This window comes from Bos grunniens, chromosome 11 (assembly GCF_055505025.1).
Source record: "Bos grunniens cultivar Pamir isolate PY7600 chromosome 11, Bosgru_T2T1.0, whole genome shotgun sequence".
Lineage (NCBI taxonomy): Eukaryota > Metazoa > Chordata > Mammalia > Artiodactyla > Bovidae > Bos > Bos grunniens.
Window position 1 is genome coordinate 59,733,646 of NC_141175.1, and position 143,474 is coordinate 59,877,119.

Here is a 143,474-nt window from a genome sequence, read left to right on the forward strand (position 1 = left end):
AGCCCAGCATTTCTCATGATGTACTCTGCATAGAAGTTAAATAATCAGGGTGACAATATACAGCCTTGACGTACTCCTTTTCCTATTTGGAATCAGTCTGTTGTTCCATGTCCAGTTCTAATTGTTGCTTCCTGACCTTTTTACAGGTTTCTCAAGAGGCAGGTCAGGTGGTCTGGTATGCCCATCTCTCTCTTAACCTCAAAACTCCACTTAATGTTACATTATACAAAGCAGTGTGGTGTGTGTGTTATTTGCTCGGTTGTGTCTGACTGTTTGCAACCCCATGAACTATAGCACACCAGACTTCTCATCACTCATCAGAAGGCAGTGTGCCTGCCTGGGATGTAGCTGACATGAACTAGTGATGGAGGAGGAGGTGGTCTTGCAGCACCCTGCATCCGGCAGGAAGACAGCAACGCAATGAAAACAAGGCTGCGGGGCTGCGCCCAGCTGAGGGGCGTTGTTCAGGCTCACTTCCTGCTCCCACCTTGCCAGCAACCTTGGGCAGGAAGTGAAATGGAGTGAAGTCTGGTGGGGAGACCTGGGAGAGCAAGACAAGCAGGCCTGGGCAGGAGCTCACAGGTGCTGGGTTCAGGCCGCTCCAGATGAAAGATGAGGTCACCTTGCGGCAGAGCCTGCTGCTGAGCTCCATTCTCCCAAATGGAGGGGAACCTTTGAGATCATCCGTTTCAACGCCCTCCTTTTCTGCCCAGAAATCGCTCATTACTCCCTTTCCTATCAGACCAGGACAATAACCTCATTTTTCAAGTGAGGCCTGTGCCCACCGTCACCTGCATATTCTCTCATATGCCCTGAGGCTGGGGCTCCCTCCTTCCCTTCAAGATCTATGGTAAACGCAGTTCCTTACCCTTGGCCCCTCCAGAAGACAGCACCTATGTGCCGCGTGCCCCCAACCCCACCCAGTAGGCTTCTCCTGGATTCCAGCTCCCTAAAAGCGGGGTGGAGTGTTTCAAACCTCAGTCCTGGAAGGAGAGACGACTGGGCTCCAGAGTAGCCCTGGACAAACCCATTTCTCAGAGCCTCAGCTTTCTTCATTCTCTTCCAAGGAAAATGGCGGGAGTATTGCAGCTCCCTTTGTGGTAGCTGTGGGCATGAGGTATACAAGGATGTTCAGTATTTGCCAGGACCTGGGGACCATTTGGAGTCCCTTGTCATTAGGGACTCTGTTCTCCAGGCCATCTGTGGTATGTTGGTTTGATTTGGACATCCACCCTGCCTTTGAGGGCTGTCCTTTCCTTTGGCTTGTTTTTTGTCTGCAGAGGGCCGTACACTATACTCCCAGAGGAGTCAGCTAAGTCGCTGAGTGCCCCTGCATCCATTGCTGGGGGTGTGTGTGAGGGGTCAATTGAGGCATGTGGGTCTTCGTTGCCTAACCAAGGATGAAGCCCACATCTCCTAGTTTGGAAGGAAGATTCTTAACCGCTGGACAACCAGGGAAGTCCCCTGCTTTGGATCGTCTTTGCTCATCTTTTATCACCTTCTTGCAAGGTGTAAATTTACTTTTGTTGGAATATCTTCATTATTCTCCTTCCTACCCTGTTCTTTCTATGGTGCCTATACTCTCTTGTATTCCTTTTAATGATTTGATTTTGTTTTCTTTTACTATTTTTCCCCCCTATTATCTGTCAAGGTCATTATTTAGTAACCATGTCTGGCTCTAATTTGATGCTCAGTGAATGCTCAATGAATATTTTTGACTAAAAATTAGAATTACTTTTTCATTACTGCATTAATTTTAGTTTTCTTGGAATTGACTACTGTCTTTTTCAGTTGCATAATTGGCCATTTTATTCCAGAGTTCTTTTTCTGTTTTGTGCCCTTTTTGCTTTTTCTTTTTTAAAAAAACTAATTTGACTGTGAAAAGTGAAAGTGAAGTTGCTCAGTCATATCCGACTCTTTGCGACCCCATGGAATTTGACTGTGCAGGGTCTTAATTGTGGCATGTGGGGATAGTTCCCTGCCCTGGGATTGAACCCAGGCTCCCTGCATCATGAGCAGGGAGTCTTAGCCACTGGACCTCCAGGGAAGTCCATTCTAACTTTTCTTAAAGTTTTAACTGTTTTCTTAATCTCTTTCAGCCTTGTTTGAAGTATTGGAGTTTTTAATCTGCTTTGTGTTTGCATTTTTTTTTGGTGTCTTCTTGTCAAAGTATTTTAGTTCATTTTTCTCTCGTAACACTCTGTATGGCTAGATCATATTCTCCTCCTCCTTTCCAAAGTTTAAATGGAATGTGTTGACCTGGACTACTGTGAGGACATTTCTGTGGAGAAGGAATGCCCTGGGTACATTTTCCAGCTTCATGGCTCGAGGGATTTCTCTTGTTACAGTGAAGGGCTCAAGATATGGTTATTTCTCTGCCATTTGGAGTGGAGCTTGGTTCAGAAAAGTTTTCTGTTGTTTCTTACAGGCCAGTGGGTCTTGCCTGGCAAGGTGGTATTCTCACCTCAGATGTTGTATTTTGCTGTTGCAGAATTTTCTGAGTTCTTTATCTGGCACCTTCCCCTGCTCCCTACTCTTGGAACCTTTTCTTTCCCTTACCCCCAGTGCTACCTCCCTGCCCAATTTGGTTTTTCAACCTAGCAGTTTTCTTTTCAGGTAAGATTTTGTCTTTCTGGAAGGAAATATTTGCTGGGCATTTCTGAAGTCCACAGTGCTAGATGGCCATGACACTATTTGATCTCTTGATACACCTGTTGCTGGTTTTATACTCATTAACTCAAAGCCTGTGATGACTTTTCCCAGTTTTCAGCTCTTCTCAGACCTGTTAACTCTTGCCTGGAGAGTCCCATGGACAGAGGAGCCTGGAAGGCTGCAGTCCATGGGGTCACTGAGGGTCGGACACGACTGAGCGACTTCACTTTCACTTTTCACTTTCATGCATTGGAGAAGGAAATGGCAACCCACTCCAGTGTTCTTGCCTGGAGAACCCCAGGGACAGGGGAGCCTGGTGGGCTGCCGTCCACTGGGTTGCACAGAGTCGGACACGATTGAAGCGACTTAGCAGCAGCAGCAGCAGCAGACCTGTTAATCCTGTTTGGTTCAAATAAACCCAAAACAATACCCGGGTTAGTTTGGGTCAGGGTGGTGGCAGTGAAGATAGAAGTGGACAATAGGAGAGATAATTTGGAGGTAAAACCATGAAGAATCACTGATGGCTCTGACGTAGAAGAGAGTTAAGTGTGATTTTAGTGATTTTTTGGCTTGAACAATTAAGATGGTGGTATTATTTGTGGAGATGGGGGAAGACTGAGGGAAGAATGATTGCTGAGAAGTGTGTGCTCTTTTGGTGTTCTACTTGGAAATAGCAACAAATGCAGTTGGTTATGAGTCCACAACTCAGGGAGAAATCTAGTCTAGAAACAGAAATTTAGAGGTCACCATCTCTGTCAATTTGGGTTGCTTTAAACACATTATCATAGACTGGGTTGCTCAGCTAGCTCTCTGACCTTTTTTCTTTTTTAAAAAAGTACTTGTGATCCATCAGCTGAGAGAAAGGGGGCCTGTATGGGAGGCACCAGGGAGGAGAAGGTTTGAGGAGAGAGCGGAGAGTATAAAAGACATCTCTGAGGGTGGGAAATTTACTAGGGGAACCTGATGGACTGGAGGTTGCAGTCATTAGTTTAAAATAAAATGGGTCACCTATGCCCTCTCCCTCCTCCACTTCCTTCCTTTCTTCTTTGCTATTTGAGGCCCACTGAGGTAGGAGGCTAGGCAAGGTGGGGACCCAGAGAGGGTTCAGGGCTGAGTAAGGCAGTGGCCTAGCAAGGGTGGGGAGACTGATTACATGCAGAGGGTTGAGCAGGTGAAGGGAATATGTGTGTGTGTGCGCTTAGTCACTCAGTTGTGCCTCGTTGTGACCTCATGTATTGTAGCCTGCTGCGCTCCTCTGTCCTTGGAACTCCCCAGGCAAGAATACTAGAGGGGGTTGCCATTCCCTTCTCCAGGGCGGTCTTCCCAATACAGGGATTGAAACTGGGTCTCTTGTACTGCAGGCAGATTCTTTACTGTCTGAGCCACCAGAAAGCCCCAAGGGAATATATAATAAAATATAAAATAAAAAATCACATTAGCAAAATAAGGTTAAAGTTAATATTATAATATATATGCACAACATTGTAGAATGCAAAGAGTTTTCATATCATGGCGGCATCTTGTTATCCAAGGCATTTTAGAGGCCAGTGCTTCTAGTTATATTTAATAGTGAGGAAAATAAAGTTGAGAGACTTTCCCAAAGTCACATAACAACTTGAAGGCATAGCTGAGACTAGAATTCTGGGATTCAGATTTCCAGGTCACTACTCTCTACAACAAAAGAGCAGTGCTTGAATACTTGATATGTTTATCATAAAAAAGGGGATTATCAGAACAGAAAATACTGGTCAGGAAAGAATAATGCCATTTAATCCCCCAATTTCAACTATTTGGAAAAACTGTGGCCATTCACAGATTTCTATCCAAAAAGTGGGTTTAAATTTACTTGGCTATTGCTCTTCCAGAAGAGAATATTCATCGAATAGGAACAGATCAATGACACAAAACAAAACAAACAAAAAAGTAGAAATTAGATTTTTATTATATTATAAACATTTCCAGAATATAAACTGATTTTGTATCAAGACTCTTTTTAAAAACTGTATGTAACTTAAGCTTATTATAATGTATGTCATTTTCCACCTTTCAATCTAGAAAATATACTGCAAGTTAGATCTAACGGAGGAAAAATATCTAAATTGCTTCACAGAGAAAACTAATGAATATAAAAATACCCACCCCAAACTAAAACCCAATCAAGAAATAGATTCTGTTAAGCCTATTAATCCTACTTAAATATAAATGACCTCCCAAGGGAAAAATACTTCCATCATCACAGCAACCAGATGAATAAAAGCAGAGCCACTCTTGTTAAGGGAAATTACATTATGTATAAGAAAAATGTAGTAATGATTTTAGAAAATGAGGAAAAATATTTGCATGTTGGATAGCAAGCGTACTCTGTTTCCTGTTCTTTTAGCCTTTGTACCTGCTCATGTGAGAAGAGGGATTTGAACATGAACACTGTAAAACCAAGCTTCTCAGCTATTAGTTTAACCCTGGGGGAACCAATGCAAGAGCTTCAGAATCCAAGGATAGACTGGTCCCAAAGCATTTCCTCCTCTGTCCTTTCTCGGCCTTGTTCCTTTTTCTCTTTTCTGCGCTTACGTTCCTCTTTCTTAGAGGCTACATCTCGGCTTTTTTTCTCCTTCCGGTTCTTAAGCTTTTCTGTACTGACTCTGACTGTTTCTGCCTCCGTTTTGCTTGTTTGGATGCTCTTGTATTTGTCTAAATCTATTTCCTCACAAGCTTTTTTCCTCTTATGCTTGGGCCGCTCCTCCTCTGGCTTTTCTCTGCCTTCCTCTGTGTGCCTTTTCCTCTTCTGATGTATGTGTTTATAACTAGCCTGATGGGCACTGGTATTATTTTCTGAGGAGAGGTGCCTGTAAACTCCAGATTCTACACTGTATGAGCTACAGTTAGACTCGTGCTGACTAAGGTTCGGGGGTACAGGTTTTCCTGAGAAACAGTCCCTGGTGAACTGAGAGTAGCTCAGGGAGTCTAGTCTCAGCCTGCTGTCATGAGCTGGTAGCCACTGAGGTAACTGCTTTTCCACTCTTTGTGAAATACTGCATGATCTTGGGTAGGTTTGGACGGTTCCATATGGGAGTCTTTGTTCAAACATTCTACACCTGGGTCTAGAGTCAACCTCTTCTTTGTACCCATAGGTTTCCAAATAATCCTCTCTCATCTTCCTGAAACAAGTCTTTGGCTCTAAGCCTCTGGCTTTCTGCACTTTGATATAATCTTCAAGTTCATCTTGAAAAGAGTCATATGTCTTCTTTGAATGCTTCATTAGCTTGACAAGGGATTCTCTGTGGGTAGAAAAGATGGGAGAAAATTCTTACTAGATTATTTAATTCTGAATATTTCCTTTACTCTTGAAGAATCTCAAAAGACAAAATAAAGAAGCCCCTTCCCCATCCCAAAATTAAAATCTACTTTGGTATAAAAGTTAAATATCATGATATTATATGCCAAAAAGGAGCATAAGGAAGTCAAATATTGCCTATGCCACTCACAAGTAATTTTATCCTTCTCAGAAGTGAGATGAAGGAGGCAGAAAGGAGCTGACATGTATAATTCTTTTGTAGGGCTAAAAATGTAAAGCTTTGTAGGGATATATGGATAGAAGGACTTACACATCCATGGTGAGTGGCCTGATCTGAGTGCTCAAATAATTTCTAAAATTCAGATTCTTGAACACTGTTGTCTAAGAAAAGTAACAAACCATAGAGAGGTAATTTTAAAAATCTTTTGTTCACTCAAAATAAAATAAACATACATACTCACCAGATAACAGTATTGTAAGACTTAACAATAAAATTATAAAATGGTTTTGGAATGCTGGAAATTAGAAATCCAGCTGAGACAAAACTACTCGTAGGTATAGGGCATGAGAAAAGATGAGGGAACAGAGTTCTGTATCTTCTGCATAAGGAATTGGATTTCATTCTGTTACTTCTGATTGGTGAAAAAGACATTCTAGAATGCCTTCTGGTTTGTTCTCTATTAAAGAGCTGGTGGGAGGGCTAAGCGGGAAATGGAGGTGAAAGCTCAGAGTGGGTAGGGATTTACGTAGAGAAAAGTTTCAGAAGAAATTTCAAGCCGATATGCTAACCTTTGTTTGCTTGCTTTTTGGGGGATGGGGCAGTACAACTACTATTTCTCTTTCTGTCCCCACCTCAAATCCTGCATTACAAATATAGCAGAAAATGTACTTAGTATGAGAAGATAATATTTTTGGTGATATGCTTTATTTCCAAAAATTATGAGGCAGTATAACCCATGCAGTTCCTTCCTTTAACAGAAACAAGTCTGACAGCAATCTAGAGTCACCAATGATCAGCTAGTTTTACTGGCAATTTGAGATTAAAAAGGAAGTCTAAATGAAGCCTAATTTGGTGAGCCAGAAAATTTAGTTCCTATTCAACTTAAATAGTAGAAAAATTCTGACTAGAGCAAAATGTAACATATTATTAAACAGGGGCAAAAAAATTTGACCAGACATTTCAGAAAAGAATATACACAAATGGACAGTAAACACATGAAAGATGCTCAGTATGATTCATCATCAAGTAGACGTTAATTAAAACCACAAAGCAATACCATCATGCACTCACTAGAATGACTAAAATTAAAGAGATTGGTGAGGATATAGAACAACTGGAATTCTCAAATGTTGCTGGTAGGATATAAAATGGTACGACTACTTGGAAAATAGTCTGGTAGTTTCTAAGGAAGTTAGACATACACCTACCATATGATCTAGTTATTCCACTCCTAGATATTTATCCTAAAGAGAAGGAAGTATATGTCCACATAAAGACTTATACTTGAATATTCACAGCAGTTTTATGTGTAATAGCCCCAGAAAGAAAAAAAAAACCCAAATATTGATCAACAGATAAATGCATAAATCAAACAGTGGTATATCCATATAATGGAATCAATGATAAAAAGGATCAGACTATTGATACACTTGACAAAATGGATGAATCTCAAAATAATCAAGCTGACTCAAAAAAGCCTGAGAAAATAGTACATAATACACGATTCCATGTACATAAAGCTCTTGAAAAAGGAAAACTAACCTATAGCAATACAGTGGTTGCCTGGGAAAAAGTAGTCAGGAAAAAGTAGGAGGGAGCTCAGCTGGTAAAGGATCCGCCTTCAATGCTGGAGACCCTGGTTCCATTCCTGCGTCAGGAAGATCTAATGGAGAAGGGAATGGCAACCCATGCTGGTATTCTTGGGCTTCCCTGGTGGCTCAGACAGTAAAGAATCCACCTGTAATGCGGGAGACCTGTGTTTGATCCCCAGGTTGGGAAGATCCTCTGGAGGAGGGCAAGACAACCCACTCCAGTATTCTTGCCTGGAGAATCCTCATGGACAGAGGAGCCTGGCTGGCTACAGTCCATGGGGTTCCACAGAGTTGGACATGACTGAGCAACTCAGCACAGCATTATAAGGGGCATTTCTGGGGGCATGGATATGTTTACTGTCTTAACTATGGTGATCATTTCATCAATATATATGTTTCAAACCTATCAAATTATATACCTGGAATATGTACAGTTTCCTGTACATACCTCAACTATACCTCAATAAAGCTACTTTTAAAAAGTCACTAATAAAATTAAAAAGATGTTGATAATTGTCAAAACTGGATAAGTACAGAAGGTGTCATAATACTGTTTTCTCTATTTTTATATTTAAAAATGTTTTATAAGAAAAAGATTTTACTTCATACTCACAGGATGGCTATAATTAAAAAGATAGATAATAAATAATGTGCTGGCAAAGAAGAGGAAAAACTGGAGACTTCATTCATTCTTGGTGGGAATGTAAAATGGTACAGCAACTTTGGAAAACAGTTTGGCAGTTCTTCAAAATGTCAAACACAGAGTCACCACATAACCCTAGCAATATCACTCCTAAATATATACCCAAGAGAAATGAAAATCTATGTCGACACAAAAATTTGTACAAAAATGTTCACAGCAGCACTATTACTGACAGCTAAAATTAGAAACAATCAATGTTCATTAGCTGATGAATGGATAAACACAATGTGGCAATTCACACAATGGAATGTCATTCAGGAATATAAAGGAATGAGGTACTACAAAATGGTATACCATGGATGAAACTTGAAGACAACCCCAAAAGATCACAGATGGTGCAGAGATCAATGAAGAGGTGAACTGAACCTTACCCTTATCAGACTGAGACCTTGGTGGAGAAATCTGATCATATTCACTCATTAATTAGTTCCGTTTTTTAGCATGAACTTTCTCCAAATAGCGAGACTGTGCAACAACCGAGGAGCTAAAAACCATGACAGCAGAGATTTTAAAAATCTATTGTTGCCCAATATTCTACTTCCCTTTACCTGAAACCAAGCAATCTTTTCTTTTTTCCAAAAAAAGTTAAACTTGCTTTGAGGTTTGAAGTTTGAAGTTATCGAAGGTTAACTGCTCTACAATATTGCAAGCACAATCTTGTTATAATGATTAAATAATTCAAAGTTTAGAATTACATCAACATAAATCAATCATCTGAAAACTCACAAAATGCATCTTCAATTTCTTATTTTGCTTCCTGTAAATCTGAAAGTAAAGCCAACTTTTTGAGTATGTGTTTTGTGCTGTGCTTAATCATTCAGTGTGCGACCCCATGGATTGGAGCCTGCTAGGCTCCTCTGTCCATGGGGATTCTCCAGGCAAGAATATTGGAGTGGGTTGCCATGCCCTCCTCCAAGGGATCTTCCCAATCCAGGGATTGAACCCAGATCTCCTGCATTGCAGGTGGATTCTTACTGTTTGAGCCAAGAGGGAAGCCCAGTGTGTATTTTACCCTTGAAAAATAAATAATATTGTTTATTTTAGAGAAAGTGATCCAAAATTTACACCTCCGAATTTGAAAATAGCACTTGTGAGTTTTAGTTTATTTACTCAGGAATTTTACTATATTTAGTCTGAACTAAGAGTGTTATACTTTTGCTTGCTTTCAAATCAAAGTATTAGTATAACATATATAAATAATTCAGTATAAATTATGTATAATATGTATAATGCTTCAGTATAAATAACGCTAATAATTGAGATGTCCTTTATTTTCAACCTACCTCATAATGTGAAATCCATTATGATTCAAATTATGGCACTAGTTCTTATAAGCCTTCTACAAAAGGTATCTGTAAAATGTTCAGTCTTTGCTCACTCAACGTGGTATCTATGAATAAAATAAGGGCAGGTAAGACATTTACGATAATATTTTCAATTTTCAACCCTGTATCATTTCATATACCATATCAAATCTTAACTTCTCAAGTTAAGACTGCTTACAAGGCTAAAGTAATAGCTTTTTGCTCATTGGAATGGCAATTTCAGTATGAAAACATTTAGTAAGCCTCTGATATTGCATATGAGCTTGAGCAAACTCCAGGAGACAGTGAAGAGCAGGGAAGCCTGGCGTGTTGCAGTTCATGGGGTCACAAAGAGTTGGATATGACTTAGCGACTGAACAACAACAATGATGTATTTTTTAGTTCAGAAAATACTTCTTCTCTGAAGGAGAAGTTACTGGGGCACATTACAGTAGGACTCTGGACTTGAGGGAAATGATTTGGGGCGGGCATCCAGCCTTAGTACTTCGTGTCTTAGAGCAGACATGTTTCTGATTTTTGATCTTTGTAATTGTTAAAATCCCAGCGGTATCTCTCTCCCCATGTTGGCTGACTTCTCCCATCTGGGACTTAATGTAATTGATTTACTTTTCTAAATGTAGGACTTTACACTTTATCCTGGTAAAGGTTTAGGCCACCACTCTCATCTCTGACAATCTTAAAATTCAGATTCTTTTAATCTTGGCATTTGCTACAATACTAGTTATAATCTAAAATGGTACACAGTTTTGACAATTTCTTTAAAAGTTAAACACCTACTATAGGATCCAGTCATTTCACTCCTATGTATTTGCCCAAGAGACATGAAAACATGTCCATGTACATGAATACTCATAGCAGCTTTATTTCTTATAGCCAAAATCAGAAGCAACTCTATCAGCAGGGGAATGGGTAAGAAAAGTGTGGTATATCCATACAACAGAATTATTCAGCGGCGAAAAGGAACAAAATAGCAATACATACAACATGGATGAATCACAAAATAATCATGCTGAGTAAAAGCATGAGTACCTACTGAGTCTACTTATAAAAGTTCTAGAAACACAAATTAATCTGTAGCGATAGAAAGCAGATTAGTGGTTGCCAGGCACAAGGATGGAGGGAGGGATAAATTGTAAAGGAGGAGGAGAAAAGTGTTCAAGCTGGTGGAAATACATGGCATTTTGTTTATGAAAGTGGTTTCATGTCAAATACCTGCCAAAAACTCATTGTACACTTTTAATGAGTGCTGTTTACTATAAGTAAAGTAAACCTCAGTAAAGTGTATGAGAGGTGCTTAAAGATCTAAAATGAATGTTTTGGAAAAAACATTCTACTGTAATTTGTTAAACTGGATACGTAACTGTGTGTTAGTCACTCAGTCGTGTCTGACTCTTTGTGATTCCATGGACTGTAGCCTGACAGGCTCCTCTGTCTGTGGAATTATCCAGGCAAGAATACTGGAGTGGGTTACCATTCCCTTCTCCAGGGGATCTCTCGGACCCAGTGACTGAACCCAGGTCTCCTCCATTGCAGGCAGATTGTTTACCGTCTGAGCCACCATATATATATACACACACACAGATATTTGGCCAAGCAACAAGTGGGATCTTAGTTCCCCGACCAGGGATGGAACCCACCTGTGTGCCCCCTGCAGCAGAAGCAGTCTTAACCACTGAACTTTAGGGAAGTCCCTACACTGGATCTTTAAATGTTGGCTTTGTTTCCAGGAAGATCATCCACCTAACATAGCTTAAGCCAACCTATGCAGAACTACTGCTTGCCACACAATGTTAATTTTCTCACTGCTTCTAGGAGCTAGACATAGGGACTCTAGAGTCAGTTCTGGCACTTATTATATAGGCTTGGTCAAGTTTTTCAGGTATTGTGGATCTTAAGGAAATTAACAAATGTAAAGTACTTAGAAGAGTATTGGCACATAGTAAATGCTGTACAACTGGGCTGTTTTTATTGTTATTTGGGATTTCATCCATTTAACTGAAATGTTTTTCCAACCAATTATTCCAGTAACTGTGTGCTCAGTTGCTTGTCGTGTCTGACTGTTTGGGACCCTAAGGACTGTAGCTCGCTAGGCTTCTTTGTTCATGGGACTCTCCAGCCAAGAATACTGGAGTGGGTAGCCATGCCCTCCTCCAGGGGTCTTCCCAGACTAAGGATGGAACCTGTGTCTCTCCTGTCTCCTGCATTGCAGACAGATTCTTCACCCACTAAGCCATCTAAAAGCCCATTCCAGTAACTACAGAAAGCCAAATGAAGAAAAGATTATGGCTATACAGGTCAGGAGTGCCTGACAGGAGTACCTAATTCTTTGCATTTCAAGCTAACTCATGTTTCAGAAGGACCTTTTTTTTTAAATGAAAAGTCAAATTTCAACTTGATTCTTACTATCTTTTCTGATTGCTGATTTTAAACCAACTCTTATAAGGTTTCAGTTTATGTCCTGTGTTAATGTTTGCTATATGTACTTTGACGTCTAAAAGAATGGAATGTCAAGCAGAAACATCCAATCTATTTACAAGTTGGTATTAGGTCTCAAGCAAGAAATAGTTTGTTTCTTCTGAAACTCATTTGGAGTATTTTTCTCAGATTAGGGTTAATTTTTGTAAAAAATCTAGCAAAATTCTGAAAACTTGATGTTCCTATTTGTACAAGTCTAGTTATAGATGACTATCCACAATGCCATTCGCTTCCAGGAAAGATATAGTGCAAATAGAAAGAAAATGTAATCTTTTATTTCGAGAAATGAAACTAGGCACCTTGCTATTCAATATCTGTACAAGGGTTGGTCTTATTTCAGTAATAATAGGTAAAGCCATTGCAAAAGCTAAAGTAATAAAAACATTGCATGTGAACTACTGAGTTAAATATGAAAAATGAAAAGTATGAATTACTTGCAATTCAAAACTGTCTAAAAAGGTTTAGTATTTAATAAAATACTAAGAACCACTCCACTGTTCCTAATTCTAATCTTGTCAGAAAATTTGTTACACCCCAATCATCCTTTCAGGGGCTTCCCTGGCAGCTCAGATGGTAAAGAATCTGCCTGCAATGCAGGAGACCAGGTTTGATCCCTGGGTCGGGAAGATCTCCTGAAGAAGGGAATGGCTTCAGGAGAATTCCATGGACAGAGGACTCTGGGAGGCTACAGTCCATCGGGTCACAGAGTTGGACACCACTAAGCAAGCATACAATCACCCTTTTAGAAATTGCAAAACCTGAATTTAACTTTTGCATTATATATGTTTTTAATATGCCACAATAGGTTTAATAGGTTGATGAGTAAATCAACTCAATCTGAGTGAAAAATTTACTAAAAATTTTCATGCCCACAGGACACTACCCGATTTGTGTTGTAACATGACATTAAAACTAAGTTTTAAAAAATACTTATTAAATATCTTTAATCACTGAAGAAAAAATGTTTGAGCAAAATTAGAATGTTAATTTGGCAAGTTTTAGGTGTAATTAGTTTCCCTTTAATAAACTCTTTTTTAAATATATCAAATTAATGACACAGTACTACATTTTTACATGGAGTTCACTAAGAAGCATTAAAGGACATTTTCCCCACCATTTGCATCTTCTCTCAGCAATGTTATGTACCATTCATTGTACTTTGTTAAAGTTATCCAGAAGTATTTTGGTTTTTATGCAATAGTTAATAGTATTTTTTAAAAATCTCAATGTCTAATTGCTTGTTTCTAACATTTACAGGTAGTATTGGTTTTGTATATTAACCTTGTACTTTGTGTCCTTGCTAAACTCACTTATTCTAGTAGCTTTTCCAAAATTCCTTGGGATTTTCTACATAGATGATTATTTGTTGTTGAGTTGCTAAGCTGTGTCTGATTCTTTTGTGACCCTGTGGACTATGAACTGCCAGGCTCCTCTGTCCATGAAATTTCACACTGGAGTGGGTTGCCTCTTCCTTCTCCAGGTTATCTTCCCAACCCAGGGACTGAACTTTATTCTCCAGCACTGCAGGCAGATTCTTTACCACTGAGCCACCACGGAGCCCATAGATGATCAGATCATTAGTATCAGCAAACAAAGACAGTCTGATTTCTTCCTCTCCAATCTGTAAACCTTTTTTCCTTTCCTGACTATACTGGTTAGGACGTCCAGGACAATACTAAAAAGAACTGGCGAGAATAGACATCCCTGCCTTGCTCCTGGCTCTTGAGGTTGGCAATCTTTTAAAACCATTATAACCTGAGGGAAGACTAGAGCACAGCCTGTATCAGGAAAGGGGTTCCCAACCCCTGGGCCACGGACAGTTAACTGTCACGGCCTCTTAGGAACAGGGCTGCAAAGTGGAAGGTAAGTGGCCTGCAACCAAGCAAAGCTTCATCTGTATTTATAGCTGATCATCGCTTGCATCCCCCAGTCTGTGTAAAAATTGTCTTCCACGGAACCGGTCTCTGGTGCCAAAACAGTTGGGGACTGTTTGGGGGACCGCTGTTTTAGGAGACTAGGTAACTGATTCCGTTCTCTTAACCAAAGTATGCTGCTTTATTCCTTTTTACCAGAGGGTCAAATTCCATCTAAGAAGTTTTGAGAGATGCAGTGTATACTTTCTAGTATTATGAATACTCACTCTTAACTGAGTTAGTTATTAACCTTGCCTTTTCAGGAAATGAGATTAGTATGTGACCTATGAGTTTGCCATAGAACTGGATGACTTATAGTTATTTTACACTAATAAAATCACACAAGTAACAGGATTTGCTATGGCACATTTCCAATGACAAAACATAAAGGAATTAACAAAATCATTAATTGGGATTATTGGTTACAAATGTAATATAAAATTTATGTCCATTTATTTTGGTTGTGCTGTACAGCTTGCAGGATCTTAGTTCCCTAACCTAGGCCCCAGCAGGAAAAGCACTGATTCCTAATCATTAGATGATCAGGGAAATTTCCTGTCTTTACTCAAACTAAGCCTTTGGTAAAGAATCCACCTGCAGTGCAGGAGACCTGGACTCGACTCGTGGGTTGGGAAGACCCTCTGGAGATGGAAATGGCAACCCACTCGAGTATTCTTCCCTGGAAAATTTCATGAACAGAAGAGGCTGGTGGGCTACAATCCATGGGGTCACAAAGAGTTGGACATGACCGAGTGACTGAGCACACACAAATGTTTTGAATATCAATCATTGTAAGTAATCTATGGCTAGCTAGCTCAAGGACCTTGACTAGATCAACTAAGAAATTAGTTTTACTTGGGCCCATTCTGAATTAGAATGTCATCAAATACGTGCCAGTCCTTCCAAAAGGTCAGTAAATGTGAATAGGTCAGTAAGAATGATCATGTCCTAACATAAGAACCTGGTTAATGGGAGGGGCTCTAAATGGTTTCTGAATAAATATAAGGGCTTGTTAGCTTGATTTTCTGTCATTTGTCTCGAATCTCTGCAAAAAAACAAAGGAACACTTCAGACAATTGCTATGTAAATGGGTTAGATTCAATAAGCAGTTAGAAATGCTCTTCATTCTGAAAATGAGTCTAATTTTCTTTTCTTTTAAAAAGCCAGATAAGAAAGAACTGTTTGCTGTGGTTTTGTTTCTATTGATTTCTTAGTAATATTATTCTGAAAAAAGTTTTTAACTGTCAAAAATATTTGAGAAACTTCTTTCAATGAATTACAAAGTGTCCTGGAAAATCTTACTACACTTTCACCATAAATGTGATGTATATTTCTTTTCAAGTAAGTCTGGTCATGTGGTATTTGAGTTTTTGTGATTGAGTCTAATTTCTCAATTTCCTATTTGTAATTTACACCTTCTATATATTCCCTGCTTGCAAATTCTTAATCCTTACTGACCTTTATTATCAAGCCCAGTTTAAGAGAAGCTCCTTCATAAGTATTACAGCTATAGGTGAAAATGGATCAGGAGTTTTAATAGTCCTTTCAGGATCTTGAAAAGGAGAGTGGAATTTAATAATTGAAAGGATGATAATTCTTTGACACCTTTTGGAGGAATCTTAAGAAAAAAAGATACTGGCTAAGTACTAGATAAATTTTTTTTTTCTCTTCCAGCTCATGTACAATAGGAAATTACATTAGGCGTTTATAAATATCTAAACTAAAAATATACCGGGTCCTAGGAGTGTTTTAAATAGCATATCAAATATTTATTATTTGTTAAGTAGCAGTTAACTGAATAATTAATAAGGATATTTACTTAAAAGTGACGAGGTAATTTTTAGGTAGTAAATTCTATTTTCCAAATCCTAACAAAATCTCAGCTGTAACTCAAAATATTTCACTACTCTTTGAACGTCATTTGATAGCCATTTTAAGTCAAAGTTTCACGTTTTATAAATTGCTGTTCTAGTACACAGCCAAGCCAAACCAGTTCATAATTTTAAAGCTGGTGAGGTCCTCTATTTGGTTTGTGCAGACTTCCTCAACCTTGACACTGACATCTCATGTAGGATAATCCTTTGTGGAGGCTGTGGTATGTCTATGTTGGTGCCCTGTGCTTTTCATGTTGTGTGTGCCATCTCTGGCATCTAGCAGATACCAGTAGTACCACTGCTTACCAAGCTGTTCCTTGTCCAGTGGCAAAAACCAAGGAAAAAAGTCTTCAAACACTGCTAACTGTCCTCTAAGGTAGGGGCAGGGCAAAAGCATCTGTTTGTGAAAGTCACTCAATCGGGCTAGTCCAACTCCCCTCCCCACAGATGGCAAAACAAGTTCAGAAAGTTTGGGACTTAGTGTCATAAAGCTAGTTGAGAAATTAGCACTAGAATCTATTTAGTCAAGACTCCTATGCCCTCAAAACCACCTTGAAGCAGTACAGAAAGGTAACTGCCTGCCAACACTTTGTTTTGAACTGATTTTTAGTCTTTAGTAACTGCACATATTCAAAGTCATTGCAAAACAAAACAAAACAAAAAAAACCCCACTCTGGCAAAAAGCTGTTTTTTTCCCCCCCATGAGAAACTGTTTCCAAATTTCTGTGATGTGGCTATGGAAGCTAAACTGAATTGTAGTCTTGACATCATAATAGCTCAGGCTTGTTAGTGAAAGGCAGGAAGTTTGGTATGAAAGCAGAAAATTCAGATTTTATTTTTTTAATCTCAGAACAGTAATACTAACCCAGGCTGATTGAAGACACTAAACCTAGTCTTCTAAAAGTTGCTCTCACTAAGGTACTTAATGAGACATCATTTGGTTACAGTTTCTGATTTCCATTTTTAGTGAATGGAATTTATATAAAATATTTACAAAATGTTCTAAGAAATTTATAATATTTTACTGTTTTGTCATTCCTTCAAGTGAAAGGTATAAACGATTATTCAAGAGTACACAAAAATAGAGTATACTGTGGAAGATGAAAATAAAAATTATTTTAATGAAGTTATATTTACTGCTGTTCCTCAGGAAAAAGGAAAATTAAATTATCCAACAATGTTCTGGCTTCCACCAAAAATAATGTTCTCATTTTGTCTCTCTGGAGACAAAAAGCAACATGAGGCAACACTGCAAATACTAAAAATTAACTATGAAACTGAAGATGGCTGAATGTTCTACTAGAATCTTCTGCAGTGGGATCAAGCTCCACGATCCAAAATCATTTCAAAACTGCCTTAAAGCCTAAACTCATAGTTTGGAACCAGCAGTTTGTTTGTACTTGTAAGTTCTTACAGTACTTGTAAGAACTCAAACATCTCTTAGATCGAAATGGTCAAGAAGTAGCTCTTTGTTTTAGGGAAAATGAACTGGTGAAAACTGTAAAAACTCTAGGCAGGTATATTTCTTTCAAACTTTTGCAGAGACTTGACCAAATTTTAACATGGTCACGTTTGAATGAACCAGCCCCATCGTTGAGCTCAGGTCTGGAAAAGCTCACGGCTGTCAAAAAAATATTTACTGTTTGTTCTAGCCAACACCTGATGAGGTTCCTGGCCTCTCTTTCATACAGTTCTTACTAAAGGGTTTACAATTGCGAACTCTTCCTCAGGCTCTTTGAAATGTATTTCTGTCTCCTACAGCTCGGGTGTGTCTGAGTCTCACGGATCTGAAAGTCATTCCTTTGAAATGTGATGATCATGTATTTCAGAGGCTGTCTCCCAGTTTCTGTGGGAAAACAGAATTCTCACTTCCGTAATTGCCAGCAAGCTGACACTGCCCAACCCTTTGTTAAGTCTGTACTTCTCCGACTCTACTTGAACCCCACCTTCCCCCATTCCTTCTTTTAAGACCCCCCAGTCACTTCTGCGAAAAGTCGGAATGGAGCTCAGTATTTTTCCTACTATCAGTAGTTACTGAATAAAAGTTGTTTTCGCCGCCCTAACTGAAGTCCTGCTTTGACACTGGCAGGTATCTATTAAAACTCACACCACTATCAAGATGAGCTTGTACATCTTGGAGGCTTGTTTTAAAGGGTGTTATCCTCAAAAAACCCGGGGAAACTCTGCGAAGTGATCCCTCAAAACTTAACCCCCTCTTCTCTTCCTCCAGGGCCCCAGGAACCTTGGGCTCGCGTGTTTACTTCCTATTCTCCCCAAGTTCCGACTCCACTTCTCCCTACTTGTGAGTGAGGTCGCCACTTTCCGGGATGTTCAATTTCACGCCGCGCAGGTCTACGCCCTTCCGCGTCTGGGGCCTTTTCTCTCCTTGCCTCTGTCCCCATCACATCCTCCCCTTCCCTCGCCCTGTCACTCTCTATCTACAGCCTCGGCCGGGTCGCCTCTCTCCCGCTCCAACCTCAGCTCCCCCGGCAGCGGAGACGTCCCTTCTCCCTCCGCGATCCACGTGGGAGCCCGGCGCCCGTTTCCCAGGGGTGACGGGTGGGGAGGGGAGCGGAGAGCCTCAGGTCCTGTCCGGTCCGCCATTTCGCACTCTCCGGGCGCGCCGGGCCTTTACCGGGTCGCAGGATGGAGGGGCTAAAGGCCCGGGCCGCCCCCGCCGCCGGGGCGGGAACTCACCTTCTCTGAGGCAGGGGCAGCGTCTACAACTACTGTCCCCCTCCCCGCCAGCGCCGCCAGCCCGGGGATAGGCCGAGGTGGAGGTGGCGGAGAGGCAGGGACAACCGCTGCCGCACCGCCGCCTCCGCCGCTGCCGAACAGGCGGGGTAAGAGGAGGAGGAGGAGGCGGAGACCGGACTTCCTGAGGGGAAGTCGCCGCCACCACCAGCGGCTGACTGGACGGAACCGGGAACCATGGCGGCGAGGCGCGCTACTGCGCTTGCGCAGTCTCCCGGCTCCACGAAAGCCGCGCCCTCCGGGTTGCCCTACCCGCTCAGTCCGTCACTTCCCGAGTTCTCTTCTTCTCTGGCTTGCATTAGCCTTTCTTTTGCTGTTCCTTGGTGTACCTCGGTGTTCCTTGCTGTTCCTTAGTCTTTTGCTCTTTGGTGATTTCCCTGGTGGCTCAGTCGGTAAAGAGTCTGCCTGCAATATGGGAGACCTGAGATCGATCCCTGGGTCGGGAAGATTCCCTGGAGAAGGAAAGGACAACTCACTGCAGTATTCTTGCCTGGAGAATCCCATGGACAGGGGATCTTGGTGGGCTACAGTCCATGGGATCGCAGAGAGTTGGACGCGACTGAGTGACTCACTTTCACTTTCTTTGCTGTTCCTTGGTCTCTCCATGGGCCTTCCCAGTTGGTGCTAGGGATAAAGAACTCGGCTACCAATGCAGGAGCCACAAGAAACGGGTCTGAGCCCTGGGTCGGGAAGATCCCCTGGAGAAGGCAATGGCAACCCACTCTAGTATTCTTGCCTGGAGAATCCCATGGACAGAGGAGTCTGGTGGGCTACAGTCCATCGGGTCACAAAGAGTCGGACAGGACTGAAGCGATTTAGCACGCACCCACCATTGGAAGAGAGGAAAAACTCCTGGGGCAGCTCACCTTGGGAGAGTCTGAAACCAATTAGGAAGCCGGTACCCGACGATCCTACATTCAGGGCAGCAAAGGAGACACAGATGTAAAGAACAGACTTTTGGACTCAGTGGGAGAAGGCGAGGTTTTGAGAGAATAGCACTAAATCATGTGTATTACCATATGGTAATCATGTACATTACCATATGCACTTGTACCAGTGCAAGTTCAATACATGAGTCAGGGCACCCAAAGCTAGTGCTCTGGGACAACCCAGAGGGATAGGGTGAGGAGGGAGATGGGAGGAAGATTTAGGATGTGGGGGGACACGTATACTTGTGGCCGATTCATGTTGCTGTATGGCAAAAACCCATCACAATATTGTAAAGTAATTATCTTCCAATTAAATTAATTGAAAAAAAAAAAAAAAACCCAAAAACCTGCGACTTTCCCGGTTCTGTAGTTAAGAATCCACTTCGCAAAGCAGGGGACTTGGGTTCAATCTAAGATCCCACATGCTGAGGAGCAACTAAGCCTGCCCGCTGCAGAGAGTCCATGTGCAACAAGACAAGGTCCTGCATGACACAACACAGACCCTGAGTGCTGCAACTAAGACCAGACATAGCTCAATAAATACAATTTTTAAAAAATCAGAAAAATACATGCCTTCCTCCCTTACTGGTTTTCTTTGTTAGAGCCTTTAATACAGGGTGGAAAATCCTTGGTCTTGATATGCTGTCATCATTGCTCCATAAATGACCTCTTTCTCTCTCCTTCTGATAGTCTCAGTGTATGCAAATATACATACACACCGGTTCATTTCATCCTCTAATTCCCTATCTCCCAAGGAAATTAATACCCTGTTTGTGGTCATTTCCTTTCATATGAATATAATATATGTGATAAAGATATACTCATTTGAAAGGAAATATGTGTGGGGGAAAAGTTTCGATTATTTTTGAATTTCATAAGATTTATGTCTTTCTCTAGCGGTATTCTGGGACTTGTTTCACTTGCTGTTTTAAGGTACATCCAAGCTGTTGCATATACGTGTAATTTACTCGTTTCGTTGCTGTACAATATTCCACCCATCTCCCAATTGATGGGCATGCCCCCTGGTGCACTGTGCAAAAGTTTCTCTTCTGTATGTTCTCCTTTCCCGTCAAACTAGCATTGCCTAATTTCTGGTTCTCATTATCTTTTGTTAGAGCCGGGGCAATGTCTGCCTTACTTATCATCATTCCTGATTTTGTTACCGAAAGTGGGTTCTGGGCTGCTTGCTGCTCAAAAGTCAGACAGTCAAAAGAGGCCAGTTTGGTGGGAAGGAAAGTTTTCTTTATTTTGGATGCCAGCAAGCGGGAGATAGGGTGGAATCTGTGGAAAGACTAACTCCTACCCTTGACAATCTGGACAAGAGCTTTTATAGACAGGGAGCGGCTCCATGCAGAAACAGCCCAGTCAGCTCTGACAATCACCTTGAAATTGGTCATCAGTGGTCTGACCAGTGTCATCTTGATTGTTTTGTGTGCTGTGCTTTGTTTGCTCAGTCGTGTCTGACTCTTTGCAATCCCATGGACTGTAGCCAGGCTCCTCTGTCCATGGCGATTCTCTAGGCAAGAATACTGGAGTGGGTTGCCATGCCCTTCTCCAGGGGATCTTCCCAACCCAAGGATGGAACCCAGGTCTCCTGCTTTGCAGGTGGATTCTTTACCATCTGAGCCACCAGGGAAGCCCATGAATATTGGAGTGGGTAACCTACTTCTTCTGCAGGGGATCTTTCTGATCCAGGAATTGAACCAGGGTTTCCTGCACTGCAGGCAGATTCTTTACCAGCTGAGCTACCAGGGAAACCCCTGATTGTTTTAGGTACAGTTAATCTTCAGGGTGGGTTGTTCCCATTTCCTTGAGGCCAGTTCTCGGAACTGTGGCAGCTTATGTCATGGCCTACAGTCTGGTCATCATGTAGTTAACTTCATCTGAGGGGAGAAGTATCTATAAGACAGCTCACAGGATATAGCTCAGAATATTATCTATACCTCTTGAGGAGGAACTAAAGGCCCGTGACTTTGCTTAATGACTGCATTGTTATCATTTGGTCTCCTTTGACTGTTTTCCTTTGTTTATGCATTTTTTCACTTCTCTGATTAAACTTATTCTTCGGCTAAAGTTGTTCCATTATTTTTCCCACAAAGGTCCATGTAGTTAAAGCTGTGGTTTTTCCAGTAGTCATGTATGGATGTGAGAGCTGGATCATAAAGAAAGCTGAGTACTTTCTTTCAAAGAAGAATGGATGCTTTTGAACTATGGTGCTGAAGAAGACTCTTGAGAGTCCCTTGGATTGCAAGAAGATCAAACCAATCCATCCTAAAGGAAATTAATTCTGAATATTCTTTGGAAGGACTGATGCTGAAGCTGAAACTCTAGTACTTTGGCCACCCAATGTGAAGAGCCAACTCGTTGGAAAAGACCCTGCTGGGGAAGATTGAAGCCAGGAGGAGAAGGGGATGACAGAGGACGAGATGGTTGGGTGGCATCACTGACTCAATGGACATGAGTTTGAGCAAACTCCAGGACATAGTGAAGGACAGGGAAGCCTGGTGTGCTGCAGTCCATGGAGTCGAAAAGAGTTGGATAGGGCTGAGTGACTGAACAACAACAGGAGTTATTCCACAGACAAAAGGCAGGCTGAGGACATGGTGGGGTGGGGGATCCAAGGACCATAGGGTACTGCTACATTTCAATTTCACCCTCCAGTCTACTCTCGGTACTGCCAAAGGGTACTACCTGGAAGTCATTACTGGCTCTTCATTCAGTCAATCATGAATGCTGTACTACTGGGCTTCTGTGCACCTCCCTGATCTCATTAGCTTCCCAGTGTTCTCACTTCCCCACCCTGCTTTCACTTTATGATTCAGCAACATTAAACCTTTACTGATTCCCATAAACACTATGCATAACTCAGTTTATTGCATCTGCCACTTCTTCCTGAAACACCCTCTTCCTACTTCCGAATGAATTCCTCTTTTCCTCAGAAGTAAACACTATCCTGAATTCAGCATTTCTTATTCTCATGCTCAAAATTCAATAAAGAGGCCAGGTTAGTGTAAAGGAAAGTTTTCTTTTTTTTTGAATGCCAGCAAGGGGCGAGGTAGCCTGGTTCTTTATATTTTTACTACATAGATATGTATCCCTAAGTAACATGATGTATTACTTTGCATGATTTAAAACTTTACATAAATGTTATTTTGCCTACTATTTATTCCCCTGAAGTTTCCTTTTTTCACTTACTATTTTTTGATATTAACCTCTGTTGAGTTGTGAGGTTATAACTGATTCCCTTTCACAGCTCTATAACATCCATTGTATGAATACACATGAGCTATCCATTCTCCTGTCTTAAGACTTTGGGCTTATTTCCCATTTCTAATTTTATAGACGATGCTGCTTTAACTTTCTTGTTCAGTCTCATTATGCTCACATGTGAGAGTTTCTCTGGGGGATTATACTTAGGAGAGGGATCTACTTTTTAACTAGGAAGTCTCAGTAATACCCACCTCAAAGGATGTTGTGAAAGCAATATGAAGTAATGCAAATAAAGCACAGTTTCAAGCATTCAAACACTTATTTTTGCTGTATATGAAACACTGGACATAAAGGGTGAGATAGTCTGGTGACAGAGGATAAAGTGAAGTATAATACGTGTGCTTCTTTAGCTCCCAGAATACTGATTGTAATTGCCTATACAATATCATGCTGTTTCTTTACCTCCATATCTCTGCTCTGTCCTTGGGCCTGAAAGTTTCCCCCCACTCCCACACTTATCTTTGTCTGCTACTTCTGAAGCCTTTCCTGATTTCTTAGGCTGCCATTACTACCCTTTCCCCTTTGCCTTGTACATCTCTATATGCATGCGTATGTGCTAAGTCATTTCAGTGTCTGACTCTTTGCAACCCCATGTACTGTAGCCCGCCAGGCTCTTCTGTCCATGGGATTCTCCAGGCAAGAATACTGGAGTGGGTTGCCATGCCCTGCTCCAGTGGATCTTCCCAATCCAGGGATCGAACCCTTGTCTCCTTTGGCTCCTGCGTTTCAGGCAGATTCTTTATCACTGAGCGACCAGGGAAGCCGCCATTACCTATAATTCTCTCTAAATGGTCAATGTCTTAGATACCAGGCCTATATTTCAAAAAAAGTTTTTGTTGGAGTAGATTTGCTTTACAATGTTGCATTAGTTTCTGCTGTACAGCAAAGTGAAACAGCTATACGTATACATGTATTTGTGCATCTCAGGTGGCGCTAGTGGTAAAGAATTGCCTGCTAATGCAGGTTAGATGTGAGACTCAGGTTTGATCCCTGGGTGGGGAAGATCCCCTGCAGGAGGGCACAGCAACCCACATCAGTATTCTTGCCTGGAGAATTCCATGGACAGAGGATCCTGGTGGGCTATAGTCCATGGGATCACAAAGGGTTGGACATAACTGAAGTGATTTAGCATGCATACATATATCCACTCTGTTTTGTATTTCCTTCCCATTTAGGTCACCAGAAAGCATTGAATAGAGTTCCCTGTGAAACGCAGTGGGTTCTCATTAGTTATCTATTTTATATATCATATGGGCCTACATTTTAATCACCTTTGTGTCGGGGCACCGAGTATAGTGCCTGGTAAAAGTGCTGATAAATGCATGTGGAATGAGTGCCTTCAGGAGCTCTTGAGAGGAAAGCAATTTGAGCTGAGAATTTTAGGAGCTGAAGGAAGAAAGATGGAAGCAGGAGTGCTACTTTAGTAAGAATGCAGGGACCAGAGAGAGTGAAGTTTTGTCAATGATGTAATTTTATAGGATTGTTACTGTTGTTGTATAGTCACTAGGTCATGTCCAACTCTATTGCGACCCCATGGACTGTAGCCCGCCAGGCTCCTCTGTCCATAGGCTTCCCCAGGCAAGAACACTGGAGTGGGTTGCCATTTCCTTCCCCAGGGGATCCTCCCGGCCCAGGGGTCCAACCTCTGTCTCCTGGGTCTCCTGCATTGGAAAGTGTATTTTTTACCACTGTGCCACCTGGGAACCCCGATTACACAGGATATAATGGACTATTCAGGAGGGAACCTGCTCCTCTCATTCTGGAATGTGAGGGCTAGGTGTGCCCACAAACCTCTTTGATCCTGTGATTATGAAATGATAATGAATCAGCCAGTGAATGCATTTGAAAACAGTGAGCAACCCCTGGCTTATTTAACACTGCTAGGCGTTAGCTACTATTAGTCTAAAGCAGGATTGGCAAACATTTTCTGTAAAAGGCCAGACAGTAAATATTTTTGACTTTGTGGGCCATGTGGTCTTTGTTGCAGTTATTCAACTCTGGGGCTATAGTGTGAAAGAAGCCTTAGAAAATATGTAAACATATGAGTATGGCTGCTTTTTTTATATGATTTATTGTTACTGAAATTTGAGTTTCACATAATTTTCAAGTGTCACAAAATATTCTTTTGATTTCCCCCATTCTACCCCAGTGCCAATCATTAAAGAATGTATAAATTGTTCTTAGTTCACAGGCCTAAAGGAACCTTTTCGAGCCCTGGCCTAAATGAATCTTAGCTCTGGGTACAAAGGAAGGTCGAAACCAATGATAAAGTGCTGTACTTTTACTAAAATAATAAGGGTGTAGAGTTTTTCCCCTGGAGTAGGAAATGCAACACACTCCAGTATTCTTGCCTGAAAAATCCCATGGACAGAGGAGCCTGGTGGGGTACAGTCCATGGGGTCGCAAAGAGTTAGATATGACTGAGCGACTGAGCACAGTTTCACAGTGGGGAATGAGACAGGTTGGGAGACCTGGGGACCTTTGCTAAAATGCTTGCGCCTGGACACACCTCTCCTCCAAACAGCAAAATATAAAGAAACTATATAGGACTAAAATCAACTGCCTGCATGTGCAGTTGGGGTGAACTCTGGACAAAAGATACAGAGAGACCAAAAAACCAACCACCACTTTAGAAGAGCCGGGAGCAAAAACTGGGTGTCAGGAACAAAAGCAGGGTACAGAGCACACCCTCTGCCCACAACACCTAAGCCACCCCTCCAGCCGAACCTCTGGACACATCCCTACCCTCACCCCAAATAAGGAACAAGCTTGTCCCCTCCCTAGGGGAGCAAACAAGCAAGGGAACCTGTTGTTTATTCTTGCTCCGCCCTGCTACAGCAGGGGCCCCAGTAAAGCCATGCCTGGCAAAAAAAAAAGGTCTTCAAAAAAAGATTTAAAATCTTGCAGCTCTCTTGATTTGCCACTAGGTGGTGGTCCTGCAGGTGTGTGACTGAATCTCACCAAAAGGAAGGATCGAGCGTGGTGGATCAGCTACCATGATATTAACACAGGCACACAAACTGTCTTGGTGGTTCAAAATCGTTACTCTGGGTTTCACAGACATCTCCACCTTCACACTTACTTCTACATATTCCTTGAACTGTAGCATATCCAACTGAAGGGAATGCAATCACTCTTTCAAGGCCTCTGAGATTATTTGCTCAAAAATTCAGGATAATAATATGAAAACAGAATATGGTTAAAGACTTTGACGCTAAAAAAAAAGATTTTGGGGCTGTGATGTGGAATCTGGGAACAGATTCTATCCGAGATGAAAGTTAACCAGTGGCAAATTATCATATTGCACACCTTAAACTTATGCAATGTTATATGTTATTATATCTCAATAAAGCTGAAAAAAAATAAAGTAAAATACAGGAGTTAATAACAAATGAAAAAGAAAAAACAATAACAATGTCTTACAACTTATCGAATAAAATAAGAATCTGAGAATCTATACCATAAATAAATACATACATAAATTAGAAAAAAAAAAAAAAGACAAAGTCTCAAGAATACTGGAGTGGGAAGCCATTCTCTTCTCCAGGAGATGTTCCCAACCCATGGATTGAACCTGGGTCTCCCACATTACAAGCAGATTCTTTACCATCTGAGGCACCAGGGAAGCATCCCCACCAAAAATACATAAAAAAAAAAGTTAACCAGTGGAGCTTATAGTAAGGGTTACTTGAAACCCATGTTTAGGCTTATAATGTTATGCTAATAATTCTTTCCAAAATAGGCCCCAGTCTTGGCCACTTCATGTTAGCTTCTTCTACCGTTGAGGTACAAGACTGGGAACCCAGCAATGGTTGCCCACACTTCTTTAGGGTGCTGGGTACTCAATAGCCATAGTAATGTCCTTGTGTATGGCCTGAGTGGGGAGGGGAGTTCAGCTAAAAATCGAGGTAAATGGAACCGAAATGGAGCAGGACCCTATGGTCCTTACCACCTTCTTCCCCTCCATCGTCCCACCCATGTTCTCTGCTGACCTTTTGTTTGTGGAAAAACTTCAGCCAAATAATACGTCCAGATCTATTGGGTAAGAATCTGCTCACCAACGCAAGGGACAATTTCTGGTCTGGGAAGATTCCACATGCCATGGGGCACATAAGCCCATGTGCCACAACTACTGAAGCCCTCTTGCCCTGGAGTCCATGCAGCGAGAAGCCGCTGCAAAGATAATCTGTGCACTGCTATTAGAGAGTAGCCCCAGCTCTCCTCAACTAGAGAAAAAAGGTCTGAGTGCAGCAAAGAAGATCAATGCAGCCAAAAATAAATAAATAAATAAATAAAATTTTTTTTAGAAAAGAATAAATCTAGTTAGAGAAGTAAGAAAATGAAGAAGCAAAGAAAACCAGTCAAAGGAGACCAAATAATAATGTAGTCATTAAGCACAGCTAAGGACCTTTAGTTCCTTCTCAATAGCTATAGATAAAAATTTGAGCCATATCCTGTGAGCTCTCTTATAGATACCAAAATCCCGACCAGGTGGAGAATTTAACTATATAATGACCAGACTGTAGCCATGACATAAGCTGCCACAATTCCAAGAACTGGCCTCAAGGAAATGGGAATAAACCCACCCTGGAACTGAAGATTAACTGTACTAAATCAAGATGAAGCTGGTCACATCACCAATGACCAACTTCAAGATGACCGTCAGAGCTGACTGCTGTTTCTGTATGCAGTCCCTCTCTCTGTCTATAAAAGCTCTTGTGCCCTAATTGTTAGGGGTTGGGGAGTAGTTGACCTTTGGACAAGCATCCGCCTTCCTGACCCCCGGTTGCCAGCAACCAAAATAATGCAAACTTTTCTTTCCACCAGCCTGGCCTCTTTAATGGTTTTGGAGTGGCGAGCAGCTGGATCCCACTTTGAGTTACAGAACCACTGTAGTCATTCTCATCATTCCCTTGTCTGCAATCTCCTAACTCAGCCAGTACTTGTGGGACCAGGGGTCCTTTGACTTCCACAATCTCATTTTTCTTTCTTTCTTACCATCCTTCTTTATCTGTTAATAGATATATCAAAGAAAGAGACTGGATGGCTATTAAAATCATTAACAATGGGAAAGTTTCCATCTTCTTGGAGCAGAAAAGTGCTCAAGAGAGATAGGATTGTGAGGGTCTGTGAAGCTCAAGTTTAGGATCTTAACCTCGACACCACATTGCCAAATGGTTATGTCCACTCTGGACCCTCGTTTGCTCTCTTAAGAAACGTGGAATGAATCTCCTGCTTCTTCCATGCTTTGATGAATGATGCTGAAGAAAGCTCTCATGTCCTTCTTAAATCTTTTCTGGCTAAACATCTCCAGTAGAGCGATAAGAAATCCACTAAAAACTCTAAATGTGCTTTTTCTGATGATGACGACCAGCACTTTTCAATGGAGGCAGTTCCACTAGTTAGGGGCCATCTTAGAAATGTGGGGGTGGATATTTTGGTTGTTATGATGATTGTAGGGTGCAACTGACATAATGTGGGCTTCCCAGGTGGCACAGTGGTAAAAAATCCACTTGCGAAGGCATGAGACATGCCTTTGATCCCTTTTTGGGAAAATCCTCTGGAGGAAGAAATGGCAGCTCGATCCAGTATTCTTGCCTGTTAAATCCCATGGACAGAGGAGCCTGGCGGGCTACAGTCCATGGGGTCAAAAAGAGTCAGACACAACTGAGCACGCACATGTAAGCACTGGCTTATTGTTGGCAGAAGTAGGGCTAGGGCCAGCAAGAAAGGCTGATCCCAGTGGGGAAAAAATGAAATGTAGGTGGGTAGATGGGCAAAAAGCCTTTGCATAGGATTTGTGTTGGTGTTTGATACCACAGAGCCCTGTGCTCCCTTCTCCATCACCAGCCTGATAACTAGAGTCAACATCCCCTGTCTCACTGGTCCTGGCCAGAGATGCTGGATGCCCCAGGAAGTAAGCAACAGCCTTGTACTTCAAATATCTGGATATTCATTTCACTTATGTAAAATCGTATTTATAATTATCTGAGTCTAGAACACTGTCTTACGTAATCATAGATCAGTTTCTGTAAATTTTTTTAAAAAGCTGGGTCCTTTTATTTTTTAAATAGTATTAACATTATATAAGCTAGTTTTTTTTTTTATGTTGTTGTTCAGTTGCCAAGTTGTGTCCAACTCTTTGAGACCCCCATGGACTGCAGCATGTCAGAGTTCTCTGTCCTTCAATATCTCCTGGAGTTTACAATGAATATATGTTATTTTATTATAATTTAACTGTCATTTTCCCTTTTCCTTTACTAGGTTAGATCAGAGTCTTAGTCCATTTGAGTTGCAATAACAAAATACCAAAGCCTGGGTAGTTTATAAACACCAGAAATTTATTTCTTACAGTTATGGAAGCTTGAAGTCCTAGATCAGGGTGCCAGCATGTTTGGATGAAGGCTTCTTTTCAAGTCACAGAATTCTCCTTGTATCCTCACATGGCAGAAGAGAAGGGCCAAGGCAATCTCTGGAGCCTCTTCTATATATAAAGCATGACTCTTATTCATGAGGTTTTCACCTTCATGATTTAAGGATCTACCCAAGCCCCCACAGATTAATACCATCACCATTGAGGGTGAGGATTTCTACGTATGAATTTGGAGGTGGAGGGGACAAATACTCAGACTTTGTGAAGTGACCCTGTTAGTCACTCAGTCATTTCTGATTCTTTTGTGACCCCATGGACTGTAGACTGCAAGGCTTCTCTGTCCATGGAATTCTCCAGGCAACAATACTGGAGTGGGTTGCCATACCCTTCTCTAGGGGATTTTTCTGACCCAGGGATCTAACCTAGGTCTCCTGCACTGCAAGCGGATTCTTTATCATCTGAGCCACCAGGGAAGCCCCAGAGAAGTTAGTAATCTATGTTTTTTAGGTTCAAGAACTAACACATTATATTCTCTATAAATTTAATTTCATACATCAAAAAGGATTTTATATAATATTTACTCTCAGTTCAGTTCAGTCGCTCAGTTGTGTCCGACTCCTTGTGACCCCATGAATTGCAGCACGCCAGGCCTCCCTGTCCATCACCAACTCCCGGAGTTCACTCAAACTCACATCCATCGAGTCGTTGATGCCATCCAGCCATCTCATCCTCTGTCGTCCCCTTCTCCTCCTGCCCCCAATCCCTCCCAGCATCAGAGTCTTTTCCAATGAGTCAACTCTTCACATGAGGTAGCCAAAATACTGGAGTTTCAGCTTTAGCACCATTCCTTCCAAAGAACACCCAGGACTGATCTTTAGAATGGACTGGTTGGATCTCCTTGCAGTCCAAGGGACTCTCAAGAGTCTTCTCCAACACCACAGTTCAAAAGCATCAATTCTTTGGTGCTCAGCCTTCTTCACAGTCCAACTCTCACATCCATACGTGACCACTGGAAAAACCATAGCCTTGACTAGATGGACCTTTGTTGGCAAAGTAATGTCTCTGCTTTTGAATATGCTACCTAGGTTGGTCATAACTTTTCTTCCAAGGAGTAAGCATCTTTTAATTTCAGGGCTGCAATCACCATCTGCCGTGATTTTGGAGCCCCCAAATATAAAGTCTGACACTGTTTCCACTGTTTCCCTATCTATTTCCCATGAAGTGATGGGACCAGATGCCATGATCTTAGTTCTCTGGATGTTGAGCTTTAAGCTAACTTTTTCACTCTCCTCTTTCACTTTCCTCAAGAGGCTTTTTAGTTCCTCTTCACTTTCTGCCATAAGGGTGGTGTCATCTGCATATCTGAGGTTCTTGATATTCCTCCTGGCAATCTTGATTCCAGCTTGTGCTTCATCCAGCCCAGCGTTTCTCATGATGTACTCTGCATAGAAGTTAAATAAGCAGGGTGACAATATACAGCCTTGACATACTCCTTTTCCTATTTGGAACCAGTCTGTTGTTCCATGTCCAGTTCTAACTGTTGCTTCCTGACCTGCATATAGGTTTCTCAAAAGGCAGGTCAGGTGGTCTGGTATTCCCATCTCTTTCAGAATTTCCCACAGTTTATTGTGATCCACACAGTGAAAGGCTTTGGTATAGTCAATAAAGCAAAAATAGATGTTTTTCTGGAACTCTCTTGCTTTTTCAATGATCCAGCGGATGTTGGCAATTTGGTCTCTGGATCCCCTGCCTTTTCTAAAACCAGTTTGAACATCTGGAAGTTCACGGTTCACGTATTGCTGAAGCCTGGCTTGGAGAATTTTGAGCATTACTTTACTAGCGTGTGAGATGAGTGCAGTTGTGCGGTAGTTTGAGCATTCTTTGGCATTGCCTTTCTTTGGGATTGGAATGAAAACTGGCCTTTTCCAATCCTGTGGCCACTGCTGAGTTTTCCAAATTTGCTGGCATATTGAGTGCAGCACTTTCACAGCATCATCTTCCAGGATTTGAAATAGCTCAACTGGAATTCCGTCACCTCCACTAGCTTTGTTCGCAGTGATGCTTTCTAAGGCCCACTTGACTTCACATTCCAGGATGTCTGGCTCTAGGTCAGTGATCACACCATCATGATTATCTGGGTCGTAAAGATCTTTTTTGTACAGTTCTTCTGTGTATTCTTGCCACCTCTTCTGAATATCTTCTGCTTCTGTTAGGTCCATACCATTTCTGTCCTTTATCGAGCCCATCTTTGCATGAAATGTTCCCTTGGTATCTCTTATGTAAAACAAAGTATAATACTGTATGTGTTAGTTTCTATTGCTGCTTTTTAACAAATTACTTAGTGATTTAAAATAACATAAACTTATTATATTAGAATTCAGTTATCAGAAGCCAGAAACGGAGGGTTCACTGGGTTTAAATCAAAGTGTCATCAGGGCCGTGCTCCCCCTGGGGGCTCTTGGAGGAGCAGCTATACCCCTGCCTTTTCCAGTTTCTAGAGGGCACCTGCATTTCTTTGCTCATAGCTCCTTCCTCCTACTTCAAAGCCAACCATATAGCATCTTCAAATGTCTCTCTCTCTGACTCTGACCTTCTTGCTTCCATTGTTACATCTCCACCTGACATTGATCACCCCCCAACTCCCTCTTATAAGGATTCTTATGATTTCATCGGGCCAACTGGACAATCCTCCCTCTCTCAAGAGGTTTAATTAATCACACTTGCAAAGTCCCTTTTGCCATGTAAGATAATATCTTCACGGGGTTGTGGAGTAGGACCTGAGTATCTTTGGGAAACCATTATTCTGTCTACCATGTTTTAAATTTTATTTATTTATTTAGGCTGCACTGGGTCTTTGTTGGTTTGTGTGGGCCTTCTCTAGTTGTGGTGTGCTGGCTTCTCATTGCGGTGGTTCGTCTTGTTGCAGAGCACAGGCCAAAGGCAATGCCTGCTTCAGTAGTTGCAGCTCTCAGGCCCAGTAGTTGTGGCATACGGGTTTAGTTGCTCCATGGCATATGGAATATTCCCAAACCAGGGACTGAACTCATGTCCCCTGCATTCTCATCCACTGCACTGCCCTCTACCATGTTTTAATAATATAATCTTGCTGTTCTGAGAAGGTTGAGACTCACCATTGAAACTAAAGCACCAGGTTTGATGCTCCTTCTCTCTTTCTGATTTCAGGCAGGTAGATGTCTTCCTTGACCTTGGGTTGGGCTGAACCTGTGTCTAGAGGAGAATGAGGTCATCTCTACCAGGCAGAGCTGCTGGCTCCCAAGGGTGGACCCTGGCTCTTGCCAGGCAATGTGGGTGCAGACATTCATTTGAGACTAACCTGAAGAACTCTTATTTAATTGCTTTTTTTCCCCCAAGAGCATGTGATGTTTACTTTTGGGGCACCCAATTTTAAATGTCTTAACGTATTTTGCCCTTTGGGATAGATCAGAGTTCGCTGAATTATTCTCTAGTTCCAGGTACTATGTGTTATGACCTAAAAACTGGGATACATGGAGAGAGCTTCCCAGGTGGTGCTAGCTACCTGCCAATGCAAGAACACAAGAGAATTGGGTTCAATCCCTGTGTCAGAAAGACCCCCTGGAGAAGGACATGGTAACCCACTCCGTATCCTTGCCTGGAGAATCCCATGGACAGAGGAGCCTAGCGAGCTACCATCCATGGAGTCGCAAAGAGTCGGACACGACTGAAGTGACCTAGCATGCGTGCAAGGTCTGACAGACGATTCTCCAGCTGCTTCCAAGAGCAAAGAAGCATCAGGAGATGCAATTGGGTTGAAGACACATTAGAATTTTGAATGTATCTTGATGGTTTGGGGGAAGAAAATGGACAGAATAAATAAAATAAATTTGCTATCGTTTAGTAAGTTCTGTATGAACATAGCCAAGTGCTGTGCCATATCCATTGTACCTATTATCTCATTTACCAGTGAGGTAGAAATTATCACCCTTGTTTTACAGGTACTATCTCAAAGTTGTCCTGCTAAGTTGCTTCAGTCATGTCTGACTCTTTGCGATCCTATGGACTGTAGCCTGCCAGGCTCTTCTGTCGATGGGATTCTCTAGGCAAGAATACTGGAGTGGGTTGCCATTCCCTTCTCCAGGGGATCTTTCCCACCTAGGGATCGAACCTGGGTCTCTTATGTCTCATGCATTGGCAGGCGGGTTCTTTACCATTAGTGCCACCTGGGAAGCCCATGGTCCTAGAAGGCTCAAAATTCACATGCAGACCTGTCTAACTCAGAAGCCAGTGCTTGTAAACTAGTACACTTACAGAAACCCAGAGCACAGAAATCCGTAAACAGATGCATCCCAGAAACTAAAAATATTACCTGGAAGATAAGCCATAGCTCCAGATCTGCAAGTGTCTTTCTTTTCAACCTCAGTGAGAGCTGTCTGATGATCAAGATGAGCGGCGTCCAGTGTTCAATAGCTGGGATTTTAGACTAATCCTTCCAATGTCCTCATTCCTGGGAAAGAAGGTATTGGTACTTTTCTGGTAACAGACATAAAGTTTAAGGGAGATTTGACAGCATGATAGATATGAGGACTTTCTTCTTCAAAGCCAGCCTCCTTTCATAACACATCCTGTGGTCCAACATACCTGCATTCATCAGAGAATGCTCAGACCTCCATGCCCTGGGAGGGGCACTGTGGGAGAGTCAAGGAATATTAGAGAAGAGGGAGGCCCCTTGGGGCCCAGAGAGTACTTGGTTGCTCAGTCATGTCCGACTCTTTGCAACCCCATGGACTGTACCCACTGGGATTCTCCAGGCAAGAATACTGGAGTGGGTTGCCATTCCCTACTCCATGGGATCTTCCTGAGCCAGGGATTGAACCTGACTCTCCTGCACTGCAGGCAGATTCTTTACTGTCTGAGCCACCAGGGAGGAGAGAGGTTATGTATATGGCAAAGGGTCAATTTATCATCTGTTACTTTCTGCCAATAGTCTACCCATGGAGGAAACAAGGGCCCCATCTCACTTGAGAAAGTCCAAGTCTGACAGCTGAAGGGTCCCAGAGCAGCAAACATCACCTCTCCTCTTCTCTTGGACCACTTCAGCTGTCTCTGCTTTGGATTGACAGAGGCATCTGGTTGCTAAAAATACCCTACTGACCAAGTGCTGCCCATTCCAACTAAAGCTGAGCATGACTGCAATCCAGGACTTACTACTCCTTGCAAAGGAACTTTTCCAAAGTTTTCAGGCCCAATTTGAGAAGCACACCAGCCCATGGTCTTTTTCTACTTCGTCAGCTTGGCTGGGCGGTGGAGGGGATCCTTCCTGGGTCACTGTCCACTGGCCTCCCCCATCCCGGTCTCCAAGAAAAGAAGCAGAAGGGGGAGTGAGAGAGGGCCCAGGGGCTGGAGGGGGTAGGGAAGGGGAGGTGCTTGTCCATTTATAGACTTGCTCTTTGGGATGCTGAAGGTGCTGAAATAGCTGCGAGGACAAGGGACTTGGCTCAGTTTTAAATATCTGCCGAGCTGCCCGAAGACTCTGAGATGACAATAGGGGGAATGGAGAACGTGGAGGTCTTCACTGCTGAGGGCAAAGGCAGAGGTCTGAAGGCCACGAAGGAGTTCTGTGCTGCCGACATCATCTTTGCCGAGCGGGCTTATTCCGCTGTGGTTTTTGACAGGTATGGAATGTGGGTTCTTGCCTTCTTTACTCCTGGTGATTTGGCCAGTGCCACACTCTCAAATACTTTGCTCTCAAAATTGAGGGAGAGTAGCGCTGACATATGTACACCACTGTGCGTAAAATAGGTAGGTGGTGGGAAGCTGCTGTGTAACACAGGGAGCTCAGCCTGGTGATATGATGACCCAGAGCAGGGGGGATAGGGTTAGGGTGTGAGGGAGAGGGTTATGTATACATATAGCTGATTCACATTGTTCTACAGCAGAAGCTAACACAACATTGTAAAGGAATTATCCTCCAATTAATAAAAAAATAATCATGGGAAGGGATACAATTCATGTGGCTGTTGATAATGACGGGTACATGCACAGCTGTTTGCTGGCGTTACTTTCTCTGCATGGGATTTGCTCTGGTGCCTAGGAGGGTTGCAAAGGTGATTGAAGGCTTTAGGGCATACTCTCAGGACACTGGGCTTCCCTGGTGGCTCAGACAGTAAAGAATCTGCCTGCAATGCAGGAGACCTGGGTTCAGTCCCTGGGTGGGGAGGATCACTTGGAGAAGGAAATGGTTACCGACTCCAGTTTTCTTCCCTGGAGAATCCCATGGACAGAGGAGCCTCTCGGACTACAGTCCATGGGGTCGCAAAGAGTTGGACATTACTGAGCAACTAAGCACAACACAAGCACTCAGAACATAAGTGAACTTGCCCGAGTGGGAGTGCTGTGAGTGGAGATGGTGGAGGGAAAGGGAATGAAAAGGGGGTGTGGTGTCTAGGAGACATTCTTCTATGGAAGGCTCCATATTTTTCGCTTCTGAGGTGTAATAGATATATTAGAAGATTAAGTAATTGCTGAGACTTTAAAAAAGTAATTGCAAGCATACAAGTAACACTGGAATCCATTTACCTTTGAAAATTAGAATATCACCAATGACCTGTAGTCCTGTTTCACCTTTCCCACCCCAGGTCCCAGTTTCCTCTGTCTTTCCTCAGAGGTAATCCTTGTTTTAATTTTAATGTGTTTCCTTCTAGAATGTTCTTGTACTATTACATCTCTTTACCTGTAGAAATAGGTATAGATATATATAGATAGATAGATAGATACCTATATATATATATATATATATATATATCTGTACTTATCAAAATGCATAGCTGTAGTTTGTTTTTTCTTTTTAACAGAAATGGCACAATACTTTTTTTTTTTCCTGGCCACACTGTGTGGTTTGGGGAATCTCAGTTCCCTGACCTGGGATTGAACCTGGGACATGGCTGTGAAAACACAGAATCCTAACTACTAGGTCACCAGGGAACTCCCAATAATATCATACTTTCGATGTTATCCTTGAACTTGCTCCTTTCACTAAACAACATGTTTTGATATTTATCCTCATGGGAACCGTTAAATCTATAGCCACTTCTTTTAAATCCTCAAAGATCTGTGGGCTTTTTTTTTCCTCCCCCTCCCTCAACATGTAGATCTATCCACGTTGATCCATATGCTATATGGACCACCAATTTTAACTGCTGTGGGTATTTTACCATATGAATATATGAACTTTCAAAAATCTATTGCCCTGTTGAGAGACATCTGGTGGTTTCCAATTTTTCATAAAAACAAATGTTTCTGTGATTGAAATCCTTGACCATGTCCACTTGCATACATGTGTGATTATTCTCTAGGTGAACTGGCTAGGAGAAAAATCACCGTGCCTTGGGGTGTGCTGTTTTCCATTTTAACAGGCCCTCCAAAGAGAATCTATTAAATTTACATTCCCATTTCCCCTACAGTCCTGTCCATATTTGACCACTACACTTTTGCATGCGTGCGTGCTCAGTCGCTTTAGTTGTGTTCGACTCTTTGTGACCCCGTGGTCTGTAGCTCATCAGGCTCCTCTGTGCATGGGATTCTCCAGGCAAGAATGCTGGAGTGGGTTGCCATACTCTCCTTCAGTGGATCTTCCCGAACCAGTAGCAATAATCTTTATTTTTAAAAAACCCTCCACTGTGATAACATTATGACAGTATTCTCTGAGCCCCCAAATTGGGGTGACCTGACTGACACTGATGTGGTCTAAATTAAGATGGTCTCTGATAATCTAGATTTGGTGGTTGACTCACTGTATGACCATCCTGAGAATCAAATCAGATCAGTCGCTCAGTCGTGTCCGACTCTTTGCAACCCCATGAATCGCAGCACGCCAGGTCTCCCTGTCCATCACCAACTCCTGGAGTTCACTCAAACTCACGTCCATTGAGTCAGTGATGCCATCCAGCCATCTCATCCTCTGTCGTCCCCTTCTCCTCCTGCCCCCAATCCCTCCCAGCATCAGAGTCTTTTCCAATGAGTCAACTCTTCACATGAGGTGGCCAAAGTACTGGAGTTTCAGCTTTAGCATCATTTTTTCCAAAGAAATCCCAGGGCTGATCTCCTTCAGAATGGACTGGCTGGATCTCCTTGCAGTCCAAGGGACTCTCAAGAGTCTTCTCCAACACCACAGTTCAAAAGCATCAATTCTTCAGCGCTCAGCCTTCTTCACAGTCCAACTCTCACATCCATACATGACCACAGGAAAAACCATAGCCTTGACTAGACGGACCTTTGTTGGCAAAGTAATGTCTCTGCTTTTGAATATGCTATCTAGGTTGGTCATAACTTTCCTTCCAAGGAGTAAGCGTCTTTTAAGTTCATGGCTGCAGTCACCATCTGTTGTGATTTTGGAGCCCAGAAAAATAAAGTCTGACACTGTTTCCACTGTTTCCCCATCTACTTCCCATGAAATGGTGGGACCGGATGCCATGATCTTCACAGCTTTTCAGAGATACTTTAAGTAGCATTCAAATTCTCATTTCTTCCTGCCCACCAAGACCTTCAGGGAAAAGGCTGTGAATGGAGTGTATGGCTAGCTACAGCTGAGGAATTTAGAGAGGCTGAGATGACAGTAATACTTCTTCAGGGGGAGTGTGTCTTACTTTATTTACTTGTGTGGGTGTGTTGGGGGCAGTTGAGGAATCAATTGGATTCAGAAGTAAGACAGAAAAAGCTAGAAACACAGAAACTCTGAACAATGATCTTACTACTACTACTGAGTCGCCATCTTGCCTTTTATAGAACATCCATGGGTGTCTTCAACTCCCTAAAAACCAGTATTGCCAATCAGTTTCCCTTTCAAGAGTGTCCGAAGTTGAGTGGATTTTCCTTCCATTACAAGAGTAAAACTTAGGAAGAGAAAAATGTATCTTCACATGAAGCTAGCATTGACATGGTGGTCATTTCCTTCCAGCTTATTTTAAAATGTTGTTGTTGTTTATTCACTAAGTCGTGTCTGACTCTTTGTGACCCCACAGGCTCCTCTATCCATGGGATTTCCCAGGCAAGAATACTGGAGTGTGTTGCCATTCCCTTCTCCAAGGGATCTTCCCAAGCTAAGGATTGAACCTGAGTCTCCCGCATTGGCAGGCGGATTTTTTTACCACTGAGCCACAAGGGAAACCCATTTTAAAACATAGGTTTCATTTATTTGTACTATTAGTTGGGATCTTATCTAAACTTCGAGCATTCCCAGTCATGTCTGACTCTTTGGGATCCCATGGACTATAGCCCACGAGGCTACTGTCTGTAGAATCTTCCAGACAAGAATACTGGAGTAACTCCAGGGGATCTTCCTGACCCAGGGATCAAACCTCCCCGTCTTGTGTCTTTTGTGCTGGCAGGCAGATTTTTTTACCACTTCCCGACTTGGGAAGATTTTCATTTAATGATTTAGGTATCTTCTGTGTTACTATACTCTCTTTGTAGAATTTAAGACTGCATACTTTCTGACCATTCTTTTATGAATGGACATTCAGATTGTTTACATGTTTTTCTTATTATAAAAAAATTCATCATTCATTTGAAGTAATAACTATATAAAAACAACTTTAGTGCATGTTGCAGATAAACTGTTAATAAAATCTTATTGTTATAATAGTAATAAAGATTAGGATGATTAGAGTAAATGATCTTTAAAATGATTTAAAAAATCGAAAAGATTATTTTTTAAAGTGATTTACCCAGTACACCTGAAACTAATACAACATTTCAAGTCAACTATATTTGAATAAAAAAGAAAGAAATATGGAAATTGAAATGACTGCTTCATAATTAAAAAATAAGAGATAGAATCAAATTCATCACTGCAAAGATGAGGGAACTGCTCAGGTGTACCTGAGACAGCCTAGAGAAGCATCAGAGGAAAGCTTTGCTCATCATATCCTCACTCCAATTTTAGGCTCCTGATGAGATTCAGCCACTGGAAGGGAGGAACCTGACTGGGGAAGTAGGACCAGGTGACCCACAAAAGTCACCCTATGAAAGAAGCATTTTCTAACACTGTGTTACTGCAAACCAGGCTATCTGCATTACCTTCCAAAATGAAGATTTTATCTTTAGTTGAGTAGTGCATTAAATGAAAATCTCTTCTTGCAAACAATACATGAAATATATATATATATATATATATATATGTATATATGTATATGTATAAATTCTGTGAATCATTACAGGGCTTCCCAGGTGGCACAGTGGTAAAGAATCTGCCTGCTAATGCAGGAGATGCAACAGACAAGGGTTCGATCCCTGCATCGGGAAGATCCCCTGAAGTAGCAAACAGCAACCCATTCCAGTATTCTTGCTTAGAAAATTCCATGGACAGAGTAGTCTGGCCAGCTAAAGTCCATGGGATTGTAAAGAGTCAGACACGACTGAGTGACTGAGTACACGCACGAACATCCATGAAGCATTACAATAAATGAACCCCTGTGAAACCACCATCCTACTTAATGAGAACATTCTATTACATTCATCCTGCCTATCTTTCCCTATCCTGTCCCATACTTGCCCCAAAGGTAACTATAGTAGTCTCCTGAATTTCGTGTTGCTTATTTCCCTATGTTTTCAATGATAGTTTTGCCATATATGTACATATTCCTAAACAATATATAATTTAGTTTTTATAGCTTTTTTTTCATCTTTTAAACCGGGGTATACAGTTATAGGTGGTTTTATGCTCTTGCTTCTTTCATTCAAATGTTCTATTATTTATCCATATAGTTTTGTGTAACTAACAAAATGAGTAAGCTCTGTATATGTATGTACCACAATTTATGTTTCCATCCTCCTGCAAGTAGTTGCTATGGACATTTTTGTTTGTATCTCTTGGTGAACAGATACATGGGGTGTGTATCCTAGGAGTGGAATTTCTGGTTTATGATGCATGAGATATTTAGCTTTAAAATATAATGCTGCACTGTGTCATGTTGACTTGCAAGTTGAATTGTGTCTTTGCTAGAATAGACTGGGCTTAGCATTCAGAGCAGCTCTTCAGGCCTTTATTATATAGCCCTTAGTTTGGTTAGAATCTCTTTAATTTGCTTGGTTGGAAAAACAGGTCATCTGCTTAAACATAAAAGGCCAAGAATAAAACAGAGATAATCCATTGAGACCGGCAAATGAGCAGCACTTGGGCACCAGGATCCCTGGGAGACATGGCTAATCAATCAGGCAACACCTTCTTCCTTAACTCCAACTTGGCCTCACTGTTCTTTCTAACAGGGTACTTCAGGCAGCCATTGTGCATCAACCAAAACTGACGTTTAGAAGGGAGCCTGTGTGTCATGCTTTTTGGGGATTCTGAGTTTCATGCTGGAAGGGGATGAAGGCAAAGTAGGTGGATAAGGTCAATTTACCAAGGAGTCGTCTTTCATGGATTTGGTCTTTGAAAGTGGGTGAGACCCCAAGCATGGTGGATAAGCTTGAGTTGTTCAAGGTTTCTGTCTTCTCCTTTTGCTCTGTACTTAACTTTACATAGGCTTAGTTGTCCTGCGGCATGTGGGAATCTTCCCAGACCAGGGATTGAACCTGTGTCTTCCTGCAATGGCAGACAGATTCATTTTTAGGAGCTTCCCTGGTGGCTTGGATGGTAAAGAATCTGCCTGCAATGCAGAAGACCCCGATTTGATCTCTGGGGGAAGATCCTCTGAAGAAGGAAATGGCAACCCACTCTAGTATTCTTGCCTGGAGAATTCCATGGACAGAGGAGCCTGGCGGGCTACAGTCCACTAGGTCACAAAGAGTCGGACACGACTGAGTGACTAACACTAATCTTTAAAATGTATTTTATAATTATTATTATTTTTAGTATAATTTGTTTATTTATTTTGGCTGTGTTGGGTTTTTGTTGTGGACTTCTCTCTAGTTGGGGTGAGCAGGGGCTACTATCTAGTTGTGGTACTCAGGCTTCTCATTTCGGTGGCTTCTCTTGTAGAGCACAGGCTTGAGGGCATGTGGGCTCAGTAGTTACAGCTCCCAGGCTCTAGAGCACAGGCTCAATAGTGGTGACCCAAGGGCTTAGCTGCTCTGCTGCATGTGGGATCCTCCTAGACCAGGGATCGAACCTGTGTCCCCTGAGTTGAGAGGTGGATTCTTTACCACGGAGCCACCAGGGAAGCCCAGAATTATTTTGTTTGAATTTATTATTATTAAGGAGGTGAAAGGTCTTTTAAATATGCCTATTGGTCATTACGTTTCTTCTTCTGCAATTTGTCTATTTTCCCTGTGAAGTACAGGGAAGCCTGGCATGCTATAGTCAATGGGGTCACAAAGAGTCTGACATGACTGAGGGACTAAACAACAAAAAAGATGTTTCAGTTCCAAATCTTTCTCTGGAGCATCTGTAAGCTTTTAAGCCCCCGACACTGAGTTTCTATTGCCTTCTAGGTAGAACAGGGCTTTGGCAGTCTGGAGGTGGGAAGTGTGTATTTCTTGATGACAACAGAGATGATGTAGAGTACGAGTTGGGCCACAGAGGGGAATTGGATCATAGGACCCTGAAGATCTCTTCCAGTCTGAGATTTTCTGAGTTTTTTTTTTCAGGACATGCAAGGGACTACAGTGTGGCAAGACAGGGGTGTTAGGCTAATATAGGAATAAAGCTTGTTTTGATTTAGTTTAGCATCACATACAACGAATATACTTTTCATAAGGAAAGTGGCCATGGGCAGTTCTAGAAGCCAAAAATACTATTCGATTTTTTCTTTTTTTTATTTGATAAAGTCCCAGATGTCTTACATTTAGAGAATCTCTAGCCTATGGGTTCCTGACCTGGGTTCTTGGATCCTTAGCTAGGGAAGCACCTGTGACGGGAGGATCAAAATGTATGTGGATGTGCATGCATGCTTTTTATTTCTGGGGAGAAAGTTATTACTTTCAAAATGGTCCTCAACCCAGAAGAAGGTTGAGACCCATCGAATTCATTCAAGTCCTCTCTCTTACAGATGGGGAAACTGAGGCTTAGTGAGGCTTTCCCAGGTCACACAGGGCAGGGCAAGGGTTGAGTCTCCCAGGATCTTGTCTGTCATTTCTTTTCACTATCCTCCCCAACCACCCACCCCTCACAAGTGGGCCTACCATTGCCTACCTAATTTTCTTTTGTTCTTGTCAATTATTAATATTTAGTCATAATAAAAGAAAGAATATGCATCTATTAATTGCAGAGGAATCAAGATCTGGTTCTGGGGCCTGAGAAAGGTTAGATCCAGAGACTTGTAGGTAAGAAACAGAAATATACATGTGACTATACAGGAAAAGGAGAAGGCAATGGCAACCCACTCCAGTACTCTTGCCTGGAAAATCCCATGGATGGAGGAGCCTGGTAGGCTGCAATCCATGGGGTCGCTAAGAGTCCGGCACGACTGAGCGACTTCACTTTCACTTTTCACTTTCATGCTTTGGAGAAGGAAATGGCAACCCACTCCAGTGTTCTTGCCTGGAGAATCCCAGGGACGGCGGAGCCTGGTGGGCTGCCGTCCATGGGGTTGCACACAGTCGGACACAACTGAAGCGACTTAGCAGCAGCAGCAGCATATAGGAAAAGGGGCTTCCCTAGTGGCTCAGATGGTAAAGAACTTGCCTGCAATGCAGAAAACCTGGGTTAAATCCCTGAGTTGGGAAGATTCCCTGGAGAAGGAAATGGCAACCCACTCCAGTATTCTTGCCTGAGGAAATTCATGGACGGAGGCGCCTGGAGGGCTACTGTCAACAGGGTTGCAAAGAGTTGGACATGACTGAGTGACTAACACTTTCACTTTGATACAGGAAAAAAATGTTTATAATAATAAACCAATGTATTAGTTTCCTTTGTTGTTGTTTAATCACTAAGTTGTGTCTGACTCTTGCAACTTCATGGACTGTAGTCTGCCAGGTTCCTCTATTCATGGAATTTCCCAGGCAAGAATACTGGCGTGGTTGCCATTTCCTTCTCCAGGGTATCTTCCTGACCCAGGGAACAAACTGATGTCTCCTGCATTAGCAGGTGGATTCTTTACCACTGAGCCACCTGGAAAGCCCCAATTAGTTTTCTACTCTTGGTATAAAATATTATCACAAATTTTGTGGTTTAAACAACACAAATTTACTATCTGAAATAAAACAGGACTACGTTTCCAAGATTTTTTTAGCTTCTATAGGCTGCCTATATCTCTGGGCTTTATCTTTAATGCACTTGTGTAGCATCTTCTCCTCTGACCCCCTGCATCCTTCTTAGTTAGGACCCTAGTGATTACGTTAGACTCACCCAGATGATTCAGGATTACCTCCCCACCTCAAGGTTCTTAATCTTAATTTCATCTGCAAGTCCCTTTTGCCATGTAAGGTAATTCATGTAGTTTCCAGGAGTAGGACATAGACATTTTGGGGGGCTATTTTTCAGCTTACTTCAACCAATAAAATGCATTTTCTATTAATTCAATTTGTCATACATGATGTTAAAAAGTGAAAAGGACAGTGAATTTTTTTTTTTAAAGTTCTTGACCAACTCCTAAATAATTCTGTTTAAAGAGTTGGAAGTGCCCAAGAGAACCTATCTATCCATCTGAGCAGGGAAAATCAAAGATGAAAATATGAGAAAAATAAAGATTTTTTTTAAACTTTTTATTTTGTATTAGAGTATAGTCAATTAACAAGCAAAGTTGTGACAGTTTCAGGTGAACAGCGAAGGGACTCAGCCATACACACACATGGATCCATTCTCCCTCAAACTCCTTCCCATCCAGGCTGCACATAACATTAAGCAGAGCTCCCTGTGCTGTACGGTAGGTCCTTGTGGGTTATCCATTTTAAATATAGCAGTGTGTACATGTCCATCCCAAACTCCCTAACTATCCCTTTTCTTCATCCTTTCCCCCAACAATATAAGTTCATTCTCTAAGTCTAAGAGTTTGAAAAGAAGGATATTTTAGAACAAATTACTGTCAGCTGGGCTTTTTTGAAAATTAAGCCAGCTCTGCGCTTCTTCAGGTCCAGCAGAGACGGCTGGGCTTTCAGCCCATGTAATTCTATGTGGACCCGTGGGAACACCAGAATTAACCATGGCATATGCACAAATACATGTGTGACCTTAACCTGGTAACAGCTGATGGGTAGGTGGTGGGATATAAATGATGCTATAAATGGAAATAATTTAATAAAGGGATTAGAGAAATTCCTGAACAGATAGTTCAGAAAATGAGTGAGTAACTGTGCAAGTATTTGGGTTACAGTCTTCAACATTTGCATTTGATGTTAAGGATAACCACAGAGTAGATTTAGACTATATATTTAATTTGGCACTTTAATTCATCTGCAGAGGTCAGACATGTTGATATGTCACATGACCCATAGTGAGCTGTGTTGCTAAACTTGATTAACTAATCCTTAAATGCAGAAGTTTGGGGATAATAGCTTTTTAAGCAAGTTCAGTTCAATTCAGTCGCTCAGTCGTGTCTGACTCTTTGCGACCCCATCTGCAGCACGCCAGGCCTCCCTGTCCATCACCAACTCCTGGAGTTCACTCAGACTCACGTCCATTGAGTCAGTGATGCCATCCAGCCGTCTCATCCTCTGTCGTCCCCTTCTCCTCCTGCCCCCAATCCCTCCCAGCATCAGAGTCTTTTCCAATGAGTCAACTCTTCACATGAGGTGGCCAAATACCAGAGTCTCAGCTTTAGCATCATTCCTTCCAAAGAAATCCCAGGGCTGATATCCTTCAGAATGGACTGGTTGGATCTCCTTGCAGTCCAAGGGACTCTCAAGTCTTTTCCAACATTACAGTTCAAAAGCATCAATTCTTTGGCGCTCAGCCTTCTTCACAGTCCAACTCTCACATCCATGCATGACCACAGGAAAAACCATAGCCTTGACTAGATGGACCTCTGTTGGCAAAGTAATGTCTCTGCTTTTGAATATGCTATCTAGGTTGGTCATAACTTTCCTTCCAAGGAGTAAGCGTCTTTTAATTTCATGGCTGCAGTCACCATCTGCAGTGATTTTGGAGCCCCCCAAAATAAAGTCTGACACTGTTTCCACTGTTTCCCCATCTATTTCCCATGAAGTGATGGGACCGGATGCCATGATCTTCGTTTTCTGAATGTTGAGCTTTAAGCCAACTTTTTCACTCTCCACTTTCACTTTCATCAAGAGGTTTTTTAGTTCCTCTTCACTTTCTGCCATAAGGGTGGTGCCATCTGCATATCTGAGGTTATTGATATTTCTCCGAGCAATCTTGATTCCAGCTTGTGTTTTTAAGCAAAGATTAGGTCAAATGCCAAGTTGTCCCCCAAACAATATCACCTCTCATTTGCATCTGAAGATGTGTTCTGAGTCTGGGAAGAGGGGTTTGGTAGAGTGTGGGAGGTGCATCCAGGTCTGAGTGAGGTGTGTAAGCCTTTTCCTGTGAGCTGTGGCAGAGAAAATCTTGAAAGTTGCTATTTTAATTAAAGAAATGTTAAAAATCTCTAGGTCTGGTCTAGGGATATACACCACCTAACTTCTGCTAAGGTAAATAATTGTGCAAATGTGAATCCCTTAAGGATTGACATGGGCCATTTAAAAACAAGATTAGAGGGCTTCCCTGGTGGCTCAGTAGTGAAGAATCCACCTGCTAATACAGGAGATACAGGGTTTGATCCCTGATCCGGGAAGATCCCACATGCTGTGGAGCAACAAAGCCCAAATGCCACAACTACGGAGCTCTAGAGCCTATGTACAGCACTACCGACGCCCACTCGCCTGGAGCCCATGCGCTGCAACAAGAGAAGGCACTGCAGTGAGAAGGCTACACACTGCAGCTAGAGAGCATCCCCCCATCACAGCTAGAGAAAAGCCCGAGCAGCAGCAAAGACCCGGCAAAGCCAAAAGCAAACAAATACAATTTTTTAAAAATGACATTAGGTAGATGCCGTAGCAAAAAGAAACAGAGTATCCCAACTCTGGCCATGTTTCTCCTCTCTACAGAAGCCTCCACTGGACCTCTTCTGTCCCCTCCATCCCAGCCCCTCTAGCTGCAGAATAAGGTCTTATTACTGAAAGATGCATTCTAGGTCCCCCACAGTCCAGTCATTTTTCCAACATTATTTCCCAGTAATGTGATCTTGTCAAACAGTTCCTCCTGTCTCCTAGACACACCTGCCCTGACTGCTCCCCCCATGGAAGCCCTTGACTCATGCCAGTGCCTGTCCGTGGCAGAGCACTTGATCTTCTATGTATAACTCAGCTCATCTTCAGACAGTCAGAACCATGCCTCCCGGCCTCCTTGGTGATGGCCTTCCCAGGTTCCTCCTTCCTTGACCTTGAATCCTGCAGCAGGATTCCTGGGGGGCATGCCTCACCTTCCTTATATGTGTTTATGCACCAGCCCAAACTGGGGACTGCTTGAAGGCAAAGTCTGTATCTTCTTTATCTCTGTCAGCTAGCTCAAGGCAAGGCACATAACAGATGCTCAATAAATGGTTTTTAATACACTTAGAACTTTTAATTTACTTTTAAAAATATATATATAGTAAAAAACATAAAACAAACAAAAAATTCAAAACTTGAAGTATAATTTACAATATCATATTAGTTTCAAGTGTATGACACACTGATTCAATATTTTTATAGATTATACTCCATCTAAAGTTATTACAAAACACTTGCTATATTTCCCTGTGTTGTATCCTTCTAGCTTATTTCCTTACAGCTTATTTATTTTATACATAGTAGTTTGTATTTCTTTTTTAAAAAAATACGTCTTTACAGAAGGAGGTGGTAGGATCATGGAATCATTATCAATTATGATGAGACTTTTTTTTTTTTTTTAAAACCAACACCTTCTTTTTAAAAATTTTATTTATTTTTTATCTTTTGGCTGCATTACAGCATGTGAGATCTTAGTTCCCCAACCAGGGATTGAATCTGCATCCCCCAGCATTGGCAGTGCAGAGTCTTAATCACGTGACTGCGAGGGAAATCCCAGTAGTTTGTGTCTCTTAATCCCGTACCCCTATCACGACCCTTCCACCTTTCCTCTCCCCACTAGTAACCACTAGTTTGTTCTCTACATCTGTGAGTCTGTTTCTGTTTTTGTTATACTCATCTGTTGATTTTAATTTTTAGATTCCACATATATGTGATAACAAACATTACTTATCTTTCTCTTTCTGACTTATTTCACTGAGCATAATGCCCTCCAGGTCCATCCACATTGTTGCAAATGATGCCCAATAAAAACTTGTGAAAAGAAGAAAGATGGGAAGGAACAAGGAAGGAAGAAGGAATTCAAAATATTGTAAAGTTCTCTGGGTACTTGGGGGATGCGATGTTCTTTTTTAAAATTAATTATTTTAATAGGAGGATAATTATTTTACAATATTGTGATGGTTTTTCATATACATCAACATAAATTGGCCATAGGTATACATGTGTCCCCCTATCCTGAACCCCCCTCCCAGATGTGATTTCTTTAAGACAGATGCTCTCCCCTGCAATTTTTAAGGGGAGACCTCCTCTCAGGCTACAAGTTTTTAGGTAGCCCAGGAAGCCAGAACAGTTGGTCCAGTCCTCTCTGGCTGTGTTTTTAGAGGGCTCGTCCACCTTGCAGGCGCCTTCTATTTGCATTTATCTGTTCAGGAACCAGTTATTTCCATACAAGGAGTTGAGCAGCAGCTGCCTTTCCATCCCTCTTGACTCTGACAGATGATACAACCCAGGGCTGCAGAGGAAAGAGTGAGCAGGGACCCGCTGGCTGGGGCAGGGCACACTCAGGGCTGTACACAAAGCAGGTAGGTTTGGGAGCTTCCTCTGCCTTCTGTGCTGGGAACAGTGTCAGGCACCAGGGACCCCTGTGAGAATAATATCTCTGGGAAGACAGTGATGACAAAATTTAAAGGTTATACTCCATTTATAGCTATGACAAAATATTGGCTATATTGGAGTATAACCTTTAAAACTTGTGAATCACTACATTGTACACCTGTGACATATAATACCATACATCAACTATAATTAAATAAACAAAGTTCTAATACCACTTTCTGACTTATTTATTTTATTGAAGTATAGTTGATTTACAATGTTTCAGGTATACAGTAATGTGATTCAGTTATACATATATATATCCTTTTTCAGATTCTTTTCCATTATAGGTTATTACAACATATTGAATATAGTTCCCTGTGCTATATAGTAGGTCCTTGTTGTTTATCTATTTTCTATACAGTAATGTGTATCTGTTAATCCCACATTCCTAGTTTATCCCTTCCCACTTAAAACCACATCTTAGATTCCAAGAGAAAGACTGCTTCTGCCAGCCAGCTTAGCTGATGACCTTCACCAAGCCACATTTCTCCTCCTTAGTCTCATTTTTTCAGTCCCCACAAGAGTCCCATTTACACAGTGCTTTGCAATTTTCAGAGATATTTTTAAGCAATTCTCTTTTGTTAAACCGTCACAGCAACCCTTTAGTGTATAGGTCATCACTGTCTTCCCAGTTGCCATTTCCTTCTCCATGGAATCTTCCTAACCCAGGGATCGAACCCAGGTCTCTCACATTGTAGACAGATGCTTTACCGTCTGAGCCACCAGGGAAGTTGAATTGTAATTAAACATTTATTATAACAAAGTGATTGTAAAGACTCTGATGAGACAAAATGAGGGCAAGAGATTGTTGAACTGGTGGCTGAATTGAGTCAAGGCCTGATAAGGGATTGTATACATTGTTGTAAAGGTCTCTCCATCACCCAGTATGGGGTGAGGTCTCTACTGTAGTATCTTGGGGCTCTGTCCCTAGCCTTCTCCTGGTCCAAGTAGTAGTAGTGGCATAGTAATTAACGGGCTGCAATTCTGCGCAATTATAAGTAATTCTACTCTTCCTCTCTCATTGGGAAAACTTCAGGGAATACAAGGGAGTGAGGAAGACATTACTATGGGAATAACCTAACCTGTAAGTAAGCCCTAACCTTTCAAAGCCTTGAGAACTTTATAATTAATTACTGGCATTGCACCTCACAGCGGTTTGTGGAGTTGGCCACCCATCACTTCCACTTTCTCTCTGAGCCAAGAGAACACATCACGTAACACTGGTGATATCAGCAACTCTGTCATTCTCACTCTTGCTAAACACACAGAACTGTGACATAAATATGTAGATGTCATTCTGGGTAAAACAGGTCATGTCCCATTATACTGTAGATAATTATGACTTTTTTATTCTTTGGAGAAAAGGACAGTCTATTTCAACAACGAGAAGGACACGTGACACAGAATGCTCTCTCCCATGCCATGGTGCTAATGACCTGTGACTTTCAGCAAGAGGACTGTGAGGAATTTCCACCCACTCCCTTGGCTTAGAAGACGTCCCCGGTTCCTAAAGGGGAACTCCTATGTTGTGATCCATGAACACCCTGCATCCCTCCTCCTATAGTGCTGCTCATGCTGCCTGGTGACCCCAGTTCAATTGTTCCTCCAGCAACTTGCGATATTCCCAGTGCCTAACGCATACAGGTCGTAAATCTATACTTACTGAATTAACCTGGAGGGTTTATATGCAGAGTTCAACAGTGTCCCTTTATTAGTTTCACTGAAAAATATCTGCCAAAAGAATAGGTACAGGGCTTCCCTGGTGGCTCAGTGGTAAAGAATCCACCTGCCAATGCAGGAGACATGGGTTCAATCCCTGATCTGGGAAGATCCCTCATGCTGTGGAGCAACAAATCCCATGTGCCACAACTATTGGGTCTGTGCTCTAGAGTCTGAGTCCCACAGCTATTGGAGCCCTAGAGCCTGTGCTCTGCAACAAGAGAAGCCACCACAATCAGAAGCCCTGGGACTGCAACTAAAGAGCAGCCCCTGCTTGCTGCAACTAGAGAAAGCCCTCACGGCAATGAAGACCCAGAAGGGCCAAAAATAAATAAATAAAATTATAAAAAAGAATGGTTACAGCTGGAAGGGACCTTTGGAAACCCAAGCTCCTCATTTTGAAAGGTGGGACTCTGAAGCTGAGAAAGGCAAGGACAGCCCACTGAGCCCATACCCAAACGCCAGTCTCCCAACAGCTGGTGTGGTGCCCCATGGTCAGAGTTTTCTCCCCCTATTTCCAGCCTGGTGAATGTTGTGTGCCACACCTGCTTCAAGAGGCAGGAGAAGCTCCACCGATGTGGGCAGTGCAAGTTTGCCCACTACTGTGACCGCACCTGCCAGAAAGATGCTTGGCTGAACCACAAGAATGAATGTTCGGCCATCAAGAGATATGGCAAGGTGCCCAACGAGAACATCAGGTGAGAGCTGGGCCCTGGGGTGGGGCTTTGCATTTCCAAATGTCAGGTGAGGAGTCGGGTGGCAGCGGGGGCACCACGCCTCGGTCCAAGCAAGTTGGGCTGAGAGCAAATCAAGAGAAAGCCCCAAACAGACTACGATTGCTGCTTCTGTGCTCTCCCTCGATCTGGGCTGTGCTTAGTCACTCAATTGTGTCCGACTCTTTGCGACTCCGTGAATACAGCCTGCCAGGCTTCTCTGTCCGCAGGGATTCTCCAGGTGAGAATACTGGTGTGCGTTGCCATGCCCTCCTCCAGGGGCTCTTCCCAACCCAGGGATTGAACCCAGGTCTCCCCCATTGTGAGTGGATTCTTTACCATCTGAGCCATCAGAGAAGCCCCGCCCCACTTGGTCTGGGAAGCCCATTTATGAGGGAATTTCCACTGGGTGGAGCTGGCTGCAAACTTGTTCTGTGTGGCTCCTCAATGTTTAATTTTTAAAAAGTGATCTGAGTATCATATAATATGGCTTATATGAGGAATCTAAAAAAAAAATGTCCAAATGAACATATTTACCAAATAAAAATTGAGTCACAGGTATAGAAAACAAACTTATGGTTAGCAACTGAAATTAACACAATACTGTAAATCAAGTATACTCTAATTAAAATTAATTAAAAACTGACCTGCTATGTCAAAAAATTAGCAAGTTGCACATTAAAAAAATTAAGATTTCTGGCTTCTCTTAAAAAAAAGTGAAGATTTGGCAAAATGAGAGCTCAATAGCAACTAACCTCTTTAAACAAAATAGAACTTTTCAAATTATCACAGCTCCACTCGTCCCCATGGTTGTACACTAGCCCTTTGGACTCAGTACAAATACCTGAAATGCATTTGCATTTGCAAAAATCTCTGCGCCAATACCTTAATTCCAGAGCTACTAAGTCCAGGAGGCTCTGCCAGGGTAGGACCTCATGCTAGATTGCAGGTAGGTGCTTATGAAGCTGGCAATGGAGAGTGGAGGAGATGGGGATGGTGATGCTGAAGCATTTGAACTGAGCATTTTAACTGTGAAGTTAAAGCCCAGACTGGAATCATCATATCCTGGTAACTTATGGGAAACTGCAAAATGAAATTGCTTAGTCAGCCTCCCCATCTCCTGTCCCCCTTAGTTCCATCTGTTGAAATCTTCTTTTCCCCTACTCCTTCTTTTTGTAATTTCATGTGCAATTTTATTTACTTATAAATTTCCCTCTTATTGAGGTGTAATTGATTAAGTCGTAAGATATTGATATTTAAAATGTATTGTACATTGTGTTGATTTGCTATACATGTGTATTGTGAAAGATCTATTTATCTGTGGTCACCCAAGACAAGCTTTCTAAGTGAGTGCCCTGCAGGTTCAGAGTGCCACCACCAATCTGGAGTGGTGGGCCTCTTTCTTTGGTCTCTTCCTGCCTTCTGTAAAGGGAGGGCAGTATGAGAACCAGCACTCTGGAGGTTAGCATGGCACGGAATGTGTATTACCCTCACTTTACTCACCATTGGAGAGGTTCAGAGAGGGCAAGCAACTTGCCCAGAGTCACACAGTAAGAAGTGGAGTCATCAGACTTCTCCAGTGCTCATTTCAGTTAGCCGCAGGGTCAGGAGAGACACAGGTAACTGGACCTCACTGTGTCCCCAGGCCCCTCTCATGGCTTCCCAGACCACAAAATATGGCTTCCGTTTCCGTCTTCACCTTTATTTGCTTTCTTCTCCTTGCTCCCTAGCCCCAGCATCTTGCTGTTTCTTTTTCCCCCTGCTTCTTTTCACTGGACCCTGCAGCATGTGGGATCTTAGCTCCCCAACCAGGGACTGAACCCATGTCTCCTGTTGTGGAAGTTCATAGTCTTAACCACTGTACCACTAGGGAAGTCCCCATTTTGCTGCTTCTAATCATGCCAAGCTCTCTCTCTCTTTAGGGCCATTGTGTTCGCTGCTCTTTCCCCATCTGCACAGAGTTGGCTCCTATTCACTCCACTGGCAGCCCCGTGTGCCTCCTCCAGCCTCCCCTGAGCACCTTGGCTTCCCCTCCCGCTCCCACTCAGGTCACCCTGTTTGATTTTGGGCATAGCACTTAGCACTAGTTTAGATTATCTTTTCAACTTAGGTCTCCCCGACTCTAAAAGGGCTTCCCTCATAGTTCAGTCAGTGAAGAATCCACCTGCAATGCAGGAGACCTGAGTTTGATCCCTGGGTGGGGAATATCCCCTGGAGAAGGAAATGGCAATCCACTCCAGTATTCTTTCCTGGGAAGTCCCATGGACAGAGGAGTCTGGAGGGCTACAGTCCACGGAATTGCAAGTCAGACAGGACTTAGTGACTAAACCACCAACTACCACTCTAAGACGCTTCACAACACAAGAAATTCCATCCATCTAGTTCAGAACTGTTACCTTGAGCCCGACACTGCGCCAGGCAGCAGGAGGCACTCCACAAGTGTTTGTGGAAATAATGATCGCAGTAAGGCCTCACTCACTCCACCCTTCTGCACAGGCTGGCGGCACGCATCATGTGGCGGGTGGAGAGAGAGGGTAGCGGGCTCACCGAGGGCTGCCTGGTCTCCGTGGACGACCTGCAGAACCACGTGGAACACTTCGGGGAGGAGGAGCAGAAGGAGCTGCGGCTGGACGTGGACACGTTCCTGCAGTACTGGCCGCCGCAGAGCCAGCAGTTCAGCATGCAGTACATCTCCCATATCTTCGGTGTGGTGCGTAAGAGTTCGCTCAACGTGAGGATGGGGTGGGGTGGAGGTGGGCCAGCGACCCCAGCGCTGCCAGGTCAGAGAGGAAGGGGAGGGACTTCCCTCGTGATCCAGTGGTCAATACTTCCCGTTCTGAAGCAGGGGGTGCAGGTTCAATCCCTGGATGTGGAGCTAAGATCACACATGACACACACACACACAAAACAAAACAGGCAATGTTGTAGCAAATTCAATAAACACTTTAAAAATGATCTGCATCAAAAGATAAAGTGTGGACTGGGGAAGCCAAGAAAAGCTCTGGAGGGCAAAGGAGGCCTTAGATGAGTAGCTCTCACTCAGTTCTCTTTCTGGTCTTGTGTTACTATGAGGTCATTCCTGTGGGGTCTGAAACCAACATCCCACCTGAAAACTACTCTTTATCTCCCACCGCATATTTCGATGGTGATTTACTTTCTTGTTCATCTGCACTTCTATACTTTCTCTACTCCACATTGAAAATGAAGACCCAGGGGGACTTCCCTGGTGGTCCAGTGCTTGAGACTCTGTCTTTCAATGCAGGGGGCATGGGTTTCATCCATGGTCAGGGAGCTAAGACCCCCACATGCCTCATGCAAAAAAACCAGAACAACAGAAACAATACTGTAATAAATTCAATAAAGATTAAACATGGTCCACCTCCCTCCACCCCCCAAATCTTGAAAGAAAAGAAAATGAAGATCCAGTCACTATTTCTTCTTGCTGACCAGGCACTTTGGAAATAAGATTCTTCCTTTTTCCAGATCTAATGGGTTGATCATGGGGATGCAGGGAGAGGAGAGTAGGGGCTTTCTGGAGGGCTTTGTCTTGAGCCACAAATCCAGGCCTTCTGAAGCCATGAGGGAGGAGGGGATGGGAGCCCAGTGGGTCAGCCGACTCAGGCTGTGGGCTGTGGGAACTTGTCTCCCATCTGGCAGGCTGCGTGCCTGCTGGGCTGCTGGTGAGTGGGCTGAGGAGGGAGTTCTCGTAATAAAATAGTATGATCGTGCTCAGCACCTCAGAGTCCTCCCCACGTGCCAGTGCTTCAGTAGTAGAGTTTTCCAGAGAAACAGAACCACGAGGATGTGTGTGTGTGTGTGTGTGTGTGTGTGTGTAGAAAGAGAGAGCGAGTGAGAAAGAGATTTAATGAACTGCCTCCTGTGATTGTAGGGGCTGCTGGTAGCCCAGTAGGCTGAAGACCCAAAAAGGAGAATTGTGTTTCAAGTACAAAGGCAGTCTGCTGAAAGAATTCCTTCTTACTTGGGGAATCAGTCTGGCTCTATGAAGGTCTTCGACTGATTGTATGAGGCCCACCTCCATTGTGCAGGCTAACCTGCTTTACTCTAAGCCTCCCAATTTAAATGTTCACCTCACCCAAAGAACACCTTTTAGAAACATACAGAATCATGTTTAACCAAATATCTGGTCACCACAGCCCAGCCAAATTGACATAAAATTAACCATCCCAGTGTCCCAGATATTATTTTATTATTGTACACAATCTCTGCAACACAAGAGGCAGTTCGGGGCTTTTTCTGGCACTGCTGTGTAGCTTGTGAGATCCTATATCCCCAACCGGGGACCGAACCCCTGCCCATGGCAGTGAAGGAAATGAGTCTTAATCACTGGGCCACAAGAGAATTCCTATCTTGGACTTTTTAAGAATACAGCTACCCTAGACTTTCAAGGTAATGGTGCAAATTGAGACTCTCACATGGTACTCATCTTGAGGGTCATTTGGAATCACATAGAGATCAGGAGACTAACTGTTTTGTTTCCAAACTCTCTAAGCATTTCCAGAATGAGACCACGTTTTCTATTTTTAAAATACTTTCAACAGCTGGTTAGTGTTCTGCACCAAGTCTATGTCTGGTCTGTTAGCTGACTCTCATCTTTTCTTCTGGGCAGATTAATTGCAATGGTTTCACACTCAGTGACCAGCGAGGCCTGCAGGCTGTGGGCGTGGGCGTCTTCCCCAACCTGGCCCTGGTGAACCATGACTGTTGGCCCAACTGCACTGTCATATTTAACAATGGCAAGTGAGTATGTCTTTAACTTGGGTTGGTGTGCTAAGGATGGGGAGACAGTAGGGTATCATCTCTACACTTGACTTAAACCAAAAGTAAACTGTTGGACCTGAACTAGCATGGATTTCATCTGGATAGAAAATTGAAATTTTATTCCAGAATAAGTGTAGAGAGGAAAAATGTAATGAGGAAGGTAGCAAAGTGATTTCTGAGTCTTTGTATATTTCTTGAGGTGGCTGAGATATGTTAAATAAACCTCTAACTACTGTGTAATTTCAAACTTGAAGCCTGAGATTTTCTATCTAGGGGTCACTGCAGAGCATCATTGGCCAAGAAGGCGCCTGTCAGGAGCATGTGTTAGTCAAGTTACCAGCAGAAATCAGAAGGCGCACTCAAGGGTTACCCTAAGAGAATTTAATAAAAGGGCAATTGATAGAAGTGTGGGTAAAGCTGAAGAAACTGACAAAAGAATGGTGAGGTGTCCAGGGTCCGGGCAGCAACATGAAATCATGACCTCCTCTAGACTTGGAGGGGTGATGGAGGAAGTGCTGTTCTGTGGCTGATGAGAGCTGTAGCCATGGGAGGGAGCCGTTTGTTCCCCAGCCCAACAGCTCAGCTGTGCCTGTAGAGAAACCAGCCACAGCTGGAACCGTGGTCAGGCAGAGAGGGAGCCAAGAGACTAAATACCCCAATTTCTCTCTCCTCCCACCTTCTGATCTCCTCCCATTGGCTAAACCAGAAGCCAGATGACCAAAGAATCTGGTTATGAAAACTTCAGAGGTCACCCTCACCCCCTGGAAGGCACAGATCAGAGGACTGAAGGGCAGAGAACAAAATTTGGGGTGGGGTGCAAATGGAGAAGAGTCAGAAAACATGATGAATCCAGGTTGTCCATGGTTCAGACTGGGGGAGCTCTGGGGATATAAAGAAAACTGTTAGTCACTCAGTTGGTGTCTGTCTTTGTGGCCTCATGGGTTGCAGCTCACCAGGCTCCTCTACCCATGGGATTCTTCAGGCAAGAATATTGGAGTGGGTAGCCACGCCCTTCTCCAGGCACTCTTCCTGACCCAGGGATGGAACCCGGGTCTCCTGCATTGTAGGCAGATTCTTTACTGAAATATTTCTTTTACTGTTAGAGACGAGCTCTTATGATGATGCAAGTTAACTATAAGCCATCAACAATGAGCAGGTTTGCCCCCAAAAATAATGGTTTCTGGTTCTCAGCCAAGAAACAAGCTTATGCTCCAGTGGAGCCTGGACTCTGATTTCCCTTTTCCTTCCTAATTCTGAAAGCAAGGGCATGCATGACACTAGGCTTTTGAGCACTTGAGAAAGTCCCTCAAGACAGGAAAGTTTACTTTGGACCCAGATGACAATCTTTTCCCAGTATATTTGTGTTTCCCTTCCTAAACCTCTTGGGGTCACTGGCCTGGACTTCATGGAATCCTCCCCAGAAGGACTGGTGTCTGGAGTTACCCTGGTAGGCAGGGAGGATTAAATTCACAAGTGGGACTGGTCTTTCTGGGTACCCCTCCCATAAGTGGTGGTGAGCCAGTGCCCTTCTTGTCACTACCATAGAAACCTGAGGGGCCCTTTCTTCAGATCATCACCAGTGTCCACTCTGGCTTCGATGCATCCTCTAATTTTGAGCAGACACGCGGTACCCGAGCTTCTTGGCTGTTGTGTGAGAGAAGGTGACTTTGCAGTAACAGTCTAGGTGCCTGCCATAGTGGAAAGAATACTTGTTGTGATGTTAGGAGTCCAATTCTAATCCTAGCAATTTTTACATACTACCTGTGTGACTGGTCTCCAGACATATTCAAACTCTTCCCAAGACAGACATCAAAAGAGGCCACCCTTATGCCCAAGATGCTTGTTTAGAGGGATAATAATATGTAGCTTCCCATATGATTTTTTAGCACTCTACTTCACTTATTTATGGAAAAGAATGCCTGCAGGAACATTTATTTCATTAAAAGAGAAATTGATGTTGTCCAGTCGCTTAGTCCTATCCAACTCTTTGTGACACCATGGACTGCAGCACACCAGGTTTCCTTGTCCTGTGCTATCTCCTGGAGTTTGCTCAAACTCATGTCCATTGAGTAGATGATGCCATCCGACGATCTCATTCTCTGTTGCCCCCTTCTCCTCTTGCCCTCAATCTTTCATTTTAAAGAGAAATTAGCCAGAGTAAACCATCCAAGGATTGTTTGATTCTGCTTCTTGGTGGCAATGCTGCTGGTGACTTGAAGTTGAAGCCCTATTGGCGAACCACTCAGAAGACCCTAAGGCTCTGAAGGGCTACTCTAAGCCCAATTTGCCCATGATTTGGTGTTCAAATTTGCCTGGGCACCCAGGAGCATCTTTCATGAATGGTTCGCATGCTTTTTTTTGCCCTGCCGTTGAAAAATATGGTAGCCCTCTACTTTTGAATTCATTGTTTTATGACAGTCTTGTTGTTAGCTTACAGATGAAAACATCAAGGCTCAGGGAAGGGAAGAAACTTGCCCAAGGCTGAGTCCTTTTGAACCCAGAACTTCTCGTTTCATATCAAATGTACTTTCCATTAACCAGGCTACATCTTGCCAAGGGAGCTCAGCTAGAAGGGGTTGGAAGAGAGTTGGTTGTGCTGGCCAAAGCTTTGATGGCATAACCTGGAATGCTGTGCACTGTTGCTAGCTGTATGGGATGAGCCGATGATAATGATTTCCATTTGGGTGTCTGTTTTGTTTTTCAGTCATGAGGCAGTGAAATCCATGTTTCACACCCAGATGAGGTGGGTCAGTCTTTGAAAACCTCCCTGTTCCTCTGACCCATCTCCCTCACTTGCCTGATTTGCTGGGAATGCCCCTTCCTGAGACCCGTTGGTTGCTGTCTGTCTGTAATGCCTGTCCGCTCCCCCAAATCTCGTCTTTGCTGAATACTGTATGTTTAATGCATTTATGTTAATCATCTTGTTCCTCACCCACCACTACCTTCTGTGCTGTGCTTGCTTTTGCTCCCTTTCTTCTTTCTCTTTTACTCCTCATTTCTTTCTCTCCTCTAACCCCAAAGTATGACAGTCCCTTCCAGTCCACATCTTCTTAGAAAAACACACATGATTCCTCTAAACCCTGTTTACCATGAAATGAGGACTGGTGATATTACTGACCTACTAAAGGACTGTGTGTTTGTTCATAACCTCCAATTTCGTACTCAGACTAGTTCTAAAATTGGTATCTGTAATTGTGATGTTTTTGGTAAGTATTTATTCATATATTCTCTTTACGGCTTCTGGGCCAACCATGAATTAATGGCCAGTATGATATGATAAAGCTCTTGAGTTCAAAATCTTGGCCCCGTTGCCAAAGTGCTGTGGGACCTTCAGGGAAGTTACTTCATCTCTCTGGGTATCAGCATCCTCATCTGTGAAATGAGAAGGTCAATGCCCTGCAGCTAGGACATATTAGGATTCTAAGCAGAGCTGCAAGTAGGCCATCTTGCCCTTCTCTCCTTTTTCTTTTCACTCCTTCAGCTCAGTTCAGTCGCTCAGTCGTGTCGACTCTTTGCAACCCCATGAATCGCAGCACACCAGGCCTCACTCCTTCAGTAACAGTCAAAAATTAGGGTGGAGATGAAAGGAAACAAGGGACTAAAGGTGACAATTTTGCCGGTCTCCATATAACTTGTGTGTGTGTGTGTGTGTGTGTATGATCACATTTATTGGGCATCACAGTGTACCCCACTGTGAGAGGAGTAGTCACCTCAGATACCTGGACACAGGTGTCACTGCCATTCAGCTGTTCCTTGCTGGGCTGTCACCTCAGAACATGTGGAAGGGGTTGCCTCTGACTGAGACCATCTCCTGCCTTTCACATGGCATCTGACTCAGCCTCTCTGGGAGGTGAAGGGAATGACTGCGGACCTCTCTGCTGATGCTTTCCTAGCCCTCCGCATCCTGCCACTCACTCTCTAGGTGATGGGTTCTCTCTGGGAAGGAAGGTGCCAGGATCTTGGGGAGATACAGGAGCACAGCTTAGATACAGAAGCACAGTTTTCTGGGCTCACTACTCTTTCTATAGCTTCTGGCCTTGTGGGTAGAAGATGCATGGCTGAGAGGTCCACGGGCTGGTCTCTGCTGGTTTGGCTTAGCTGGGTGTCAGTTGTGCAGCGGCCTTTTGTCTTCAGCACATTCTGTCTCTATTACATGGTGAGGTGTGTAGTGCTGTAGGTAACTGGAGGCTCAGGTCTAGGCTGGAAGGTGGTTGAAATGTCATCTGCTCTTTCTAACCCACCTTCAACCCCAAATTCATGTCCCCAAGTAAACAAAAAAGTGAAAAATGCAGTGGGGTACTAAAGAGCCAGGCTTTAGTTGCCTTCAGAGATCTCCAAGCATAACTCTCCTCACTTAATGTTGGCCTGAACCATTGGACCAAAAGTTTAGATAGGCCAGGCCTTATAATTAGACACAAAATGGGTTAAGATTGTGGGTAACTGAATATGTGTGTTTCTGAGAGAAGCCGTCCTTGACCAACCAGACATGACTATTAAGTCTTCTCTTGTTTGAAGTTTGTACCTTATTATTTCTCCTTTCCTTTTTTACAATCAGTGGCTAAATGCACAGGGATAATTGTAGACATGGAAGCTTCATATGCTTTTATGACCAAGCCCAGCTCTCTACTGGGAATCTATTTGAGCTGCTTCCAGAGCAACAGACTGAATGCAGCAGATTTGATTGTTATGACAAGTAGAGCAGACCTATTCAGAAAACTGTCCTTTATGTCACAATTGCCCCTTTTGGAGGAATGTTTTCTCAGAGTGTTAGTGGAAGTTGTCTTTGAGGTTCAACTCCTTGAAACCTTGAAGAGCATGTATCCCACCCTGGATTTGATTGACTCTTTTCCTTTACCTTGGTCCAGAATTGAGCTCCGAGCCCTGGGCAAAATCTCAGAAGGAGAGGAGCTGACGGTGTCCTATATCGACTTCCTTAACGTCAGTGAAGAACGCAAGAAGCAGCTGAAGAGACAGTACTACTTTGACTGCACGTGTGAGCACTGCCAGAAGGGGCTGAAGGATGACCTCTTCCTGGGGGTGAAAGACAACCCAAAGGTACACGCAGCCCCACTACTGGGGTGCTTTTGGGCATCTTCCTCAAGAGCCAGACAAGGGTGGATTCCCCAGCTAACCAAGGTGCCCTTGCCTTGCTGATTTGTGGACAGAGCACCACAGATGGGTCCTAGCTAGTGTCTTGGTGCCACTGCTTGCCAGGTTTTTGAGCTTGGGGAAGTAACTCTGTTTTCTCAATTGTAAAATAAGAACATGACATCCACTGTGAGGGGCTGCTATGAGGATTAAACAGGATGATCTATGTAAAGGAAATGGCATAGAGAGTAGACACTTAGTAAATTTAAGTTCCTCTTCTTGCCCCCTTGCACATTAAGTGATGCAGAGAGTTTCTCATAGAGAGACCAGATGGGCAAAGAGATTTGTTGTCAGATTATCACAGATATGTTCCTAGTCTTATGGAAATGGGCAATGTGCAGACCAGGTGATATTTAGATTGGTTAAAACATTTACCTCCTGAGTAGCTCTTTCCTCATCAGTGGTGAGACCACTGAGCATTGCAAGTCTTATCAACGAGGGGGTCAGGGGCTTGCTGAATTGGGAGAGCTAGGCGACAAAATAGCCAATTAAAGCAGCAAGCTTGTAATCACTTACCTGTAATGGTAAAGCATGAGGCTGAGACTGGAGTGGGCGCCGATTCCCCCAGTCCATTTTCCCCCCATGGGAAGGCACACAGGTGGAGGGTCAGGTAGATCAGCACAGATGTGAGGGTTGGCTCACTGCTGAGAGACCCAGAACTGAAGGCCCCACAGTTTTATGGACCCTGAGGCATGTGAGTGAGGGGGTGGGAGGTGGGGGAAGAGTTAGGAGTAGAAAAGTCTGGGATACAGAGTCAGAATGAGGAAGCATGTCTCAAAATCCCCCAGGGACTTCCCTGGTGGTCCAGTGGTTAAGACTCCATGCTTCCAGTGCATGGGGTATGGGTTCCATCCTCAGTCCGGGAGCTAAGATCCTACACGCTATGTGGTGCAGCCAAGAAAATACTAAAAAAGAAAAGAAAATCTCCCCCAACTCCACTTTCACAATAAGCAGGCCTCAGTAGAGGCTCCTGAAGAAGACCTCAAGACCTCAGTTAATCAACTATACTTCAATTAAAAAGAGAGAGAGAGACTTAAGAATGAAGGCACCTGGGTCAGGAATGCCTGTATGTGAAGAGTGTGACCTGCCAGGATGGGCCTGAGCCCTTGGCTGCACCTCCCTTCAGAGACGGCAGTGCACTGGCCTTGCACCAAGTCTTTCGTGGGGAGAGCAGCTTTCCCTCCTACCTGTGTGGCCTGCCGGGTACAGCTTATAGTCAGATCTGAAAAAGCACATATAGGTTTTTAACTGGGCACCAGACTCCTTGGAGAGACTAACTCAGTACTTCTGTATAATGCACAATCCATCAGTGCATTTGAAGACACAAATATACTTGTGAATTAACTTCTGTATCCTATTGGGCTTCCCAGGTTGCAGTAGTGTAAAGAACCCACCTGCCAAAGCAGGAGACATAAGGGACTTGGGTTTGACCCCTGGGTTGGGAAGATCCCTTGGAGGAGAGCATGGCAACCCACTGCAGTATTCTTGCCTGGAGAACCCCCTGGACAGAGGAGCCTAGTGGACCGTAGTCCATAGGGTCACAAAGAGTCAGACATGACTGAAGTGACTGAGCACGCACACAGACATTGCATCCTGTGTGTTGGCAGAAACTTGTCTCTGGTTACAGCAAAGGCTACAAACAAAATTGACTTCTAGGTTCAGATGGTGGGACCCACTCAATTACTTACAGCATCAGTGCTACTGTCCCCCACTCATTTCTCTCATCCCCAGGCTACTCTAGACATTTTTTTTTTTTTTTGCCACTAGCTTATTTTTATTTTTAATAGATAATATTTTTACCCTTTGGCCAAGCTGTTCTAAGAATTACCCTGCAGGTATACTTGCATACATGCATGGGTATATGTATAAAGAGATAGGACACTGTGGCATTGTTGGGAACAACAAAATATTGAATAATACCTAAGTAACCACCAATAGGGAAATATTTAAGTTAGGGCAATACCTCAAAGTCACTAAAACTGATAAGGTATATCTTTATGTACAAATATGAAAGGAGCTCTATTTCTTTTTTTTTCATTTATTATTTTTTAATTGAAGTATAATTGATTTACAGTGTTGTGTTAGTCTCTGGTATACAGCAAAATGATTCAGTTATACATGTGTGTGTGCATGCTAAGTCGCTACAGTCATGTCCAGCTCTGTGTGACCCTCTGGACTGCTGCCTGCCAAACTTCTCTGTCCGTAGGATTTTCCAGGCCAGAGTACTAGAGTGGGTTGCCATGCCCTGCTCTAGGGGATCTTCCTGATCCAGGGATAGAACCTGTGTCTCCTGGATTGGCAGGCAGGTTTTTTTACCACTAGTGCCATCTGGGAAGCCTATACACACGCACACATAATTCTTTTTCATGTTTTTTCCCATTGTGGTTTATCACAGGATACTGAATATAGTTTCCTGTGCTATGTAGGAGGACTTTGTTGTTTATTCATTCTATAGATAACAGTTTGTGTCTGCCAGCCTCAAACTCCCAATCCTTCCCTCCCCGCCCCCTTGGTAACCATAACTCTGTTCTCTATGTCTGTGAGTCTGTTTCTATTTTGTAGACAAGTTCATTCATCTCATATTTTAGATTCCACATGTAAGAGGTACCATATAGTATTTGTCTTTCTCTTTCTGGCTTACTTCACTTAGTATGATAATCTCTAGGTCCATCCACGGAACTGCAAATGGCATTATTTCATTCTTTTTAAATCCCTGAGTAATATTTCATTGTATATAGGCACCACATCTTCTTTATTCATTCATCTGTTGATGGACATTTAGGTCGTTTTTGCATCTTAGCTACTGTGATTAGCTGAGCTCTACTTCTTTCTTTAAAATCATTTATTTATTTATATTTGGTTGGGCTGGGTCTCTTGCAGCGCACAGGCATTCTCTAGTTGTGGTGAGCAGGGGCAACCCTTCGTTGCAGTGCTCAGGCTTCTCGTTGTGCTGGCTGCTCTTGTTTCAGAGCACATGCTCTGGATGCTTTTGTAGTTGTGGCACACAGGCTCCGTAGCTGTGTGGCATCTTCTCGGACCAGGCACCAAACCCGTGACCCCTGCATTGGCAGGTGGATTCTTATCCACTGTGCCACCAGGGAAGTCTGAGCTCTATTTCTTAAGGGAAAAGAGTTAAGGGGCCAAACATTGACATATGAATTTGTTTCCTAGGGCTGCCATAACACCCAGGACCCCAAACTGGGTGACTTACAATAGAAATATATTGTTTCCCAGTTCTGGAGGCTAAAATTTGAAATCAAGGTCTTGGTTAGACTGGTTCCTTTTGAGAGCTATGAAGAGAGTATCTGCTCTAGGCCTCATTCCTTAGATGGTAGACGGGCCTGGGCCTCTGTCCATGGTCTTCCCCTCATGCATGTATCTTTCTCTTTACCTGGCATTCTGTTTATAAGAACACCAGTGCCATTGGATGAAGGGGCCACCCTTAATTAAGTTTGACCCCATCTTAATTAATTACACCTGCACTGACCCTATTTCTAAAAAGGTCATGTTTTGAGGTACTAGGGGTTAGAACTGAAACATATGGATTGAATTTGGGAGGGGAGTGTAACACTGTATGCAAATTAAAATTAAATTTATTTAATTATTAAAATTAGAAAGGACACATGCACTCACACAGATACGCGTACCCACATGTGTGTGCAAGCAGAAGTCAATCTCGATACAGGGCAGGATACAAAACACTCAGGGATGTGTTCTTTATAGGAACAACCCCATTTTCATAGAATCAAAGGTTCTATAGTCCAGGAAATGTGAATTGGCTTGTATGTATGGGGCACTGAGCTCAGTACCACAGGAGGTACAGAAAGGAATAAGCTACTGTGTCCACCCTTAACCTGACCTTCTAGAACCTGCAGGTTAACGTGTGTCTTATCTGCAAGCCAGCCAGCCTTCCCGCCTGCTGCCTGGACCTGAGTAATTTTTTTATAACTTGCTTCTACCACTACCTGGAGAAGGAAATGGCACCCCACTCCAGTACTCTTGCCTGGAAAATCCCATGGATGGAGGAGCCTGAAAAGTTGCAGTCCATGGGGTCACTAAAAGTCAGACACGACCGAGCAACTTCACTTTCACTTTTCACTTTCATGCATTGGAGGAGGAAATGGCAACCCACTCCAGTATTCTTGCCTGGAGAATCCCAGGGACGGGGGAGCCTGGTGGGCTGCCGTCTATGGGGTCGCACAGGGTCGAACACGACTGAAGTGACTTAGCAGCAGCAACCACTACCTAATTTTTAAGAGACAAGATCTTCTTTTCTCACTTCTGAAATTAAATGAAATAACTGTAGTTATTTCTTTGAATCTTTTGAAATTTCTTTTTATAGAAACCAAGTTAAGGTATTAGTTTAATTATAAATTAATTAGTACAAATGAACTCAAAATAAATTAGATAAGAAACAGGAATTACTTATTATGACATGGAATATCTGTTTCTTATTTATTTTGAGTTCATTGCATGCATGCTAAGTTGCTTCAGTGTGTCTGACTCTTTGCCACCCTGTGAGCTGTAGCCTGCCAGGCTCCACTGTCCATGGGATTTTCCAGGCAAGAATACTGGAGTAGGTTGCCATGCCTTCCTTCAGGAAGTCTCCCCGACCCAGGGATCAAACCTGTGTCTCTTTATGTCTTCTGTATTGTCAGGCTGACTCTTCACTACTAGTGCCACCTGGGAAGCCCCTTTGAGTTCATTAGTACTAATTAATTTATTTCCTATTTACTTATCCTGAAAGGACCCGTCTATGCTCATATAATACACTATACATGTAGATTTTAATATTTTTGTATATTTTATACATTTTTAGGAGAATATCCTTAAACACACCCAAAAATCTATAGTCACATTTTAAGATTCTGATATCAGATGTGTTGTTTTTTCTTTTTCCATTTCGTCTTTTTATTTTTTATGGGAGTATAGCCAATTAGCAATGTTGTGTTAATTTCAGGTGCACAGCAGAGCAACTCAGCTATACATACACATGTATCCATTCTCCTCCAAACTCCCCTCCCATACAGGCTTTTGAATTTTTTGATAATTACCTGGCAGTGCCAATAGTTAAGTAGGTGATGTGTGGCTGTTAGTTCCTGCCCCTTCACTTTAGATAAGCTGCTACCAGATGGTGACCATATGCCCACATCTTCCTATCTGAATTGAAGAGCTGACATCTCTCTTGATACAAAACATCAATGATTTCTGCTTGAACTGACCTGGATTCAAAGCAAAAGCTTTTTATTATTTTTATATCAAAATGGTTTCTCTATTAAAATAAAGAAATAACAATAACTCGGGTTTTCATGTTGACTCAGACAGTAAAGAATCAGCCTGCAATGCGGGGACCTGGGTTCGATCCCTGGGTTGTAAATATCCCTGGAGAAGGGAATGGCTATCCACTCCAGTATTCTTGCCTGGAGAATTCCATGGACAGAGGAGCCTGGCAAGCTGCAGTCCATGGAGTCACAAAGAGTCAGACACGACTGAGTGACTAACACTTTCACTGCCTCCCTCTGCCCCCACCACAGCCCCCCACCCTCCCACCCCCCAAATATTGTAGCGGAAAGAACACTGGAGAAAAAATTAGGAGGCCTGTGTTCTCGTTCTGGCTGTTACCCTGAATGTTTAAGCTTGGGCAAGGCTCTTCCTTGTGGGTTTCAGTTTCCTCATCTGTGAAGTGGGGCCTTGGACTAACTTATTAACAGTTCCTTCAGGCTTTTCTATGATGTCATCCAATTGCTTTTATTTATTTAAATAATGCTTTATCACAGCCTGATAAGCTCCTCTCTGTACATCAGCCTTTGTGACTCAACTTCAAACCTTCAGTTGGCATCAAATTGTTTCCGACTCATATATACATATATATACACACACACATATATATATATGTGTGTATATATATGTTACATTATACATTATATATATGTATACATTATATATATGTATATATATAATATATACACATATAGAGCTGGATAAAAATAAAAACCAAATGTTTTTAAAATGAGAAAATAACACCAATTTCCCTCAGTTGTAGCTTTGTACCCTCCTTGTTTAGGTTGCTGTTTTTTAAATTTTTTATTTTTTCCCTCTTTCTCCAGCTTTCACCTATGGTTTTCACAATAGGAATGTTTCAGTTTTTCAAGTTTGGGGAGCCAGTGTCCCTCTTTCCCTCCCCTCCTCTTCTTTTGGTTCCTCCTCCGGTTCCTCCCCCTTCACCACTAGCTCCTCCCCCTTCTCCTCTGGCTCCTCTCTCTTCCTCCCTGTTTTAATCTTTAATCTCCTCCTTCTATTAATCTTGGTGCTCCTGGAGAGTGGAACCTCTCTCTGTGGGGTTCCTTAAATCCTGTCTGCAGATCAGGCTTTCCTTCCTTTACTCTGAAAAGAGAGCCAAGTGGAACAGCCCATTTCCCTTCTCAGAATAGCTTCATCACATGTTGCATGGGTCAGTTAACAACCTTTCAGCCAGGTTGTTTTGAGAACCTTGGCAGTTGCCTCCTTGAAAAAATTTAACTCCCTTCAAGAGCTTAAAGTAGCACTTTTTCTTACAGCATCAAATTGAAGAAGATTAAAAAAAAAAAAGCTTTCTATAGGAGATGCACTTTATTTTTTTAAATTTGTTTTTAATTGGAGGATAATTGCTTTATGACATTATGATGGCTTCTGCCATACAACAATGTGAATCAGCCATAAGTATGCAGATGTCCCTCCCTCTTGAATCTCCCCCCATCTCCCCATCGCACCCCTCTAGGTTGTCACAGAGCACTGTGTTGACCTCCCTGCACTATACAGCAACTTCCCATTAGCTGTCTATTTTCCATATGGTAATATATACATTTCACTGCTACTCTCTCAATTCATGCCACCCTGTCCTGCCCCCTCTATGTCCAAGGTCTGTTCTCTATGTCTGCGTCTCTATTCCTGCCCTGCAGATAGGTTCATCAGTACCATTTTTCTTAACATCTAACAGCTTGGTATTCTCTGAGTCTATCCTGCAAGTTATTGATTACTTGAGAAGATTTATGATGTACTCTGCATATAAGTTAAATAAGCAGGGTGACAATATACAGCCTTGACATACTCCTTTTCCTATTTGGAACCAGTATGTTGTTCTATGTCCAGTTCTAACTGTTGCTTCCTGACCTGCATACAAATTTCTCAAGAGGCAGATCAGGTGGTCTGGTATTCCCATCTCTTTCAGAATTTTCCACAGTTTACTGTGATCCACACAGTCAAAGGCTTTGGCACAGTCAATAAAGCAGAAATCGATGTTTTTCTGGAACTCTCTTGCTTTTTCCATGATCCAGCGGATGTTGGCAATTTGATCTCTGGTTCTCTGCCTTTTCTAAAGCCAGCTTGAACATCAGGAAGTTCATGGTTCACATATTGCTGAAGCCTGGCTTGGAGAATTTTGAGCATTACTTTACTAGCATGTGAGATGAGTGCAATTGTGCGGTAGTTTGAGCATTCTTTGGCATTGCCTTTCTTTGGGATTGGAATGAAAACTGACCTTTTCCAGTCCTGTGGCCACTGCTGAGTTTTCCAAATTTGCTGGCATATTGAGTGCAGCACTTTCACAGCATCATCTTTCAGGATTTGAAATAGCTCAACTGGAATTCCATCACCTCCACTAACTTTGTTCGTAGTGATGCTTTCTAAGGCCCACTTCACTTCACATTCCAGGATGTCTGGCTCTAGGTCAGTGATCACACCATCGTGATTATCTGGGTCGTAAAGATCTTTTTTGTACAGTTCTTCTGTGTATTCTTGCCACCTCTTCTGAATATCTTCTGCTTCTGTTAGGTCCATACCATTTCTGTCCTTTATCGAGCCCATCTTTGCATGAAATGTTCCCTTGGTATCTCTAATTTTCTTGAAGAGATCTCTAGTCTTTCCCATTCTGTTGTTTTCCTCTATTTCTTTGCATTGATTGCTGAAGAAGGCTTTCTTATCTCTTCTTGCTATTCTTTGGAACTCTGCATTCAGATGTTTGTATCTTTCCTTTTCTCCTTTGCTTTTCGCTTCTTTTCTTTTCACAGCTATTTTGTAAGGCCTTCTCAGACAGCCATTTTGCTTTTTTGCATTTCTTTTCACATTTCTTTCCAGCACAAGCTGGCTGCTGGGAGAAATAGCAATAACCTCAGATATGCAGATGACACCACCCTTATGGCAGAAAGTGAAGAGGAACTAAAAAGCCTCTTGAGGAAAGTGAAAGTGGAGAGTGAAAAAGTTGGCTTAAAGCTCAACATTCAGAAAACAAAGATCATGGCATCCGGTCCCATCACTTCATGGGAAATAGATGGGGAAACAGTGGAAACAGTGTCAGACTTTATTTTGGGGGGCTCCAAAATCACTGCAGATGGTGACTGCAGCCATGAAATTAAAAGACGCTTACTCCTTGGAAGGAAAGTTATGACCAACCGAGATAGCATATTCAAAAGCAGAGACGTTACTTTGCCAACAAAGGTCCGTCTAGTCAAGACTATGGTTTTTCCTGTGGTCATGTATGGATGTGAGATTTGGACTGTGAAGAAGTCTGAGTGCCAAAGAATTGATGCTTTTGAACTGTGGTGTTGGGGAAGACTCTTGAAAGTCCCTTGCAAGGACTGCAAGGAGATCCAACTAGTCCATTCTGAAGGAGATCAGCCCTGGGATTTCTTTGGAAGGAATGATGCTGAAGCTGAAACTCCAGTACTTTGGCCACCTCATGCAAAGAGTTGACTTATTGGAAAAGACTCTGATGCTGGGAGGGATTGGGGGCAGGAAGAGAAGGGGATGACAGAGGATGAGATGGCTGGATGGCATCACTGACTCCATGGATGTGAGTCTGAGTGAATTCCGGGAGTTAGTGATGGACAGGGAGACCTGGCGTGCTGTGATTCATGGGGTCGCAAAGAGTTGGACACGACTGACCGACTGAACTGAACTGAACTGAACTGAGAAGATTCACTAAGAATTTTGAATATGATGGAACTTACAGTAACTTGGAGACTAGTAGTCATCAACTAGATGGGATTTTATGAGCCAACACTTGGGCAACAAATGATAGGTGAAACCGAAGATGTAGGTTTGATGGATGGATGATACGCTACACCTCTGGACTCTACTCACAGGACTCTGCATACCAGGCAAGATGTGGACTCCTCTCACTAATGTGGTTGATTCAAATGGGCTTAGGGAAGCAGACACACACTGAAATGATGTGGTCTGGGACCAAAACATGACCACTTAACTAACAGGGGGCTGAGTAGCACTCAGGCGGGAAGTCAACATTTGGGTCGTCAAGCAGGAAGGCAGCCAGAAATCTCAGCCAAATCAAAGGTCAAGGTGAAGGATAACCCAGGTGTAAGACCCAATAGAAGGCAGAGCACTGACGTATGCATCAGTTGTCAGGCTGTGAGGCAAGTACAGAAACAAACAGAATTGTGGGGAAGCCCAGGCTTCCCTGGTAGCTCAGACAATAAACAATCTTCCTGCAATGCAGGAGGCCTGAGTTCCATCCCTGGATTGGGAAGATCCCTTGGAGAAAGGAATGGCAACCCACTCCGATAATCTTGCCTGGAGAATTCCATGGACAGAGGAGCCTGGCAAACTACAGTCTATGGAGTCACAAAGTGTCGGTCATGACTAAGTGGCTGACATTTTCACTTTTCAGGTACAGAAGGATATGGAAATGAAGGTAGTTAGAATTATAGGGATAATGAAGAATTCTGCAGAAGTCAAAGTAAGTGGAGGGGAGGGGAGAGAAAGAAACATAATCCCACTTCTTTAAGTGATCCTGATGTTGAAGCAAGCTTGTCTTGGTTGGCAGCTCTCCTACTGCAAAGTGAACACAGCAGACCTGGCTCAAGACAGCTGGGAGCCTGAGAGAAGACCCCGATCTCCATCTATGGAGGAGGGTTGTTTTTAAGGGAACAGATGCCCATTCTCTTGTTAGTTTTTGATAGTTTAGGGAAGGTGACTCCACAAAACAATTTAAGCAGAAAATCTAAACAGAGTTGTTGACCCCAATTCCTTATGGTAAAAAAAAAAAAATTGGATACTTGGAGACCTGATTAAATAAATTAGTCTAGCTTCATACAGTAGAATATTCTAGTTATTAAAAAGGCAATATAGGTTTTTTTTTTTTTTTAGAAAGCAGTTACAGGGCTTTTTTTGCCTGGGATAGACCATTTTCCTTAGAAAATTGGTCTCATGCTCCTTTTGCTCCAGACTGTCATGCTTAGAACCCAGAATGAATGAGCTCTTCATGTGGGCAGCATGATAATGTCTGTAAAATTCTTTAAAATGCTTGGTAGTTTTGTTTTCATATTTATATGGGGAAATATCTACTGTTCAGTCACTAAGTCATGTCCAACTCTGTGCAAACCCATGGACTGCAGCATTCCAGGCTCCCCTGTCCTTCACTGTCTCCCTGAGTTTCCTCAGATTCCTGCCCATGGAGTCAATAATGCTATTTAACCATCTCATCCTCTCCCACCCCCTTCTCCTTTTGCTTCAATATTTCCCAGAACCAGGGTCTTTTCCAATGAGTTGGCACTCCGCATCAGATGGCCAAAGTACTGGAGCTTCAGTTTCAGCATCAGTCCTTCCAATGAATATTCAGGACTGATTTCCTTTAGCATTGACTGGTTTGATCTCCTTGCACTCCAAGGGACTCTCAAGAGTCTTCTTCAGCATCATAGTTCAAAAGCATCAATTCTTTGTCACTCAGCCTTCTTTATGTTCCAATTCTAATATCCACACATGACTACTGGAAAAACCATAGATTTGACTATAATGAGTGAAAAAAAAAAACAGGCAATAGAGATAAATATGTTACTATACCAGTTAGAAAAATATGATGCTATAGATGTAGACACACTCATGCATGTGTGAACATGCAGGACCGAAGTTCAGCCAGTGTAAGCTAATATGGTCATGTGGACATACTATTGATGTGTCTGTGCCTTTGATCTGTCAGTGCTTTTCCTATACTAGTTGTTAAATATTTAAAATATTATTCCTATGTATATGTATTAGAAAATACTCCTCAACATACTGTGTCCATCTTTGGGTGTGTTCTGGGGATTTCTGCTTTTTTTCTCCATGTTTTTTTTCATATGTTTTTTTTTTTTTTTACAGTTTGCATATATTAATTTTACAGTCAGAATAAATAATAAAGATATTTTTATTTTGGAAAAAATTATATCAGATTTGCCTGAGCAAAAAACTTTTTTTTTTCCCCCCAGAAAAGAGCTTCTGATATTGGTAAGCATTGCAGGCAAACTCTTTCTTTGGTCTTTGGGAAATCTGGCACTTTTTCTTCAAAATTATGCTTTCATGGGAACTGGCTTCTTAATTATGGTACCTTGAATATCAAAACCTCATTTTTGTTTTACAAGATCACTAGACTGCTTAGGCAAACGTAGGAAGCCTAATTGGTCTAGATTTCACAGCTAACAAGTTCTTCATGGTAGCCTTTTTTTTTTAATCATGCGTTTATTTATTTTGTTGTGTCCGGTCTTCGCTGAGGCCCACGGGCCTTTTGTTGCAGGGCACTGACTCTGGAGGTGTGGCACTCGTGTTTCACTAGTTGTGTCACGCAGATTGGTTGCTCCTGGGCATGTGGGATCTTATTTCCCTGACCAGAGATCAAACCTGTGTCCCTGCTTTGTAAGGTGGATTCTTAACCACCAGATCACCAAGGACATTCCATGATATCATTTTGATCATCCTAAGGAACTATGAGCAGGATGCAGAGACACGTGAAAGGGTTGACAGCCCATAGCCACAGGGCCCTGTTTAATGAGCTTCAGTGGCAAACTGGAGTATGATTTTTTTTTTTTGTCAAACTCTCAGCTTCTGTCCTCAGCCCTGTGCTGGTCAGTATTTGGGTGAAAACAAAGATTCAAGACCATACCTATAGAATATGTGGTTGATTTGAAGTCAAGAGGAAGAATGGCAAACATTTTGGGTGATAGAATACAATAAGAATCCAAAATGCCAGAGAAAACACAACAGGGATTAATGTCAGATTCTTCACTGGGGTCTATAAACCCAGGCACGAGCTGGGCTGGGGAACATGACCCAGCAGCAAGGCTCAGGAACTTGGTCAATGGAAAATGCAATGTGCATCAGAAGCATAATGAGGGAGTTGGAAAAGCTATAGGGATCCTGAGCGGCATTTACAGAAATGAAGCATTCACAAGGAGGAAGGCATTAATCTCGTACTACAGTAAATGTCAACAAGAGCAACTGAACCTATTTGCAGGGCAGGAATGAGACGCTGACATAGAGAACTAAAAAGTAGACATGGTCGGGGGGATGGGAGGGTTGGACAAATTGGGAGATTGGGATTGACATATATACTCTGCCATGTATGAAAAGAGAGCCAGTGGAAGCCTCCTCTATAGCACAGGGAGTTCACTTCAGTTCTCTGGGATGCGGGGTAGGGAGGTATGAGGGAGGTCCCAGAGGGAGGGGGATATGTGTACAGTTATGGATGATTCACTTCGTTGAACAGCAAAAACTAACACAACATTGTAAAGCAATTATACTCCAATAAAACAAATGTTGGCTGTTCAGAGATGCGGTGGGTTGCCTCACGAACGGGTCTCCAGCTCAGTGTCCCTTCCTTTCCCAGCCCTCTCAGGAGGTGGTGAAGGAGATGATACAATTCTCCAAGGATACACTGGAAAAAATCGACAAGGCTCGCTCCGAGGGTTTGTACCACGAGGTAAAAATTCATTTTTATAGGGGATAGGGGTGGGGAAGAGGGCAGAAGTGTTCTCTAGTAAAGGAGGGAAATGGTGGGGGGCAGTCAAGACGGAGAGGCTACCAAACAGGTTTTTTTTCTGGAAGATGGCCCATGGTTGAGACCATGACTCTTCTCGCCCTTAAGCCATGCAGCCTCTTTTAGGGGCGTGTTCTCACTGATGGTTCAACTCACTAAAACTGGGTTTGAGGAAAGCACAGGCAGCCTGACAAATGTCCCTGGGGTTTGGGGGATGGTCTGTAATATTTTAGGTTGGCATCAGGGATGGAGGAATGGAAACGGCAGTGGATGGCTTGCTTTCTGGTAACTGAACGTGTGTCCTGTCTACAGTTTCCAGGCTCTTCTAACTGTGCATTCAACCCTGGCTGTACGCTAGAGCCAGGCTGTACACTAGAATCATTGAAAAATACTGACACTCAGGACAGTCCTTCCAGAATCTCTTAGAGTGGGACCCAGACATCAAGATTTTTAAAGCTCCCATGTGATTTCAATGTGCACCTAAAGTTGAGACCCACCACCAGCACTGACCTGCAGAGCACTTACTTGCATTGAATTCTGTCAGGCAGTTTGTTGGAAATACAGATTCCTGTGTCTCACCCCCTGAGATGTGATTCACCCAGTCTGCAACAGAACACAGGGATCATCACAGTATTTTTTTTTCCCCCTCCAAGCTCTTTAAAGAACTTGTGTGGCTGGGTTTGGATGCCACTAGGGTGTGGCAGTGTGGGAGATTCATTTCTGTTCATTTCTGTCAGCTTGTCCGTTGTCTTCATTCTTCTTTCCTCATTCATTCATTGCCTATTTTTGAGCCCTTATTGAGGTGACCAACACAGGACATGCTGCTTGCCTCCCAGGAGTCTGTCAAGTCTCAGGGAGAGTCCCATGAACAAAGTGTTGCTGTGCAATATAGAAAATCTAGAGGTTTGAGGTAGGAGCTTCAGTTCCTGATTCCATTCCTCTGTCCTCTCTTCTTCTTTGTCTGTCCTCTTCTGCGCTTAAGCTGGGCAGGGCCAGATGTAGGGCTGGAGAGTGCCTATGAGTTCATGATTGTTTTCAGGATGGATGGCTTGTTAGCTCACACTCCGTCACACCACCACCCAGTTGCCCCAGGGGCCTCTGGGAGAATCTCAGAGAAAACTAATTCCCACTCATTAGAAATGGAAAGAATTGTGTGACGTTTCTTCCATGAGATTGGCAAGGGAAAGAGAGGAGAGCTATGAACCACTAAAATCTAGAAACCATCTGACTTTGTAGGGCATCACTGAAGCTATGTCTACATGTGAATTAGTCAGGAAAGCCTGCCTCCAAGTCCCTTGGGATTGAGCCCATCTTCTTCCTCACCAGGACCAATGTGGCCTCCTTCTAGTCAGTCTCCTGGACCCTCTCTCTTCCAATCCATCCTGTACACTTCTAGCAGGTCATGACTGTCCAATGTCACTGTGCATAAGGGCCACCCGGGGGCAGATACGAGCTACAGATGCCAGGGTCCCTCCCCTAGATATTTAATTTCTTTGGTCTGGGGTAGGACTCAGACACCGGGATTTAAAAAAGCTCTCCAGGCACTTACAGAGATTTTGTCCCAATGGTACCTGAGTGCATACTGGTATCACTAGTCCAAATGATGCCTTTTATAGCCATAGAGGTGTGGAAATGGAGCCATAGCTTGGATTCTACTGGTTACATCACCTACCGTACTACACATCCTCCTAGCCTAATAAAAAGTGTTATAAGGCTGTCAAAGGCTCAGGTGAAGCACTGCTTTATAAGCAATACTTCATGAGAAGGGGTCATATCTTCCAGCATGTGGTATACTCTTTATGTTTTTCCAGCTTTATTGAAGCATAGTTAAGAAGTAGAAATTTTACTTGTTCAAGGTATTAAAAAAAAAAAAAAAAAAGCTCTCCAGATTATTCCGAAGTAGAGCCACGATGGAGAATCATGGACATGATGGTTAAGATAAAGCTCCATTGCTTGGTTTGAATCTGCACTGCATCGCTCACTCTTTGTGTAACTTCAGCAAAGCGCTTACCCTCTTTGTGCTTCTGTTTCCTCATCGGGGAAAATGAGGATATTAGCAGCACTTCTCTCGTCATGCTGTTGTGAGAGGAAGTAATGTGTGAATATAGCTTTCATAACTCCCTACTGACTTCTTTTTTAATTGGAGGATAATTACAATGTTGTGGAGGTCTCTGACATGCATCAATGCCCCCTTGAGCCTCCGTCCCTGACACATTCCACCCTTCTAGGTTGCCATGGAGTGCCAGGCTGGACTCCCTGTGTTATATAGCAGCTTCCTGCTAGTTATCCATTTTACACTTAATGGTGTATATATGTCAGTGCTACCTTCTCAGTTTGTCCTTCCCTCTCTTTCCCCTGGTGTGTCCATTCTTTATATCTGCGTCTCCATTCCTTCCCTGCAAATAGGTTCATCAATACCATTTTTCATATTCCACATATATGCATTAATATACGATATTTATTTTTCTCTTTTTGACTTACTTCATTTCACTCTGTATGACAGCTCTAGGTCCATCCACATCTACAAATAACCCAGTTTTGTTCCTTTTAATGGCTGAGTTCCTTTTAATATACCAGTGTGTGATTCCATTATTCTCAACCAGTTTTATTTAGGTTTCTGTCAATTGCTAAGGAAACTCCTGACTAGCACACATACATACAGCAGATAGGAAACTTAGCTCATGTTTGTCTGGCCACCTTCCTTGCATATCATCTCGCTGCATCCTCACATGGCAGAGGTATGGACACAGAGAAAGATGTCTGCATCTCCATCTCTTCTCTGCAAATAGGTTCATCAGTACTATTTTTCTAGATTCCATTTGTTGTTGTTCAGTCATGTCCAACTCTGCAACCCCATGGACTGCAGCACCCCAGGCTTCCCTGTCCTTCACTTCCCTGTCCTTCACTTCCCTGTCCTCCCGGAGTTTGTTCAGACTTGTGTCCATTGAGTTGATGATGCCATCCAACCATCTCATCCTCTGTCATCCCCTTCTCCCCTCACCCTCAATCTTTCCCAGGGTCAGGGTCTTTTCCAATGAGTCAGCCCTTTGCATCAGGTGGTCAAAGTATCGGAGCTTCAGCTTCAGCATCAGTCCTTCTAATGAATATTCTAGATTCCATATATATGCATTAATATGCAATATTTGTTTTTGTCTTTCTGACTTACATCATTCTGTATAACAGGCTCTAGGGTCGTCCATCTCACTACAACTGACTCAAATTCATTTCCTTTTTATGGCTGAGCAGAATTCCCTTGTACATATGTACCATTCATCTGTTAACAGACTCCATACTAACTTCTATGGTAACTCCTCATCCTGCCATGTCAGCACTGTGTCCCACAGTTACCCTTTCCATCTCTACATCTTAGCCAAATGGGAACCATTTTTCTCTTCAAATCACAAGCTGGTGCTTTCCCATCTCTGTTAGCAGTTTCCTCAGTCTTCGAAGCATGAGTGTCCATGATGGCATCATGATGCTCCCGTATGTGAATTAAGCTTGTGCTCTGGTGCAGTGAGTACAATCAGGGCTTGTGTCTCCTAGGTTGTGAAGTTATGCCGGGAGTGCCTGCAGAAGCAGGAGCCAGTGTTTGCCGACACCAACATCTACACGCTGCGACTGCTGAGCATTGTTTCCGAGGTCCTCTCCTACCTGCAGGCCTTTGAGGAGGCCTCACACTACGCCAGGAGGATGGTGGATGGCTACATGTAGGTGACGATCCTGGGTCTCAGGTAGTCTCCAGAAATGTGTCTATTTCAGGGATGGTAAGAAGATGGCAGGCATATCACTATATCCCTCCCTCTGGCACCCACAGCAGGCATTAGTAATCTATCACCATCCTCTTTATGACTGAACCTCTTTATCATGGTGTGCCCACCAATAATGTCCAAATAATCAGATCTGATACTTGAGATGAAATCTGTGTGTCAACCTTTGTCTTTCCCACCTCCAGGTTGTCTATTATTTGGGTGGCATCTTCTGTTTTTGGTTTCCTTAAGGCTAAATCTGGCTTGCTTTTAAGTGCCTAGAAAGGTTCCCCCCACCCCCAACCAATCAACCAATCAACAGAGGCAATCTTGCAGCTTTAGAGTTTATCAAAAGAAAAAAGAAAGGGACTTCCCTGATAGTCAGTGGTTAAGACTCTGTGCTTCTACTGCAGGGGATAAGAGTTCAATCCCTGGTTTGGGAACTAAGATCCTGCAAGCCCCACAGTGTGATAAAAAAACAACAAAAAAACAGAGAGAAAGAGAAGGAAAAAAAGAAAGAAAATAAAAGAGGTGTGGGCCATCCTTGCTTATAAACTGTAAAAGGCAACTTCCTTACCTTTCCTCTGCTAATGTCTTCTCTTGCCATATGTGTCCACATTGGTGTGTGAATTTGTATTTCTGGCCAAATGAATACTTTTGCATAAGAAAGTTGTATTTTTTGAATGGAGGGTACCCTTTTCAATCCATGGAGGGTACAAAAGGAGGGTACCAGGGAGGTAAGAATACCACTTGGTCCCACGAAGAGCATTCAAATTATTTTTTTCCCCTAAACTTCTTAGCTTTTTCCCAAGGAGAGGTTGGGTACTCCTGAAGGCTGCAAGCTCCCAGTACTCAAGTTCCAAGTACAATCCTGCCCCCGTTTCCCTGTGAGGACTTGGCTCAGTGGCCCAGGTCAGAGTCTCCACCTCACAGTCTCACCATGTGGGGTGTTTGGTATCTGACTGCAGCTCTGTGTGCCTCAATCTATCTTTGATGGCAGATACCTCCCAGGGCTGATGGGAAAGCAAATGGACTTAATCAGTGAGGTCACTTTTATTTATTTATTTATTTATTTTTGACTGCCCTGGGTCTTCATTGCAGTGTGCTGAGGCTTCTCTCTAGTTGTGGCACACAGGCTCTCTAGTTGCCCCACAGCAAGTGGGATCTTAATTCCCCAGTGAGGGATTGAACCTGTGTCCCCTGCATTGGACGGAGGATTGTTAACCACTGGACCACCAGGAAAGTCCCATGGTTGCTTTATAAGCTGTCAAATGCTGTGCAGATGCAAGGCAGGTTGGGAATATGGGTTATGATTACTTGCTATGTCCCCACAGGAAGCTGTACCATCACAACAATGCCCAGCTGGGCATGGCCATCATGCGGGCAGGGCTGACCAACTGGCATGCTGGCAACATTGAAGTAGGGCATGGCATGATCTGCAAAGCTTATGCCATCCTCCTGGTCACACATGGACCCTCTCATCCCATCACCAAGGACTTAGAGGCAAGTGGCATCTTGTGGCTGGGCTGGGCTCTCTGAAGATGAAAGCTGAGTACTAAATTCTGCTTTTGCAAAGACCCTAGTTGCCTGCTAGACCAGGAGGGAATTCAGACATGCTTAGTCCCTCCTCTCATTTTACATCTGAAAAAACTGAGGCCCAGGGAAGGAGACTAACCTGTCCTTAGTCACAAAGCTAGTGGATGGCAAAGCTCAGACTTGAACCCTAGGATGCTCCAAGCCTAGACTGAGAAAACCTAATGGTATGCATGTGTGTGTAACACGTACATTAGAAAACCTGCTATGTGGAGTAGAGTCAGAGAGCACAGGCTCTAGAATCAGACTGCTGCTGCTGCTGCTTTACCACTTTCCAGCTGTGTGGCTGCTAATACTGAATGTATGGGCCTCAGTCTCCTTATCAGTGAAATGGAGGAAAAAGACAGGGTTGGCACAAGGGTTTGATGAATTGGTGTGTGAATGGAATGCTCTTCATAGCTACTGGTTTCCTTTGTGCTTTGAACACTGATTTACTTGAAAGTAACAGAGTCCAAAGGCCTGTCCTCAGGCAGCAGTATAGGGAAAGAAGACAGACCCTAGCGTCATAGAACGTACGAGAAGACTAACTTTATGTCAGTATATTAAGCTTGTCAAATAAGTCATTGTCACCATATTCACTGCTTTGACCTTAGCCCTGCAGCGAAGCCTGGCCCTTGATAAATATTTCTTGAATTAACATTAGGAGGGTGAGGGTTTTGCTATGTGTCACAGGCTGTAGTCTTCCTGGCACATTATAAAGTACAGGGCATCTCACCCATTTCATGTATGAGCAAATTGAGGGCTGAAGGAATTAAGTCCCACAATGTTAGATGGGACTTCAGTGCAGGAGCCAAGGTTCAAACCCAGGTCCCCACCTGGCACTTCCTAAGAATAATCTCTGCTGAGAACAGTCCCACAAGCTGCTCTCTCAGTGGTTCGTGTGACTGCCTCTTCCTAACAAATGGAGCCCACTGTCAAGACATTCGACCCCCAGTGGATGAGTGTGAGTATACATGCGTGCATGTGTGTGTAGGGTGTATATGTGTCCTTTCCAGCAGGGCCAACATAAGTCAGAGACCGACACGTCCTGGGGCTTTGTCATCACTGTTTCCGATGTATCCGCGTCCCACAGGCCATGCGGATGCAGACGGAGATGGAACTGCGCATGTTCCGCCAGAACGAATTCATGTACCACAAGATGCGCGAGGCCGCCCTGAACAACCAACCCATGCAGGTCATGGCCGAGCCCAGCAGAGAGCCGGCGCCAGCTCTGTTCCACAAGAAGCAATGAAGACCTGCATGGTGGGGGAGGGGCGCCGTGGCTGGGGCACTGGGGAGACATCCTGGGGGTGATGGGTTTCTGGGGAGACCCTTGAGGAAATCAGGGTAATACGCAACTATGTTGCCATGGAAACTTACTGCTCTGTGATCCCTGGTGTCATTTTCTTTAACTTCAACTCAGTCCAATTCAGTTTAACTCTATCCCAGCCCAGCCCGGTCTAACTCATCCTACAAGTGTTTATTGGGTGCTAGACCTTAGGTATAAAGAAGTTCCAAAGGTAACTGGGGAGAGGAAACATAAACAAACAATTAAAACACAGTGTGACAATAAATGCAATGGTAAGCTGTATGGAGAGAGGGATATGTGTCTAGGGTGTGTGTGTGTGTGTGTCCATCGCGGGGTGGGGGTGGGTGGCGGTTAGTCATGGAGGAGATGACCTCTGAGCTAAGAGTTGCAGGTACCTGGAGTCTCAGCTGTCTGCTCACCTATCTGTGCAGGTGTCTCAGGGATATTCAGGATTTGCTGACTGGAATGAGTGTTGTCCAGTTTCCACAGGTGACTGTGGAGTTATGAAGATGGGACTGTGTTTGGGCCATGTGGGTCCTACTCAGAGAACTAGAACCTCTTTAATAAGGGTACTATGCAGAAGGAGAGGGAGGTTTGCTCAAGCCACTTGAGGCCTCAGTTTAAAGTCTGGGTTCCCAGGATTATTCTGAAACTACTTTTAGAACAGAGACGGAGTGGCTCCCTTCTCTACCCTCTGAGTCAAGCCTTATGATTCCCATGATGTGGGAGTAGTTGGACGTTAGCTGAGATTTCTCTGGCCCAAGTCTCTTTAGGGTGAAGCTGAGGGAGAAATTTGGAAACCCACCTACCTGATAATCATGGGTCCAGCAGAACTGGCCTTTGGATATTTGATTTGGTTACATGTGCCTGGGTGGTCTATATCAGCTTAGACTTCATCACTGACCCCCAGGAAATCTCTATTTTTAGTTATGAATAATTATGACTTCCTTGGGTTAATTTCTTTCATTGTCCATACCCTGGGTTCTTTACTTTTCTTACCAGGAGAAATGTCTAATCTGGACACTTCACACTGAGGTTGGGACCTCTTTGGGGTATGATCTACTTGCTCTCATCTCCTGGGGAGCTGCTCTTGATTTTTCACTCAAGAATGAGGGTCTTGGCAGAGGGATGGTATGGGGAGGGAGGAGGGAGGAGGGTTCAGGATGGGGAACACATGTATACCTGTGGTGGATTCATTTTGATATTTGGCAAAACTAATACAATTATGTAAAGTTTAAAAATAAAATAAAATTAAAAAAAAAATTTTTTAAAAATGAATGAAAGGGTCCACAAGGTACAAACATCCAGTTATATGATGTCATAGGGAGGTAATGTATAGCATGGTGGCTATAGCAAATAATACCATATTGCAAATTTGAAAGTCACCAAGAAAGTAAACCTCAAAAATTCTCACAAATAAAATCATGTGTAACTTTGTGTGGTGACAAGTTCGTTACCACAAGCAGACTCACTGTGGTGATCTTTTCCTATATATACAAATGTCAAATCATATGGTGCACACTTGAAACCAATATAATGTGGTAGTCAACTGCGCTTCCATAAAAACATAGAAAAAGCATTAAATTAAGTTCAATGTTAATACATGTCAATTCTATTTAGTACATTTCAGTGATTTAGTTCAATTGTACATATTCCCAAAAGTGTGGTGCCTTAGGCTTTGTTCCAGATCATGTAAGATTTAATGTACAAACAAATACACTGCCTATCTAAAATTTGTGCTAAAATGACATAGTTTGCAAATGGCCTAGTTATAGAACTACAGTGATAAAAAGAGATAAAGAGAGCTTTTTGAGTCTTAAAAACTTATGTCATCAAGCTTCTCAATTTTATGCTTCAATAATGGAAATGTGATACCTTTTGAATTCTGATTTCTCTTTCCTTAAGTACATAAGCAATAAATATGCTGACACAGAATTGCATTAAAAAAAAAGAATGAGGGTCTTGGGAATCAACCAATCCAGCTGTCCCATTGGCCTGGGACAGCTGTTCTAATTGTGCTCTTGTATCTTCTGGGAGCCCAAACTTATCACCAGTGTTTTGGGGGATCCTGGACCAAAACCCTCTTCTTGGGAGTGTCACCAAGTCTTCTATATCCTTTGGAGCCACCCTTGACCCCAGAGCTCTGACTAACATCTTGAAGTCACATGATCCCCCCAGGACCTAGATTTGTCACCTGTGCCTAAAGAGTCACTTCCTCCATCCTTACACCCCTTCAGCCTCAGAACAATCCACTACCTCCCTTGGAACCTAACAGCCCTGCCAATGTGCCAAAATCTTTGTCCAAAAAGTTCTGCAAAGATGCCAACACTTTGCAGAGTGCTTGTACCTGGCACTTGGCTCTTTACTGAGGACACCTGCTTCTTTAGAACTTTCACTGGGAGAGTGACAGTTCTTCTAAGCCCACATACTACACGGCAAAGGATGGAACCAGCCCTCTCCCAGGGAGCCAACTGTGCCAGTTCAAATGGTCCCTCTTCTATTCCCAGTCTTCCTAGGTGGCACTAGTGGTAAAAACTGGCCTGCCAATGCAGGAGACCCTGGTTTGATCCCTGGGTTGGGAAGATCCCCTGGAATAGGAAATGGAAACCCACTCTGGTATTCTTGCCTGGGAAATTTCACGGACAGAGGAACCTGGCGGGCCACAGTCCGTGGGGCCACAGAGTTGGACATGACTGAAGTGACTTACCCTCATATAAAACCTTCCTCCAAATCTCTTTCCTTCTTTGTCACTCTCATCTGCCACACTGCTGGTCATTCCCCCATATTCCTGGTCTGTTTCCCATCCCCTCTTCCTCAAATTAGGTGTCTGTCTTCCTTTTGGCCCATGCCCCCTTCCAGCAGAGTTCTGACCTAGATTAATTCAGCTGTCTTATTTTTCCTCTGTTGTACCTGGAGGTCTGTGCACAGCCAGGAAAATGGCACCTTTCATCACAGGTTCTTCCACAGACTCCTTGCCAACCTCAGCTGGCCTTGGGGTGCAGCCCAGATGTGCTCCCTGTGCCCCTTGCTGGCTCCCCCTTTGCCCAGTGGTTATTTCAGCTCTTCACTCCTGTTCTTGCGTTCTCAGCTTTCAGCAGGCCCTCATTGCCTGCTTCATGGAGGGGCCAGGAGATGGGATTTCCTCAGTTTCCTCTTCCCACGTGGGTTCACACATGTCATATCTGTGCTTGTCCTTCCCGTCCCCCCTCCTCACACCCCCTTCTCCTCCAAAGCCAAACTCTCCACCTGCGCCTTGGACTCCTGTCCCCTTCTGGGTCTTTAAACCTCGCTTCCCCTATATTCTCTCTCATCTTGGATTCTTCACATTTCTGGCTTATTTAAAGCAGTTAATTGACTTGCAGGGGACTCATAATCTTTAAGGTTAACTATTTTTTAAAAGGCTTTGTCTCCCATGTTTATTAACAGCTCTTTTTAAAAAAATTTTTTTATTGATTTTGGCTGCATTGGGCTTTTTTTTTTTTTTTTGGTTGTGGCACATAAACTCTTACTTGAGCATGTGGGATATATTTCCCTGACCAGGGATCGAACCCAGGCCCCCTGCATTGGAAGCACGGAGTCTTAGCCACTGGACCACCAGAGAAGTCCCTCTTTTAAAAAAAAAAAAAGCTTTTTTTTTATTATGGTAAAAGTTACATAATACGAAACATACTATTTTAACCATATTTAACTGTACATTTCAGTGGCACTAAGTACATTCCCATTGTTGTGCTCACCATTGTTCATCTCCCAAATTTTTCACTTTCCTAAACTGAAGCTCTGTCCCCATTAAATACTAACTCCCCTCCCTGCCCTGCCCTGCATCTACCAATGTACTTTCTGGCCCTATGAATTTGACTATTCTGGGTACCTTGTATAAGTGGAATCAGACAGCATTTTTCTGCACCTACTGTATACTGGAATTTAGCTTTCTTCACTTTCCATTTCTTCCTGAACCCACTGCAGAATGATCGTGGCGCCTTCCAAGGTCGACTCATGGTGGGCCATTTCAGCCTTCGTATTATTTGGCTTCTCTGCTTCAGTTGGCATCACAGCCCTTGATTTCTGGGCACCACATCCTTGTAATGATTCTCTGTTGAGGTTTCTCTCCTGCCCTTGACAGGCTGGTATTTCCTAGAGCTGGTTTTGTTCATTCTGGTCACTCTCAGTTGGTCCTCATCTCCCTCTGCACACCTTCCCCCAGGAGCTCAGCCAGGCTCTTTGTTTCCTCGCGGCCTCAGGGCTTCCCTGATGGCCCAGATGGTAAAGAATATGCCTGCAGATTGGGAAGATCCCCTGAAGAAAGGAATGGGAACCCACTCCAGTATTCTTGCATAGAGAATCTTATGGACAGAAGAGCCTGGCAGGCTGAAGCCCATGGACTCGGAAAGAGTCAGACACTACTGAGTGACTAACACTTTCATACTTTTGAGGCTGATGCTCTTAAGTCTGTACCCTCTAACCTTGTTCTTGAACATTAGTCCCACATCTCCTGTCGAACGTTCTGCCCCTCAAACTCATCATGTCCAAAAGGGAACTCTTTCTCTTTCCTTTCTCCCTACTCCTGCGCCTGTTCCTCTTCAACACCCATTGCCCCCAAGGAGAACATCTGACTACTGGTCTAGTTACTTACTGTGTATTTACTTCATCTGAGATTTTAGTCAGGGCCACTTACTCATGGGTCCTTGGGTGACCCATGTCCTCCTGTGCCTCTCTGAGTTTCGAAACATTGTGTCTAAAATATGCAAAACCTATCAACTCCTATTCATCTTTCAGCACCCACTTTGGAAATCACCCTTTCTGTAAAGCCCTTCCTGAAAGCTTTAGATTCAGCTGGCTGCCTATCTGAGTCTGTCATATTACCCTTGAATCTCCCATCATAACATTTTCCTCATGACCTTATATCGCCTTTTTACTCGTCTGCCTCCTCCGTCATATTGTAAACCTCTGGAGGGCAGGAGCTTTGTCCCTTTATTCATCTTTCTATCCCCAGAACCTAGCACAGGTCCTGGGACATAGTAGGTGCTCAGTTAATATGTATTGAATGAATGATTAAGTGAATGAATTTGCTTAGATCAGAGCACAAGAGACATAGAACTATGTATCTTGAGTTTTTATTATAGCAGTCCAAATAGGCTATTAAATTTCCATGTTTCCAAGCAAATGTGTGTGGCTTCTTTCTTTCTGACAGTCTGTTTAAAGCAGTGTTAATAGACCTCTCTGTCATGATGGAAATGTGTTTTATCTGTGTCCAGTATGGTAGCCACTAGCAACATGGGACAACTGAGAACTTGAAATGCGTCTAGTATGAGTGACGAACTGAGCTTTTAACTACTATATTTCAATGAAAATAGCTAATGTAGCTGGTGTCTACTGTATTAGTGCAGTTTTAGAGAATTCTTCAGTGTAGTTTTTAAGATCATGTACACTGACACAAATTAAGTTCATATCAGTGGTCCTGATATTAGTTAGATGATCTTGGGCTGGTTATTTCATCCATGCTTCAGTTTCATTATTTCTACATACCATGGAGTGTTACTATAAGAGATACGGTTTTTTTTTTTTTTTACAACAATCAGAATTATTGTAATTAAGATAGTTTTCCACCATGGGGAACTAGTTAACGTCTCCCAAAGTGAGGCAATTGAGGCTTCAGGAGTGTCCATAGCCCCAATCATCTTGTTCATGTGTTTAGAAAAATAAGTAACATCAGTGCTCATATCAGGTATATATGTACAGCATTGGGTATGAATAATGGCACAAGTTCTTCCTTGCGCAGCTGTCAAAATATCTAAAGCCAATCTGTTTTGTAAAACCACCTTTCTAATTTGTGCTTGTTCAGCCTTAAGAGCTGAAATAGCTTTTTGAGAATCTTGCAATGCCTGTTGAGTAAAATTAGTCAAAACATCTACTCGTAGCATAACATCTGTAGTTTCCAGAGAGGGAACAAACACTGCAGCCAAATAATCATACTAGTGAAATACAGACCTTGCCCATGGAGTTTAAGGTGGGGTAAATCAGCAGATTTTTCTGGAAGCTCTGAAAACATAAAGCCACGAGTAAAGGCACCCTAGGGTGCATCTCCCTATCCAACCAGGGGGAAGCCATGCCCATAGGTAAGAGCCACATATCCAATAGGTCCCATTTGGAGCAAGCCGGCGTGACTGAGATATCCAGTCCCAATTAGTGCCTGGCCAGACAAAGGAAGGACCTAAACTGGGGTTGGAAAACATGGGAAAGATTACGTTGCATATATCCTGAGGCAAAAATCCCAATTGCTTCCAATCATTGTAATTAAGTTGTTGGCTAACTTTTGGGGATGGCTCTGTTTTTTCCCAGCATATAGGGGCAGTAGATATTAGACGTCCTTTTTCAGGAGTTAGCCATATAGCCTCATCCCATATTTAATAAACATCAGGTAAAAAAACCATTAGATCTAGACCTATTTGCCTTATGTATAGTGAAACAGTCATCGAACCGAGACAATGTATAATCAAAATTAAAAGTCACGTTATGTCCATAGTTAAAGTACAAGTGTTGCACCAGTCCATTTTAGGGTTGTTAGATGTCATCAGTTTAAGAAGAGGCATCACATATGATTGTTGTTGAATGTATTTGCAGACTTGGAGAAAGTCTTTTCCTTGAAGTGGAGATGTCCACCACAGGAAGCCTTCCACTCCACAGACCCAGCAGTTAGACCGATTATGAAATGCTGCGTAGGAGTGAGCCCAGGACAGGAAGGCATTGTCTTGAGGATTAAATGGCAGACTCAAGATTTTTGGAGTCAGCAGAAGTAGGCTCACATAGATTATCAGGCCCATCTGAAAAGTACAAAGTCAGAGCATAGAAAGTAAAGACATAAAATGAAGTCACTTAGTTTCGGTCATGGTGCCACCTCTTAATTCAAGTGTGATGTACCCACGAATCAATTCCTGGCACTTTGACAGCTCGGTTCCTGGCTCAAATAGAGGCTTGCTTGACTCAGAGGTTGGGTCAGGAGTCGTCTCCTGGAGTTCTGTTAATGCTTGTTGAAAAGCTTTTGGCTTGTCCAGACAGTCCCATTACAGAAGTGGATCAGGAAGAAAGTGGGCCAGAGGCTTCAATAAGCTCGGAATAAGTTGCCCCAGTGTCTCCAACTGGCCACCATTCGCCATCCTCCAATGGATACCATGGCCATGCAGTATCACATAGGAAGACCAGGTGTGTCTTCTTTAAGCCCTGGGGATCAAATCTATCCCAGTTTTTCAGGATACAGTTCAAAGCAGTGAGGCTGGAATTGTTAGCTCCCATCTTGTCCTGAAGAATCCCGGACGAGCCCCCCAAGATGAAAGGTTGTTGCTGAATCATGCAAAGAGGCCAGGATCCTTGGCCTCTGGAGGAGAAGAATTCAATCTGGGGCCAGAGATGAGGCTTGATCGCTCAGAGCTTTTGTGTAATAAAGTTTTATTAAAGTGTAAAGGAGATAGAGAAAGCTTCTGATATAGACATCAGAAGGGGGTAGAAAGAGTACCCCAAGATACGTTTTTAAAAATATAGGTTTCTTAAAACAGTGCCTGTCTCATCCTAAGTGGTCCATGAGCGTTCCACCCATGCTTCTGTTGGGGTGTCCCTTCCCCTACTGAGAAAGTGGGGGTGAAGGACAGAGACAAGCAGTGGTGTGCTAGACCAGCTCGAGACAGTCAGCCACACACACCTCTTCCCACCTCTGCATAGCATCACACTGATAACCTGCCACTGGACTTGGTGGGAATATTTACGTCATGGTGATCGGTTGAACTTTAGAAGAACATATTAATTTGTAGTGTTATCAGTCAGTAAAAGTGGAGTTTGCTACATAGATACAGCAGAATAGATAGAAAGATCATTAAAGAGTCAAGGGTGAACTCTGCATTCTGAAACCTCTGCCTTCCAGTGCCACACCAAACCCTTCAGACTAAGCCTCTTGTCCACCGCCCCACAAGTGAATTAACAGACGTGTATTAAAGGCCAGATATAACCTTTAACCTGGATGGCTCAGGTTTACTTCTCTTAAGGATGCAGAAAGAAGTCAATAAGGAGATCCTTGGGGAAGAACCTGTGTCTTGTCTTTTCCAGCTTCTAAATGCTTCTTCTAGAATGCCCACATTCCTTGGTTTGTGGTCCCCAGTCAGCAGGACATCACTCCTTCTCTGACCCTCCTGCCTGCCTCTTTCACTTAGAACTCTTGTGATTTCATTAGCCCCAGTGGGATAATCCAGGATAATTTTCCCACTTCAAGGTCTTCACTTTAATCATAGGGTCCATGACTCAGATCTGGCTACCACCTTTTTCTACGTGGTGTGGGAGTTAAGGATATTTCCCCATGTTTAAATAGGTTGGAAAAAAAAAATCAGAGACTCCCCTGGTGTCTTGTGGTTAAGAGTCCACCTTCCAATGCAGGGAACATGGGTTCAATCCCTTGTCTGGGATCTAAGAGCCCACATGCCTCAGGGCAACTAAGCCCGTATACCACCGCTGGAGAAAGCCTGTGCACTGCAACAAAAGATTCAGCACAAACAACATTTAAAAATAAATAAAAAATTAATTTTAAAAAGTTTTAAAAAGTCAAAAGAAGAACACATGAAAATGATATGAAATTCAAATTTCAGTGTTCAAAAATGAAGTTTCAGTAAAACACAGCCATGCCCACCTGTTTGGGCATCATCTGTGGCTGCTTCAGTGTTAACCACAGCAGAATTGGTGGGCTGTGGCAGAGACTGGGTGGCCCACAAAACTGAAAATATTTACTTTCTGGCTTTTTACAAAAGAAGTTTACTGATCCCTGTTATAGAGACATGAATGCCATTTGTGGAGTTTGACTCTCATGTATAAGTCAGTGAACTGGGATGCATTATGACCTGTGCTGTTTTTAGGGAAGATGACAGTTCGTGGGGTGAAGGTTCACAGGTAAGAGAGAGAGGCAGGGAGTTGCCATTGTGGCCTGCGATACTATGCAAGTAAAAAGTAATTGGGTTTCACCTCCAGAAAAGGGAGGAGAAGAGGTGGGAAAGGTGACAGAGTCATTTGTTCATCAAGGTACATTTTTTTTTCAGAAGTGAATTTCTGGAAATTTTTTTTTTACCTTTATATTTTGTACTGGGGTATGACTGGTGAACAGCAGAGGGACTCAGCCATACATACACATGTGTCCATTCTCCCCTGAACTCCCTTCCCATCCACATAACGTTGAGCAGAGTTCCCTGTGCTGTACAGTAGGTCCTTGTTGGTTATCCATTTAAAATACAGCAGTGGGTACTGTCCCTCCAAAACTCCCTAAATATCCCTTCCCCCCACTCTTCCTCCTGGCAACCATAAGTCTATTCTCTAAGTATCATCAAGGTACATTTGTTGAGAGATTTCTGTGGGCTGGATGCAGTTCTGAGAGCTGAGGGATGTAAGATAGAAATTCCAGAGCTTGGCAGCTCTCTGGCTGGCTCAAACAATTGACATTTGTTATCTCAGAATTCTGGAGTCCAGAACTCGAACATCAAGGTGAACAAGGCTCCGCCCCCTTCGCAGGAGGTGGAAAAGGATCTTGTCCCGGTCTCTCTCCTGGTTTCTGCTAGTTCCTCAGCTTGTGGTTGCATAACTCCAGTCTCCACACGGCATACTCCCTGTGTGCATGTTTCCATTTCCACAAACTTATGCTTTTCTTTTTTTTTAAATTTAACTGTGCTAGGTCTTAGCACAAGCAGTCTTTGTTGTGGCATGCATGCAAGATCTTTACTTGCAGCATATGAGATCTAGTTCCCTGACGAGGGATTGAACCCAGGCCCGTAGCATTGGGAGCTTGGAGTCTTAACCACTAGATCACCAGGGAAGCCCTCATCTTGCTTCTGCTTGTACTCATTCATGTCCAAATCCTTACAAGTCCATGGACAGTAGCCTGCCACAATCCTCTGTCCATGGGATTCTCCAGGCAAGAATAACGGAGTGCATTGCCATTTCCTCCTCCAGGGGATCTTCCCAACACAGGGATCAAACTCATGTCTCCTGCATTGGCAGGCAGATTCTTTGCCATTGAGTCACCTGGGAAGCTCGAAGTCCCCATACATTTGTCGTTTTTATAAGGATACCAGCCACATTGGATTAGTGGCCTGCCCTACTCCAGCATGACCTCATTTTAACTTACCTAGTTACATCTGTAATGGCTATGGCTGAGCAAGGTCACAATCAGAGGCTGAGGGTTAGGACTCTGACACGTGAGTTTTGGGGAGATGCAACTCAACTCATAACCGTTTGGGGAAACACCCCTCTTCTCCCTTAATCTGCTTCTGCCCACAGCCCAGAAGGACTTTCTAGAGGTTTCTCTGTCCACTTCTGGCACTCCCTAGAGGGAGAATTGTCCATTGGGTGGTTCAGGGCCTGCTCCTTTTGTTCATGTCCTCAGGTGGGTGGGGCTGGTGGGGCTGCCAAGGCCACACTTGTGGGCATGGCTTCCCTTTGCCTGTCCAGCGATCCTGCTCTCTCTATCCCCATGGGAGTGACCTAGTCCACCACACAGCCTCATGCTCCAGCTCCTTGCTGTGTGGCTGTCCAGCGGGACATGTCATTCCAGGGCTGGTCTACAGATCCAGCCACATCATGTGTTCCTTATAGGGTTGCCTGAGTGGACAGCCTGGGGTCTGCTTTCAGGGTAGAATCAGACCTAACCCCGCAGGATGTAACATGTAGATGATCAAGATTTACAAAACTAGAGGTGATCAGTGTTCAAGAACCCCATCAAGGAAAAACCATTAAGAAGAAAGGACATTTTGGGGACTTCCCTGGTGGTCCAGTGGCTGAGACTCCCAATGCAGGGGGCCTGGGTTCCATTCGTGGTCAGGGAACTGGATCCCAAATGTTCTATGCCACAACTAAGCTGGTGAAGCCAAATAAACAAAAATAAATATTAAAAAAGAGAGAGAGAGAGAGAGAGAGGCAACACCAGGTCCATTTCTCTCTCAGTCTCTCTCCTTTAACTCCCCTTCCCCTTCCTCCTTTAAGCAAAAAGAAGACATTTTTTTCTTAAAACAAAGTTCACTTTATTACATTAGTTGTACATACTAAAAGAATATGAAATGCAGACTTTGTCTAAATTCTCTTGCTGACTCTCTTGAAGACAACGTCGCCCTTCGTCATGGTCTGAAAGCCAGAAAAGCATGAAATGTTCATCTGATGTAGAATTATAAAGGATAGTTAAACCCCCAGTATGCTAATATACGCAGCAACTCAGAGACGCCTCTGTTGTCTATAGGACCGGAGGAAGGATCGGCAATCTTTTCTAAAATCCCATGCCAAGTCTTTGTCACTTCCTCACATGCAGAGCTGTCCTGCCTTTTACAGAATTCCTTTCTACATCAGTGACTTAGAGCAAGACCAGTTCAATCCAATCCAATTTCTCAACATTTCATTGAACACTTCTTGCTCCTGCTCATTCTCTAACTTGTGTCTGACTCTTTGCGACCCCATGGACTGTAGCCTGCCAGGCTCCTCTGTCCACAGGATTCTCCAGGCAAGAATACTGGAGTGGCTTGCCATTTCCTTCTCCACAGGTGCCTTATTGGCATTCATTGCAAGATGGTAAGAAATGTACAAAGCCCCTCATCTGTAATGAGAGTGGCTCCTCCTAGGGTTGTGCAGTGTATCACCATGGATATCAGTCTTGTGAGTAAGATCCAGTTCAGAGGAACCCCAGCTCTGCCATTTCCTGGCTGTATGCTGCCTCAGTTTCCACATTTAGGAAATTCAGCATTGGTGGGAAGATTTGAGAAAATGTGTGGAAACTGCCTGGGGCACAAAGGATGCTCAGGAAGCAGTAGGAGAGACTGACCACAGGAAATAGTCACTGCTCTTCATGTCTCCCCTGACCCCCGACTACCCACCTCCCCACCCAGCCCCAGGTACTAGGACCCCCAAGCTGAGAGTGCAGACTTACACTGGTAACAGTGTCACCATTGAATTCAGTCACAGACTTGATGCCCTTGAAAGTTGTCACCAGTTTATTATCACCTTCCTGCTGAACCACTGCCTGTAGGGGACAGAAGAAATAGCCTGTGAGGACGGGTCCCAGAGGGAGTAACTCTCTCACTAATGAGGTTGGCTCCCCGGCATGGGACTCTGCTTACAGCAACCAAACCCCCTTCCCTGGCTCTGAACAGAAGTGAGGTTATGTAAGAACTGAAGAAAACGGCAGGGCTTCTTTTGTCAGACTTTTCATTTATGGGCTGTGATCCAGGAGTCAGCATAGGATGGCTAAGTAGTCTCAAATCAAACACTAAAATAAAATCAAGTAACAATTCTCCAAGTTAATGGAGGGAGGAAGTAGATTCAAAACACTGGCCGTTTGGGAGAACACCTGTCTTGGTTTTGTGTTACATTATGTTATTCCTTCTAGCACCTTCATCTTTCCTCTTGTGGTCTCCTTTTCACACATCCAGGGAGAGGTAACAGAAACCCAGCAGGGAGCAGAAGATACTGGCCAAGGTTAAAATTTGCCTCCAAAATCGACAGCTGGAAAGGGCCATGACTGTTTGCCCCTTACTATTGGCGGATAAGAGAGTTTCCCTTCTAAAATTTATCATAGGTTTCCTGATCTGTAATGTTTCATCTGGGGAAGCAGAAGTCAAGAGCCACTAGAAAAGGTTAAAAAAAAAAAAAAAAGACCAATGGTTGTGCTGAGACAGATGCACAAAGTTTTCTGGGGTCGGGGATGCTGGGGGAGAGGAGTGAGGACCTCTGCTCAGTGGTATCAGTGAGGCCAGTATTGGCATGCGGGGTTTGGGAGGGAGGAATAGAGACCCTTTGTGAGGGGCACCCCCTTGCCTGGATCTCCCTGCCACCGCCTGCCCACCACTCACACATCCTACCTCCAGCTTGAATTGCATACCTTATCCACAGCCCAATAGAGGTGATGCTGGCTTACCCACTATCTTTGCTCTGGGAAGTGACTGTGTCCATTTCACAGATGAGGTAGCGAAGACCAGGAGTCACTGACCAACCTGCTAGGCTTGATCTGAAGGCCTGCCTGGAGCCTTGGTTCTCTGGTATAGCCAGCACCTCCTTCAGGAAGTCTCTCCCCATGACCACCAGCTCTAGGCTCGGCAAAGCTATTTCCTTAGGCTCAGGGATGAACTTAGGGCTCTGTTAAGGTTTTGCACTGACTCTCACTTGTCTGTTTCTGGGCCTGGAAGATCTGAATCTTAGACTCCTGCTCCAGGTTTGGTTCCCCCATACCCTCCATATGGGACAGCTCAGATTCTCCTCTAGTCAAAGCTATGGTTTTTCCAGTAGTCATGTATGGATATTACAGTTGGACCATAAAGAAGGCTGAGTGACAAAGAATTGATGCTTTTGAACTGTGGTGCTGGAGAAGACTCTTGAGAGTCCCTTGGAGTGCAAGCAGATCAAACCAGTCAATCCTAAAGGAAATCAGTCCTGAATATTCACTGAAAGGACTGATGCCAAAGCTGAAGCTCTAATACTTTGGCCACCTGATGCGAAGAGCCAATTCTTTGGAAAAGACCCTGATGCTGGGAAAGATTGAAGGCAAGAGGAGAAGGGGGTGACGGAAGATGAGATGGTTGGATGGCATCACTGACTTCAAAGGACAAACTCGGGGAGATAGTGAAGGACTGGGAAGCCAGGTGTGCTGAAGTCCATGGGGTCACAAAGAGTCGGACGTGGCTGAGCAACTGAACAACAATAACAGATTCTCAGGCCAGAGTTCCCAGGAAACTGACACCTTTCCTAACAGCTTCTTAAGAGCTGGTTTATTCATTTATTTTTAATTGGAGGATAATTGCTTTATAATATTGTGTTTTTTGCTTGTGTGTTTAGTCGCTCAGTTGTGTCTGACTCTACAATACCATGGACTGTAGCCCGGCCAGCTCCTCTGTCCATGGGATTTCCCAGACATGAATACTGGAGAGGGTTGCCATTTCTTACTCTAGGGGATCTTCCTGACCCACGGATCGAACCTGCGTCTCCTATGTCCCCTGCATTGCAGGTGGATTCTTTATCCACTGAACCATGTGGAGACAATATTATCTTGGTTTCTGCTATCTCACTGCCTTTCCACCCCAGCTGTGGGTTCAGAGATAGGGTCTCAGCAGTAGGAATTGTAAGCTGGGAGCCTTGAGGAAGGAAGTCTGGGTCCAGGCTCCAGGAAAAGTTCTGGAAGCAGAGGGTGGCTGGAGGGGGTGCCTCCTACCTTGATCTTCTCCCCAGTCATGAACTCCATCTCACACTCCTCCCCCAAGGTGAACTCATTCTGGATCACTTTGGAGCCAGCGGTGATGATGAACTTGAAGTGCTTCCCATTCTGCACGATTTCCGACACCCCCTTGATATCCTTCCCCTTCTGGATGACGTCATCGGGCATCCCTGGAGAGAAGCATTAAAGGCTTAGGGGCGGGCAGAAGTGGGAGTGGGGCATCCCTGGTGGCTCAGTCGGTAAAGAATCTGCCTGCAATGCAGGAGACCCAGGTTAGATTCCTGGGTTGGGAAGATCGCCTGTAGAAGGAAATGGTTACCCACCCCAGTATTCTTGCCTGGAGAGTCCCATGGACAGAGGAGCCTGGTGGCCTACAGTCCATGGGGGTGGAAAGAGTTGGACGTGACTGAGCCACTAAACAGCAGAGGTGGGACCTGCAAGCTGGCGGTCACAAGAGAATCCCTGTGGTGAGAAGCGGGAGGAAAGATCCCTGAGGCCTTGGTACTTCCTGGAGCCCTGTGAACAAACTGAGCTTCAACCTCTGAAAGGGAAGGTCAGTGGCCTGACTTGGCCTGACCTCAGGTGCCCACTATCTTGCCAGTTTGGTTTGTTAAAAAAAGAAAAAATCACTTCTCAGCCCTGGGGAAGCTTTCCTCGTCTGAGCACCTGCTTCTTACTCACTCTCCCTCCTCCGTCCTCCCTGTTTAAAGCTCAGAGACTTTGCTCTTTGAGAGTAAGTATTTTTTTCCTCCACACTCAGGGTGACCATCAGCTTGTCTCCCAAGCCAGGTCCCTCCTGAGAGTGAAAGGGAAGCTCTTAAAAATTATGCCAGGATGGGAGGGAGATTCAAGAGGAAAGGGGTATACATACACTTATGGCTGATTCATGCTGATGTATGACAGAAACCAACACTACATTGTAAAGCAATTATCCTCCAATAAAAAATTAATTAATTAAAAAATTATTCAGGGGCAAGAGGCACACAGCAGGATCGTGCCTGGCAAGCCTATGCCCCCATCCCTGCTTCCACCTCTGCCATCAAGGCTTTTAAGGAAAATGGACCAGGAGTCCCTTCTCCGGGGACAGAATGTGATGAATGTCAGAGTGTCTGTGCTGTCATATGAACTGAGGCTCAGGAAAACCGGGTGCACTGACAGTGATGGGGAGGCTCCTGATGCCAGGTGAGGGATGCAGGGACAAGAGGTGTTGTGTTGTGTCCTACAGGAGAAGATCCCAGCTCTCAGCCACCCCAAAAGGCTTCCTGTCTCTGCCTTTGCTCTCTTCCCCACCCTCTCCTTCTCAGCACTCTTCTTTGTCTCCCCACCCCATTTACTTCCTCCCCCTGGAACACAATCTCCTCCTCCAGCCCCCAGGGGACACCTTCTCATCTCCCAAGGCCCAAGGCTCACCTTCACTCCTACCAAGCCTTCCCCTGATACCCTCCCACGGCCTCCACATCCTCCTGTAAGTGACTCAGTGGGGTGGGTGGGTGACAGGGATTTAAAGTGGGGTCCCTGGGAACTAGTGCTGGCTTTATATCTCAACTCAGGTTGGGATTATGATCTGTGTGACCCCGGTTGGCATTAGTTGCTCTTTCAAGGCCTTCATTGCCTTGCCTGTAAAATGGGAAAAATAATAGTGCCGAGCTCAGAGTTTTTGGTGAGGACTCAACCTGGTGGCTCATACGGTAAAGAATCTGCCTGCAGTGTGGGAGACCTAGGTTCAGTCCCTGGGTCCAGAAGATCCCCTGCAGAAGGGAGTGGCAACCCACTCCAGTATTCTTGCCTGGAGAATTCCATGGACAGAGGAACCTGGTGGGCCACAGTCCATGGGGTTGAAAAGAGTTGGACACGACTGAGTGAGAGGAAGCTAACAGCAGGAAGTTGGCTGTCCGGGGCTTTAGCACGAGGCCTGATACTGAGTCAACACTCAAGGCACATTAAGAGAGGCTGTGTTGCATTCATTTCTTCTCTTTTTTCTTTCTCTAAATTCTGACCTTGAAATGTGGCTCATTGTTATCTGTCTTTGTGGTATCTGCTCAGCACAGCACTCTGCTCAGCGTGTGGTTGGCCTTGAATCAAAGTTTGTTAGAAGAGTGGGGAAAGGAATGAATGAGTGAATGAACACGGTCACCCAGTGAGGTGGCCATGGAGGTGACTTCACTCTAGATCAGATCTTAGTTCAGTGCCATTTCCACTTCCCTAAGGCATAGTCTTGTCCAGGGAGGAATAGCCCAAAACTGCACAAGGAACCTGCAGAACATGATTCCAAATCTGTATGAAGCTTGAACTGCTCCTCCTGTCTGACTTCAGGACCCTGACTGGCCACCATCTGCAGGGCCAAGCCTTCATGGCCACGATCCCCAGCCTTGGCCCAGCACTCACCGACTGCCTTCATGAAGGCCTCATAGTTCTCCTGGGTCTGGACTTGGTACTTGCCGGAGAAGTTCATGGTGGCGGTGATCCAACAGCTCTTCTGGCAGGGCTGCCAGTGTGGGCTGGTGTGGGCTAATTTATAGGGGGCTCTTTCCTCTCCAAAAGTCGGTCACAAGTCATCAGCTGTCATCTCCTTTATGGCCAGGGTCAAACATTAACTCTTGAGAGCAATGGTCAACGATAAAAAAAACAGGATGGGCCTGGCAGTGGATTGCTCCAATTCAGCAAACATTGGTGAGTGTCAATCAGGTGCAAAGCCCTCCAGCCCTGCAGCCTTTAAGACGCCCCTTTCCTGTGAAGTGTGTGTGTGTGTGTGTGTGTGTGTGTGTATACCTTCCTATTGTTGTTGTTTAGTCGCTCAGTTGTTTCCGACTCTTTGTGACCCCATGGACTGTAGCCCACCAGCTTCCTCTGTCCATGGAATTTCCCAGGTAAGAATACTGAAATGGCTTGCCATTTCCTTCTCCAGGCAATCTTCCTAACCCAGGGATCAAATCCCTGTCTCCTGCATTGGCAGGCAGATTCTTTACCACTGAGCCACCAGAGAAGCCCATACATACCTATACACACAAACCTGCATGTGTGTACATGTTCACATGTATGTATACCCATATACATGTAGGTGTGTGTGTGTGTGTGTTTGTGTGTGTGTGTGTTGGAGTCTAAATCTACATGCTCCAAGAAAAATACCAAGGAATCCCTTCAGCCTCAAAATCTCACTTTAGTTATATAACCTTACGATCTCCTCCCATCTTTAAAAAAATAATTTTTAAAATTAATTTATTAGAGGGTAATTGCTTTATAATATTATGTTAGTTTACATACTGTACACTATGTTGCTGGACAACATCGTGAATCAGCTGTAAGTACACATATATCCCCTCTTTCTTAAGCCCAGCCCTCTAGGTCATCAGACAACACTGAGCTGAGCTCCCTGTGCTGTACAGCAGCTTCCCATTAGCTAGCTATTTTGCACATGGTAGTGTATATATATATGTCAATGCTACTCTCTCAGTTCGTCCCCACTCTCCTTCCCCCACTATGTCCACAGTCTTCCCATCTTTATCGTCACACAAACTTAGTTTTTACAAACCTGTCATCAGCCCCTAGAGCTGCTTTGGGAATCCCTCCTTGATGCCCACAGGTGCACAGTATCCTTTTGGAAGTGTGAAAGGATACCTTTAAATCAGACATGTGGAAATTGAGATACATTTAATCAGCCAGAGACAAGTTAGGAGAAAGAAGAGGGTAGGACCTCCTGGATCAACAAAACCTATCAGGGTATCCATGCCTCCCTGTGGCTTTCACGGGGCTCCCTCTGCCTCTCTTTTCTTCTCCCCTTGGTCATCTTCTCTGTGAATCCTCTGGGCTCAGAGAACACGTTGCAAATATCTATATTCTCATTCCTACTGGGATTTTTTTCTCTAAGTCTTCTTTTCCACTGTACCTTTTCTTTGGTATTCCCAACACACGGGCACGTAGTCAACGTCCAGTGAGTGATGAGTCAGCAAATAAAAACGGTTAGTGGACAATGAGGCCACGTTGTTTCTCGTTAAACAAAAACAAGAGATAGAATAGTCAGGTTGGTCCACCCTATCAAACCACTGAATCGTTGGGGCTGGGCAGCCAGGAGATTGGTGTGTGTGTGTGTGTGTGCCTAACAGATTTGCGCCTGGCTGAAAGTTTAGCATTGGCGGATGTGAATAGGGCTGGTACTGTGGACCTCAGGTCCAAGAGCCAGTGACAGTCTTCCCACCCCTGTCGGTCTCTCTCCTTTCTCTGCAGTTCTGGTCTGCCATTCCAGCTCGAGTCTGAGCGGATGGTAGGAGATTCCAGGCAGAGCTTTCTCTGTTTGCTGGATAGTTCTCTCCCCTGCTGGGGGATCTTATCTGGTCCTACATGTAGCACAGTCACCAAGGTGCTCACTTTCTCATCTGCCAAACTGGCAGCCCTCCCCACCAGAAATCTGCACCCCAGAACTTGCTGGGCTGCTGGGCCATCTGCTCTGCAAGCCTAGAAAGCCCTCAGGTTCTGACTGTGCCTGAGGTAGGGGACCCGTGAGTAGCTGAGGACTCATGACAGGGGACACCGGTGCCCCAGAGCAAGACTAACAGGGTGTGTCAGCCCACAGTAGAGGTGCGTTCCCTTCTCTCCAGCCCTCTCACAATACTTTCCCAAACTTCCAGAGTTCAGACTTGTTGATCCAGCAGAGTACCTTAGAAGTCCACGTGCTCATGCCAGAGCCTGGCTCTGGCTTTCCTGGCAGGTGCACTAGCATACATCCTGCCACAGGGAGATCACTACCTGCCGAGCAGTGTGGGCAGAGGGTAGTGGCTGATGTGCCCGAGGATCTGGCACCAGTAAACCTTTTCCTCCAAGTGCAGAGGCGAGCTCTGCTCTGCCCTCCCTCTAACAGTGCCTGGGACACAATGTGCTTCCCAGGCCACAAGTCAGGATGGTCCCTGGAGCACATTAAGCATGAGACGTGTATGTTGAGAACTCACAGCCATTTTTAGTTACCACGAATGCCATGGCACTGGGATGGAAGTGGGGAAAATGGCCCAGACAGGATGACGGCACAGCCTCCTCTTGTCTTGTTCTGAACCTTAATTGTGTGAGTCACTTAGTTGTATCCAACCCTTTGCTACCCTATGGACTGTAGCCCACCAGGCTCCTCTGTTCATGGAATCCTTCAGGCAAAAATACTGGAGTGGGTTGCCATGTCCTCCTCCAGGGAATCTTTCCAACCTGACCCAGGGATAGAACCCAGGTCTCCTGCACTACAGGCAGATTCTTTACCATCTGAGCCACCAGGGAAACCTTAGGTCCCTTTAAATATGTCTCCTTGTACTGAGGGTCTCCACCAGGTGGGACGATGATTTTTTGGGGGGATGGGATATGTAAGGAAGTAAATGGAGAAGGGCATGGCAACCCAGTCCAGTATTCTTGCCTAGAGAATCCCATAGGCAGAGGAGCCTGATGCCCTACAGTCCATGGGGTCTCAAAGAGCTGGACACGACTGAAGCAACTGAACACACACAAAGAAGTAAAATCCATTATCTTAAGAACTGGAATCAGAATTTGTCTCAGAGAGGAAACTCGTGTGTGTGTGTGTGTGTGTGTGTGTAAGAGAGAGGAAATGATCAGATAAGCTGCTTGGGAGAGAGAGCGAGGGAGCTGGGGAGGTGTTCAGTGAGGCTGAGATGATGAAGCAGGGCTGTGCTGATCAGGAGATGGAGAGAGAGACACTGGTTCCATCTTCTTTCTCTCTCCCGGATGGTTGGAGAGAGGATGGAGCAGGGCAGCATGCCGAAAGGAGAGGGGCCAGCAAGAGGGTATGGGGTGACAGGTCACTAAGGCACCCCCAGGCACAGGGAGGTTTCTAGGAGGACTGATGTTGAATCTGAAGCTGCTTGTTTGCTGCCAAGTGAATCCCCATCCATCTTTCTTTAATTATCTCCCCAGCTACCTCCATGTTTCAGTAAAGTATAATTCTTGCATCAGTAGATGTGCAAGAGGAAAATGATGAGGGGCTGAGCTTCACTTCTGGGTTGATGTGATGGAGCCGAGACAGCACAGTGAAACCAAGAAGTACTGAGAACAGTACCTGGTACTGAAAGCAAGAAATACTGAGAACAGTACCTGGTACTGAAAACGGTACCAGGAAGACCAGTGGCCAGGGGATGCATTCCCTCAGGGATCTCCCTGAGGGAGATCTTAGGTTGGGTTTAGGAGAAATTCAAGCTAATTTTGTTCAAACCCCAGAGGACCATCCAATCTCTGCTGGCATCTGGGTTACACAGGCTATTGTTGTTTAGTTGCTCAGTCATACTTGACCCTCTGCAACCCCGGGGACTGTAGCCCACCAAACTCCTCTCTTCATGGGGTTCTCCAGGCAAGAGTACTGGAGTGGGTTGCCATTTCCTTCTCCCCGGGATCTTCCCAACTCAGGAATCAAACCCTAATCTCCTGCATTGGCAGGCAGATTCTTTACCACCGAGCCATCAGGAAAGCGCATGGAGGCTAATGCCCACAGGCTGATAGCTGGCATGTGTCTGTCTAATGGCTGTACGGTGGTTGAGCCTTGGGCTAAATTCATTTATACCTGAGACCTCCTCCCACCTCAAAACCCTCCCTGCTCTATCTGCGAGGATCACTGGCAGTGGCCTGGACACACCACACTCTAGTATGCAGTCATGCCTGCCTAACACCTCTTCTTGGGTAAAGGGATACCGGACATAAATTCCACATCTGGACTCTCTCCCCTTGACCATGAATGTCAAATGCCACACCCACAGTGCTGCTCAGTGGGCCCCAAGGTGGAGAGGGGGACAGAGCATCATAAAAGTTTCTTCATAGGGCAGGACAGTATCAGTCCCAGAGACCTATCAGGAAGCCTGGATTGGCTACCTTTTCTAGTGTCTGAGGGAGAGCAGTGCCTAAGAACCAACTCCCTGCAACCCTTCCACCTGCCCTGCATTCCCTGCCTCCCCATCCAGGCAGCACTGAGCGTGACCGGCTCAGAGACTGGGCAAGGGGCTGGCCTAGCTGCTGGAGACCCTACAGCCTCCACACAAAGGGACAGCCTGACAGAGGCATGTGGACCAAGACTACAGATATGAAGCAAGGACTTCTTCCCTCTCCCAGACCCAAGACAGGGAGACTCTCAGGCAGCCCTCGATAGCCTGCTCTTGACTAGACTGTGTGTGTGTGTGTGTGTGTCTTGAAGCCACAGAGATTAGTAGCCACTGCAATATTTAACACTTGTAAATGGTTTTCCATAAAATCAAAAAGGGTAATGACATTTCTCGCCCACAAGCTAAGTAAACACAAGAGGAGATAAGTCCAATTGCAATGACAAAGTTCAAGTGGCTTCCAAGAAGAAAAAAAAAAGACTCCTGTTTCACAGGCTCAGCTTCTGATTTTTGTCCACTCAGAGACTGCAGCCCGCTCCGAGCCCCACCAGACAGTCTTTCTCTTTACTTTCCCTACTAGGTGAGCAGTGTGGAGGCATGGGAGCAGGGACAGCCTCTTGGTAGCCAGAATATGACCGCCATTCATTTGAGGCCAGGCTCCTCTGCACTTGGATCTGACCCCAGGACGCCTGCAGCTCCAGGTTGCCCAATTTCCTGGGTGTTTTGGGAGATGCCACATGAGCCATACTTCTTTAGAGGCAGGGCTGCAGGAGGGGAAGGACTTGAGTTTGGGTCTAGGGCTCCTGCTAACAGATGTGTGACCCTGAACAAAAGCACTGAGCTTCTCTGGGGCTCCACTTACTTATCTGTTGAATGATCCTGACTGTCTCCTGAAAACACGTTGTCAACCTGTGTCACCTTCAGGAATGTGAAGGTCCTATCAGAGGCGGGGGTCACAGCACTTTGCATCTGCTTCTGCTGTGTGCCCAGAGGTATCTCAGCTCAAGCCCAACTGTTATGTTGATCTGACTTGAGGACAGGGCTTCCCAGGTGATTCAGTGTTAAAGAATCCCTGCTGCCAATGCAGGAGACGATGAAAGTTTGATCCCTGAGTCTGGAAGATCCCCTGGAGGAGGACATGACAACCCATTCCAGTATTCTTCCCTGGGAAATCCCATAGACAGAGGAGCCTGGTGGGCTGCTTATAGTCCATGGGGTTGCAAAGAGTTGGATGTGACTGAGCATACACACACACACAAAACTTGAGGACAAGTTTCCTTCCCATCTCCCTGGGCCAGTGGGTAATGTCTCTAGGTGCTCCAGGCTCAGCTCACTGCTTACTGCTCCAACTTTCAGTTCCTACAGAGCTCCTGGCATCAAGGGATTTTTCTTTCTTTTCTTGTAACCTCAGCCGTACATCGGAAACACTGTTATGGTTCAAGCGGCAGGTTCATCCTGAGGGAAGACTTCGTATCAGCTTGGTTGGCCATGTCATCACTCCTGCAAGTCTCTTCTTTCTGTCACGTGCTATTTCAGATCCTTTGGGTGGGATTTCAGGATGTACATCCTTCTGCAAAAATGTTTAAAACACCTTCGTAAGCCTTGCTGATCATATTCTATTCTGTCTCTTCAATCATTGTAAACTCCTTAAAGAATCTCATCCTATGACTTCCCTGGTGGTCCAGTGGTTAAGAACCCACCTTGCAATTCAGGGGACGCGGATCCCATCCTTGGTTAGGAAACTAAGATCCCATATGCTGAGGAACAACTAAGCCCATGCACCACAAGCAGAGAAACCCCATGTGCTGCAATTAATGAAACCCACATTCTCTAGTGCTGTCACGACACAATAGAGGGCCCACGAGCTGCAACGACTGAGCCTGTGAGCCACAGCTAGAGAGTCTGTGCGCTGCAATGGAAGATCCTACAGGCCACAGCTAAGACCTGATGCAGTCCAGTAAATGACATGTAACGTAAATAAATGTTAAAAAAGAATGCCCTCCTATAACAACTGTCCAGTACCTAGAATGGGAACCACTCAACACCCTTGGCCTTTTAGAGGTCTTGCCTGCTTGAAGAAGTCACTAGGGGGGCACAAGGGCAAATATGCCAAACAAAAATTGTGGGTGGTAGTTTGCCCTGTAAGAGAAATCACACTTACACAGACTATACTGAAAAATGTATTCAATAAAATTTCCTTTTCTACAATAACCTTTTGGACTATCCCTATGATAAAAAGTGAGTCCTTCCTGTGATTCACTTTGGGCCCACAGTGAGTTTACTGTGATGCAGTAAAGCAGAAAGTGTTGTGAATTACATGGGAGGCAGTAGCACTAACTTGAGGGCTGATGTAACAAGGAAGAACTTGAAACTTATCTGCAAGGCTGGTTTGTAAAGCTCCTGTGTAGGCTGTAAAAGCTAATAGTGTTTGCTTGCCCTGTGTCCCTGTGTCCTTGTGGCCCTTGCCCTCTGAGTGTTGGAAGCTTCCAGCTGGCTTCAAAGTCAGTCAGCCTGACACTTCAAAAAGAAAGCTCTCCCCAGGCAACCCTTGACCAACTTAACACCCCCACCCTTCAGCCCTGCATTCTCTGTGTCTTTGGGCCGTGAATCATCAGCCATTTAGAGTCAGGATGGTCACTCTGCTGACACTGCTCAAGGCTCAGCTCTACAGTCCCTCTGCATGTAGCCCTCCTGGGGGGCTCAGCTCCTCTAGATTGACAACTTCTTTCGTGATTTCTATTCAGTTCCATGAATTCTATGACATTAACAGCAATAAAATGCACCTTCCACTAATTGACTAAGGACATGCTTTCTCTGTGAATGGACCTAGAACCTGTCATACAGAGTGGAGTAAGTCAGGAAGAGAAAAACAAATATTGTATATTAACACATGCATGTGGAATCTAGAAAAATGGTACAGATGACCTATTTGCAAAGCTGAAACAGAGACACAGACATAGAGAAGAAATGTGTGGACACCAAGGAGAGGTGGGATAAAATGGGAGATTGGGACTAACATATATACACTACTGTGTATAAAATAAATAACTAACGAGAACCTACTGTATAGCACAGGGAACTCAGCACAGTGCTCTGTGGTGACCTAAATGGGAAGGAAATCCAAAAAAGAGGAGATATGTTTCTAAATATGGCTGATTCACTTTGCAATACAGTAGAAACTAACACAACATTGTAAAGCAACCATATCCCAATTTAAAAAAATGAAAATTATTACTGTATCTTCAAAACGATACTCTAGGGTAAGCATTATTATTCCCATTTTCAGATGAGAGAACTAAGGTGAGAAGCAGTTAGTAACGGCTACCCAAATAGGAAGCTGCCAAATAGCAGCATGAACCCCATGTGCTTGACCCCTAAAGCTTGTCTTTGACTTTTCTTATTTCCATATTGTGATTCTTTGAACTTTTTCTTTTGTATTAGGGTATAGCCAACTGACAATGTCGGGGTACTTCTAGATGCACAGTGAAGGGACTCAGCCTTACACATACACGTATCCCTTCTCAAATCCCCCTCCAATACTGTAATTTTAAAAGGAGTATCTTGGTTAATCCCCCCCAGAATTCTTCTAAACCAGAGATTAGCATTGCACTTTCCATGGAACATGAGTCTAGAAAATGTTGATAAGACAACAGGCTAGGTGCTATTGACCTCTTGAGTCACTGATGGCTGGGTTACCGTCGGTTTAGAAATGCCCTATTGCTCTAGACCAAATAACCAGACAGTCCATGTGCATGAAGCAAGATTTTGAAGAAATGAAAGGTCCTGAGGTTACTGCTGAGCCTTTGTTCAGAAGAGGTGCCCTGCAAAGCGTATTTTATTGAATGTTAATTCTTCAAAGTTAGGGTCTGCTGCTCCTCCTGTATTGGATTTACTGGGATATTTCCCTTGGGCCACTCTGTAAGCACTCATCTTGTGCTCCGTGGCGATCGTGTGCACCACTCTGCTCCCTCCTCCGGGGCAGCCTTTATCCAGCCTCAGATACCACAGAAGCCACAGGCATCAGATAACTCATCTACTTCTTGACTATTCACCCAACAAGTGACATGCTGACCTACTCTATGAAGTTCCTGCACAGGTTATATTTTGAATCTACAAAGGAATTCACTGCAAGGGGAGTGTGAAAGAGGTCAAAGCTGCCCTTTGACTAGCGTGAAGTTTAAATGATACTTCAGAATGTTGGGATTCCCTGGTGGCTCAGAGGGTAAAGCCTCTGCCCGCAATGCGGGAGACACGGGTTCGATCCCTGGGTCGGGAAGATCCCCTGGAGAAGGAAATGGCAACCCATTCCAGTATTCTTGCTCGGAGAATCCCATGGACAGAGGAGCCTGGCGGGCTACAGTCCACGGGGTTGCAAAGAGTCGGACACGACTGAGCGACTTCACTTTCACTTCAGAATGTAGGGGATGATTAAATTAAGAATGAGAAGGAATTTTCTGCTCAGGGAAGGAATCAAGATAGTTTCATGAATGGAGAACAAAGCATGCAAAGATGTGACAAAATATGCTGTTGCTGAAGAAAGGCATATGGTTTGGGGGGAAGGACAGAGAAGATGGAAGAGTTTATAGGAGAACCAGAGACAGGAGCTGGGGAGGGAGGCTACAACCAGATGGTGACATGGAGGCTACACTGTAGCCTCTAGACTATAGTTTCCCAGAATGGGGTGTATATCAGCACAAGATATGATTTAAGATGATATACAGGGCTTCCCCAGTGGCTCAGTGGTAAATAATCCACCTGCCAATGCAAGAGTCATGGGTTTGATTCCTGCTTGGGGAAGATCCTGCATGCTGCAGAGAGCAACTAAACCCATGTACCAGAACTACTGAACCTGTGCTCTAGAGCCTGGAAGCCGCAACTACTGAAGCCTGAGCACCCTAGAGCCTGTGCTCCACCCCAGAGAAGTGACCACAATGAGAAGACTGAGCACAGTAACTAAAGAGTAGCCCCCACTCACCGCAGCTAGAGAAAAGCCCGTGCAACAACGAAGACCCCAAACAGCCAAAAACATAAGTAACTGACTAAATAAATAAATTTTCCCCAAAAATATGGGAGATAGATGAACAACTTAAATATTAATAGTTCTGCACTTAGTCTAACATATATTAGACAGACATACACCAACGTACAACCTCATGGATATTATGGCTTTAGATAAGGTCAATCTGCTTCTTTTTAAAAAGGGGTCACTTAGAGAAAAATAGTATATAACTAATAGTACAGGAGTCCAGTATGGAAAACAGACATTACCCTAGGTATTTCAAATGCAGGAATTGAATACAGGATATTGGTTACCAAGGTGTTGGAGGAGCTGTAAGAGCAAAAGGAAGAAGGGGGTTCGAAGCTGGTGATGCCCCTGGGCTGGAACCCAGAGATCTAAACTTGCCTCTACGGTGTTGGAGGTTGTTGGCACCTTCAATTCTGGATCCACCTTGACCTGGCTGCTGGAATCTAGAGCCACTGTACTCCTACTGCCACAATAACAGCCATGAGAACTTCAAATAAGGAAGATTGCCTCTTCCTTCTGATGTCCAATTGCCTTCTGGTTGGATGATTGGCATACCCTACATCCTAACAGAAAAGCAGCTGGCAAAGGAGTTCAGAAAATATAATTTGTAGATTCCAGTCCCCAAAACACAGAGCAGAGTGGTGAATCGAGGGGAAGGGGCTGAGAGACACAAATTAAGAACTGGCACAAGAACACAGGGAAATGGGACAAAAAGATGGGAAATTGATATGCTAGTGAAAAAATTTACGATATTGCTGTGCTAGGTGATGGGAAGTCAGCCAAAGTTCTTAAGCAGAGGAATGATAATCAGATTTGTGATTTTGATAGAGCACCCTTAGATAGTATGAAAGATGGGTTGGATGGAGAGAGAATTTGAGGTGGATAAGTAGATTAGGAAACTCCTGTGAAAATTATCGCAGGAGAGGATGAAGATCTAAATGTGGGAAGAGGTGAGTGGGTATGAATTGGAGAGCTATTGTGTGATTGTAACTGAGAGCATTTGGGGATCCATCTCAGATGGTAAAGAAGCTGCTTGAAATGCAGGAGACCCGGGTTCCATTACTGGGTCAGGAAGATCCCATGCAGAAGGAAATCGCTACCCACTCCAGTATTCTTGCCTGGAAAATCCCATGGACAGAGGAGCCTGGTGGGCTACAGTCCATGGGGTCAGAAAGAGTTGGACATGACTGAATGACTAACACTTTTGCTTTTTCACTTTTATAGGTGGGTGGGAAGGTATGGGAAGAATTGAAGATGCTCCTGAAAGCTGCAGCCTGGGTTACCATGGTGATGTTAACACCATCCATCTGCTCAGGTGGGAGATGTAGGGAGATGCTGAGTCCTGCTTCAAGGCCACAGGTGCGAGGTCTTGTACCAAGGCCACAGAAGTGGAGCCCAGAACCAAGGTCACCTGTGAAGTTGACTTAACCCCTTTGCAAACATTTCCAAAAGCCCCCATGATCATCACCAGCAGGCTTCCTGACCCCAAATTAGGTAAAAATACCCACTCCAGTGATCACCCTATAGTGTCTTAGTCTTAGTCGCTCAGTCACGTCTGACTCTTTGCAATCCCATTGACTATAGCTCACCAGGCTCCTCTGTCCATGGGATTATCCAGGTAAGAATATTGGAGAAGGTGGCCATTCCCTTCTTCAGGGGATTTTCCCAACCCAGGGATTGAACTTAGGTCTCCCACATTGCAGGCAGATTCTTTACCATCTGAGCCACCAAGGAAGCCCTGACCAATCTCCTAATGCCAACCTTCCAGCAGGAATTTTCTGTCTTGAGGGCATAACAATTGGCTACTAAACCATGAGAACCATTGACTCGCCCTGGTCTGTCAGAAGTTTGGCCCATTGCACTTGCAGTGCTCACATTATCACTGCTCTTTGTTCTTAATAAACTCACTCCCTTCTGAAATGCTCTGTGTCTGGCAATTCTTTTCCAACCACGTTAGGACTGCCTCTACCAAAGAAAATCATCTGAAGACAATCTTCCCCCCCTTTTCCCTTTCTGCTCCTCCTAGCTGGAAGTATTTCCTTCTCACTCTAGACTCCAGTTGCTGCCCCTCTCTCACTGTTTATACAACTCTATTTTACAACCTCTCCTGGTTTTATGCCTCCTCCTCCCTCCGATGCAAGGTGCTTGATAATAGGGTACAAGCATTCATCCTTGTCTCTGCTACTGGGCTTTCATAGTCTCTGGCACAGGGTCAGGATCAGTAAATGTTTGATGAAAATAGCAGTAGCTGTAATAATGTAATGAAGCTATTTGTGTATTTGGGAGCTCTCCCTTCTCTGCTCTCCACTCAGCTTCAGTTCCTAGTAGGTTGTTTGTACATAGTCCAATGTCCATGATGCCCTTAAAATCCCAAGGGCAAAATCCAGCATCTATGTCAACAGCTCAACAGAAACAGTCAAAGCAGATGAAAGTTGTTTAGCAGAATTCCTTCAGGCTGCCTTGTCACTTGACCCCTGTGCCAGGCTCCCCTTCCTGATGGATTCTCTGGTTTTGTATATGTATCATGGGCTCAGCAAATTCTGATTAAACTTTAAAATGTAGTCCCCACTTATTTCAAGGGTCTGTGACCTGGAATATCCTTAACCCTAAAGCTTGAACTTGCTTGGTTCATGAATGAACATCCTCCACATTGATATTCTCTTTGTAGTGTTATTTAATACAATTTTCCCCAAACAGAGCTGGGGAAAGGATAACTAAAATATCCACCAATGAAGGATTGTTTACATAGATCATAGTCCATGAACAAGAATGAATGCGTCCTGTTTTGAAAATATTTCCAAAGATGTATTACTAAGGTAATAAAAGGTGGTTGTTTAGTCACTAAGTTGTGTCCAACTCTTTTGCGACCCCATGGACTGTAGCCTGCTAAGCTCCTCTGTCCATGGGATTTTCCAGGCAAGAATACCAGAGTGGGTTGCCATGTCCTCCTGCAGGGGATCTTCCTGCCTGAGAGAATCTTCCTAACGCAGGGATTGAACCAGAGTGTCATGCATTGCAGATTCCACTGAGCCACTGGGGAAGCCCCAGTAAAAGGTAGTTATAGAAAAAAGTGCATAATATGATTTCATTTAAAATTTTAAAACCCAATAACCATGATCATAGGTGTACATACACCCACGTGTATGTGGAGAAAGTCTGGAAGGAAGTGTTTATCCCAGACAGTTCATAGGTGTGACCTGTGAAGAGAACAGTGGGAAGGGAAAGAGTCGTGGGAAGGGAAAGAGTCGTGGAAAGGTACTGTTTACTTGCTTTTATTTGATTTTTTCCCCACAATGTATTTGTTTGGTAAATAACTAATTAACTGATTAAAATGAGGCAGTCATTGCCATGTGAGAAATACTCAGCGCAGTCTCTCCTTCTGCTAAATCAGGACTTCCTGGCTGCTTCCTGTGGTGATGAGAACAACTGGGACCAGTCAACTCCCAGATCTAGACCATGGTCCTAGACTCAAAATTGCAGGGCCACCCTGTTCCTTTAGCATGCCCTTGACTATTACAGCTATTCACTACACAAGGCTAATACTGAACATTCACTGCTACTGGCTCATTTATATGAATTATCCCATTTATTCAATATGTTAAAACCTACTTTAGAAAGAGCACTGTGAGGAATAAAGAAACTTACTCAAGCTCTCCCAGGTGAGACATACAGAAGCCAGGATTCAAAACCATGGATCCGTCCCTGCCAAGGGAAGAGTCTGGACCATCTCTATCAATGACATCAGTTCGAGATGAGAAGTCAGACTCCATCAGATTTCCCAAGTGCATCAAGAAGCACAGGGATTGATATTCACCAAATGCATAGGAATCATGTATAGAAACCAGGGCAGATGGGTTCATTAATGTGAGAACCGTTCTGATCTCCTTATAGATACTGGACCTAGGACTGACTCCACTTAGGAGGAACCACTGTCATGCCTTCGTCAGTATGCTTCCCACAAATGTACAAAAATTGGGATGGCTTCACAATAGATGGAATCTCACCAAATGGTCTGTAGTGTTTTTGGGGCTGCCAAGAAAGATCTCAAAGAGCTGTAAGTTCCAAAAAGTTCTGTTCGGTTCAGTCGCTCAGTTGTGTCCGATTCTTTGAGACCCCATGAACCGCAGCACACCAAGCCTCCCTGTCCATCACCAACTCCCGGAGTCCACCCAAACCCATGTCCATTGAGTCGGCGATGCCATCCAACCATCTCATCCTCTGTCATCCCCTTCTCCTCCTGCCCTCAATCTTTCCCAGCATCAGGGTCTTTTCTAATGAATCAGCTCTTCACATCAAAGTAACCCTGAGCTATTCTGTAGACCCACCAATAGGCGTGGGAATACCCAAGGTTCCATTCAGTCTGAAGCTAAAGGGAAAATCTTGGGACTCCTTCAATAATCACCTCTCCCCTCGTGCTTCAAACTCTGGTTGGGTTATTAAAATTTTGAGTATTGTGCCATATGTGGAATAGATAGCCAGTGGGAATTTGCTGTACGACTCAGGGAGCTCAAACCAGCGCTCAGTAACAACCTAAAGGGGTGGGATGGAGTGTGAGGTAGGAGGGAGGATCAAGAGGGAGGGGACATATGTGTACCTATGTGTGATTCATGTTGAAAAATAGCAGAAACCAACACAATATTGTAAAGCAAGTATCCTCAGTTAAAAGAATAAACAGAGAAAGAGAAAACATATTTTTTTGAGTATTGTGGACTTTAGATTAAGCAGTAAAGTTTCCACAAAAAGCAAAATTCTTACTTTTAGTCTACTGAACTATGATTGGGAGGATTTCAACTTTCAGGAAATAATAACCATAGTGTTAAATCAGAGGTACAATGATAAAACCAGATATGAAACTTCTGGGTTTGTAATGACACTTCTATTTCTGTTTTCTTTTGTTTATTATTAGTAAGTTTCTTGAGGACCAGGAGTATATGTTTATGTGCGTCTTTGGAACTTAACAAAGTTGCTGAGAGTAGAAGCCACTCAGGACATGCCTGTTGAATGGCTGAGTGAACAGATAAGAACAAAACAAATGCTAAAGACTTTGCCTGCCAGTGGCAGCTCTTTCTAGCATTTGCAGCCTGATGAATCCTTAATTACACAGGATAAAGGAATAAACTGTGCCTTGAGTGAATATGAGAGAGGCTTGGCATCTGTTTAGTAATATCCTTATAAGCATTTCATAGAAACTGTAAAGCTCACTAACCTTTGGAAAAAGTTGGGGGCTTCCCTGGTGGCTCTGTGGTTAAGAATCCGCCCACCAATGCAGGGGACACAGGTTTGATCCCTTATCCGGGAAGATCTCCCATGTGCCTTGGGGCAAGTAAGACTGAAGCCCAAGTGCCCTAGAGACTAAGCCCGCACTCTGTAACTAGAGAGTAGCCCCTGCTTGTCGAAACTAGAGAAAGCCCACAAGGAGCAATGAAGACCCAACGCAAGCAAAACTAAAATACGTTAATTTAAAAAAATCTTTAGAAAAAAAAGGAAATAGTCAGGGAAGACTACCGTTCCATGATGCAGACAGAGCTCACAAAATGTACATTGTCCACTGAAAGCAGGAGTAAGACCAGTCCCCCATCTGCTGATAGGTATGTGTGTTGGGGTTGTGGGGTGCATTTTATATCACAAGTCCAGCTCGGACCCAAATCTCTCCTTTGACCAAACTTTTGACAATTTGGTTAAATTTCAACTAATTATTAATATTTGACAGACCCACTTCTCGTAACTTAGGGCATCGGAGTCTGTCCTCCTTCCTTGGCTGTCTTTGCTGAAAATAGCTCTGATGTGAACTGTTCTCCAAGGTCAGTGCAAAGCTTTCCAAGAAAACCCTGGTGTCCAGAGAAACGGCAGGATTAGCTGTGAAAAGTGGATTCAAACCTTTTCTTTTTCCTCATAAATACGTATGGGTCAAGGTGGGACTTGTCAGTGTCTCAGACCATTCACTTGACTCCTTTTCCAAGTAGGTTCATCAGACAGACTCTTGATTCTTTTCATTATAGTTGGGGAGCCCAGTTCAAAGAAACTCCAAATTTCTGAAGGCTAGAATAAAACGCCAAATGTTATTCTGCACAGCTCAGCTTACAAAGACCTACTCATTCCAACAACCCGTTGGGCAGACACGGTTTACACTATCACTCCCATTTCTCCAGAGAGAAAACTGAGACTCAGAGAGGGAAAGCATCTTGCCTGAGGCCACACAGCAAGGAAACAGCCGAGAAGGCAGGCCTTCTGAGAGTGATCCTCAAACTGTCTGCACTGTGCCAGGGGTGCCTCCCTTCACACCTTCATTCTAAATGCAAAGCAAGGTTTGGATTTCTGTTATTTCATTAGTGAAGCTCTCCTGGGGAAGGTTCTGTGGATGAGATGGGATGTGGTGGCTGGAGGTCCCCCAAGTATCTTGGGGATCTCTCCAGGGGGCTCCCTTTCCCATTTCTCCCTCCCTTTTGGAAAACCTTCTACTAGACCTTCAAGTTGCCCACTATATTGTCTATTCAAGTCTATCAGTGGTCATACATCCTGGCATCCAGAGACCCCTCTGGCACTCAAGTGGGCATAATAAGACTCCAACTGTCATGTACGGTTTATTGCCGTCAATCATCTTCAGTGACTCTTGGGGAGGAGGGGTCCTGGCCTCTACTCTCAATCTCTTCAATGGGCATATGAAATTGTTACCCAACCAAAACTTAGGTCCACTTGCCTGAGTGCAGTAAAGCCAATCTACTGACACTGGGTCGTGGTTAAGGAAAGTGCAGCGTTTACTGTAAGGTGTCATCAATGAGTCTGGGACAGTTAATGCTCAAAAGGCCTGAAATCCCCAATAGGTTTCAGCAAAGCATTTTTTTTTAACTTAAAAAAAATAATTTGCTTATTTTTATTTTTTGGCCATGCTGTGCAGCATGTGGGATCTTAGTTCCCTGACCAGGGATTGAATGATGTCCCTTGCACTGGAAGTGCAGACTGCCAGGGAAGTTCCTTTTTTAACTTTTTATTTTGTATTAGAGTGTAGTTGATCAACAATATTGTGTTAGTTTCAGATGTACAGCAAAATGATTCAGTTATACATATACATTATCTATTCTTTTTAAAATTCTTTTCCCATTTAGGTTGTTGCATAATATTGAACAAAGTTCCTTACGCTATACAGTAAATCCTTGTTGGTTAAAAATGCAGCAAAGTGGTCTTCCCTGGTGGCTCAGTGGTAGAGAATCTGCTGCCAATGCAGGAGATACCGGTTCAGTCCCTGGTCCAGGAAGATTCCACGTGCTGTGGAACAACTAAGCCCGTGTGCCCAGGTATTGAGCCCGTGCTTTAGAGTCCGTGAGCCACAGCTACTGAAGCCCATGCACCCTACAGCCTGTGCTGCATGACAAGAGAATCCACTGCAATGAAAAGCCTAGGCACCACAGCTATAGAGTAGCCCCCACTCGCCTCAACTAGAAAAAAGCATAAGCAGCAACGAAGACCAGCACAGCCAAAGATAAATAAATACATAAATAAAAATTATTTTAAAATGCAGCAAAGCATTTTTAAAGGCAAGGTAAGGGAGGACAGTCACAGTGTGTGTGGTCAGTTGGTGCACAGTTCTGATTGGTTGATGGGGGGCGTGTAATAGGGTAGTGTCACAGGGTTTAACATTATCAATCCTTAGGGGCTAGTAGGTGTGGAGGGCGTGGTGGTAGTAAAGGGCTCAGGCTCATCAAGTGGTTAATTTCTTTTATTTGTTGGGGCTTTTAGCATCTGCAAAACTATCCAAGAAATGTGCATCAGACACTATTATCTGGATACTTCAGAGAGGAGCTAAAGTAGAGTATATGGGGGGTGGGGATCTGTCCTGGGAAAGTTGCAAAGGGTCCCAATTGGTTACAAAATAGTCATTGCCATCAATCGGAAAGAGTGCAGAATTTGTAGTCTTGTTACCAAAAGAGGCTGTGGATCTGGCTGCTTGCCACTCCAAAGCCAATAAACAGGCCAGGTTGGTGGAAAGGAAAGTTTGCTTTATTTCAGATGCTGGCAACTTGGGGTAGGGGAAGGTGATGGATACCTGTCCAAAGGCTTACTTCCCCCACCCCTGACAAGCAGGCAATGAGAACTTTTATAGATAGAGTGTGTGTGGGGAGGGGGGAAGGGATACACACAAAAAACAGCACAGTCATCTCTAACAGTCATCTTTAAATTGGTCATCAGTGGTCTGACTAGCCTCATCTTAGTTGTTTTAGGTACAGGTAATCTTCAGTTCCAGGATCCACTTGTTCCCATTTCTTTGCGGTCAGTTCTTGGAATTGTGGCAGCTCATGTTCTGGATACAATCTGGTCATCATGTAGTTAATTTCTCCACCTGATGTTTTAATATCTATAAGACAGCTCACAGGATGTGGCTCAGAATATTATCTACAGCCCCTGAGAAAGAGCTGAAGGTCCTTGACTATGCTTGCTGCTGCTGCTGCTAAGTCACTTCAGTCGTGTCCGACTCTGTGTGACCCCATAGACGGCAGCCCACCAGGCTCCACCGTCCCCGGGATTCTCCAGGCAAGAACACCGGAGTGGGCCACCATCTCCTTCCTCAATGCATGAAGTGAAAAGCGAAAGGGAAGTCGCTCAGTCGTGTCCGACTCCCAGCGACCCCACGGACTGCAGCCTACCAGGCTCCTCCGTCCGTGGGATCCTCCAGGCAAGAGCACTGACTATGCTTAATGACTACATTATTATTATTTAGTCTCCTTTGACAGTTTTCCTTTGTTTCCGAATTTCTCACTTCTCTCATTAAACTGATTCTTTGGCTAAAGTTTTCCACAGACAAAAGGTAGGCAGAGGACATGGTGGGGGGTAGGGGGCAAGGACCATAGGCTCCTGCTCTGTTTCAGTCAGACCACAGAGTCCTGGTTACACAATCCCAGCTTCCCCAACAACAATTTTGTCACTTGCAGAATAAGAAGCCTTCCACTGGGCTGGAGGAAGCACAAACTGGAATCAAGATTGCCAGGAGAAATATCAATAACCTCAGATATGCAGATGACACCACCCTTATGGCAGAAAGTGAAGAAGAACTAAAGAGCCTCTTGATGAAAGTGAAAGAGGAGAGTGAAAAAGTTGGCTTAAAGCTCAACATTCAGAAAACTAAGATCATGGCATCTGGTCCCATCACTTCATGGCAAATAGATGGGGAAACAGTGGAAACAGTGAGGGATTTTATTTTGGGGGGCTCCAAAATCACTGCAGTTGGTGATTGCAGCCATGAAATTAAAAGACGCTTACTCCTTGGAAGAAAAGTTATGACCAACCTAGACAGCATATTAAAAAGAAGAGACATTACTTTGTAAACAAAGGTCTGTCTAGTCAAGGCTATGGTTTTTCCAGTGGTCATGTATGGATGTGAGAGTTGGACTATAAAGAAAGCTAAGCGCCGAAGAATGGATGCATTGGAAATGTGGTGTTGGAGAAGACTCTTGAGAGTCCCTTGGACTGCAAGAAGATCCAACCAGTCCATTCTGAAGGAGATCAGCCCTTGGTAGGACTAATGTTGAAGCTGAAACTCCAATAGTTTGGCCACCTGATGCAAAGAGCTGACTCATTTGAAAAGACCCTGATGTTGGGAAAGATTGAGGGCAGGAGGAGAAGGGGACGACAGAGGGTGAGATGGTTGGATGGCATCACTGACTCAACGGACGTGGGTTTGGGTGGACTCTGGGAGCTGGTGATGGACAGGATGGCCTGGTGTGCTGTGGTTCATGGGTCGCAAAGAGTCGGACACAACTGAACGACTGAACTGAACTAAGAAGCAATGTATTTATTGCTTCACACAACTAGTGTTTATGAGGCATTTACCTCATGCTGGGATGTTGCTCATCCCTTGTTAATACCCAAGATGTTAACAAGTTGCAGCCCCTGTCCTTGAGGAATTTACTGATCTTCCCAGCATGGCAAATTGTCTCCTGGCACTGCTTAGGGCTTTAATAGAGACCAACCATGTGGGTATCTTCCCCAAGAAGAAAGGCTGAGGAGCATGGGGGGCTAGAGGTGCCTCTTTGCTCCCTATAAGGGAGCAAAGGTGCCCCTTTGCTCTCCATAGCAGCTGTGAGCTGCTATGCAGAAGTTGAAGGTGCAGGAGCAGGGAGATGGGGCGATGAAACATGGAACTTAATGTGCTATACAGAGCACATGGTCCAGACTTGGCTTTTGTAAGGATGATAAGGGGTCAGAGGTGGTAAGAGATTTGCCCAAACTTCCAGAGTTCTGGTGTTGAAGCTGATACTCAAACTTCGCTCGACTTGTGATCAGGGCTGTTTCCCTACACCACGCTTACTGATGCAGCAGACACTGTGGGGGTTTCCTAACGTACATCCTCACCCACTTCTTTTCTAACAAAACCTCAACCTTGTTCAGATGGTATTGTGTTTTCGCCTACTTGCAGTGCTGTGCATGTCTGATAAATCAAGTACTTTTTGTATCTGTGTCTATATCTATATCAATCTAAAGAGAAGCGTTATCTTTATAACACCGTTATCTCATCAAACATATCTGCACATCCTCTTATGTTCTTTGTTGCTGTTCAGTCCCTAAGTCATGTTTAACTCTCTGCAACCCTATGAACTGCAACGTGCCAGGCTTCCCTGTCCTTCACTATTTCCTGGAGTTTGCTCAAACTGATGTCCATTGAGTCAGTGATGCTACCCAACCATCTCATGCTGTGTCACCCCTTTCTCTCACCCTCAATTTTTCCCAGCATCAGGGTCTTTTCCAGTGAGTTGGCTCTTCACATCAGGTTGCCAAAGTATTGGAGCTTCAGCTTCAGCATCATTCTTTCTAATGAATATTCAGAGTTAATTTCCTTTAGGATTGACAGGTTTGATCTCCTTGCAGTCCAAGGAACTCTCAAGAGTCTTCTCCAGCACCACACTTTGAAAATATAAATTCTTCAGCACTCAGCCTTCTTTAATAGGATTCAAAAGTTTCCCCACATCAGGACTTTGCTGGTGGTCCAGCTGTTAGGACTCTGCACTTTGACTGCCAAGGATCCTTCAAGCTACATGGCATATATATACATTTTCCCACAGAAGTGTCATGTGTTTTATAAAGTTAATTTCTTGATGTTTTAGAGATATTGCTAATATTATGCTCTGTGCTCAGTCCCTTAGTCATGCCCAACTCTTTGTGACCTCATGGACTGTAGCCCATGAGGCTCCTCTGTCCATGGGATTTTCCCAGCAAGGCTAATATTATAGATGTATCATATTTTCTATTTTTTTTAAATTAAAGGATAATTGCTGTACAGAATTTTGTTGTTTTCTGTCAAACCTCAACATGAATCAGCCATAGGTATACATATATCCCCTCCCTTTTTTTAAAATCCCCTCCTTTTTGAACCTCCCCCCATCTCCCACCCCATCCCACACCTCTAGATTGACACAGAGCCCCTGTTTGAGTTTCCTGAGACATACAGCAAATTCCCATTGGCTATCTATTTTACATATCGTAATGTAAATTTCCATGTTACTCTTTCCATACATCTCACCCTCTCCTCCCCTCTCCCCATGTCCATAAGTCTATTCTCTGTCTGTTTCTCCAGTGTTGCCCTGTAAATAAATTCTTCAGTACCTTTTTTCAAGATTCCGTATATATGCATTAGAATATAATATTTATCTTTCTCTTTCTGACTCACTTCACTCTGTATAATAGGTTATAGGTTCATCCACCTCATCAGAACTGACTCAAAAGCACTCCTTTTCATGGCTGAGCAATATTCCATTGTGTGTATATACTACAACAACTTCTTTATCCATTCATCTGTTGATGGACATCTAGGTTGCTTCCATGTATTAGCTACTGTAAATAGTGCTGCAGTGAACAATGGGATACATGTGTCTTTTTCAATTTTGGTTTCCTCAGGGTATATGCCTAGGAGTGGGATTGCTGGGTCATATGGTGGTTTTATTCCTAGTTTTTTAAGGAATCTCCATACCATCTTCCATAGTGGCTGTATCATTTACATTCCCACCAACAGTGCAAGACCATTCCCTTCTCTCTACACCCTCTCCAGCATTTATTGTTTGTAGACTTTTTCATGATGTGAAGTGATATCTCATTGTAGTTTTGATTTGCATTTCTCTAATAATAGGCAGCATTGAGCCTCTTTTCATGTGTTTGTTGGCCATCTGTATTTCTTCTTTGGAGAAATGCCTGTTTAGGTCTTTTCCCCACTTTTTGATTGGGTTGTTTGTTTTTCTGGCATTGAGTTGTATGAGCTGCTTGTATATTTTGGAAATTAATCCTTTGTCAGTTGTGTCATTTGCTATCATTTTCTCCCATTCTGAGGGTTGTCTTTTTACCTTGCTTATAGTTTCCTTTGCTGTGAAAAAGCTTTTAAATTTAATCAGGTCTCACTTGTTTACGTTTGTTTTTATTTCCATTACTCTAGGAGGTGGGTCAGAGGATCTTGCTGTGACTTATGTCATCGGGTGTTCTGCCTATGTTTTCCTCTAAGAGTTTTGTAGTTTCTGGTTTTACATTTAGGTCTTTAATCCATTTTGAGTTTATCTTTGTGTATGGTGTTAGGAAGTGTTCTAATTTCATTCTTTTACATGTAGCTGTGCAGTTTTCCCAGCACCATTTATTGAAGAGGCTGTCTTTGCCCCATTGTATGTTCTTGCCTCCTTTGTCAAAAATAAGGTACCCATAGGTGCATGGGTTTATTTCTGGGCTTTCCACCTTGTTCCATTGATCTATATTTCTGTTTTTGTGCCAGTACCATACTATCTTGATGACTGTATCTTTGTAGTATAATCTGAAGTCAGGAAGGTTGATTCCTCCAGCTCCATTCTTCTTTCTCAAGACTGCTTTGGCTATTCAGGGTCTTTTGTGTTTCCATATGAATTGTGAAATTTTTTGTTCTAGTCCTGTGAAAAATGCCATTGGTAATTTGATAAGAATCACATTGAATCTGTAGATTGCATTTGGTAGTATAGTCATTTTCACAATATTGATTCTTCCTACTCAGGAACATGGAATCTCTCTCCATCTGTTTATGTCATCTTTGATTTCTTTCATTAGTGTCTTATAACTTTCTTGTAGTCCCATTAATACTCTTGACTTTCATTCTGGGATGTGGTTTCAAAAAGTTTGATTCTGTTGGATCTTTAAGATTTGATAGGCAGGCTGGAACAGTGCTCTGACTAGGAATAATTATTCCCCAGTAGTGAGATTAGCTCTTTCAAAAGTAAGGATTCAATTCCCATAATTCATGTGGTGGGAGCAGGCACTATTACCTCTAATCCTCTGGCTTGGTTCTTTCCTTGGCTTTGGAGTAGTTCCCTTGCTGATCAGTTCTCTGGTAACACTTGAAGATCTCTGGGATTCTCTGCCTGTGATGCTGTCTCCTCTCTAGTCCTCTGTTTTGCAAGCTTTCACTGACTTAGTCTTCCTGGATATTCAGTTTTGTCTCCTCAGCTCAAGAGGTTCACCAAGGTCTGCCTGGGTTTCCTCTGCTTGTGCCATAGTCTAGGAACTCAAGCCAGTAAGTTGGGACAATCATAAGACTTATATCATTTACTTTCAGTCTCTGCAAGATTAATTTCCTTCACTGTATGCTGTCCAGACTTCTGAAAACTGTTGTTTCATATATTTTTTGTTTTTGGTTGTTTTAGGCAGAAAGGTTCATTGTGGCCAGAAACAAAAGTCCTCTCTCTCTCTTTAAAAAAGATTTTTTGGTCTTGAGTTTGTTTTCTTATTTTCTCTCTATTTAAACAAAATTTTAAAAATGTTTATTTACTTGGCTGCATCTTGTCTTGGTTGCGACGTGCAGGATCTTTTTATGTGGTGTACAGGCTCAGTAGTTGTGGCACACAGGCTTAGGTCCCCTGCAGCATGTGGGATCTTGATTCCCCAACCAGGGATCAGACCCCTGCCCCCTGCATTGCAAGGCAGATTCTTAACCACTGGACCATCAGGGAAGTCCCCTCTCTTTTTAATTACTGATAATCATATAATCTTCAAATAATGACAATCTAATCTCTTCCCGTCCAATTCTTATGCCTATTATTTCGTTTTCTTGCCTTATAATCTTGGCCAGGACTTCCAGAGCTGTGATAACAATAATGGTAATAGTAGGTCACCTTGCCTTATTTCTAATTTAAAGTTTTCATGTTTTTATCTATGATGGTTGATGTAGGTTTTAGCCAATAGACTTCACTTGCTTCAGTCTGTTTCATTTGAATTCAGTGAATCTTAACACAAAAGTATGCCAAGTATTCCTTTGCAGGTGCTGGGCATAGAAAGATGTAGGTGGTAGTCTTTGAGGAACAGTTCATAGCTTAGTAGGAAAAGCAGGAAGCATCCTTGGTCCCTCGGGACTCACAGGAAGCTTAGCTACTAAGGTCTTGGCTGGGGAGATTTCTATCCTGTTTGTATCTGTGAGTTAGTGACCAGCTCTTCAATCCCATAAAAAGCAGAATGAAGTGCCCATTTAGCATATATCAGGAGAGCCTCATGGACAGAGATTCTTATGCTGATCTCCAGGTTGAATCCAGCCCTCTCCCCCAGCCTGCCCATAGTATCCAAATTCCAGATCAACCTTGAACATCAGAACTGCAAAGGACACATTCTTTGAAAACATTCATTCCAAGAGATTGTAACCAAGAATCTATGGGACCCAGAAGGGTCTAGGAATATTCTGAAATTGTGTACAAAGTATCATATTGCATTTTTCTAAAAAGATGCTCTTTTGACTCTCAACTTTCGCCTCTCAAAACATGCAAGAAGTGATCCCTTGTTAATTTTAGGAAACAGAGAAGTGAAGTGAGTGGCTCACAGTCCCACAGCCAGGAAGGAGTGGAGCTGGAATAGAACTTGGGGGGGCAGCTCCATCCCACTTGGAACCTAGAATGCTGCTGCTGCTGCTAAGTCACTTCAGTCGTGTCTGACTCTGTGCAACCCCATAGACGGTAGCCCACCAGGCTCCCCCGTCCCTGGGATTCTCCAGGCAAGAACACTGGAGTAGGTTGCCATTTCCTTCTCCAATGCATGAAAGTGAAAAGTGAAGTCGCTCAGTCGTGTCCGACTCTTAGCTACCCCATGGACTGCAGCCTACCAGGCTCCTCCATCCATGGGATTTTCCAGGCAAGAGTACTGAAGTGGGATGCCATTGCCTTCTCTGGAACCTAGAATAGAAGCCCCCAAAGTGGTCCACCGAGGTCTTGTACCATGTTCAACATCCAGATGTCTGAACCCACTGCAGACCCACCAGTTGGATCTCTGAAGGTGGAGTCTGGGTGTTTATGAATCTCCCCTTGTGTTTTGGGGCACAAAACAGTTGAGAATCTAGGACCTTTCTTATAATTTTAAAATGCACATCAAAACACACCTAGGGCTACCTTGATGGTCCAGTGGTTAAGAATCTGCCTTGTGATAAAGGGAACACAGATCGGGGAAGATCCCACTTGCTGTGGAGCAGTTAAGCCTGTGGGCCACAACTACTGAGCCAGCGCTCTAGAGTCTGAGGGCTGCAACTACTAACCCGTAGGCCGGAACTACTGAAGCCTAGAGTGAGTGCCTAGAGCCTGTGCTCCACAAGAGAAGCCATCGCAAAGAGAGGCCTTCACACTGAAACGAAGAGTAGCCCCCACTCACACTAACTAGAGAAAGCCCATGAATAGCAACGAAGACCTACCACAGCCAAAAAATAAAATAAATAAGTTTTTTTAAAAAAAACACACCCAATAAAAGGTAAAAGTAATGAGATCATTACAACCACTTTCAACTTTTAGCTATTTTTTTTTTCTGATACTTTTCTATACATTTCTAAATAACACGTTTTATAATTGTTCCTTTTTCTTCTTTTTTTCCTCCTCTCATTTCTTTTCTGGCTTTAGATGCTATCAATGATTCATTATCATGGAAGATTAGGATCACAAGGCTTATTTGGTGGTTTTCAGGTGCCCAGGTGGGCACACCTCTGCCATCTTGCTGTCAGAGGATGCCCCGGCCATGCCCCATAGCACCTGCCACAGAAAGTCCAACCTCTCCTCACCTTGTGGAGCGTGGGCAGAACTCGCACAAGTGAGAGAAGATGGTGCCAACTGGAGATCATGAAAAAAAGTAAGTATAACATTACCAGTGTGTATACCAGGTCCCTGGCCAGGAGGTGGGGTAGTAATAAAAGATAATTCTCAATGGTGGTCCAGTGGCTAAGATTTTAACCTCCCAGTGCAGAAGGTCTGGGTTCGATCCCTGATCAGGAACTTGATTCCATATGTTGCAACTAAAGTGTTCACATATGGCAACTAAAACCCTGCATGAGGAAACTCAAAAAGATATCACATGCTGCCACTAAAGATCCTGCATGCTGCAATGAAGACCGAAGATCTCATGTGCTGCAACTAAGACCCCTGAAGACAAATAAATAAATAAATATTAAAAAAAGAAAATTCTCATAGCAAAACTCTAGTTTTTGCCAATTTTCTTTTCTTGGCCACAGCAGGCAGCATGTGGGATCTGAGTTCCCTGATCAGTGATCAAGCCTACACCTCTGGCATGAGAAGGCAGATTCTTAACCACTAGACCACCAGGGAAGTTATACCAATTTTCTAGGAAAACATTAGGCAGTAATTTCCAATCACCATGAAGAGTCATACTCTAGTATTTGCCTAATTTTTCAGTAAGTTTGGGTGATGGATATAAATGTCATATACAAATTTATGAAGTAAAGTAAAAGAAATGGAAAACCCTATTGCCACAAGATTTCTCATCTTGTCCCCCTTCCCCCACAAACCAAAATTGAAACTAGTTCAACTGATACTAGGGTTGACAGTAATAAAGCCACTGTAGCAAGCACGCTTAACTGAATACTGCCCTCTAGTGGCAATGAATGTAAACACTCTGGTTTATGCTGGAATCAAGAACCAAGAGCTGGAATTCAGGGTGGTGGTACCATGCAGGAGAGAAGGGAGTCAACGGCTCCTATCACTTAAAATTTCTGCATGGTGTGACTGTATAAAAGACACCCTCTTCCACTCCACCTAAAGTTGCAAACTCGAGTTGCCCAGGCTGGATCAGGGGCCACCTCTTCCATGAAACTCTGGCTACATCTCCTGAGCCCCAAATCTATGTGGTGAGCCAGGCCTGTGCTTGCTTCCCTTGGAGCACTTGTCAGTTGTCTGTGTTCCTCTGCTCTGCAGACTATGGGGTCATGAAGTGCAGAGCCTGGCCCAGTGCCTGGTACTTTTTTAGGTGCAATATATATATTGGAGAAGGAAATGGGAACCCACTCCAGTGTTCTTGCCTGGAGAATCCCAGGGACGGGGGAGCCTGGTGGGCTGCCATCTATGGGGTCACACAGAGTTGGACACGATTATATATTATATATATATATATATAATTTAATTATTGGGCTTTCCTGGTGGCTCAGATGGTAAAGAATCTGCCTGCGGTGCAGAAGACCTAGGTTTGATCCCTGGGTTGGGAAATCCCCTGGAGAAGGGAATGATTACCTACTCCAGTATTCCTCCCTGGAGAATCCATGGACAATATATATATATATATATATATATATATATATATATAACATATTTAATTATGCATCATATATGTACTATTTATTTAACTTATATGCAGAGTACATCATGAGAAACACTGGACTGGAAGAAACACAGGCTGGAATCAAGATTGCCGGGAGAAATATCAATAACCTCAGATATGTACATAACACCACCTTTATGGCAGAAAGTGAAGAGGAACTAAAAAGCCTCTTGATGAAAATGAAAGTGGAGAGTGAAAAAGTAGGCTTAAAGCTCAAAATTCAGAAAACAAAGATCATGGCATCCAGTCCCATCACTTCATGGGAAATAGATGGGGAAACAGTGGAAACAGTGGCAGACTTTATTTTTCTGGGCTCCAAAATCACTACAGATGGTGACTGCAGCCATGAACTTAAAAGACGCTTACTCCTTGGAAGGAAAGTTATGACCAACCTAGATAGCATATTCAAAAGCAGAGACATTACTTTGCCAACAAAGGTCCGTCTAGTCAAGGCTATGGTTTTTCCTGTGGTCATGTATGGATGTGAGAGTTGGACTGTGAAGAAGGCTGAGCACCAAAGAGTTGATGCTTTTGAACTGTGGTGTTGGAGAAGACTCTTGAGAGTCCCTTGGACCGCAAGGAGATCCAACCAGTCCATTCTGAAGGAGATCAGCCCTGGGATTTCTTTGGAAGGAATGATGCTAAAGCTGAAACTCCAGTACTTTGGCCACCTCATGCAAAGAGTTGACTCATTGGAAAAGACTCTGATGTTGGGAGGGATTGGGAGCAAGAGGAGAAGGGGACAACAGAGGATGAGATGGCTGGATGGCATCACTGACTCAATGGACGTGAGTTTGAGTGAACTCCGGGAGTTGGTGATGGACAGGGAGGCCTGGCGTGCTGCGATTCATAGGGTCGCAAAGAGTCGGACACGACTGAGCGACTGATCTGATCTGATGTATTATACATTAAATATACATCATATATATTATACATAATTTATGCAATAAAATGTGTGAATGGCAGAGTAAATGTTTATCACTTTAACAATGTCAGCTCCAGAGAATGAGAGTTCTATTCCTCTGAAACCATTTTCTAAATGAGGAGGATGCTACAATGCTCTGCTCACACTCTGCTTCAGGAAGGAAGAGCGTTTTCCTCAGCTGCTGGGAACCCCTGGGAGAAGACCTTCAACCCATAGCCTTGTTTGGAGATTCTATCAGCTGATGGGACAATTGTAGACACTGATTGCATCGGCTTCATTCAACGTCACACCTCCCCCTGGGGCAGCCGTATGCAATGACTGACAGATGTCAGAGTGACTTATAGCATCATAGCTAATTCCTGAAGACACTGTGATGTCTCCAAGGTCTGGCCTCAGGGACCTTCTTCCCCCAACGGTGGGTAACTTGCCCCATTTCTTCGTGTGCGCTCAGACGTGTCCAACTCTTTGCGACCCCTGACGTCAAGGCAAACACACTGTTCTCCCCTCTTCTCCTACTACTTGGGATAGTGCTCCTTCCATTCAGGAAGCTCCGATGAGCATCGCAGATTTAAAAAATGTAGCCTAGGGACTTCCCAGGTGGTCCAGTGGTTAAGACTCCTTGCTGCCAACTCGGGGGGAGTGGGCTCGAAACCTGGTTTGGGCACTAAGATCCCCTGAGATCCCACATGCTGCGTGGTGCAGCCAAAAGATCAACCAACCAATCAATCAAATAAAAAGAAAACTGTGTTTTAAGCTGTTCCCCTTGCCCCTGTGCCCCTCTGTGGCTCACATAGTTTCCTGGCCTCGGTGCCTGCCTTCCTTTCCTTGGAAGATATTTTCTTGATGCTGCTTGTGGCATCCCATTGTGAGATAGATGGTCAACAAGTCCTGAATCTCCCTCAAAGTTTTCAGACAAATACTTCCCACGTTCACTCTCTCCCTGTCAATTCTACTTAGGAAGAAGCTGCTAAAACAGGGTGGGCAAACATCCTCTGTAAAGCGCCAGAGAATAAACATATGAGGCTGTGCGGGTGTGGACCAAAAATGTCACCTGCCTTATTGGGAAACAAAGGATATTGGAGCCATCAAACCTTCAGCCACTGCAGCCTCCATCAGACTATACACCCCAAGGGGATTCACATTAGAGAAAAGTGGGACACTGGCCTTAGACAGCTAAGGTGCATATCAAAGGAATGATTTCAATGAACCCAGACTCTTACATCTTCCCATACATAAGTGCTAAATTCATTAACTTGACATGTCTGATTTCCCTTTTGACAGTTATCTTTTTCATTAAAAAAAATTTTTTTTAGACAGTTATCTCTTAATGTTCTGACTACTTGGTTTCTGTTGTGAAAATTCCTATATATTCTAGCTCTTCCCTTACCTCTTTGGAGCAGTGCTTCAGAGCTATCTGAGAGGCTGCCTCCCAGGCTTAAGTTCTCAGTAAGTCTGCCAAACAAAACGTAATTCTCAACTTTTGTACATTTTTTTCCCAGTGGACATGGGCCACAGAGTCTATGGTGCAGCTTCTCCACTCTGTGCAAAAGCAGCCATAGAAGGTACTCAGATGAATGGGCACAGCTGGGTTCCTGTAAAACTGTATCCATGAAACCAGGCAGTGGGCCAGACTTGGCCCGTGGGTCATAGTTTGCTGAGCCCTGTCTGAGACAGTTGACATCTGCTCCCAGCCTAGCTTGATCTATGACAGTCCTGCCTGACTTGTGTCCCATATTGTCTCAGGCTTGTTCTCTGTGATCTTGACCTGTGTCATCCACATGGTGTGTACAATACCTGTATTGACTTGATGGTCACCTATTATTTCTTAACTCACCTGAAGTAATAAATTATATATTGACCTTACTCTATTTTGCCTCCCTCCAAATTTGTTGAAAGCCACACATAACCACACTCAGAGTTATTGTTTAGTTGCTAAGCCATTTCTGACTCTGCAACTTTGTAGCCCACCAGGTTGCTCTGTCCATGGGATTTCCCAGGCAAGAATACTGGAATGAGTTGCCATTTCCTTTTCGAGGGAATCTTCCTGACCCAGGGATTGAACCTGCATCTCCTACATTGTCAGGCAGATTCCTTACTGCTGAGTCACCGGGGACACCCTCACTCAGAATAGCATTACTCATTAAAAGGAATTAACTGATTGTTTTTATTCCTAGTCATGTGCTGGTAAGAAGTTTGGGACTAAGAGGCACCAGGAGGAAGGGAAGGTATCAGGGTAGAGACAGTGTCAAACATCTCCATCACTGCAGTAATGTCTTCCTTCCTCTTTAAGCAAATACTTTATCAAGCATTTTCTATATGACAGACACTGTTCTGAGCACTGGGGATAAATCAGAGAATGGAACAAAACTATCCTATGCTTTCCGGGGATCTTCCAGTACAGTGAGGAGAAACCAGTGACCCTCTAGATTGTCTGGGGGTGATAAGTTTATGGAAAAGAGTAAAACAGGGTAGAACAGGGACAGACACTACAGGGACGGACACTCAGTGGTGTCCAACTCTTTGTGAGCTCGTGAACTGTAGCCACAGCTCCTCTGTCCATAGAACAGTACTGGAGTGGGTTGCTATTTCCTTCTCCAAAAGGTACAAAGCAGGTGGTTAAATAGTTCATCTCACTAAAACATTTAAGTGAAGAAAAAAGTATGGGAACCCCTGTAAGTTAATGATCACTCAAGCAAGCAGATTTGGGAGGGAGGCACAAGAGGGAAGAGACATATGTATATTTAGAGCTTGTTCACATTGTAAAGCAGAAACTAACACAACATTCTAAAGCAATTATACTCCAATTAAAAAAAAAGAAAGAAAGTAGATTTGTTTAACCACAAAACCAAGCAGGGTTGCGTAGCAACAAAACCATGTAATAGAAGCATAAGACGCACCCAAAAACAATAAAACAATGGTGGCATGAGACCCACACCCTGACCAATGAGCTCACTAAGTTGATGAGTCCTAGGACACACTCCTCTGCATGCACTAAAAACAAAAATATAAGGAAAAAGTGAGATGATTTACCACTTTTAACATATGTCACTGCCTTTTTGCTTATTTCCATTGTGCCATGACAGCACGCCACACCTCCCTGTCCATCACTAACTCCCAGAGTTTATTCAAACTCATGTCCATCGAGTTGGTGATGCCATCCAACCATCTCATCCTCTGTCGTCCCCTTCTCCTCCTGCCCTCAATCTTTCCCAGCATCAGGGTCTTTTCAAATGAATCAGTTCTTTGCATCAGGTGGCCAAACTATTGGAGTTTCAGCTTCAACATCAGTTCTTCCAATGAGTATTCAGGACTGATTTCTTTTAGGATGGACTGGTTGGATCTCCTTGCGGTCCAAGGGACTCTCAAGAGTCTTCTCCAACACCACAGTTCAAAAGCATCAATTCTTCGGCACTTAGCTTTCTTCACACTCCAACTCTCACATCCATACATGACCACTGGAAAAACCATAGCCTTGACTAGACGGACCTTTGTAGGCAAAGTAATATCTCTGCTTTTTAATATGCTGTCTAGGTTGGTCATAACTTTTCTTCCAAGGAGTAAGTGTCGCTTAATTTCATGGCTGCAGTCACCATCTGCAGTGATTTGGGAGCCCCCCCAAAAAGATAAAGTCTGCCACTGTTTCCACTGTTTCCCCATCTATTTCCCATGAAGTGATGGGACAAGATCCCATAATCTTAGTTTTCTGAATGTTGAGCTTTAAGCCAACATTTTCACTCTCCTCTTTCACTTTCATCAAGAGGCTCTTTAGTTCTTCTTCACTTTCTACCATAAGGGTGGTATCATCTGGATATCTGAGGTTATTGATATTTCTCCCTGAAATCTTGATTCCAGCTTGTACTTCATCCAGCCCAGAGTTTCTCATGGTCTACTCTGCATATAAGTTAAATAAGCAGGGTGACAATATACAGCCTTGACGTACTCCTTTTCCTATTTGGAACCAGTCTGTTGTTCCATGTCCAGTTCTAACTGTTGCTTCCTGACCTGCATATAGGTTTCTCAAAAGGCAGGTCAGGTGGTCTGGTATTTCCACCTCTTTAAGAATTTCCCACAGTTTATTGTGATCCACACAGTCAAAGGCTTTGGCATAGTCAATAAAGCAGAATAGATGTTTTTCTGGAACTCTCTTGCTTTTTCAATGATCCAGCGGATGTTGGCAATTTGATCTCTGGTTCCTCTGCCTTTCCTAAAACTAGCTTGAACATCTGGAAGTTCATGGTTCATGTACTGCTGAAGCCTGGCTTGGAGAATTTTGAGCATTACTTTACTAGTGTGCAAGATGAGTGCAATTGTGTGGTAGTTTCAGCATTCTTTGGCATTGCCTTTCTTTGGGATTGGAATGAAAACCAACCTTTTCCAATCCTGTGGCCACTGCTGAGTTTTCCAAATTTGCTGGCATATTAAGTGCAGCACTTTCACAGCATCATCTTTTAGTATTTGAAATAGCTCAACTGGAATTCCATCACCTCCACTAGCTTTGTTCGTAGTGATGCTTCCTAAGGCCCACTTGACTTCACATTCCAGGATGTCTGGCTCTAGGTGAGTGATCACACCATCGTGATTATCTGGGTCGTGAAGATCTTTTTTGTACAGTTCTTCTGTGTATTCTTGCCACCTCTTCTTAATATTTTCTTCTGTTAGGTCCATACCATTTCTGACCTTTATTGAGCCCATCTTTGCAAGAAATGTTCCCTTGGTATCTCTAATTTTCTTGAAGAGATCTCTAGTCTTTCCTATTCTGTTGTTTTCCTCTATTTCTTTGCACTGATCACTGAGTAAGGCTTTCTTATCTCTCCTTGTTACTCTTTGGACCTCTGCATTCAAATGGGTATATCTTTCCTTTTCTCCTTTGCTTTTGGCTTCTCTTCTTTTCATAGCTGTTTGTAAGGGCTCCTCAGACAGCCATTTCGCTTTTTTGCATTTCTTTTTCTTGGGGATGGTCTTGCTCCCTGTCTCCTATACAATGTCACGAACCTCCGTCCATAGTTCATCAGGCACTCTTATCAGATCTAGTCCCTTGAGCTATAGGGAAACCCCTAGAATAGATCTATGCTTAATAAAAAGTGTTTTCCTACAAAACGATGTCATGAATCCCCGTGGATTCTGAATTCCTGACGCACTCCTGAGAAGTTCCTGAGAAACAGAGAGCTCATCAATCTTGAGATTTTTGCAGGTGGGAAGCGTGAAGCCCAGCGAAGCTAAGGACCTTTCTTCTTTCCACCTGGCGCTCAGTTTTTCAAATCTGAAACATGCGGCGGTATGGTACTTCCAGGGCTGCAGTGACGATTAAGAGGCTGAATAAAACGTTTAGCAAAGTGGTTTTAAAAAAGGCCAAATGTGGAATACAAGGTTCCGTCTCATTTTCATTTCCTCCTCCACTTATTCCGCCCTCGGCCTCCTACCCATGAGGCCCTGCTCATCCTCCGACCCGAAGCCTGCATGCTGCCCGCCCAGTCCCGCCCTCAAGACCGGAGCCTGGCACTCCCACTGCGCTCGATCCGCCTCCCCGGCCGAGCTCTGCCGCTTCCGGAGCCTGGGACCGGGTAACCACGCCGCCCCAGCCCCTGCAGCCCTCTTACCATCCGGCCCAGCCGGCTGATTCCGGGGTGGGAGTTGGGGTTCCGCCCCACGCGAGCCGGCGCGCCGGCCTCGGGTCCCCTCCCCGCGTCGCCCCCCGGCAATCGCGGCGGCCTCGCAGAGCTCATCGGTAGCGAGACTTCTGAGCTCCGAAACTACTCGCGATTTCGCTCAACCCTGTCTTCAGCGTGGCAGGGTCGGCCTCCCTGCCCCCCCTCCCCCTTTTTTTCAGCCTCTAGTTCGGGCGCTGCGACTTGGAGGAAACCTGGGAGGGTTGAGGGTTCCCGACGCTTCGAAAATTTTGCAGGATTTCTGCAATTCACGGAGAGCCCCGACACTAAGCCTGTTGGGTTTTTCTAGGCTGGGAGTGGAACTTTATCCCGCAGGCCTGATCAAAAACGCCTTGGCCCAAGGCCAGGCCAGCCAGAGGTGCCAGTGACTTGGAGAGGCTGGCGGCGCCTGCCATGGCCCTGCCTTGGCCACCATCCCAGGGGCGCAGCGATAGCCGCTTAGGGTTCGGCCGCCCGATTTTAAGTCTCCGCCCTGCCCCCATCCTTGCTCAGAAAATCTCTTGGCCTGGAGGAGGAGCCCTTCTTAAAATGTTTCCCTGCCTTGCGGCCATTTCTTGTTTCCTTTGCTCTGCATCCAGATTATTGGTCAGATATTTTCTGACCCGTCTCCACCCTGGAATAGGGCCCAGCGGAGTCACAGGGGCAAATTACAAAATCCTGCGCCAGAGGTCATTAGTCCGTTCAGCAGTCCAACCCAGGTGCTAGATTTTCTTGGTTAACTTCACAAGTTCACGTCCTGTGGCAGCTGCTTCTGCTTCTGGGCTTCTCTTTCTGGTTTGTTGCTGTTCAGACTCTGCAACCCCCATGGACTGCAGAAGGCCAGGCTCCTCTGTCCTTCTTTATCTCCTAGAGTTTGCTCAAACTCATGTCCATTGAGTCTGTGATGCCATCCAACCATCTCATCATCTACTACCCGCTTCTCCTGCCCTCAATCTTTCCCAGCATGAGGGTCTTTTCCAGTGAGTTGGCTCTTAACATCAGGTTGCCAAAGTATTGGAGCTTCAGCTTCAGGATCAGTCCTCCCAGTGAATATTCAGGGTTGATTTCCTTTAGGATGGACTGGTTTGAACTCATTGCTGTCCAAGGGACTCGCAAGAGTCTTCTTCAGCTTTCAGTTCGAAAGGATCAACTCTTTGGCCCTCAGCCTTCTTTATGGTTCAACTCTCACATCCCTACATGACTACTTGAAAAACCATGGTTAAGTTAAACACGTTTAACTGCTTAAACAATGTTTAAAGTCAAACAATTTGACTCAGTTTTCTAGGTAGCGCCAGGGGTAAAGAACGCCTGCCAGTGTAGGAGACATAAGAGACTCGAAGTTCGATCCTTGGGTTGGGAAGATCCCTTGGAGGATGGCATGGCAACCCACTCCAGTCTACTTGCCTAGAGAATGCCATGAATAGAGGAGTCTGGCAGGCTCTAGTCCATAGGGTTGCAAAAGAGTTGGACCCGACTGAAGTGACTTAGCACACATGCATGCCTGATGAGTGATGGCCTAGGGGTTAGCTGAGGGAGCTGGGTGTACTTGGGCTTTGCCCCATGGGGTACTGAGCTTGGAGATTAAATGCCTCTGGGGCTGGTCCCTCTGCAGGCCCCCGGGATCATGTGGTATGTCAGCACTCGGGGTATGGCCCCACGGATTGACTTCAAGGAGGCGCTCTTCTCTGGCTATGCTCCAGACGGGGGCCTCTACATGCCTGAGGAGCTTCCACAGCTGGGCAGAGAGACGCTGCATGAGTGGAGCACGCTCTCCTACCCCAGCTTGGTGAAGGAGCTGTGCAGCCTCTTCATTGGACCTGAGCTCATTCCTAGAGATGACCTAAACGGTGAGCACCCCTCTACCTTTCTACTCTCCCACCTCACTATTCTGCCAGCCCGGCCCCCAGAGTTGCAAATCCGTCATTCAACCCCTAGGAGATCCCCAGTCATATTTCCCAAAGTTTGGCTTCCCAGGTGGCTCAAATGATAAAGAATCTGCCTGTACTGTAGGAGACCCAGGTTTGATTCCTGGGTTGGGAAGATCCCCTGGAGAAGGGACTGGCTACCCTCTCCAGTATTCTTGCCTGAGGAGCCTGGTGGGCTACAGTCCACGGGGTCACAAAGAGTCGGACATGACTGAATAACTAACAAGTCCCCAGTCATATTTCCCAAACTTTGGAGTTTTTCCCAGACTCTGAAATCCCAGAATTGGAAATATCCTCAGAGTTTCATCCATTCCAGTTCCCACCCCAGTGTGGGGAATGCCAAAGTAATCGGCAGAGAATTTGTTTTTAAAAAAAACTTTTCAAAACTAGGGATTTCACCATTGACCTTGAATGAGATGCTTGAATGTTTGAATATTTCCTTCTTGCATATACTTCAGCATTTCTGGGCTTCCCTGGTGGCTAGATGGTAAAGAATCTGCCTGCAATTCGAGAAACCTGGGTTCAATCCCTGGGTTGGGAAGATCCCCTGGAGGAGGGATTGGCAACCCACTCCAGTATTCTTGCCTGGAGAATCCCCATGGACAGAGGAGCCTAGTGGGCTACAGTCCATGGGGTCACAAAGAGGTGGACTCAACTGAGCAACTAAGCACAGCATAACACAGCACATATATAACACATAACACAGCACAGTATATAAAGCACCCAGACCCACAGATTGCTATTTTATTTCCTCAAATGGTAATTCCAGAAGGGATTTTGAGAGTGTTCTGGACCAGCTCATTTCAGACTGTTATGTGCCTACAGATTGTCCCTGGGAATCTTGTTAAAATGCAGATTCTGATTCAGTAGATCTGGGGCGGGCCTGAAAATTCTGCATTCCTATCAAGCGTCCAGGCTTCCCTGGTGGTGCAGGGGGAAAGAATCTGCCTGCCAATGCAGGAGACTCAAGAGATGTGGGTTCTTGATTCCTGGGTGGGGAAGATCCCCTGGAGGAGAAAATGGCAACCCCCTCCAGTATTCTTGCATGGAAAATTCCATGGACAGAGGAGCCTGGTGGGTTACAGCCCATAGGGTTGCAAAGAGTCAGATATGACCGAGCAACTGAGCATGCATGCATCAGACGTCCAGATGATACTAATGCTGCTGGTCCATGGACCAGCTGTATAATATAATCCAGCAGCAGCAGCAACCTAGTAATGAGAGTTTGAGACTGAAAACTCAAAATGTAGTTTGGGACTTCCCTGGTGATCCAGTGGTGAAGAATCTGCCTGCTAGTGCAGGGGACACCGGTTCGATCCCTGGTCCAGGAAGATTCCACGTGCTGCAGGACGACTAAGCACGAGTGCCTTAACTACTGAAACCGGCTCACCTAGAGCTCGTGCTCTGCAATGAGAGAAGCCGCTGCAGTAAGAAGCTCGCTCGTGCAACTAGAGAGAGGCTAGCTCTCTCACCCCAGCTAGAGAGTAGCCCACCCACAGCTACTCTGGATGTAATAAAAATAAATAAATAAAAAAATTTTAAATGTAGTTCAGTGACCAGCACTGATGGCATTGCCTGGGTATGTGTTAGAATTCTCATTACTTCCTCCGACTTACTGATCCAAAACCTGCATTTTAAGATCCCAGGTGACTGGTTTGCCAATTAAAGTTTGAGAAATGCTACTCTGGATGGGCTTAGCTTTAGGTAGGACCCCAAGTTTCTGGCATCACAGGTGTGAGATTAAGTAATGCAAAACAAAGAAACAACTCTCTATTTTTAGGAAGGAAAATTAGAAGAGATGAGATACTTGATTTGTTTGTTGCGTGATTGTTTAACTGAATTTCTACTGGAATACATGCACACAAGAAATCCAAATGGTGTAGAAATCTATAAAGTAAAAAATGAAAGTCTTACAGCATCAATTCTGCTGTCTGGGAGAATCACTGTGAGGAATCCATGAACAGTTCGAGTTCGGTTCATGTCTTTCCAAACTTTTCCCCCTAGGATTATACAATTATATTCATACACAGTATCCTTTATGATAAAAATTTCAGGTATTTTACTCTGGTAACAAGATAGAAAATTCAAATTTAAAAGTGTAAAGAGACTAAGAATGAACTTGGAGGACAAGTGTGTGTGTGTGCGCGTGTGCACACTCTCAGTTGTGTCTGGCACTTTGTGACCCCATGGACTGTAGCACATCAGGCTCCTCTGTCCATGTGATTTTTCAGGCAGGAATACTGGAGTGGGTTGCCATCTCCTCTTCCAGGGAATCCTCCCAACCCAGGGATTGAACCCACATCTCTTGCATCTCCTGCATTTGCAGGCAGATTCTTTACCACTAGTGCCACCTGGGAAGCCCTGGAGGAGGATGAGAGAATGCCGTTTTCAATGTACGATTTCCCTTCCTTCCCCTTGCAGATCTGATTGATCGTGCCTTCAGCAGATTCCGCCACAGAGAGGTGGTGCATCTGTCCAGGTTGAGGAATGGGCTGAACGTGCTGGAGCTGTGGCACGGGGTCACCTATGCGTTTAAGGACCTGTCCCTGTGCTGCACAGCACAGTTCCTGCAGTACTTCCTGGAGAAGAGGAAGAGGCACATCACCGTGGTTGTAGGTGTGCATCTTGGGCATGTGCCCTGGAGCCCACAGTACCCCAGCTGGCTGGTGTCCGCCCATGGGATGCCCTCCACTGATGTCTCTTGGGGAGTATGTTACTGATTCTTCTAGAGCAGCTTTCTTTTTTAAAAAATTGAATTATAATACCATGTGAGTTTCAGGTATACGGCACAGTGATTCGGTTATATGTATCTATTGTTGTTTAGTCGCTAAGTTGTGTCTGACTCTTCTGCAACCCCATGGACTCTATCTAGCACACCAGGCTCCTCTGTCTGTGGGATTTCTCAGTATTACAAAATATTGAGTATGGTTCCTTGTGATATACACTAGGTCCTTGTTGGTTATCTGTTTTATATATGTGAAGTGCTCAGTTGTGCCTGACTCTTTGTGACCCCATGGACTGTAGCCCACAAGGCTCCTCTGTCCATGGGATTTCCTAGTCAAGAATACTGGAGTGGGTTGCCATTCCCTTCTTCAGGGAATCTTCCTGACCCAACAATCAAACCTGTATCTCTTGTGTTTTTTTGCATTGCAGGTGGATTCTTTACCCGGTGAGCCATCAGGGAAGTCCTGTTTTAAATATATATGTTAATCCCAACCTCCTCATTTGTAGAGCAGGGTTCTTAACATTCTCTTGTGCCATGGACCCTTTTGACAGACTGATGGAGGCTATGGAATCTTCTCAGAATAATAATTTAAATAAAAAAAATACATAGATGATATGCTGCCAACTTCACAGGTGCCTTGATTTGTATCCATGGGTCTCTTGGAGGTTCAAGGACCCCAGGTTAAGTACTGGATTCCTATCCTCCAGGGTATCCCCTCACTTGGCAACTGTGCTTTAGGGGCCAATTTCTTTCCATCTCTCTTTGTCTAAAGAGGGGGGTTCCTCCTTCTTCCCATCCAGGAACTTCTGGAGACACAGGAAGTGCTGCCATTGAGAGTGTTCAGGGGGCAAAAAACGTGGACATCATTGTTCTGCTGCCCAAGGGTCACTGTACAAAGATTCAGGAGCTCCAGATGACAACAGTGCTAAGAGAGAACGTCCACGTGTTCGGAGGTGAGTGTTGGGACTGAGGTTCTAGGGACAGCGTGGCCCTGCCTTGAGTGGTTCTATGTTGCGAGATGGACTGGAACCAAGCTAATCAATTGTCTAGCTGAGCATCCTGCCTCCTCTCCTTTCTCTCTCCTTCCCTCCCTTTATCAGTCATATTTTGAGGTTGGTATATGCCCTGACTTAGCCCTAAGTAGGCTTGTGGCTACACAGTCTCAGAAACTATTGGAGGTGACTGGTGCATAAACCATTACTAATAAATAGTACATCCAAGGAAGTGCAGGTTTAAACCCATACCCCAAAGAATGCCACCTTCATGCACATTCAACCTGTTTGTGCCATGTCTGCAAGGCAGCTCAGTCATAGCCTGAGCCAGATGACTTGGATTTTTTTCCAGGGCACAGAGGTTCAGAGGGCAAAAACACATTGCCCTCTGAGAGAATGTGCTATTACATGTTGGCAGCTCACATCTTCCCTTGCAGTGTTGAATCAACTAATGCATTTGGTTAGCAGGTCTAAGTATTTAAAATAGGAAGCTACTCAGTGGTACCTATGGCTCATGACTCCTACTTCCTGAGCCACATCATGAATCATAGCATTTTATGCTTGCAGAAAGGCAAAAAAAATCTTAATGTCTGGCCATCTATTCTGAGCGCATGTAATCATTATGAAGCCCAAGAGTGTAGGAAGGCAGAGTGAGTTTGAGTGGAGCCATACTTTTTATTGTGGGCTTCCCTAGTGGTTTAGACAGTTAAGAATCTGCCTGCCATGTGGAAGACCTGAGTTCAATCCCTTGGTCGGGAAGATCCCCTGAAGAAGGGAATGGCAAACCACTCCAGTATTCTTCCCTGGAAAATTCCATGTACAGAAGAGCCTGGCCAGCTACAGTCTATGGGATTCCAAAGAGCTGGATCTGACTGAGCAACTAACACACACTTGTATACTTTTTTATTTCTACCTGTCACACCCCACTGCACCCCAGGGACCCCCAAGGAAGGGATAGGAAAATGAGCAGTAGAGATCTTGGTGAAGTTTTGTGCTCTGTGGCCTGGAGCAAGCTGTCTAGGTAGCCTGACTTGGTTTGGTCACTCACCTAGCAGGACAACAAATGTGGTAGCAGAGAACCCTCCTTCTGTAGCTGGCCTGGCCTCCTGTTATAATCCCATAGATGAAGTTTTATATAACACCAATTTTGTCAAGGACCAAAAACACAGCGAAAACAACTGTTACCCAGGGGATTAGCGTGAATATCCTTTGTCTGTTTGTTCAAGAGCAAACAAAAAGCCTCTTCTACTCTTTCCTTTAGCAAACCCATGTACATTCCAGTGAAAAGTTTATTGTTTAGCTAAGGCAAGTGTTGGCAGAATTAACCTTGGTAATTCATTGCCCATATCTGGCCACATATTGGGCTTCCCAGGTGGCGCTAGTGGTAAAGAATCCACCTGCCAGTGCAGGAGATACAAGAGATGCGGGTTTGATCCCTGGGTTGGGAAGATCCACTGGAGTAGGAAACAGCATCCCAGTCCAGCATTCTTGCCTGGAAAATTCCATAGATAGAGGAGTCTGGCAGGCTGCAGTCCATGGGGTCGAAAAAGAGTGGACGTGACTGAGCGGAGCATCTGACTACATTTTCCTGCAGTCATGGCAAGATTTTAATGCACAACATTCAGGTTCCTAAGGGTTTCTGTTAAACCCTAAGCACCAGAATTGCTATTTATGGATCTGCGACTGTCTTTGCCTAGAATCAGATCAGAGAATAGCTTTTTGTGCCTCTGTTCTGGACCTGCAGCCTTCTCTCCTTGTATACAGATGTTGGAAGGCTTTTATCTAAGGGCGTGTATAGAAGCATCATTCCTGATCATGAGTTGGAGAACAGTGCACATTAGGAAAATGTGGCAGACATGTGGATGGTGATGAATACAGTATGTCATAAATGTGCATAAATTAGTTTTTATTTCAAAACAGTACCGTTCAAGTTCTTCCTTTCCTTTCTGGAATCTTCTGACTTGGTTTCCAGGAGAATATGCGTTAGTTTGGGAGCTAGCAGTGGGTGTGTGTTTTCCCTAGGACTAGGGAGCTCAGGGAGCAGAGATGGGTCACCTGAATTGTTGTGTCTTAGACACTGATGTTTTCTGAAGTCATTAATACCCATTGTACATTATATACTCAATTCTTCTTAAGCACAGGATAATCAGCCAATGTTAGTTATGTATTATTTGGGTTGTTTTTGCCTGGAAGTAACAGAAAACCTAACTCAGACTGACTTGAACAGGGGTAATTTCCAGCTCATGTACCTGTAAGTATAGAAATGGAATGGGCTTCTGACTGGTTGTTTCACTGCCTTCTGGGAGCCAAGTATTCTTGGTTCCATCTTCCCCAATTCTCAAGCTTTTTGTGGTTCATGATGGTTACTGAAGGTAACCAAGTCTCTCTTCCTGTGGCTGTCTCTTGAAAGCAGTGAATCTTTTCCTTGAACCCCAGCAAATATCCCCCTTGTAACATGGATCTGGAGTTAGTACTGCAGTCTCAGTGCTACTACATGATGAAAGGGGGAATGAATGGTAACCTCCACGCCTACTCTGGCATTTACCCCCAATAATCTTATCCCCCTCTGGCCTCCAAGTTTGGATTCAATGGAGAAATAGACCCAGGTTTTAGATAAGAGATTAATGTTGGCTTGATTGCTGGTTGGGCTGGGTTGAGGGGTGCAACTTGGACTAGGTGCTGATTTGCCCAACAATTACCCAATTAATTTATCCATAAATTAAAGTGCACACACACCCAGCTTAAGGAGAAATCCTGCCCATACCAGCTTCCCTGCCACGTAGGAGCCGAGGGTAGAACCTCCACCCTTTGATCTAAATGAGGGAACAAGGGCAGATCCCATAGAAAGAGCAACTCTTTCCCCTCAGCCCCTGATGGAGAACCATGGAGTAAAGCTCAGCCTCTCACCATCTTATAACCTGATAAACTATCCTGTCCTTGTTCCCAGAGCCTGGGGAAGAGGGCCTGGACTACAAAGAAGAATTCTTCCCCCAGTGTCCCAGAAGGTTGACATTTAATATCTAATTTTAGATAATGGTAGAAACATTGGAAATGTGACCACAACGATATGAGCCATGGGTTGAGTGAAGGTCCCAGTGCGATGGGCTCAGTCTGAAAGTCCTTGTGGGCACATGCTGACCATCTAGGGGTTCTCTGTGCTCCTGACAGCTCCGTCTCCTCTCTCCCCTGACAGTGGAGGGTAACAGCGATGAACTGGATGAGCCCATCAAGACGGTGTTTGCCGACGTGGCCTTTGTCAAGAAGCACAACCTAATGAGTCTGAATTCAATCAACTGGTCCCGGGTCCTCGTGCAAATAGCCCACCACTTCTTTGCTTACTTCCGGTGTGCGCCATCCTTAGACATGCACCCCCTGTCCCCCGTGGAGGTGGTTGTGCCAACGGGGGCTGCCGGTAACCTTGCAGGTGAGAAGACCCCTGGATGGAAATGGGCTTTCCAGAAAAATGCCTGTGGTCCTTGTCCTCCCAGCCACCTTTTGGCTATAACCTAGGTTGGGTCCTTTGTTGTTTCGTCGCTTAGTCACGTTCAGCTCTTTGCAACCCCAAGGACTGTAGCCCACGAGGCTCCTCTGTCCATGGGATTTCCCAGGCAAGAATACTGGAGTGGGTTGCCATTTCCTTCTCCAGGGGATCTTCTCGATTCCGGGATTGAACCTCGGTCTCCTACATTGGGAGGTGGATTCTTTATCACTGAGCCACCATGGAAGCCCAGGTTGGGTCCTAGGTGATGGGGAACTACACAAAAGAACCTTCCAGAAAATGTCCCCCTGACTTCCTGGGAAGACATCCCGGCCTTTCGCCACAGAGGGAGAGTAATGGGTTAACCCCAGTGTGCTCGGCCGCCTGATCTGATGTGTCGCTCAGCAGAGTGTGGGGAGATGAGGTGAAGGTTCAGCTGCTGTTCCTGGATGGCAGAGCCCTCTGCCGGGAACGTGGACTTTCCTCCCAGCCCTGGCCAGCTCCCTGCTCTGAGGATAAGGACTCGCCTGGCACAGCATGTTCTCCTCACAGACCGTGTGATGTGGAAAGAGTCCTGGACTTGGGCTTCTGGCTCCAGTTCTGTCCTTTACTAGCTGAATGGCTATCCCTTAGGTTCAGCTCCTCGGCTATCAAAGGGAGGTTGGACCGCTTATCATATCTCTCAGGACGAGCGTGAGGTGCAAATTAGATTCTGTGTGTATGTGAACTTTGTGAAGGTCGAGTGCTATAAAGCTGCATGGCATGAAAATCATTTCCTGTAATAATTTATAGGAACGTTGATCAAGCACTGACTGTGTGTCAGGCAGTGCTCTGAATGCTTCCCTCATATCAATTCATTTAATCCTCACATGGGCCTATGAGGGGCCCACGTTAATTTCATTTTACAGTGAGGAGGCTGTGGCACATAGAAGTCCTTGGACAGCCTGTCATTGTTTATGCACTGGTCAGTCCCAGGGCCAGGATGGTGGCCCAGGCAAGCTGGCTTCAGTCTTCGCCCTAGAACTTATGAGGCTGCCTCTTGATGGACGTGACTTTTTTCTGATGGTTCTGTTAATGGCATCGCTTCTGATGGGTGCCCAGGTTGGCTTAGGTGAGACCATGAAAGCATCTTAGTGCTCAGGAGTCTTTATGACTTCAGCTAACACAGCGATGGAAAAAATGAGCTGGCTGTTAGACAAGGACGGCTCAGCCTTCTTCCCCGTCCATGGAGGGAAGCCCACCACACTGCCTATCTGCATCACCCCCCAGGGAATGGTACCACCTGCCTGTGCCCTGTATCTGCCACAGTGCCTGGCACAAAAGCAACATTTGCAGAGGGATCTCCTATCTAGCCCTGCTCCATCAGGAACTAGCTGCTTGACTTTAAGCCCTTGGACCCCTTAAGCCTCCATTGTTCCCCTGTCATGCAAGGTTCATGGCATTTACTGAGGGTCCCATGAAATAAGACTGTGAAAGTGCTTTGCAAAATTGAGTGACACTGGGTGGTGTGGGTATCCCTAACTCCTTTTACTTACTCATAGAAATAAACTATTCATGGGAATAGGAACCTTCCTAAACTACATTACCTTTCTGGGCTCTCCATCTCTCGGGGTGAGGCATTTTATTTGTTTCATGCAAACAGGAGCTGCTGTTAGGTGGACAGTAGCTGCCTCCCCATCCTCCTTCGGCCCCTTTCCAGGAGACTCAGCCTGAAAGCACTGAAAGACTCAGCCTGAAAGTTCTTCGTCTGGGGCTCAGCGTGTGCTCCAGACTTAGACAGACCTCTAAGTTCACATCCTCACTCTGCCACTTAGCAGGCTCTGAAAGTGCAAGAATTAGTAGCTCAGTCGTGTCCGACTCTTTGCAACCCCATAGGCTGTAGCCCGCCAGACTCTTCTGTCCGTGGGATTCTCCAGGCAAGAATACTGGAATGGGTTGCCATTCCCTTCTCCAGGGGATCTTCCCAACCCAGGGATTGAACCTGGGTCTCTCAAATTACAGGCAGATTCTTTACCATCTGAGCCACCAGGGAAGCCCAAAGCAGGCTTTGGGTGGGTCATTTAAACTTCTCAGAACCTCTGTTTTCTCTTCTGCAAATGCTGTGTGTCGGTACCTGGTGGGGGCAGGGTTTGGCGTGGAGAACAGCATCAGGGCACAGTAACCCCCTCCTACTCTTTCCTCCTTTTTTGTTTTTTGGTAGCAGCTTTATTGCTCTATGATTCACGTACCACACAATTCACCCGTTTAAAGTATTCAGCTTAATACTTTTTAGTGCACACAGATTTGTGCAACCATCACCATAATGTTTTAGAGCATTTTCATCACCCTAAGAGGAAGCCCTGTTCCCATGAAGTAGTCATTCCCTCCTCTCTCCCAGCTTTAGGCAGTCACTCATCTATTTCATCTCCGTAGATTTTCCTATTCTGGACATTTTATGTAAATGGAATCATCCAATATGTGGCCTTTTATGTCTAGCTTCCTTTCACTTAGCATGACATTTTCAAGGCTCATCCATACTGTAGCACGTGTTAGTACTTTATTCCTTTTTATGGCTGAATACTATTTTATTGTATCGATGTATCACATTTTGTTTACACATTTAAGAGTTAATGGACATTTGGATTGCTTAGGTTTTTAGTTATGAATAATGCTGCTGTGAACGTTTGTGTATGTGTTTGTGTGGCTCTGTTCTCAGTTATCTTGAGTATATACAAACTAGGAGTGGATTTCTGGGTCGTACTGGAGCTCTGTGCTTAACTTTTTGAGGAACTGCTGGACAGGTTTCCAAAGTGGCTGCACTATTTGCCATTCCCACTAACAGTATATGGGGGTTCCAATTTCTCCACATCCTGACCAAGACTTGTTATCATCTGTCTTCTTGATTCTAACCATCCGAGTAGGTATGAAGTGGTGTATCACTGTGATTTGGGTTTGTGTTTTCCTGATGACTAATAATGTTGAGTGGGCTTCCCTGGTGGCTCAGTGGGAAAGAATCCACCTGCCAATCTCTGGGTCAGAAAGATCCCTGGAGGAGGAAATGGCACCCCACTCCAGTATTCTCACCTGAAAAATCCCATGGACAGAGGAGCCTGGTGGGTTACAAATGTTGCAAAAGAGTTGGATACCACTTAGTGACTAAACAACAGCAACAGTGATGTTGAGTGTCTTTTCATATGTCCGTTGGCTATTTGTTTATCTTTTCTGGAGAAATGTCTACACAAGTCCTTAGCCTATTTTTTAATTGGATTATTTGTATTTTAATTGTTGAGTTGTAAGAGTTCTTTATATATTCTCGGTTCAAGTCTCTTATCAGATATACAATTTGCAAATGGTTTTTCCTATTCTGTGGGTAGCCTTTTTATAGCGATAAATTGATAATGATATATTGATAGTGTCCTTTGAAGCATGAAAGCTTCAAAAAGCACAAAACCTTCTTAATTTTGATGATGTTCAAGTCATCTATTTTTTCTTTTGTTGTCTGTGATTTTGGTGTCATGGCTAAGAAACCATTGTTCTCCTCTCATAAGCTGGGTGCATCGCTCAGAAGATGGGGCTGCCCATTCACCTGGTCGTGGCAGTGAACAGCAATGACATCATCCACAGGACCATCCAATGGGGAGACTTCTCTCTGTCCAAAGCGGTCAAGCCAACCTTGGCGTTGGCCATGGACATTCAGGTGGGATGTGTGTGCAGGTCTGCCCCAGGTGTTGGTTGGATGGAGGTGGACAAGGGCTGAGGTCAGCATGACCCCTGGGACCCTGCCTCTCTGCTCAGGTTCCCTACAACATGGAGAGGATCTTCTGGCTGCTGTCTGGCTCTGACAGCCAGGTGATAAGAGCCCTCATGGAGCAGTTTGAAAGTACAAAAAGTGTGAGTCTACCCAAGGAGCTGCACAGCAAGGTCAGTTACCACTCACACACCATGGAGAAAGGAAAGGGTACAGCCACGAGACCAGACCTGGGGTTTGAAAATCTTTTCAAGGAAAGGAGATGCTTGGGTATTTTTTTGAGTACCTGCTATGAGTCTCGCACTTCTGGAGTTTATGAGGATTTATTTTTTGAATGGGGAGAGGTGGTTGGTTTAGAGGTTTTTGGTTTAGAGTTAGATGCATGTAAATCCAAGCCAGTTATGAGGCCTTGGGTTAGATTCTTAAACTC

The 143,474-nt window shown here is 44.1% G+C and overlaps 4 protein-coding genes across 21 annotated transcripts in view; 2 read left to right on the top strand and 2 right to left on the bottom strand.

The window, feature by feature from the left end:
* Window positions 1-4,576: 4,576 nt before the first annotated feature.
* LOC147363163 (lysine-rich coiled-coil protein 1) lies at window positions 4,577-33,855 on the bottom strand. 4 transcript variants are annotated; one of them, XM_086326627.1, is made up of 3 exons: window positions 33,718-33,855; window positions 9,743-9,849; window positions 4,577-5,927 (listed from the first exon to the last, which is right to left on the bottom strand). In XM_086326627.1, the coding sequence occupies exons 2-3, from the start codon at window positions 9,745-9,747 to the stop codon at window positions 5,135-5,137; spliced, it is 798 nt and encodes a 265-aa protein (XP_086182753.1). In that variant the 5' UTR covers window positions 9,748-9,849; window positions 33,718-33,855; the 3' UTR covers window positions 4,577-5,134. The 4 variants fall into 4 exon arrangements, with proteins under 4 accessions (XP_086182753.1, XP_086182752.1, XP_086182754.1 ...); XM_086326626.1 differs by lacking the exon at window positions 33,718-33,855 and adding an exon at window positions 18,744-18,875; XM_086326628.1 differs by lacking the exons at window positions 9,743-9,849; window positions 33,718-33,855 and adding an exon at window positions 8,831-8,945.
* A 989-nt stretch (window positions 33,856-34,844) lies between these two features.
* Window positions 34,845-85,137, top strand: SMYD1 (SET and MYND domain containing 1). 4 transcript variants are annotated; one of them, XM_086326622.1, is made up of 10 exons: window positions 34,845-35,023; window positions 50,450-50,626; window positions 53,138-53,351; window positions 55,269-55,399; window positions 58,125-58,163; window positions 60,286-60,475; window positions 73,200-73,292; window positions 76,893-77,056; window positions 78,430-78,598; window positions 79,761-85,137. In XM_086326622.1, the coding sequence occupies exons 1-10, from the start codon at window positions 34,887-34,889 to the stop codon at window positions 79,917-79,919; spliced, it is 1,473 nt and encodes a 490-aa protein (XP_086182748.1). In that variant the 5' UTR covers window positions 34,845-34,886; the 3' UTR covers window positions 79,920-85,137. The 4 variants fall into 4 exon arrangements, with proteins under 4 accessions (XP_086182748.1, XP_086182749.1, XP_086182750.1 ...); XM_086326623.1 differs by lacking the exon at window positions 58,125-58,163; XM_086326624.1 differs by lacking the exon at window positions 50,450-50,626.
* Window positions 85,138-90,990: 5,853 nt separating this feature from the next.
* Window positions 90,991-96,745, bottom strand: FABP1 (fatty acid binding protein 1). Its single transcript, XM_086326630.1, has 4 exons — window positions 96,571-96,745; window positions 94,183-94,355; window positions 91,909-92,001; window positions 90,991-91,115 (listed from the first exon to the last, which is right to left on the bottom strand). The coding sequence occupies exons 1-4, from the start codon at window positions 96,635-96,637 to the stop codon at window positions 91,065-91,067; spliced, it is 384 nt and encodes a 127-aa protein (XP_086182756.1). The 5' UTR covers window positions 96,638-96,745; the 3' UTR covers window positions 90,991-91,064.
* Window positions 96,746-129,407: 32,662 nt separating this feature from the next.
* THNSL2 (threonine synthase like 2) overlaps window positions 129,408-143,474 on the top strand; it is a 19,690-nt gene continuing 5,623 nt past the window's right edge. For 2 of the 12 annotated variants that reach the window (XM_086326631.1, XM_086326637.1), the window contains exons 1-7: window positions 129,952-130,113; window positions 131,810-132,044; window positions 134,544-134,738; window positions 135,648-135,800; window positions 139,033-139,263; window positions 142,845-142,993; window positions 143,092-143,217. In XM_086326631.1, coding sequence (XP_086182757.1) covers window positions 131,822-132,044; window positions 134,544-134,738; window positions 135,648-135,800; window positions 139,033-139,263; window positions 142,845-142,993; window positions 143,092-143,217 — 1,077 coding nt within the window. In that variant the 5' untranslated portion in view covers window positions 129,952-130,113; window positions 131,810-131,821. Of the gene's footprint in view, window positions 130,114-130,176; window positions 130,344-131,809; window positions 132,045-134,543; window positions 134,739-135,647; window positions 135,801-139,032; window positions 139,264-142,844; window positions 142,994-143,091; window positions 143,218-143,474 lie in introns of those variants that run through there. The other 10 variants (XM_086326633.1, XM_086326638.1, XM_086326634.1 and 7 more) reach the window with 6 other exon arrangements.

Excerpts from the sequence above, each read along its gene's own strand:
- SMYD1 (XM_086326622.1), top strand. The coding sequence starts at position 34,887 with ATGACAATAGGGGGAATGGAGAACGTGGAGGTCTTCACTGCTGAGGGC. Across the intron at positions 58,164-60,285 it reads ATGTTTCACACCCAGATGAG|AATTGAGCTCCGAGCCCTGG; the intron begins GTGGGTCAGTCT and ends ACCTTGGTCCAG. Across the intron at positions 60,476-73,199 it reads GGGTGAAAGACAACCCAAAG|CCCTCTCAGGAGGTGGTGAA; the intron begins GTACACGCAGCC and ends TTCCTTTCCCAG.
- FABP1 (XM_086326630.1), bottom strand. The coding sequence starts at position 96,637 with ATGAACTTCTCCGGCAAGTACCAAGTCCAGACCCAGGAGAACTATGAG. Across the intron at positions 92,002-94,182 it reads TGACTGGGGAGAAGATCAAG|GCAGTGGTTCAGCAGGAAGG; the intron begins GTAGGAGGCACC and ends TGTCCCCTACAG. Across the intron at positions 91,116-91,908 it reads ATGGTGACACTGTTACCAGT|ACCATGACGAAGGGCGACGT; the intron begins GTAAGTCTGCAC and ends TCTGGCTTTCAG.